Source organism: Amblyomma maculatum, chromosome 10 (assembly GCF_055883805.1).
Source record: "Amblyomma maculatum isolate TAMU_Amacu chromosome 10, ASM5588380v1, whole genome shotgun sequence".
Classification (NCBI taxonomy): domain Eukaryota; kingdom Metazoa; phylum Arthropoda; class Arachnida; order Ixodida; family Ixodidae; genus Amblyomma; species Amblyomma maculatum.
This window is the reverse complement of record NC_139353.1, coordinates 4,916,672-5,060,850: the sequence shown is the minus strand read 5'-3', so window position 1 is coordinate 5,060,850 and position 144,179 is coordinate 4,916,672. Positions and strand designations below refer to the sequence as shown.

At 48.4% G+C, this 144,179-nt stretch overlaps 1 protein-coding gene across 1 annotated transcript; it reads left to right on the top strand.

Moving 5' to 3' along the window:
• Positions 1 to 23,942: 23,942 nt before the first annotated feature.
• On the top strand, positions 23,943 to 134,561 carry LOC146175432 (cell division control protein 42 homolog). Its single transcript, XM_084581775.1, has 4 exons — positions 23,943 to 24,669; positions 45,427 to 45,485; positions 125,925 to 126,113; positions 127,625 to 134,561. The coding sequence occupies exons 1-4, from the start codon at positions 24,441 to 24,443 to the stop codon at positions 127,976 to 127,978; spliced, it is 831 nt and encodes a 276-aa protein (XP_084437901.1). The 5' UTR covers positions 23,943 to 24,440; the 3' UTR covers positions 127,979 to 134,561.
• The last annotated feature ends 9,618 nt before the right edge of the window (positions 134,562 to 144,179 follow it).

Below are 144,179 nucleotides of genomic sequence, written 5' to 3'. Positions count from 1 at the left end.
TTACTATTGAACTTGTTTGGGACACCGCTCTTCCATATCACATACGCTGCATTTCCTCTTGACAGTACATATTTTTACCGCAGCGTAGCCTGATATTTCCTTTCTCTCCCACTTTTTGGTCTCTGCGGCTGCCCTGCAATCGGCAGAGTGCCAACAGACTGTTCAGCATCGATCTCATAGTGAGCTACCGGGACAACCCTGACTACGCGCGGCTCGTCGACTATGCCCAGGTAAGCTACGGACAGACAAGCAACGCGTTCCCCCATTCGCGGCTTTTTTTTTTTTTGCTACTATAATGTGTGTAAAACTTGTCCAACGACTGGAGTTTGAGTCCTCCGGCCACTGTTGAATGTGCAAGATGAGGGTGTGGGAGAGGGAGGAGTACAGCAAAGAGAGAGAGGAGATGCAGGGTCCAATTAGAGAAAGCGAGAGTATGGCGAGGCTAGAGCAAAGAAAAGCTTAGTCGAAGCGTGGTGCTGGAAGGTGGCAGGAGGGGCAGTGTTGGAGGCGGCGACCGCGTCTTTAATACTTGACCGCTACTCGAGGCGGGCAGACCTGTTCTGAAAGCTCTCATTCGAGTTGAATTCAGTTTAACATGTCATCACAAATCGGACGTACAGTTGATCAACTAATTTTAACCAATACACCACAGCATGAACTGCACTGGTCGCGTATAATTTTTCTCCTAAACTGTCATGGTCACGGGGGCCACGTACCGTTTGCACCAAACTCGAATTCAAATCCGGGACAGAGTTGCAAATGCATCTCAGAGGAGCCCATTGAGCCAGCGACATTGACTTGTGGTATTCCGGCCGACTGTCTTGCAAGCGCTCTCTAGCATGGTGCAGGTGGTTCGTTGCGACGCCATAATATTCCGCACGCCCGACAGCTCAGGGAAAATGCGTGCCTTTCCATTGAGCGGCCGTGTTACGTTTTTCGATGAAGGCTGCCGTAGTTGTAAAATATACGTTTTAAGACAACAAAGGGGCTTTTTGGCCAAAGCAACACCGTTCTGGAACATCAGAGAAGAGGTGAACCCTGATGACTAATAACCCAGCCGACAAACTTTTAATAGTTAAATTCACAACTATTTAATAGACATTTCGTTGAAATTACAGAGCTGTAACTCACCGTTAGTAATCCCCATATCTGTTTTTAGAATATCTGAAGTGCGATCCCCCTAATCACTGCGGATAAACGAATTTCGACCATTTGTCGCACACCTCGAAATTCGTCCGCCACTGTTGGGCGCGAATCAACGCCCACCAGGGCACGTCACTCCATTGCGTATAGACAACGTGACCTCGTTGTCCCAGCCTCGGTAGCTAGTCCGGCTGCGTAAGATGGATTAGGTCACGAGACACATGCGTCACGGATTGACATGTGGCCGTCGCTGTGCACGAAACAGCCGGCGCGCGTTAAGCCGCAGCTCCGAGAGTAGTGGCGTTTTCTAAAAGTCAACATTTAGGGTGACTTCGTTAGTCGATTGTCTGGCGAAGCCTTTATACGGTAAGGATGCGAACACTTCGCTATTACCAGGAATGATTAGAGAGGCCGACCTGCAACAAGTTGTGGTGAAGGTTTCGACCAAGATCGGCCCCTAGAGCTGATCCTCGGCAACGCGCAGGAAAGTGAGAAAAAAAACTGGAGAGTTTCAACGCTGCTGAGCCGAATGTGGGGCATTATATCTGTTGATAACACCCAAGGTTGGTTTCAACGCTTATTTTCTTGATTTCGTTCACGCAGATTACGAACAGTGTTTTGTGATCGCAGACTGCTTTTCTACCCCTGGCTGCGCTTAGGTTTCGCTTGAAAGTAAGACACGCGGTTTGCGTAATGGCTTGAACTTTATTGTTATATCAATGAAGACGCTCCATTGGTGAGTAAAGTAGTGATCCCATACTGACCGTTTCTCCAGTTTATGAGCCGCCTAATCTGGACAAACGGTATGCGCGGTACAAAGCGGTATCAGACGCTCAGAAGAACAGAAAGCTGGACGAGTTGGTGGTTACGCTGTTCAACGGCGGCAAGCCCGGTGGCATAAGAGGATAGTAGTACCCGTTTGACACACTGTACAGTGGAACTTTCTGCTCTCTAAGGCTGCTATGGCACGTGTTACACACTTTACTTCCTCCAGCGTCACCTCGTCCCACTCGAGATAAGAGTGGCATGCATGACTTCACTCACCAGATAGAACGAAAGGAAGAAGATGGTTATTGTGTCATAGTATATCGCAGACACCACACACACTGCAGCACGGACCATTCGTGAACAGTCGGTGAAATTCACGGGTAAAGAAGGGGACAACAACGCGCAAGCTTTCTGTGCAGTTTCAGCGCAAATAAGTCTCCGATTGAGGCGGGATAATTTTTCAAACGGTGGTTCGATAAAGTTGCAGAACATTGTACACAACTGACGAGGCGGGCGCCGTCTGCTCCACTGTCGGCGCAGCGGCGACGCGCGTGGCGCGCACACCAACTGCGTGCTGACGTCACTCCGTGCATGCGCACAGCTGCCACGGCTCAGCGAGCAGCCACGCTGACCTCGCGAAGTGGCTGGTGTAGTGTAGGTAACAAAAATTTGCTGACGATTACGTTACTTTCTAACACAAACTTTGAGCGCAGCTCATCAGCTGTTTAACCTTTTTCGATAGATTGAGGCAAAGAATTCGAGCAAGACATGTATGTACAATTAGAGACAACAATTTTATTTTCACACATATTCCTTCAAGAAACACTCCACTAACAGTTCTTGACTGTCATGAAGGAAGCTTTGTGATCGGAGAAATGAAGAGAGCAATTAAGTTATTGGAAAATTGCGGGAGGCAGCGCGTGGGCCCATGCTTTTCTCTGTGAGTGTGTGAATTTTCTGTTACTGCACATGTTGCCCTGCAGTTCGATGTGGGCGCTCGCATTATTCATGAATTATTATCTTTACAGTGCGTGTGTTGCCCGCCCAAGGCCGAGTAAGGATTAAGCAAGGGGGGGTGAGGAAGTCAATGTGAACATCCCACCTGGCAAGGCAGCCGCATTGCCCCCTGATTCGTCCGTGTGACCTGGGGTCCATTGAATAACGACAGTTCTGGTCGCGAGTTGGTAGCGTGTAAAGAGGCGCTGTATGGCCGTAGCAGTTGCATCTTGCGAACCCGGAGTAGCGAATTCTTTGTAAGCTTCATAGGAATCAGTAAGAATACGTAATAAACCAGTTCCGATGCAAGGCACTCCGGACAAGGCTCCCCAAATCGCGAGGACTTCAGCATGAAGAGGGGTACCTTGAGGTAGATGGCAGGCATAAGCACCTGAAAGGGAAGGGTTGTCATCGCATACCCAGCCCATAGATGCAAATTCGCTTGTAATCGAAGCTTCGGTGTATATGTCAGTCGTATCAGGGATTCGCTCTTGTCAGTGATGGGCAGCGAGGAGATCCCGGTGAATGACAAATCGCAGTTTATAGGTCGGCGATGGAGGCGTGTGACTACTGCATCTCCCAAGGGGGAAGAGATGCATATAGGGCTGGTGTTTTGTCGTTACGCTGTTCATCTCAGGCCAGCAGGCGACGCCCTTGGACAGTGTTCTCTAAACGTATTCGATGACGCGTCTGTGACTCGGAAGCGATGGTAGCGAGCGGTGGAAGAGTGGCCAAATGCTCAAGTTCAGCTATAGGAATGTGCTTAGGTAGACCGGTAATAGTGCGTAGTGTTGCGCGATGAAGGCGTTCGACCTTAGCGAACTCAGCCTTCGACAGTTGGAGGACGGGTGTGCCACAGAGGATTTTTCCGACCGCCGCTGCTCGGGCCATCGCACGGTAGCCATGTTGCCGCGCACCGCTGTGCCGGTTGGACAGGCGACGAATAGGGTGTAGCAGTGCTGGTCAAAGACGTTGTAGCTGATGAACCCATTTCTGGGGACTGCTGCAGCTTGAGATGGGCAGGCCAAGATTGCGGATTTGCCCATTTTAGGAGGTGATGGTATTGCCTCCGATGTGAAGATGGATCTGCACACTGGGGTTGGTTTTATGTTTTCCGTCGATACTAATAAATTCTGTTTTGTGTGGAGCGAGTTCGAGGCCAATTTTGGTTAGTGTATCTTCAAGACAAAGAAAGGCCGCCTGAAGTTCAGTCTGCATAGAATATTTGTCTACGTAATCCGCTGCCTCAGTCCAGACAGTAGTATCATCGGCATATATAGCGAATTTGCGCTTGTGCCGAGTTCCAGGTTCTTGGCGACGCGCGTCATGGCCAAGGTGAACAATATGGGTCCGAGAATGGAGCCCTGGTGTGCACCCCTATTCAAGTATTAGGTTTTAGGCACCCATCCCGGAGCTTTGCCATGTGGCTGAATGGGTCTACATGTCAAAACATTACGGATACAGATTTAGGCATGAGTACTAGGAAAGCGTTTGGCGAGTTCCTCGAGGATAACCTCAATTCGAACATTTTATGCACTATACACGGACCAGTCTTCGTAGCCTCAGTCAGCATCGCATTCAGGGGGCCACACCAGACTCATCTTTTACGCGAAAAACCCACCTCATTCGAAGTCAAGAAGTCTTCTTGAATAAGCTCATCGCCCATGCGGCTTACACGCCACGTATTATTGGCCGCTGGCGTAAGTATACAAAGGAAATTATTACTTGCCCCCTCTGTACGACTCTAACGTGCGGTGGCATATCTCATCTACTCTGGGATTGCCCTGATTTTTTTACTGGACGCTCCGAGATCAAACCCTACCGCATGAACTACCCTTCTCTTCTAGAAACTGATGCTAACACACAGATAATATTTGCCAAGCATGGCTCGCTTAGTGGCCTGGGCTTGAGTGACGACCTGTGCAAACAATGAAGATTCTGTCTACTCCCCTTTACCCCCATCCATGAACATAAGCCTTCCCAATCAATAAAGGACATTCAATCAATCAATTTTTACAGTGTGTATCATGTGTGGTCACGTCTTTCAATTGAGCTCTGAAGCGGGCCTTTCGTAAATGGTTCACAGGAATGAAAAGGTGCCGTATCTGTCACACTTGATCTGTGGACACCTGAATCGCGTTGTAAGGGAAGGATGGAAGGTGGGCGTGAAAGTGGAGCTGGGTACGAGGGATAACGGCGACGACGACGCGAAACCCAGGAGAGCTGCGCTCTAAAAAGACGCAGTACGTGTCTCATTTTTGTGTTCACACCTGCGCGGAACACTAAGAGGAGGGAGAAAGGAGGCATTGAAAGAACGATATAAATTGCTGCCATAGTGGAGGGCATTGGAAAATGACGGTGGCCCGATAAATTCAATGGCTGCTGCCCGCACAGTGGGCTGGCAGGTTCCCCTGATGGGTGAGGTACTCCCCTGATGGGGCTGGGACAGGTGGGTCATCGCCACTTGCGGCGAAAGCCAGCCTTCCACCAAATTTGTATTGCGAAAGCAATACTGCTAGCACTTGTCTGCCATCGGTGGAGGTCGTTCCTTCGCTCCGACGCAGCTGCGGCGCACGACCACGTGACAGCGTGACGTCACGACCAGAGGAGAGCAGGGGCCCCAACCAACCCCAACTCGTCTCTTCGGCCGTAGTCGTTCCTTCGCTCGGTGCGGACAGAAGAGAAAATAGAAAAGAAAGAAAAGGAAGAGGGAAAGAAAGACGCGCGCCGCAGCAACAGCCGTCGTCCACCACCGAAGCGGTGGCGGGTGCAATGACGGCCTACAACAGATAAAAATTCGGTGACCCCCGCCACAAGCGGCGGTGACCTACCTGCCCCAGCCCCATCAGAGCGGCTCCTTCTCCGCCTTACCACCGATACATTGCTGTGCCCGTCAGCTCTAAAGCATTTTCACCCCTCTTTTAGTGACAGCTGCTCACACTGTGGAGGGGTGTCTTCTGACATCTATCACAAGGTGTGCACCTGCCCCTCCAACCTGGCTATTCCCCTCATCCCCAACCCAACCCGGGAGGACTGAGAGGCGATCCTGCTCGGCTGCCACGACTTAGAGGCCCAACAAGCCTTAGTCGGGCACGCCCGGGCGGCGGCAACCGCCACTGGGCTCCCGAACTAGGGACCTCAACCTAGTGCTTGTAAGCACCGGTCGCTTGTGGGCTGATCCAAACATACCTCCTGGCCCTTGTACAGCTAATAAATGTTCTTACCATCACCACTAGCCACCCTCATCGCACGTGTGAAATGTATCTTAGTTCTCCTTGTCTAGTGTCACGCCAGCGCTGTTGACATGGAGACCACCATGGAGACTTAGTGGTAGATAGTGACCGACAATGATAATGGTAGTTATAGTGATAGTGACAGTGATGACGATAATGACAAATTATTATGACGTCACTAGACGATTCGCGAAGCTGACCCCGCCGGGCTTTCTATCCAGGCTTCCGTGCGGCGCCTATCATTCGGCGCTTCATCAAACGCCGCACCATACAGCATACAGAAGCAGATTCAGTACAGGAGGCATCAGCGGCATTTCAAATTGATTTACAGGAAAAGACAAGGTGCACTATCTGTCACAATTCTAAAATTTTAATTGGTACTACCACTAGTGTGCCCCACCGGGGTGGCGCAGTGGTTAGGGCGCTCGACTATTGTGCCCAAGGATGCGGGTTCAAATCCCGGTCTCGGCGGCCGCTTTTCGATACCTGCGTAAAGCAAGGTGCCCGCGTACTGTCGATGTCAATGCACGTTAAAGAACCACAGGTGGTAGAAATTTCCGGAGTCCTCCACTACGGCATCTCTCATAGCCTGAGTCGCTTTGGGACGTTAAACTCCACAAGCCAACCAACTACCACTAGTGTGTTAAAGTTATTTCCTCCTCATCCACGGCCAAATGCACGTGCTGAAGATGTGATGTGAGCGCAAGTTAAAGATCTGGTCGTCGAAATTATACCGGACTCCTCCACTATGACAGTTCTTATTTCCCTTCCCTTTCCACGTGGCTTTGTTCAGGTGTCCACTCAGAAATGCGACTGACTGCGCCTTTCCTTTGGCTACCCTAAGTATGGCGTTTGTATGGAGGCTGACGACTGCCCTCACACTCTTTACGCGGCAGCTGGCGTGGAGCGTAAGTGACTAACCTCTACACCCCTTCTGTACATGGCAGCTGGCCCGCGGAGTTGCGTACGCGGCTAGCGACAACTATAGTTCCTGGCTTGAAGTTCAAATCGACCCACCCGATGATCTCGGCGATGTAATTTGACATTATTTGATGAAATATTTGTGCAGTGGACCTTTAACGGTGGGCGACTGCAGACGACGCCTAGGGATGCTGTGAGCAAGGTAGTGACAAGGCTGGTAGTAGCGTCTGTGATGACCGTGGCATGTGTTATGTGTGAAGAGGATGATGATGCCGAGGTATGACGATAGTGGCGCTGTAAAGGAAAGCGGAGGTAATGCTACTATTGGCGATGTGGCGCAGGCTTCCTTCAAGTGTTGCGGCGTGACGAAAGAGCGCTATCGCGACTGGGACAACAACATTTACTTCAACTGTTCCAAGTTCAACCCGAGCACGGAGCGGTGTTCAGTGCCGGCCTCGTGCTGCAAGCCGCATGAAGGGGAAGACGCAGACCTCGAGACGAGGCTAAAGTACCGCTTCTGTGGCCGTGGCGTTCTCAACGTCAGCCAGCAAGAGGCCTGGAAGAAGGTGTGCCCTGCCTCATGTCTACCATCTCAAGAGCTCTTGTACTTTTGTAATTTCAAGAGACTTTTGTCAAGAGGCTTTTTGTCATTTCAAAGTATACACCGTTACTTTTCCTCGACGGTCTTAATTGCGAGCGCCGAGCAAACTTACGAGGAAAGAGCACGTACGCATCGTTAGCCTGTACCATTTCTACCAAACATGTTCAGGAAAATATCTGCCAGCATTCGACAACGCCCTTACAATTAGTTTCACAAACGTATCCTATTGGTTTTCTATGGCAGTTTTAACTAACCACTGTAACCCCTGCGCCACACCGGCGGGGCTGTCCGTAACAGTGTGCCTCACAAATAAAAGGTACGTACCCCATAAACCTGGAGCTGCTTAGTCAGCCAGGCGACTAACTGTATCTAATGGTACCCTATTAGCTTATCATATAGTGATGACTGCTCTCCAAAGGGCTCATTGTTGTGGCAACGCAATATTCCGCCAAAAGACTGACACACACCACGCTTTGCTGTTTTTTGCTGACAAGCAGACGCATACCTGCTTTTTGTTCCGCAAATCTTGCTTCCATCGTTCTGACGGTAATCATGAAACCATATAGACGTGTTGTATAGGAGTGGCAGTAACATGCGCGCGAACTTATACGTGCGAGTCAGTTCTCCCGATACAAAGCGGCGCAAATTTAAATGAAACGGGCGTGATATCTACTCTTCAAGGTCAGCTAACCCGAATGAATCTGTTGAGGCTCTCACAATCGCTTTCTTTATAAGGATTTACAAACGCCACCTTCATTTACCACGATTATGTAAAAGCAAGGTGCCCGTGTGCTGTGCGATGTCAGTGCACGTTAAAGAACCCCAGGTGGTCGAAATTTCCGGAGCCCTCCACTACGGCGTCTCTCATAGCCTGAGTCGCTTTGGGACGTTAAACCCCATAAACCAAACCAAACCAAACCATAACGGGCACTGGACATACATAACGCGAGAACCAGCTCAGCAAAAAAGCAGTTAGCCCTGTTGCATATATCAACTTGTGTCCCGGTGCTGTGTTAGTCTTTCGTTGCGCTGTGTTTATCCGCCTTAGAACTTCGGTATACGAACGTGAAGCTCCAAATGTCCTGTGAGAAATAACTTATTTATGCGTGGTACTTGTGCACCGAACGATTTTGTTTCCTTGGTAGCCGAAATTTGCTTTGAAACGAGGTGCGATACCGACAAATTTACTCGCAGGAAAAAAGATGACTCTCTTACATTCACCCTAAGGGGTGAAGCTGAACATCGAGGCCCGTTAAGGTTCGGCGGTGCTCCTAGGAAAGAAGACGAATTCGCCTTTGTGTATAATAGAACAGACGCCGAGGGCAGGAGACAACTACGCACATATTCTTGTCCAGCTTGGTTGTTTTAAGCGATAACTGAAACATGAATGCTGCACCGACGACCAGTCATGTTAAAGGATGCGTGAGCTAGTGCCCTCTCTCGAACGGGTGACGCAGATTTATACGCGAAACTGTGTGGACGCCACGTTGTCTTACCTGCACTCCAACACCATACTGCTGCTGGTCGTGGGCATGGTGATGGGCGTGGTGCTTTCTGTGTTGCGCAAGATGGCCACCACGGTGCACGACGAGGTGATATCGCTGACGCGCCTATACGACCGATACTACAAGCGCATGGCCACCGGCTGCCGGCCCTCGCTGGCGCGCCGCGAGGCTCTGGACGAGGTGGCCGCCGCCAAAGACCACCTCATCGCCAAACAAGCCCAGCCGGGGTGAGCGCGGGAGGCCGCGGTTTCGGGACATTCAGGAACAGTCAGTCGTTTTGGAGTTCTAGCATAGCCACCGCAAATGGAGATAAGGTAGTAGTGCAGAACGAGACAGTAACCCATTCCCATCATCATCATTTTCACCAGCACCAAAGGTGCCTGTTCTAGACAATTTCATATTAGTAAACCTGTCTAACTCGGTCTACCTCCCTCAGTCAGATTTCGCTCTCCTACAATCTCCTCTGATCAACTATGGTCTTTAAGTTATCTTTCTTGATTGCATATTTCCTTCAGAGTAATTCATGAGCCATTTTTACACGTTAACCTTGCACGCAAAAATGAGACCATAAATCTAATAAACGAGCAAGGCGGGAGGGGGGGGGGGGGCATAATTCTTCCGTTATCACTTATAAGTGGCGGCATAACCCAAGTTGCATTCATTGCGGATTAAATGGCACCCGTGCCCCCCTTGTCCTTTGTAGTTCAGCTGCTGATATCCGATCCTGTCTCCGGCGCCAGTATTTCGATGGAGGCGAAATGCAAACTGCCATGAGCCTGCAATATCTCCGTCATTCAAACGTAACGAAGGGGGCCATTGCGATGCTCCGACAATTTCCCCGCCAGAGAAGCTGCAATTAAAATCAATTTTCTCCAGGATCATTTACTGAAGAGTAGAACAAAAAAAAATGAACAAGAAATGTATTAACACATTTACATATCCGTATGTACATGAAGAAACCGGTCAACAAACTAGTTTGATAAAAATGGTTTCATTTGCGCGGTTCGCTACCACTTTTTTTTTGGGGGGAGGGGGTTGTGGGTTGGAAACTACGAACCCGAAATACCCCTTCCACTTAAAACATAGTATATTATCAACAGTAGCTCAATAAGGCATATTTTTCAGCACTACTGCTAGCTCTCAACGTCAAAGGTCCGAGAAAGACTTGACATGAATAGAATAAAAAAAAACATTACAAAAATCCCCTTTGCTCGGCCTCGACGCCAGTGTATATATATATACATATATATACAAAGGGGATTTTTGTAATCTTGTAATATATATATATATATATATAATATATCCAGGACTGACGTATACACCAGCAGGAAGCCGGTGGATATTGTCAATTGGAAATGTGGGAAACTCATTTCGGGTAATTATCTTTTTAACTATTATAGTTCAGCGTCTAACATGCAGCCCGCGTTTATAGCACCTATATGAACATTTATAATTTCAGGGAACGAAACTACCCTGAATAAAGTTTGATGAGCGAAATGACCGTAAGTAATTGCGTTTTTGAATTAAACAAGTGATATGTCTTTTAGTAATGGCCGGCTGCAGATATCCAGTTTCAACTAGACACCGAACTGCAAAAGCTAGAACGTTATTAATAAAAAATTAGTCAACCAGCTTACTAAAAACATTGGCTCTGGCTTAATCCCTCTGAACCTAGTAACGCGAAGGAAAACGAAGCGAAAGTCTCGCTTTGCTTGGTTTTCGCTTCGGTTAGGCATAGTTTTAGATTTAGACAGACATGGCTTTGCAGCAGGTAAATTGCCGATACTATGGAAACGAGGACGCCTTCAACATACAAGAGGGAACACGTGATGCTGTATCTGCGGTCAAAGGTCAAGTCATTGTACACCCTGGGTGGAACGATGGTTCAGTTATATACACAAATTGCGACCTCTGGACGCCGAGAATGCATTTGGCTGATGCATGGCGTAGTGAACCTTTCGCTTCTATGACATTTGTGCTGTCTGCTAACTGGTAGAATGGCGCCTCAGAAGCCGCCTCCATAGATCAAAAAGCTTACTCTAACAAAAATTAGAGGGTCTCTTAGATGTCTCTTAAGACGAGAATGGCAAAAGCCCACCCTTCCTCTCCTATCATTTTCCTCTCATTGGCGTTCGTAGCAGTGCTACATATAATTGGTTTACAGGAAAGGAAAGGCGCAGTATCTGTCACAATTTCTCCGGCAAGTGTGACTTTGGACGGTGCAACATCGCTCCTGTCGCGTGACGTTCCTTGGCGCGCGTTTAAGTGTGAAATTTCAGATGGCAGGAACGCTAGTTAAGGAGAACACATCTCGCGGAATCTCGAGGAATGTGACAGAACTCGCACAGAGCTCTCGTGCACGGGATTTCGTTCCATGAGCCCAGAAAGGATTTCTCCCTAAAAATAATGACCGCCTGTCTTGAAACAACTGGTATAGGAACACTGCATCGGCATCTGACGGCGCTCGGGGAAATGCAGGCTGCGACGGTTCGCTTGCTGGTTCATGGAGAGTTTCCTGCCGGAGAAAATTTAACTGTTTAGTTCCTGTTTTATTGCTTGTAATAATGCGTAAGAGATTGCATTACATAGACCAGAACATCTTGTTTGCCTACACTAGTGCTAAATAATTGATAATCTAATTTCACCTGTTTTCATTTAGGTTTCAACGGCTGAGAGATCATGTGGCATCACAATGAAGCCTAAGTCACGCGAGGGATACCAATATAATCGCTCTCCTGTCGTTTTAATTCTACACAGCGCCAAATCCAGCCTGTCTAAATAGTGTGATTACTCGAGTAACTTAGTGGTCCTGGGTCCCCACTGGGCAGGAGGAGATGGAGGCACATACTCGGGATATTTAATTAAAGCAGCTGGCTCAGCTTCGCTTACGGCTCGCCGTCACTGGGCTGCGACGCTGCGTTGGTGATAAAGTGCATATAGGTGAACGAGGATTCGCAAGCGAAGCCGGCAAACGGGAGCCGTCAGCGCTCTCGCGTCATGCCCTCGAAGGTGGATCTTAGGTGTCCTCTCATTTCTTTATGCGTACACCACTAGCTTCTAAACAGGTTGTGGCACATGATTTTGGGACATAATACACACATAAATCACAATGTCTATTCACAACATTTGCGCATGAAGTTTTCAGGAAATACAATTCACTTAGCTGCGTGGACACCGGCAACATCTCCGCATTTCGGTACCTCACGCCATCCTGGTTTGAAAAGTCGTGTACCAAAGAACTTGGAGTCACGAAAGCGACCTCCGGCTTTCACGATTCATCACAGCATACTCGACGTGTACAATCATTGCCTTCTCTACAGCATAGGGTGATAAATTGCTCTCATTTCTTCCGTAAAAAGCAGACAAGAGGAGCGCCACTGAAACCGCGATGCAAACAATATTCACCAGTAATGTGTTTTCCCCCGCATCGCTTGCGGCCACGTCTTTCCAAAACATCCACGCAATTGAAAGAAAGCAGCTCCTCTCGCCCCGATTGGCACTCGACTGCTGCCGTAAACCAACCAGTCTGCAAACCGTTCGCACCTTCCCGCATACACACACTTTCCTTACAAAGTACCTTGCGTATCGACAGCACATAGTTTTCTGGCACGTTCCCTCTTATTTTCAAAGGCATCGTTTTCGACATCTGCTGGTTGCAACAGATGAAGCCGACCATCCACACAGCAGGTTTTTTTTTTTGTTTTTTTTTTTTTCTGCTGATAGCTTTTTGACACAGGTCCTTACGCAGAGCGCTAGCAACTAAACAACTGCCTCACCAAACTATGACTGGACTTTCTTCGCAATGCCAGTTCGTCATGCAAAACAAGAGCGGCAGGGTAGAGGCACCACTGCGACAGAAGTGGCTCCAACACTCCAGATTAATTCTCTTTCGTCAAAACTTGTGCGCGGTCTATTTGCAACTGTGGCTTGTATAGGGGGTCTATACAAAAACTCGTGCCAGGAGACTACGAGGAGAATCCTGTGGACGAATAGTTGGTGGAATGACGCAGTTAATCAAGGATGCTTGGTCCCGGTACCTTTCAATCCCCTGCCAAGGAAAACTGTCCCCGAGTGTAGAAGCTTCCAATTAAACATCAGACGGTCACTTTGAGTAAAGAAGCAGCCGTACTTTTGATGAATGCCAATTCTTTTCCGTACTGACCGCTCCGATGCAGGGCCATATACTCGCCGAGCAGGCAGACTCCGGAGGCAACATGGAGGCCGTCGCCCGCCTACAACCACATGGTTGGTCGGCCTTCCGTCGACGCCGGACAGCAGCCAAACCAGAGCCCCTCAGTCAGCAGTCCTGCTGCCAACTCCAGCGGTCAAGCGAAGTCGACTGAAAAGCTGATATCTCCGTAGCCTGGCTGTAGTCTAGTTCCCCCCTTATGCGATGACTGCTGTGGGCCATCGCCAGCTTATCCTAGATATAATTCAAGGAATCCACTATTTTCAAACCTGCGACAGACTATTGAATGCGAATATAATTATCGCGCCGGAAATAAACAAAGGTCATTTAAGGAGCGCATTTGGAAATAGGTTGGTTTGGTTTATGAGGTTTAACGTCCCAAAGCGACTATTGTGAAAGTAAATGTATTAATAAGGCGCACGAATTTAACCGTGGACACAGGCAAGTCCGCGGCTATATCAAACTAAATCAGACTTCTAAATTTTGCAATACACAAGTGGCGATTGCAAGCACAATCACTTCCTCTCAAATGGCAACTATTCTCAGCGGTCAATTATAGCACATGAAAAGGAAGTGAAGAACTGCTGAGAAGCAATCGATTAAATTAAGTTACTTTTAATCCTCCAAAAGAAGGGTTAAAAATACACTGTTACAAAGTCATATCCAGCAAGCCTCCATCAAATTGTTACACTGAAGGCCTTCGCGAAAAACGGGGTAACCGTGTCAGCAGATCATCTCTGGCTCTGCGTGCCCGCCACCCACATTCTCTTCCTCCTTAGCGCATAACATTTCATCTTCTTTGCGGCCCGTTAAAATATTTACAAATACATGGGCACCACGATAAGCTGATGCAGCTTGCTTTAATCCGTAATCTGTTCCAGTGCATACAGTGGTAATTAGACCTGAAGTTGCGTTTAAGATTTTCTTTTGTGATTTTTCCGCGTTTCTGTGTGAACGCATCATTTTTGACGTAAAGCTATTCCGATATACGCACCGCTGAGAAGTGCGTGTATGCCATTGCTCTTCCTTACTGTCTTGAGGTGACAGAGCAGGAACTCGCTAAGCCTGACATCTCGCTGTGTCGTCGTGGTGCAATGTGAAATCTGAAGCACGAAACGCACTTTTATGCAGTGAAATGCAGGCCGGCTGGCATGGGCAGACGTCGTCGCACGCGTTGCCCCTCCGTAACTCGACCGGGGTCAATATGTGTCTATATTGCAATAGACGAGGAAGACAAAACATCGAGCAGTAGTGTGGAACGAAACTATCCCGCTGAACCTGCTGCCATGATTGTATCATGTCATCACCAATCGTTATTTTCTCACTCATCGGCTTGCCATCACTCAAAAAAAATATATATATATATTAGCTAAAGTGGCAGCAACGCGTCTATGCGAGCTTCCACTTGATCCACAGCGGTAAGACTTGGAAAGTGGAGGAAAAGGAACAAAGTTTAGTGATGTATCTGTAGGAGGAGCCCCTTGTCGCGGTAATGATACCTGCGTTGCGATTCTTGCCTTTCCATGCACGATAAATTTATTTCAATTGTGCATTTCTTCTATACATTTGAGGCAGGGATTTACTTGGTTTAGAACCTCTCAGAGTGCTTCGTGTTTTGCCTCCATAACAGCCTTATTGTAACGGGAGAATTCACGCTTTGTGTCCAACGATAACCAAGCTAACTCGAAAGGTAACCTCCCAGGCATTGTTCGCATATTCACGGTAGATAAACAGCAACGCTTCCTACTTTTCCCCAGGACAATGCTTGTAAACGGTATGTTTCATGCTGCACAAACGTTTGCAATTGAGTTCCGGTTCTATATGTTAAAGCACTGGGTACAACATAATTTTCAGAAAAATGCGACAGATTATAGATAATCGAATACAGAAAGGATATTAGAATTTCTGAGTATACGAAAATTACCAAAGGACCATACGAAAAGTTGTCAGTGCATTCAAAATTTGAAGAAAATAATTTATTAAAACTAATTGCTTACTTCTAAAGTCTTTGTTAAAGGAGAGCCTTGACTGAAGGCTCGATTCACATCTCAAATCAGTTACTCAAATTGGCAACTGCTGCCAACTGGGTTGTGTCTTGCGGTGTCTTTACGTCACGCAGTCCGACAACCAGTCAGTGCCGCCTGCTGTATAACTAACACCTGCCAGAGTCACGCCAGCGACGGTTCGCACACAACTCCGACGCCGACGAAGCGGACGCCAGATTTTCTGAAGTACGGAACAGCCTTCATTCACATCAAGCAACAAATCAGTTCCCTCGTCAAGTTCGTTTTGCAGCAGACCCTCTAGAGTGACATTCAATATCGATGATGGCCGATTCAACGCAGCGGCCTTCTATTGTACTCGACGCTCTTGCGCATACTTCGAACGGCACTCACCTTACAAACTTGTTCTTAGAGTTAGGCAACTGCGATTTCAGTCTTTTAAACATGGTATACAGAGTCGATGACATCTTTGCAGTCAACACTGCTCGTCACGCGTCTGCCGCCTTCATGTCATGACAGAAGTGAGCCGGCGTCGGAAAGCTCGAGTTTCAGATGTGAATAGCTGCGAATAGCCATTTGATCTATAACTTGCGCTGATGCCTTGTGATGATGTGCAGAGAAAAAATACTGCGGGCGTTTGCAAGCAGTAGCAGAAGAGGTAGTAGAAGTACAAAAGAAGGAAGGAGGAAGCATGTCCAAGGTGCCGGGTCCTGTTTTTTTCCTTGGGGCTCGAACGTACTGAGTCAGCCATGAGAACCGGCAGGTAGACCACTGCGGACCTTCTTTCCAAGGTCCTAAACTCTGCAGGTACACCAGCAACTCTAACGGTTCCGGTGGTACGCAACCACAGGCGAGTGGTTCTAGCCCTCGCCTGACCTTTGAGCACGCAAGGATCCTAGGCCCATCTATCTCCGTCACATGCATATCGTCACCAAATGCTCAAATACTATGCGAGCAAATCTTTCGCAGTCCGAATATTGTAGATTACCGGGGTAGGCTTTATTTTCTTTGCTTTGCTTTGCTTCTCGCACCCGAAGGATGGCCAGGACATAATTGCCTTGAATCGCTTCGTTATTTACTGGCCTTGTAATCCACAGTTTCTTCAGTCACACAGCGGACAAGAAAAAAGACGGGATGAGCCCTGACTATCAACTGAATTTATTCGAGAAAACACACACAAATATACAGAATAGGGGTGCAACCAGGTGTACATGTTCATAGTTGAAATCCAACACTGAGAATCAATCAGAATCGTCAAGATATGAGATTTCGCTCTGGTGCATATTAACAGATGGGGTGCTGGCGCATGTGTTGTGGTTCTTATGGGTGAGATATGCTTCCTTCAATTACCTTGCCAATTTATCTTTGTGATCGTACAGAACCGAAGATTCGTTGAACAGGGAGGCAAGGGGACTAACAGTGATATTTTGTAGGGTGCGGAACCAAGTTTGCGAACGGATCTTTACCCAAGAGATCGTTATGTTCTTGTAACCGTACGTTCAGGCGTCTCCTTTTTTGGTGAATGCAGTTTTCCCCATGCCTGAACGGTCCATTATAAACGACAACATCTGCACATGGAAGAAAAGCTTTCTCATTTTATTGCGAAAGCAATACTACTCTAGGTTTCGAGCCTTCAGCGTGGCGCGTCCGTACCCATGTGACGCTGTGACGTCACACCCTACGTGACACTAGCGTGATAGCTGAGCTACCAACTCAAAGCAGTCGGTGTAGCACGGTCGCAGCCACGGCGCAGCGCGTGACGTCACAAAAGCGGCTGGTGAAACAAAAGCGGTCGGCGTGGCTGGTGCTCACGTGATACGTGACGTCAGGCACGTTCATACGGCTTGGTTAAAGCGGGGCTTTATATGTGGGCTGGCAGGAGCTGCCAACTTGGGTCTCTAGTTTCACATGGGATGGTTATGTCATAATCAGCCTGCTAGGACCCTGGCATCCACGTTACCCCTATAGGCATTCATGAGGGTTGGTTAAAGCGCGGCTTTATATGTTGGCTGAGGAAGAAGAAAAAGGGAAGAAGAAGAAGAACGCTCGGTCACCCGCAGCTGATTTTGTTTCAGATCATCATCATCATCATCAGCTAATGCTTTCGCTCAATATTTGGTTCAGCAGCGTTGAACTCTTGTAATTTTTATTTAACCTGGCATCCCTTGCAGCTAACGCTTGGTGAGTCTTGATTTCTTAATTTTCTGTCGACCTTTGCACAAATGCAACTAAGCTTGATGGGCGCGAAGAACACTACTCCCTCCCCATACCCACATGATTTAGGCGATGCGTTATCCCGGGAGCGTATGGCACCAAATGTCATACACTAGTGGAATTTCTAGTCCTCAAAGTTTATTTTTCCTCCACTGTCCATAAACCGCAATTGTATCGCTAAATTATACCATGAACTGGCAGAGCCCTTTACTAGACTTTTTTCAAGTGTTCAGCCGTTTCCTCCTCTTCCTCACAGAACAACGAGCTGCCCCTAAAATTATCGTTGTTCGTTGATTATTGATGTTTCGTTTAGAGGTACGGGCCGCCGAAATTTTGAGCCCGAGCCTGACCAGAGCCCTATGCTACAAACCCGAGCCCAGCCGACACTAAAAGGGCATGAGCCCGGCCTGGCCCCGCGCTCAGGCGACTATTCAGGGCCCCATAACGACTTCCTCGACCAGCCCATCACGGTATCAGAGGTGCAGGCTGAGCTTCAGAGGCTAAACACATCTTCAGCCCCCGGTCCAGACGGAGTACATAATAAGGCACTCCGAAATCTCGATTCCCAATCTATTGCCACCCTTACCGAATATATTAACGAGTGCTTGCTACAGGGAACTCTCCCGCCGCAATGGAAAGAGGCCAAAGTTGTGTTTATACCGAAACCTGTGAAATCTCTGCTAATTTCAAACCTTAGGCCCATTTCTCTCACCTCTTCTGTCGGGAAACTAATGGAGCATGTACTCCAGACCAGAATTTGTGAATATCTAGAAGGCGAAAATCTCATGCCCACCTGCATGTTTGGATTTCGTCCTGGCCTTTCTACACAGGATGTCTTCTTACAGCTGAAACATCACATTCTCGACAGTCAAACCTATGATACCAAAGCCATCCTAGGCGTAGATCTGATCAAAGCATTTGATAATGTTACACATTCAGCAATCCTTCAGAATCTTACAACCCTGGGAGTCGGTGACACGCTGTATAATTACGTCCGAGACTTCCTCAGCCAGCGCACAGCCACACTTACCTTTGGCGACCACTGCCTTCCGGAGATCATGCTAGGTGCACGAGGTACGCCCCAGGGCGCCGTCCTCTCCCCTATACTATTCAACATAGCACTTCTTCACCTACCCGAAATTAACACACATTGCCGACATTCATTTCAGCATCTACGCCGACGACATCACTGTTCGGGCTAACCGCGGCAGTGATGCCGAAATAGAGGAACACCTACAATCGACACTAAATACCATCGACAACTATGTAAGGGAACGTGGCCTAACTTGTTCCCCTTAAAAATCAGAACTCTTTCTTTACCGCCCCAAGCAATACGATTCAGCCAGTCAGCCTATTTCCCTCAAGCTAGACACCCATTCGATTCCACTAGTATCCAAAATCCGTGTACTCGCCCTAGTTCTTCACTCCCATGGTGCACACGGAGAAGTCATAAAGACTCTCCATACACAATGCCAACAGACCACCCGACTGATTCGCCGCATAGCCAACCGCCGGGCAGGCTTACGCGAGGGAAACACAATTCGCCTCACGCAGGCTTACGTTATAAGCCGCGCCACATATTCCCTCCCATATCTCCCCCTCAAGCAAAAGGAGAGAGACCGGGTGAACGCGCTCCTACGAAGTTGCACGAAAACGGCTCTACGACTCCCCCTCCCCAGCACACCTAATTCCCGACTCCTTAAACTCGGTGTGCGCAACACTTTCGAGGAACTTAGAGAGGCTACATTAACGGCACAAATATCCCGCCTATACAACTCGGCGGCTGACCGCACTTTATTAACCCACTTAAGCCTTAGCCCAGTTACACACCCCCTTGACGGTGTCCTCCTTTCTCCCAACCTCCGCTCTAACCTCATCATGCCTCCCATCCCTAAAAACATGCACCCTCAGCGAGACCAGGGCCGCAGAATAGCCAAGGCTCACGCCCTTCACAGAAAATATAGCGAGGACCAAGAGGTGGTCTACGTGGACGCAGCGGAATATACGTCAGGCTCCCGTATGGTCCTGGCTGTAGCCATCATCAAGCAAGGCTGCTTACTTCCAGCTCTATAATCACCAATTCCACCACAGAGGCAGAGGAGGCAGCCATTGCGCTTGCTCTCATCTCTACATCTGCAATAAAAATTATCTCTGACTACAAATCTGCGATTCTAAATTATGTCAACGGCTATGTATGCCGCACCGCTGCTCGCATATTACGCTTCTGGCAGCCCCGGCACCCATAACCCTCATCTGGACGGCAGCACATGCTGGCCTCCCTGACAACGAGCAGGTTAATTCCCTAGCCCGAGGTCTTACTTTCCGGGCCAGAGGAATGGAGCCCCCTCTACAGGCCGAGGAGCGCCTGCTCTCCTTCCGCGATATTCTCTCGTACTACCGGGACAAACGAAGGGAATATTGAAAAAAAAATTCATTTCCAGTAATATACAGGAAATGGGCCTCGGGCGAAAAGCTACAGCGATAGCTTGAGAGATGCCCGAGGCCCAATAATGGCAGAGCAACAGGACGTGTGACGTCCCCCAGCCCCATAGCGCAGGCCGTACACTGGCGACGCTTGCAGACTCAGACTGCTCCATACCCTACACTACTACATGCCAGATACCCAGACCAGTTTTCCTCATCATTCATACTCTGTGGCAAACCAAGACAATTCTTACACATCCTTCTTAGATGCCCCACCTTTCCTCATCCCCCATCACCGAACCGTAGCAGAGTCCTACTGGGAGTCTCTCATGAAAAGCACCTCAAGTCAACACCAACGGAAGATCATTTCTAGTGCTATGAGGAGGATTGCTCTTCAAAGACTTTCTTTTGCCTTATGAGGGTGTCTCCTATGTAGTAAGGGAGCACCCAAGTGCCATGCAGGGGGCCTCGCCCCCAATATTTGTTCCAAATGGCAATAAAATGTTTCTACCACCACCACCAGGCTTAAGGCCCGAGACCGGTCCGGTCATGATACGGTAAGCAAAATATTCAGGTTGATGAATCATCTGATCTTGAAATGTTGTGTTCTCACGTTCAAGATGACAAATTTGAAGCTCATGCATAGAATTATCATTCTGTTATTCAAAAACAAGTTTTTCACTGATGAATACTTGAGGAATTTGCGGCGCTCCTGGATAATGAATCCGGTTGCACAGAAGTTTCTTTCGGTGTTGTAATTGAGGCCATTGTCTAAGGGCCCGACCACAACTTGTGGCTGGTATGATTAACACGTTCATAGCAAGGAGCGGACGTTTTGGGGAAGGTGTCGGTGAAATATTTACGGGAATCCCCCAAGGTGGAGTACATTGTTAAGAAGGGAGTATGAGTAGGGGTTAGAGCTTTCGGTTTTTATTTTTGGAGAATTCGGCTGACGTTTTTCGATGTTTATTTGCAAACACAACTTCCGTTTTTTTTTTTTCGGTTAATATTATTTTCTGCTGAAGCAATATCGTTTTTTTTTTTTTTTCGGTGAGAAAAAGACATCCGTGTACAGTTAAGACTGACGTAGTGTGCATTTTTGGCTTTTTATTTTTTTTGCATGTTGCTTTATGCACTTTTATTTAGTGTAGAGTTGGTCATATATACAGCTAAAAACCAGGAATAAAATGATATTGACATGATGAAAATTAACGTTAAGACTTAACGCATATATAAATGTAATTTCACACGTTTCACAAAGGAGTAACTGAAATATTATTTATTACGATCAAAGTTTTGCATAAACCAATTTTCATAAATAACAAATGTGCTTCTCTCGGCTTGTGTCTGAGAAGTGTCATGTGGCAAGAAACTAGCGGGCTTTGGTCTCCGCGATTTCCTGTATACACTTGCGCTGCAAATTATCTGGTCTGTCCTTCGCCCCTCGAAGTGCCTGCCTTGCCGCAGGCGCCCCTTCTCGAACGCTTGATATGTCTATGAGGTTCGGGAAGCACAGCTGCCATTATTTCCCCCTTTGTGAGGCCATGAACAATGAATCAAAATCCTCAACTGCTGTACTTAAACCAACGATCCCACTGTCTCACATCATGCCTCTGGATTGAGGCCTGTTATAATTTTCTCCCGTCATCGAGAGTTCGCGCTGTGCATGAAAAGGTACTGACCGTTTTCGGTTTAAACCGAAACTTTTAAAATGTTTTCGGCGTACCTTTATCGTTGATTTTCGATTTAAGCCTGAAACTCCAACACCTAAGTATGTGTAAGAAATGGATAATGAGCAATTACTTCATTATTACAAGTTTTGATTAAGCTATTTCTCTGCTTCTTCAAATGTGACCTAGCACTAAGTCTAAAGAAGGGGTGGATCTGTCGCGAAGTGCTCGGGGTGCTTGTCTGGCTAACCGCGCCCGTTTCACGCGTACTTTTCTCGGCGCCGGCAAATCGCCACCACTGCATTGCCTGCACCGAGAAAAAAGAAGGAAACTCAAGCACCGCGGATACTTTGAGCCATATCCCGCTTCAATTGACGCTTTATCGAAACAGCAGCAAGCCACAACAGACATTCGTAAGCAGCGATTGCGTGGCGTGAGTCTCGAAACGTATATACCTAAACAGTTGCGCCGATTTTACGGAAGTGGAGGTGCCAAACTCGAAAATTAACTCCAGGCGGCACCTCTGCAGGGTCATTGACGGCTAGCAAAGATCGATCCGCAGCGAGGAGGCCTGGAAGAAAGGCGGATCGACGCCTGGGAAGAACTCGGAAGCTCTCGCATGGGGAGGACGCGGGAGCATATGCTATGCATTCGCGCTTTCAAAAAAGCTAAATGTGCTCGGGATAAGGGTGTACGGCCCGGACCGGCCCGCCAGAGGTCAATACACCTTGGCCCGGGTCTGGCCCGGGGCTTCCATTTGACCTTCGAGGGATAGGACACAAGGCAACACACAGTGTCAGCGTGGGCTAGCCATTAACCTTAATGGAGTCACAGATACACCTAGCTTATAGGAAAGAATTATAGTGCAGTGGTTCCTCACTACTGTGCCGGAGTTCACCTAGTCCGACGGCGGCTGCGTTTCGATGGTGGCGAAATGGAGAGGCGTCTGTGTGCTGCGTGATGTGAGTGCACTTTATGTTCCCCGGGTGGTCGAGATTACACCGGAGCCCTTCTTTACAACACCCCTTTGTCTATTCCCACTTTCGCTCCGCCGATGTGGTGCAGTGGTTAGTGCGCTCAACTACTATGCCCAACGATGCGGAACCGAATCCCGGCAGCTTTTCGATGGAAGCGAAAAACAAAGCCCCCGTGTGCTTTGAGATGTCAGTGCACGTAAAAGGTCCCCAGGTGGTCGAAATTTCCGAAGTCCTCCACTATGGTGTCTCTCATAGCCGGAGTCACATTGGAACGTTAAACCCTACTAACCAAACCAAGCCATTTTCACTTTCACTACCACTTTCCTCTCTTTCCTTACAGTGGGATTCAGGTGTCCACAGAAACTTTGCAATATATACTGCGTTTTCCCATTCCTGTATTTGTAAAACAAAACATGTGGGGATATCGCGGCTACTCTCACAGATTTTGCTCGTGTCACTAGATTCAAGCCATGCTTAAACCCGAACAATTTTTCCCAGCCGAAAATTTGTCTGGTCCCCGCAGCGCTCTCTAAATATTTGCTAGGCCATTTTCTGAATCGCTTTCTCTATTTTGTGTCAGCGCTTCTCATGTACACGTAACCGAGAACTTACCTACCGCTGAGCCTTCCGCGTTTCCTCATTTCTCTCGATAACTGGCTGCTAAAATTTTACCTTGCTGTTAGCTTCGAACTTCGAATGAAGATCATCCCAGGCCACCTTGTACCCCCTCTCGTGATGCATTTCCATTGGCTCTCAAAACAAGCCTACCTACTCCGCGCAGCCTAATTTCGAACCTTGTTCGGACCTCTGATCTCATAGGAAGGACTGCATTGGCAAAGGTCAGACTAGGAACTATAGCCCTTTTCTTTCGCGGTGCCTTAGGATACCTTTCTTATACTGCGATTATAACAAAATTTAAAGAGCGCGCCTAAAACGTATGCGCCATCTCTCCCTGCCAAACACCACCACCCAAATTGAGTAATGTAGCGCCCTCGCGCGATAACTTTTCAAACCACTAAAACGTTTTTTGTGCAACGACTATCAGAGATGGCAGCACATAAGCAAAATAAACAGCATTGTATTATAAGAAATTTTACCCAAAAGGAAGCTTTTGACAAATATTTATAAATTGCATATTATTTACATTTGTGTTATTATTTTTTGTGTTTTATTGAGTTAGAGCAACGTTGAAAAAAAGCGTTACTGAGAGCACCATGGAGGAAGGAAGCTTTGTTTCCTCCATGAACTAAACTATGCTAGCGCCACTTTCAGCGCGGCGGTCACCGCACGTAATCATCGCGCCGCAGCAGCAGACGACAAAGCAACGTCTGCCGTTCATATCGGCGTGCTTGCTGGCGCGGCGCTCTGCGCTGTCAGTGTTTGACCGGTTGGTGCTTGGAGTTTGCCTGCGGTCGCTGCGGCGGTCAAGTCACATTCGCCTCTTTTTTCCGGCCGCATACGCGAGCTCGTAGCGTATTTCCTGTTCCACGGTGTCGCACCTACGTCCGTCCTCAACGATCCGGCACTCTCAGCTGGTGTTGTCATGAGGCCGTTTCACCGGCTTCTGCCGCGGACCAAGAAGAGACCGAGGCAGCAGCAGCGGTCGTTGCCGGTGCGCCGAGGAGCTCCGTAAGCCTAACGGCGGAGGCGCTTTGGATCTTGCTTGTTTCGTGTTAGCTTGTTGTGAGGCTCGTCAGCGGCGGTGCCTGTGCTTCGCTTAGTGTTGGTGGTACGTGGCTGCGAGCGTCGCCTGAATTGGCCGGTGGCGGACACATAGACACAGGAAATTGGTCGCGATGCCTCCGCTGGCACGGGACCAGCAGTCGGCGAGTCTGTTAACGGCCGAGATGAAGGCTGCGTCGGCGGCGGCGAACGGCAATGCCGCCGATGGTTCGAGCTGCGTGTGCTCGGTCAAGTGTGTTCTGGTGGGCGACGGTGCAGTTGGAAAGACCAGTCTTGTAGTCAGCTACACGACCAACGGGTATCCCACGGAGTACGTGCCCACGGCCTTCGACAACTACTCCGGTATGTTTCTGAGTTACCTGCAGCACATAAGCTTTGTGTTACCACGGTAGGCACGTCAGCGATTGTGTGGCATCTATCTGGACGCTGTTTTGCGATTTTACTCAACCAGTGGCAATGCTGGCAGCTACTATTGTGCACAATTACATACTTCGCTATTTGAGGACAGAGTAAAGCTTGATCGCAGGTGTGTGTTGTCATCATAAGAGCCTTGCTGCGTGCATATGGTTGTGATAACTTCAACTTTCCAGCACTTTATTAAGTTCTGGCTTGTCGAAATTTTACTATACGATATCGAGCAAGGACTTGCTTCACTATTGATCACCTTTGTGACGTGCCGGTACCTTTCATAACCTCGGAAAACATAGGTCCCACTGGCACTCTGCCGTGGGCGTCACGGATGATACGATTTCGAGTTAGCGCATGCAACAAGGAGTGAAGTGGGGAACTGAGAAGCAGCTTTGTGTGGATTGATTAACTGAAAATATGTTTATTCCACATTTTTACGCCTACATACGCTACGGTTCAAGAGTGGACGGTATGCGGTCACTTTCTTTAAGCCAGCCACTGCAAGTCGGTTTTTCTGAAAGCATTGTGTAATTGGTGCTTGTTTCGAGAACGTCGTGAGAAATAAAGTGCGACAGAGAAAAGGCAGCACCTGTACTGCCTCCGTTTTAAGCCTGTCTCCCGCTTTAAGGCGAACGCCTTTAATGGCTTTTGACTCGCCAGCGTGTCCGCGCGTTAGCGTCCGTGAGACTTCGCCAGATTCCGCTGGATTGTCATTTATCCTGATGACATCATCAGAAAACAAAGAGTTCTATCTCCACAGGGAATCGAACCTCCATCCGTCGGATCTCTAGCGCTTTAACCAACTGTGCCATGCCCGGGAGCTTTTTTTTTTTTTTTTTTTTTTTTTTTTTTTTTTTTTTTTTTTGCTATTATTGCCTGGCTTTGACACGTCGCATTTCACCAACACAAAACCAAGAAAAATCACACAAAACGCTATTTACATACATTAAAACTCACGCATACTCAACAAAGGCTCTAGTAATGAGACTAGAGCCGCCCAGGCGAAGACAAGTCCACTTGTCGAAACGTTGGCTCCACCTGCGAACTGAGGCTTCCCCCCTCTACCCATGTTCAGTGCTCCTTCATACCGTGTAAGCCATCTTCCTCTCGTTCTATCTAGTCTTGAGAGCCACTCGGGAGGTTCCGCAGCAGCTTTGTGAATTGCCAAACACGTGTCCACGCTTTCCCGAAAATAAATTGTGAAACTCACGTCATGATTCACGTCTGCCATGAGGATTATAGTGCCGGGAATCTGCGACTGAAAGGTACTGTGTCGTTGCTTTCCTGCAAACCAACTTTAGAACGCCGGTGACCTTTGATGGGTTCCACGGAACGCTAGTTGCGTTCAACGTGGCTGCGATGTACCGTGTGCATTAGCAACGCTCAGGCTTTCTTATTTCTGCACTGCAGATGAAGTGCGCTCAGAATTTTTATCGCCAAATACTGAGCAGTACTTGGAAGTTAAATATGTCCTCACAGCATTTGGATGCCAACCATTTGAAAAGAATATGTAGCTGGATGATAACGGTCTATCGAGCATGCGGTATTTGATTTCGTGGTGCTTGACACAACTTTGTGGCCTCTCGTTTATAAATTGTGATTCCATTCCTTAGGGGCTAACTGAACTGTTGCTAGGAGCAACTCTCGTCTTCTGAACTGTCATTAACAGTGGGTCACGTAAGCTGTATCTCGACCGCGTTCGCAGTCTTGGGAAACAATCGCTCCGCACGGGTGATGGAGCACGAATTCTTCGTAAGGAGACAGATGTTCACTGCTTTTTTGTGGTCGCGAGTTGGCGGTTCCATTTCGCTGAGGCGCATGCGTGCTTCGATTTTTGGCTTGATTTCCATTCAGCCCTCGTTAACGAGACGGTGTTTGCTTCGTTAAGGCTTGCGATGCGTCATTAGATGACTCTTTTCTATTTCTCTTCTGCTCTCTTTTGCCTTCACTAACAACAACGCTAACAACTTTCTTGGTGTTTTTGAGAAGTCTATAGTAGCGTGCAAGTTAAAAGCTTCACCTCATAGCAACAGCAGGGGGTCCGGAAGCAGAACACAGGATGAAGACTTTTTTTTTTTTAACATTTTTTGCTGTCTTAAACATGCAAAAGGCAAGCAGGAAGTTGGCTATAACTCGCTCAGTTGATAGCCAAGTGTCCCTATTCCACTGAGCAGAGTAACTTTATTTAATAAACAAGGAATATTGAATGTAAGCAAATGGAAGTTCCAGCATAAGCTCGCTTGCGTCACTTCGTTTTAACCTGTAAGCTTAGTAGCCAGATATCGGGAAAATTTCTCCGCTCACATCGGCCGTCTCAAGCCTCGAAAAATCACAAGAAAATTTCTGGCAGTTAGCACATGACAATGGCGGGTAATAATAGGTCGGCGAGTTTTGTCACATTGCGGGACCACGTGATACCTTGGCACTGGGCTGCCAGATCGACCATCTTCCTTAAGATGGAAATCGGACCTTTCCAGGACCCTTGGATTGGATTCATTCAGAAAAGGGCATTAATATTCCTCTCATTTCTTTACATAAATGGTAACATAATATATAAAAATGGAAATTGATATTCGTTCTGTGATATATATATTTTTTTTATATTCGTTCTTCCAAGGGAAGTGCTGGGCATGCAAAAAACAAAAAACAAAATGAAGAAGACATTTCTCTTGTAACAGTCGAGATGAAAGGAGCTTCCCGATCGGCAGTCCGTGGGAGTGCACTACGTCCCTCGTTATTCAATGCTACTTTGCTCATTCATAATATCACGCTCACTTCCTGCCTATATTTTTATTCTTTCTTTTGTCAGCGGTAGTTGCACTGAGCTCGATTGCCTTGCCTACTAAGCTTTAGCCTTCGCTTTGACACTGCGTGTGTGCCGGCAAACTTGGAGGGAAACAACGCCAATCTCTGTACTGTCGTTGCTTTAATGACGAGTTTACGAAGTCACTGAAATTCGAAGAACCGAAAAAGATGTGGAAAGCGCAGTTTACTAGCTGTCCACTGTGATGCAAACCGCCCATGCATCGCTCGTCGTTGAGAGCTTCTGCCAGTGGTTTTGCGTCAGCATCAACGTCACTTCACGAGAGCATTCACTCGCTGTCGAGTGAAGCCGTATGTTATTAAGGTCAGACAGTGATTTTTTAACCCGTCATCGCGTTGGCTTTTCCGAGCACTACGGTCCTCTACACCGCTTGAAAATGGCACAGCACTGACATGAAACTGTTCAGTGCGAGGTCAACTTTCGGCGCGCGCGAGCCGGCGGCAGGGGCTTCGTTCGTGAAACGAAAGCGGCGCCGCCCTGCTCTGTTGTGTTTGTCTGCGCATACCGGAGCAACGGCCTTGTAGAAGCCACTGATGTGCTCTCAACTCTTCAAGGACGACTTCCTTCCTTGTATGAGTTATGTCACTCGTTGCAGTTTCCTCCTTGGTCGAAGCGTACTAACGCACGTGCTTTACATTTGTTGCCTTCCATCGGTTTTCTGCTGGCTTTTGTGACTTTAGACGGGCATTAAACGGAATTTGAAATTGACTGTTTGGTATATATACAGGGTTGTTTTTGGCGAACAGCGTACTCAAACTGAAAACGTAATTTTTGTAATAAGAGATCGGAAGAGACTGGCAGTGACCGCTGTCGCAAGCAAACTAGAATGACGTCAGTGAACATGTGGGTCTGATTCTAGACTGTTATGTCACTCATTTCGCACCGCCTACACCCAAGTGCATGATAGTCCCAAGGTCGTTGCCATTGATGAACTTGCATTGTCGAAGGAAAGCGTGATTGGACTCAACCATGGTACACGTATGAAAGGGGGCCACCGTAATTTGCCGATTGCGGAAGTTGTGGATTTTCAGCATACTGCCTTCATTTCGCAAGTGCCGAGTGTTCCGTTTCAGACCAAGAGTTGTAATGCAAGGTCACCTATTATTTTTCCTTATTTCGCGCAGAGAGAGAGAGAGAGAGAAAAAAGACTCTTTGCGGTCATGCACTGAACGGGAAAATATCCACCTCCTAAACGAACTACGCGTTCAAACTACGCGCTCAAATTCCTTCCGCAGCTCGCGTAAAAGCTAGGGAATATCGCTTCTCCATTAGGAACGTATTCCAGGCAATCAAACACTTGTCTTGATCACAATTTCTTTTACTGACTCAAGAGCACAAGTTATTCAGATGCATACTGCTAGCGTTTTAAGTAATTTCAGGTGGCTTGCGTTATCTGTCTTCAAAAGGCAAAACTATCATAGCCGCTACATGAGCGGCGATATTATCATCTGTATTAGTTGCAGCATGATATTCGTACTTATAAGACATCCACTTCTCTGTGGGCAGCGCAATGACCTCATTTACGAGTGGCCTATAGAGCCCGAAACAATCTCTTATTGTGTGCATTTCTGTGAATCCTGTTTTTACTTTTTGCTTCTATGAAGTCCATGTCAGGCGCGCCAGACAGCGGCGACTATTACAAATGCACAGCCGTGGTCGCCGGGCAGTACTCTAGAAAGGTGGATGCGCGGACGTTTGTAGCGGCGGCAGTGCATGCAATATGGCAATAGTGTGGATAAGTCGGACTCTATAATGACAGAGAAATTGTCCGAATAATATGCAGCTCGACGTAAGAGCTATGTTTCTGAACGATTTGGTTTTGACGGAACCAAATTCGTGGTGCGGAAGAATAAGGAGTTCGAATTGAGCGACATTTCGCTGTAGTATCTCGTTCTGCAGCATCATATATTTTTGCTGGAGTAGAGTTCATTGTAAAGTGAAACGTGAGTAAGTAATGCGAATCAAAATGGCTAGCGCGGCTAGAATCACTCAGTCTATACCCAACGTGAACAAACATTTGGTGGAGCACTAGAGCTCCGCCTTTGAGACTATGATGCGACAGCCTAAATTGCTCCACTTGTGGGTCCTCTTTCGCGTACATCTTATTCACTCTTCACTTTATTTGGGCCTCAGTTCAGTTCAGTCGTTCAGTCGTGTCCGACTCTTCGTGACCCTATGGACCATGTCACGCCACGCTTTCCGGTCTCTCACTATCTTCCTAACATCACATAACTTCATCTGCAGTGCCTCGAGGATGCCATCTAACACAGTCTTAAGCTATCCAGTTATGCGAAAAGCCACCTGACATTGATATAAAGCCCTGCTCTAACCAAGCCTGCGTGACCTAATCGTACTCATCACCCAAGAGTCCTGGAGCGTTCGAGTCCCACCTCTAACGAGAGGCTCTGGTCATGTCGTGTGACCCCGTGACGTCGTGCATCGCGCCCGGCCATTTCACCGGCCAATTGAGCATTCTAGAAGCGTGCTCATGAGGCAGTATGCTGACCTATGGTGTGGGCCTGCCAGCAAAACACAAATATAGAAGGTTTAAGACAGCCAACTAGGGAGGGCTGGGAGGCGGCTCTGTCCAGCGCAGACCTGGAGGTCCAGCGGGCCCTGGTCCAGAGAGCTCGGGCAGCGGCGGCGGCCAATGGTGTCCCGGAATAGGTTCTGCCACCCAGCGCCATAACCATTCCTACTTCCCTTTCCCAAATCATTTCAGTGTCGCAATGTTTACTCCTCCTCGCTCACAACGCAGACGAATCATTTTCTTTCTTTTGGCACGGCAGCACGGAGTTGACGCAAATCATTTGCCGTCATAAAAACGAAGCGTGGTACCGAGCAGAAATTGAAACATTAGGCGCCGTGTGCTCTTTCAGAGTCCTGGCTAGGGGTCCGTCGATGTCGTGGGTTCGGAACCTTACACTGAAGGAAGGAGCGAGCTGCTGCAATGCCCTGTGCCTCCGAGCAGCCCTGTCACACGCTCGGCTGCGCGGTACCTCTTCGTCTTGTCGGCTCTCTTGTGGGTCAAGTACGTGCCGAGAATACTGCGTTGGCGACGAGTGAGGTCGCCGTTGGCGGCGAGCTGCTAAGAAATCCTCCCGCGCACGTGGCGGTTGGGAGTTAAACAGACCCGCGCGAGCGCGGTTAACCCTGTCCGTGCCAGAGGAGACGAAAACAGCGTCGTTCACCATTTTTACCAGAGCACAGAGCGTGCGCACAGGCAAGGATCGACTTTGCCACGGGAGTGGCATGCTGCGTGTTTTATGTCTGCTAGGTGCGCATGGAAAGTTTACAGAACTCGGGAGATATGAAAGGACAAAAAAAAAAAAAAAAACAGCTCTGGCCCTCTTGCCTTCTATCGGTGTGAAGAACTTGCAGTACGCCGCACCGCTTCTCCAAACCTCCTCCATGGAGTAGATTAACGGTACAGCTGTGAGACACCTCGTATACTGGTGTGGAGCACTGCCTTCTTATTCGGTGAACTTTTGGGACCTAATAAAGTGCGCTTAAAAATGCCGTTGTGGTCGTATCACAGGAGCGTTGAAATGGCTTTTCTACGATCTGTCTCTTCGAAATCTTGGCCGCCAAGTGCCGCCTACTGGAATGCAAACAGCCCATCGAGGGATAGTATTGTAAGGACTTTCGCCTACTCCTCAAAAAAGGCGTACGTTGTTGCGGCCACATTGCAGCAAGGTTAGAGCAACAACGTCTGGCTGGTTCAATCAATGCCTCCTCGATGTTAGCGCTAACCCGATCAGCCGGCTCGGGCAAGTGAAGCTCAAGCACGGTGAAGCCCCTCGTGTTGTTCTCTGTTCGGTTCCCTCATCCTCTCATGCCTGCTCCGCATATGGGGAAGAGGGGAAAGCGGGGCCCATGCTCTGTCATTACACTATTGTCGCTCTCACGGAAAATTGAAGAAGACATTCATTATTGGGTAGAATTTCGCAGTTCAAGAATCCCTGACGGGAGATATGGTCTAACATATTGGGATGAAACTTCTGAACTCCGGACAGCATTTGTAGCTCTGCAGCGAAGGCTAGACAGGCAAAAAACGGAAGGAGCCGAGCCTTTGCCGCGGGGAGTGGGTTTTTCAGGGGTTTTAAAGCATTCACTTTAGTTTTGTTTCGTTCTTGTCATTATGATGTAATTTTTCGTACTGTATCGCTTTGTCGCCTTTTAGTTCCGGCCGAATCTAGGCCAGCTTCATGCATACAGCCGGAAATAACCACGCATTTTCGCGGCTTGGTGCGAGTGTACGTGCCGTGTTTCCCAAACACGCGCACGACCGCCTTCTTCCGCACTCGACGGTGATGACAGTCGCGGAGTCAACACACGTTGCCGAGTTGGCGAAGGAGACGGGTGAACGCTGTGGGCGCCGGGCAAAACAAGAAATTGCGGCACCTGGCGCCTTTGTCACCCAGGTGGCCACGTCGGAAACGTCGGTTCTACTTTTTTGTGTGTTGCTTACTTTCCTATTTTATTATTTTTTTTCTCTACCCCCACCCTTCCACCGCCCGACCTCTTCTCGAAGCATACTTCACGAGACCTGTTCCTTTGCGAACGCGTAGGGCGCTTGTAAATAGATGTGGGTGTATGCAGCGTTTATAGGCGCCGTCCCGTAACCTAAGACGGGCTTTCTAGCCTCCCATCGTAAGGCCGGTTTCTGTGAGAAAAATGCAGCATATTTATTTCTTGCGCAAACCGTTAGCTGCCATTTCGTTCACTAACTGCAAAAGTCGCGTACATTCGCCAGCTATGAGAACCTCGGGGTTTATTCTGCTCGTCCATTGTGGATAGTGTCGCGTTTATGCGCTCAGTGTGAAGACGAAAGATGGCATTCAAGTGCCGCTCAACGAGCGTCTTCCTGTTGTACATTTTTTTCCCCTTTAATTTACCTAACTTGTAGCTAGCGCGCTCTTGAATGGTTGATTCACTCGTTCATTGATATCGAGGGGATGAATGCACGGTTTTACTTAGGCCACGTGGTTACGAGTAGTGGAAAATTTCACCGACCACCCCTTCATATGCTATGTTGCTCATAGCTGCATTCGTATTTCCGCAGCGATACAGCTGGGGAACCCGTCCTGAATTTTGCTTCTGTTGTTTGCTATGAACCCGACCTTCCGGCAACTCTGTATCAGGGGGGACCCTGGAGGAGGCACTGTCATTCTGTGCTTCGGGAGTGAGTCATTCAGCATGGGACCGATGATATACAGGGATATCGTTGTCCTGTTTCCCTTGTACCGAAAAGATTGTGAGCCTGGAAAGACGGCGATTGCTTTTCCACTGGCCCCCTTCATTTTGTGGTCTCGGAGCAGCGGGGGATATCTTCACGACAGGCAGCAGTCGCCGCTAAAGCACACAACGCTCCGCGCGCACTTTATTAGGCAGAGCCTTGGAAAAAGACCGTCCTTGAGCGGCGCTTCGTTCAGTTTTGTTCTCTTGGCTCTCTCTAGCTTATATATACGTACACTGATCTCTCCTTTTGGCCGGCCCCAGTTCTCGCTCACTCTGCATATCTGGGAGCGTTGACTATCCCCGTCTCGGCAGCGGCATTTTTACCCTCGATTAAAGGAGAGGGGATTGGGAGGGCGGAAAGGGTGCTGAGCTATGGTTGGTGAAAGGGGGGCTGTCATCTAGTATTTATGACCATTTTTGGCGCCGCTGTGTTCCTCCTGTGTCGGTTTGTGTAGATGTGTGCGTGCGTGTGCGCGAGCGCGCTTTTGTCGCTCTGAAAGCCGGTATTTACCGTTAGCCAGCGGTATCGTGTTGGTAACATAGCGCACCGTCTTGGAGACTTTAGCGTAAAACTTGTATTAAAAAGTAGAAATCGGGAAAGTTAGATTGAATGCTGAAACAAAAGGCAACGAGGAGCGTTATAGTTTCAGCGCTATTGGGAGCAGGCGTTATTCGATCGCGAAAATTTCCTTTGTCAGTATAATTACTACCTATAGACTGTACGCATGTTTAATATCTGTACCTTTTTTTTTTTTTTTTCGACAAGAGGTATACCGTTATTACCGTTCGTGACGAGCCTTCTCCGCCAACAAAAAAATGCGCCTTTTCTCAAGGTCATTTCGTGATTCTGCGCTTTTCTTTTGAGTGCCTTTGGCCGTTCGCGTGAAGAAATAAAAACGAAGCGTGAAGGCCCGTTTTAAACAACGCTTTTTGTACTGGAGAAAGCTTTTACTCGATTTTAAACCCAATCGAGACAACAGCTGGAACCAGTACGACATGTGGCGAGCAGCACTGTGACGGCGCGTGGTGTTCTCACGCATCTTGCGAGATAACTTCGTTTTTCGTACATGCGAATGCAATGGGGAAGTGATGGATGAAAGAGATGGGGAACTGGCTGGGCATTGGGATGCCGGGTAACGTATATCACTGATGGGTAGGCTAGCGAGCAAGTTGTTGCATACATCCAATTGAAAAAAAAAAAAAAAAAAAAGAAAAAAAAGAGCCGGTGAGATGATATTGTCCTTTGTTTGTTTGTTTATTGCAGTGACCTGCGCTCGAGGGGGACGAGGCTGATTGTAAATCGCTGGGAGGCTTCTTTTTCCCGCAGTTCACTTAACGCGGCTAATAACGACGGCAGTGTTAACGGCGATGGCGATCGATATACTCGTGTGAGCGACCTTGTGGCCGTTCGTACAGACTCGTGGTTAGCCTGCGCCAGCGGTGTGTGCCTCTACTAAACTGCACTGTTCGCGCAAAGAATTTGTATGGCACGTCGGCGTGTCACGGCGACGGCCTCTCGGGAACCGATGGCATAGCACTGGGGTAGGCGAAACGAGCACGAATGATGGCGAGGTTCCTGTCTTTCAGCCCCCCCAACCCTCCCCTTCTTGGTCGTCGCTAATTCCTTCCGAATGTTGCCGCTTTTGATTTTTTTTTTTCAATTCCTCTATCTGCTTTTTTAGGGCTGACCTTTCTCCTTGAACGTCTCGCGTTCGCGGTGGCAGGCTCCGCCCGGCGTGAGCCTGACCGACATCCCTCGCTCGCCTCGTTCCTCCTTTCTGTCTTCTAAACTCTGTGATCCGCCGGGAATGCACCGCCTCCGTTGGCCTAGAAGGTGGGGGATTATTAACGTCGGAGCGCTAGATAGATAGATGGCCTTTGGATATCTGCCCACTGCCGCCACTCCCGTGTGTGCGGGCCAAGCGCGTGGATGGAGAACGGCCCTTACCTTGCGCTCGATGAGAAGAGATGCGTTTGGCGGGCGGAATCTTGCGCATACGGCTCGGGACATTATGTGTCCAGCCTGTGTGGTCGCTTTGAATTCAAGACTAATATACTGTACAGGACTGTAGAATAAATAAATCAATGTGGTACACAATACAGATTATGCGGTAATTGCATTAACGTTATCGCCTCTCTTGCTTTTGTGTGTCCCCTTGCATCCGTTATGCATCGCGTTCAGGGCCACTTTGGTGACTCCACACAACCAGCCAATTTTAAGTTATTCTATATATACACACACTTGCACCCACCCTTAATGCAGTAACGCACTATCCATTGACAAGTATGCCAATCCTGACTTCGACATTCCATGCTTATGAGCTTTAACCAGTAGTTCTCTTCACTAGCGCAACGACTAAACCAATTAACGTACTATTGCACCTACTTCTACCACGTTTAAATAACGTAATCACAGCTCGGCTTATGTCTCCAGGGCACGGTGTAGGGTCACAACGCTTTCAGATACATGATGTGTGTCCTGCTGCCAGCGCTCTATTATTAAGGCGAAAGCCTTTAATTTATGGCTCATACTGTCGGCGTTTGTTCGTTCGGTAACACTGTAGCTATCAATCAAATGACGCCATCACCCGAAACCGAAACTAACGTAATCAGAAAAATAAAAATCCTGTCTCCACCGGGAGTAGAACCTCCGTCCCTCGGATCCCCAGACGAGCAATTTAACCAACTACGCCACGCCTGGGATCGTAAAACGCTAATCATAAATCTCCTGGTCCACCGCGAGGATGATAGTTAAAAATGAATAAATCCTCTCTCCGTCGGAGGCCGAACCTCCATCCCTCGGATTCCCAGCCGAGCACTTTCACCAACTGCGCCACGCCCGGAATCATAAAACGCACATCACAATTCTCCTTGTCTACGGTGAGGATGCTAGTAGCGATGACAATGACGCTGTAATTAGTGATAATGATAATTATAGCATTAGCAATGATAATGACGATGCATTAGTTGATAATGAGAGCAAACATGATGCGCACCAGCAACGTTCAGGCTTTCGCATTTCCACAGTGTAGATTCTCGGATATTGTCATTTCTGTTTCATTTTTGCCTGTGTTTGTAATGTTAGTTGTTTCTATAATGCCAGTGCTTTAAAGCAAGAAATACTTACAGAATAATACCTTCAAAAAGTGCCATGGAGGCGATTTGGAACTCTACGTGACACCTTAATGGAGTCATCCCCGGATCAGGTTCCACTGCGTGCAGTTTGTAAGGGAGAGTTTAAGTTTAAGGGAATTAAAATATATTACAAACCGGAATTTAAGGGCAGATAAATTTTGCTGAATAACCGTGTAGGGCAGCGGTTTGCTTTGGGAATTGCTAAATATACTAAAAATACAAGGTACCATTATTTCTTTGTACATGACGGAATTCTATCGAAACTTCGCACTGATATCTGTGCAAAACATGTAATATGTCTCCGAGGTACCCCACCGGACAGCGAGAACAAGTGGCTAGAAAGTGAAGAGTCTGCGTAAAAAAAAAAAAAAAAAAAAAAAAGAAAGAAAGAAAAAAAAAAAACGAATTGCGTTTTCACTTCTGCGCAAACGTTGGACATGCAGTGGGATCTGTTCTTGCTGAGGAAAGTTGTTTTAAACACGGGAAACGGTGCCCATCCCATTCTTACTTAGTGGAGTGGTAGTTTTTAGAACTATACTTGAAGCAGCAATATTTTTGTTATATGTATGTACGTTGCACACAGGTGCGGGCGGCGTTGTGACAGCACCGACTGTATTTGTATCTGGGGGTGGCTCGCGTTATTCTTTCTGGCTGGACGACTTGGCACCGCCCTGTTGCACCATGTACGCCGACCTTCCACTCCACGCCTTGGATAATGCAGACCGAGCGCGAAAAACCATGTATGCTTCGGCTGCTGGAGCCACATAGCGTCGCTCTTGATTATCGCTTCTGACGTGCCAAGCTCGTGTCATAAGAGTTTCGCTGTTAGATTTCCATCGATCAAAATCTTGCTCATTCGTACTACTTCGTTCGCGCACTTATTTATGCCGCGGCCATCATTCCTGCCCTTGGTTGAGGACTACCTTTGCGCGGGTATGAAAATTACCCGCGGACGATTATAAACCAGAGTTCAGAAAACATTGGGCTCCTGAACTGATAGACTGTCTCGTCATACGCTTCTGAAAGACGGCCTATCGACTTTTGTATAGACAGCTTTATAGGCTGAACACGTGTGCCGGCGTTTTGTAGTCTCCTTATTAGATTATATCGGAATTGAATCCGAGTATCCGGGCCGTCTGAGCGATCGCCCGTGAAGGGGAAGTTCCACGCCCACCACTTTCTCGGCCCAACTCCGCCGCTCGAAGCGGAATTCCGGAGCTGCGGACTCCGCCGCTGTTCCTTCCGGCTTTCTCCTCACGCGTCAGTCGTTTGGGGCCAGTCTCAGACCGGTCCCCGGGCCGTATTTGGGCTCTTTCTTTGTTCAAAGGCTGGAAACGAAAGCATACTTACTTTGAATCGGTTCCGCCGGCCACTGATCTGAGAAAAAGACAGGAGGGAGGGGTTAGGTGTCGGCAGCGGTTGCCGATATGATTCGTGCCTTCGCACTTCGGTGACCGCGTTTCTGTCATTTCCATTTTCTTCTTTTTTATCTTTTTTGTTTTTCGGTCACGACTTTCTGCGCAGTGCGGAGTTCTTTATTTGGCCTCGGAGCGCCTTTGTTATACTGCCGTTCCCGGCAAAGCACGATATCGTGCAGTATTATGGAGCAGCCGTTTGGGCACACTGGCTTCCTGGTTTCCTATTGCCCGCTGGCTGTTGCGATAAGATGTTCGCGCGTTTTTAACCCTTCCAATTTGCCGTGCGCATCGCGATATCCTGTGCCGATCGACACGGCCGAATAATTGACCGCCTGCAGCACTTTACCGGTCGCGTTCTGCTTTACGTGTGCCGTATGATAGCAGAACCACGAACGGTCTAGCGAGATCGAGGGCCAGAAATATACTCGGGCAGGTGTTTTCTCAGTGGCCGTGTCGACTTTGCGGATGGTGCCGATTTCGTATACCAGGTCGGCTATTTTCGGCGTCTCAGGGAAACTGATTTTTGCGTCGTATTGCACGTAGATCCTGAAATCGTGCAGGAGTACTTCCGTCTTTGCGCTGCATACAGGAACCTGCATACACTGTAAAAAAGTTTCGTTGAAAAATACCGAAATTTTCTACTCTGCCATTCTTTCTGTTTTTAACTTTTTCTGCCATTTTACAGTTTCTTCTGTTTACAACTGATAAAAAACTCTTGTAAATTGACAGAAATTTTCTGTTATACGGCGTTTTTTTTTTTTTTCATTTATCTGTCGGAGTGAAAAGTATGACCAGTATATCTTTTTTTTACTCTTCTTTCATTTCACGTTTTCTGTCTGTAACAACAAAATTGCGTTGACCGCCAATTTTTTTAATGGACACCATTTCTAAGGCGAAATCCTTGCCAACTCCATCTCACAAATATCTCGTGACGCTGGCAATACCCGATGGCACCCATAAATTTGGCCGCGCAACAGTCGTTGCCGAGCCACTGAAAAAAGGCAAGTGAAAAATTCCTAATAGATACCACTGTAGCAGGGAGCCAACCAACAGGGGACCTGAATGTGGCGCCACTATTTATATTCTTTTGAATCGAAATTGTTACGCACCCGTTCGTCGGTGAGTGCCTTCGGGGTTGTCATAATATTTCACTTCATTCAGCATTAACCTACTATTCAAGTAAAAATGAGTTTGCGGTAGAAAATAGAACAGGCGACAAATATATATTGATTTGTTTGCCTTCCAATTGAGGTTTCGGCTGGAAAACAGAAAATTGCAGTTTTTTTTTGTTTTTTTTTTTTTTCGTGAACGTATTTCGGTAAATGAAGTAGAACAGATATTCTCTGTACGGGGACAGACATTTTCTTCAAAAATAGCTGTAATTTCACACACAATTTTTGCAGTGTACGTAATCTGGCCCCCCGACCTCTTCTTCGTAGAGAGGTCGGTTCCACTTGTCATTGTTTCGCCGGCGGCTGTGACGCAGTTCGTGCCCAGCCTAAGTATAGAACGCTTCGGCACGGGGTACAGCAGGCCACACAGCAACAGCTGCGAGTGCCTAGCTGCCATATTACGGCAAGATCCAGCCACTAGCAACGGCCCATCGAGGCATACTCTACGCAGAGCCATGCGCGCCTCACTGTTCCTGCTAAGTGCTCTCCGCACTGTACATCATCGGTTTGCATACGCATTTTATTCACCCTATAATCAAATGCTGATTGAGAGATCGTAGCTGGTGACTTGACTATCGAGTCAAATCACAAAGTTTGTCAGGAACAAGAAACCAGCTTGTTTTCTTTGCTTGTCTTTATTTTTGTGTTTGCTCCCCCTGTCGTGACGCACACAGAATCTGGCTGCAGCGGAGAAACACGAATATCGCGTCGCAGCGATAGGACCTCTAATCGGTGCACGTGCTTTTATTTAGCACACTGTGCTTTATCATTTGCAAATATCCGTCATGAATCGTCCTGCCACTTATTTCCAACTTGCCGGGATTGTTTTGTAAGCGGGTATTGAAAATTACCGATGAAACGGACTGTGGTGTCGCGCAAGAGTAAAATATGTATGCCTCATTACTACGTAGTTCAAGCTTAATCCGCTAGCATGTTTTGAAGGCCTGATATCTTTAATGGGCATGCATAATCGGAATACAGGGTCACCTAATTATTGTCGCTCATTCACCCCTGGTGACAGCTTGAAATCGTGCATTGGGCAGCTCTGAGATGCATTTTCCAGGATACAGGTTCAAAGGGAACTTTCCTCTATTCTCCGTTCTTATCTTTCATTCCGGGACATGGAGTGCTGTTATCGAGGCGATTGTATTACAAAACAAACCATCCAGCCACCTCCGTGTGAAGTCTGCTTGCCAACGAAGCCACTCGTTAACCTTTTCCTATCTGTGCCTGATGATGATGATGTCAGACCTTCCTCGGCTGCCACACCACCGGATGGCATGTGCGCTAGCGTATTGTCCGATGCATAATGCATACGGGAGCGTCTCTGCGTTTCCTCCCTTGACCGCGTTGCGCTGCACGGTCGCGGGAGCAATCTCGCCCCGTTGAGAGGAAGAGGGGGCAGGAGGTGGGCAGACGAGGAGCCAGGTGAGAGGGATGCGTGGGAAAATGGCCGCACGCTCCGTTAGGCAGGCGCCGCCGCACACGCTCAAGCCTGGCTGCTGGCTTGGCGCGTCGGCGAGCGGGGCTGCTGTGGGGGTTGGGCATAGGCACCTCTTCTTTTCCTGTTTGCCCAGTGCGGCCGCGCTGGCAGGCGCGTTTTGTTTGCCATTTCTATTCACTCATTTTCTTACTTCATCCCCTCCCTCTCGCCTTATTACCTGCGCCTTGCCGAAGAGCGTGTGTGTGCATTTTGGTTTCTTGTTCGGTTCGAAACGTCGTTGCACTGTTGCTGATAGGGCCACAAGATAGCACGCACAGTTCAGAATTCGGGCTTTTTGCCCCCCTGGTCTACGTGTTGATTATTAGAGCGGTTTCGACATCCCTGACTGACGGCAGCACTGAAAGGCGCCACAAGTGCAAGTTATGGGCGCTCATTAACGATTAACGAAAAGTAAATGTGAAAGCACTAATCGCCCCGCCGCAGTGGTAAGACGCCCGACTACTGTGTCGGAGTACCCGGGTTCGGTCCCGACCGCGGCGGCTGCGTTTCGATGGAGGCGAAACGAAGAGGCGTCCGTGTGCTGTGCGATGTCAGCGCGCGTTAGAAATCCCCAGGTGGTCGAAACTACTCCGCAGCCATCCACTACGGTCCCACTTTCTCTCTATCCACTTTCACTCCCACCTTCCTCCCTTCCCTTACGGGCGCGGTTCAGGTGTCCACAGAAACAAGTGTGACAGATACATGCGCCTTTCCCTTCCTCTGAACCAATTATTCTTAAAGCACTAATGTCAGCGGCGATGTTCGTAAATGACCGACTACACATCCACCACCCAATATTTACGGAAGAACGCGTACGCATTCCTGAAATCTGGAGATACGCCCTGCACGTACGCCCTCTTCCGGCCAACATGACACGTGACGACCACAGTGGCAGGCGCCTTGCGCGGAAGGAGGCACTGGCCCGTCACTATGGGAACAAACACGGAATTTTCTACGTGGACGCCTCCGGCCCTCACCATGGGGGGGGGGGGGGGGGGGGGGGGGGGGGGGGGGGGGTACACAGCCGCAGTCGTCCATCAAAAAATCACGGTGAATGGCCTGACTTTCCTAGCTCAAGACATAACACATGCGGAAGAAGCTGCCATCGCGTTAGCCGCCGCAGACAAGCACTCACGAGTTATCATCACCGACTCGAGAGGGGCCTGCAGAAATATTAAACAGGGGTACATTCCTCTCTTAGCGCACCGCATCCTTCAAAACAGTGACTACCTCGGGGCCCCCGCGTCTCGAACGATTGTATGGGCTCCAGCTCACATTTGCCTCGAAGGCAATGAAACGGCCGACGCCGCCGCCCGCGCGCTCACTCTCCGGGCAACGCCTTCAGACCTATAGTGCCTAGAATTCTAGGCACTATACTTATGATATAAATCTCGAACCCAATCCGGCTCTCACTTTTCGAGAAATTACTGAAATATTTCAATTCGGCCATGCAATTTATCCTAATCCTTGTAAGGGCCTTACAAAGGTGGAGGAACGCACACTCCGCCTTTACACCAAAACGCTGCTGTGCCCGGCAGTTTTAAAACACTTTGATCCTGCCTGTACAGGAAAGTGCCCATACTGTGCGGAGAAGTCTTCGGACATCTTCCACATGCTGTGGGCATGTCAGTCAACCCCGAACCTCACCCCCAAACCCAACCCCACCCGGGAGGACTGGGAGGCAGCCCTGCTCGGCCGCTCCGACCTGGCAAGCCAGAAGGCCCTGGTCCACCGAGCCCGAGCCGCAGCGGTCGCCAATGGGCTCCTGTAATGAGGAGCCCACCTCGTGATTGCGAGAGGTTGCTCCGGCTACCTCAAGCTTCCTCCGAATAAAGTTTTTACACACACACACACACTGCCCGGTTTGTCCGCAGCGCTGTACCACGCAGTTTACGCTTTAGAGCTTTTGAGATGTATATAGGGTCTGGGTTCTTGGGTTTGTCCTTTTTACCGTAACCTTCTGCAAGGACTGGTAAAGCCTCGTTTCGGCGTCTTTTGCTACCTGGTGAGTTTCGTGCGAACTGATCAGTAGCGAATCAATGCATGTGGTGAGATGATGAGCGGGAGGGAGTCGAGCTGTCATTGACACCCTGTGCAAAATCTCGAGCAGAGGTTTTCCTTCCCTCGACGTGGGAGCCGGGACGCAGTAGTAGCAGTAAGTGGTTTTATAATAGAATAAAATAAAAATAATAAAGGAAGAAAAAGATTTTTTGCCTGCCCCAGTATCTGCTTTCGAAATGAGCTGAAGCACCTGAGCCGGGGCGGCGGAAATAAAGGGATAGCAAGGAGACAGGAGAAATCAAAGAGGTGAGCGACAGGGAGAAAGGACAGTTTAGATTAAAAGGTAAAGGAGTACAATACAATATTGTACATTTCACTGTATGAGTTTGTTTGAGGCCCGCCCGCGATTGTCTTAGCACACCGAAGCACTCGGCACTGCGGGCGAGCCTCCACAATGTGCATTACATCCGGGACGCAGGCTGAGGAGCGCATCTTGCACGGTTTCGTTTCATATCCGCCGTCGTTTGGTGTGACACCTGCTTTGCGAGCTGTGATCACGAGTATGCAGCACACCGATTCCCGTACTCGAGACTTGTCTGCGCGTATGCATGTGTCGTCTTTTCGGAAGCTTCAGTGACCGCGTAAGAAGCGGGCATGCTCCGCAGCAGCGGCCCAAGGGGTCGCCGGCCTTCGTCGGCTTCGAAGATGTCCTGCACAACGGGAGCTTGCGCCATCGCTAACCTCATCTGAATTGTTAAATGGTCACATGTCAGTTCATTGCTTGAGAAGCGTTAAGTATATGCCAGTTAGTTTTGGCAGGGGCGCGGAATGTGTACGTAGCTGCTGGATTGAGTGGTGATGTCGACTCTCCGGTTGGCAGCAGCCACGCGGCGCTCCTGGTCACATGACTGGTCCCAGTGTCGTGTTTATATTTTCTCATTCAGTGCGGTAACTAACAACATCTACTGAAAGTTGGCTCCATTGTGCGCCCTTCCAGTTGAAACGAGGGGCACTTTCTGAACAGGACATGCAGGGCTGGCGTGGTACAGAATGAAGGTGGTGGTCCGTTGTTTGCAGCATTTTATTTTCGAGTTAATGAAATATAATGTCATTTTTACGTTTATGAGCTCATTCATTCAGGCAAGTAATAAAACGAATTATTTTCATCGTTCCGACGCTGATCGTTATTTGTGAAAGGGCTGTTTTATACTGTCGCAGAGATAAGCGTCGAGTGCTAGGGCGGCGGCCGCGAGGTCACTATTATAGGCGATCGGCAGAGGACCTACAAACGCCTCAAACCGCTGGCTGAAAAGTTTCTGCAATCTCATCCAGCTTCTTGTGTACAATGGTGCTTCTTGATCACGGGAAGAAAAACAAGCTTTCTCGGACGTATCATTGTTTACGCGGCCAAGCTTCGACAGCGATCCACGCTCCTCGCGAAATCTTCCGTGCAAAGATCGCCGTTTGCTGTCTCTCATAATCTCCCGCTTATATGTCCACGCACGCTATCATGCTCTGCGTTCTATAGATCCGAGGCGGCGCGCTCGGCAGCGTCCTCCCCAGGTGGAATATGTGACGTCATCGCGGAGCGGCACGTCTGCCAGAGCAGACCACCCGAGCCTGAACAAGGCTCTTCACTGTGCCTGTGGCGTGTCTGTCCTCCGTTATCTCGGCTGGCCTTGTTATTCGCTTTCTGCATATTTCCGCTTATCATTGAAAGTCGGGCAGACGTAACTGCGCTGGCGCTGCGTTCTGCGCCAACGGGTCTCGACTCTTATCTGAGCAGTGCAGTCGCAGACTTTCGCAGTATGCGCTGCTGTGTGTGATTTTTTTCTTCTTCTTTTTCTTTTTTTTTAATATGGCGATTTACTGCGGGCTGCTGTAACGGCGCATATACTGTGACGATTAACAGAGGCGTTGCCCCAAACGGTCGCTTCTTTCGAAAGCGGCAGTAGTTGCGCGACTGTTCTCTGTTCGATATCCCGGCGACTGCAGAGTCGCAAAATCTTCTGACCCTGATGGGGTAGAGACGGGGGCCTTTTTATGCATCCGGCGTATCAATGCCGCACAGTGGATCTCGATAACTGTCGTTGCAAGCGACACCCTCACAGGTCGCGCCTAGAATGTTACGTATAGACAATCCCTATCTTGCACGAACGCTGGAGAACCGATTTGAAATTAATTGGCCATTCAGCTGAACAGTTTAAACGAATACTTGAGGTAAACTCCGAAGTTACCAGTGTGCACTTGTACATGGCCGGGTCGCGTATTTGGGTTTGCTCGGTACGGTGGCTCCGCAAGGGACAAAACGACAGAAGAGACGAAGAAAGGGGGCTGTTCCGACTAGCGTCTACCGCCCCCAGGAGCCGAGCAGCCTGGCGATTAACGGCGCATGCTTTTTCAATGGGCGTTGGACGCGGCCCTAACTTGAGAAAGCCTATAATACTACTACTACTACTAGTAGTAGTAGTAGTAGTAGTAGTAGCAGTAGCAGTAGTATAGAGGAAGACTTGTTACACGAAGTTGGCACTGAATTGTCTGTAGGTAACGGCCGAATTAACTGGCTAAATATTATCTTCACAGTCTTAATTTAGCAAAGAAATATTAATGTGTGTATTATTATTATTATTGTTATTATTATTATTATTATTATTATTATTATTATTATTATTATTATTATTATTATTATTATTATTATTATTATTATTATTATTATTATTATTATTATTATTATTATTTAGTAGTAGTAGTAGTAGTATAGTATTATAGGCTCTCTCAAGCTAGTGCCATGCCCATTGAAAAAGCATACGCCGCTAATCGCTAGGTTCACTGTTGCTAGGCTGCTCGGCTCCTGGGGACGGTAGACGCTAGTCGGATTAGCCCGCTTTCTTCGTCTCTTTTGAAGTTTTGTCCCTTGCGGAGCCACCGTACCGAGCAAACCCAAATACGCGGCCGGGTCACGGGCAGTGGCGCTTTGAAGATGGCGGCCACGTGCTCCCGTGTTCGCCCTAACAGTGTTGTTCTTTCGTCTGCGATGAAATGAAGCTCGCCATAGCGGTGTGAGATGAAGGGTGGAAGAAGGACTGGCTGCGCAATGAATGCCTTTAAGAGATTGAAGCCGCTTTCCAAACTCATCCTTCCGCTTCATGTTCGCGTTTGCAGGAGCAACAGGCTTTTGAAAAAGCTAGTAGTTTCCAAATCTTGCTTTGCGGAAATGAATTTTCTCAAGGCAAAAGCTGAGACAAAGAGATGATATAAAGGCATTGTCCAAGTTACCAGTTTTACGAAAACGTACCCCTGTGTGCAAGACATTGTGTAACCGGTACGTTTTCCTGAACCACATTGTTTGCTTTTGGAATTGTGCATAGGCATCTGATTATTTACCCCATCTCGTTTTTTCATTTCTTCTCACGCCAGTGGTCGTGACCGTGGACAACCAGCCAGTGCGACTGCAACTCTGCGACACGGCGGGCCAGGTAAGCTGACCACTGCAGCGCCGCTATACAATTGCGTCTGCGCTTTTTGTTCCTCGTTTATTACTATTTATCCTTCCTTTGTTGCTGCTGCAAAGGCGCTCAGAGCACGTTCTGGTGTCACTTTTATTTATATTTTGATTTTGGGGCATACCGTCGCAAAGCGACTCAGGCTATGAAAGACGCTGTAGTCGAGGACTCCGGAAATTTCGACCACCTGGGGTTCTTTAACGTGCACTGACATCGCACAGCACACGGGCGCCTCGCTTTTCGCCTCCATCGAAAAGCGGCCGCCGAGGCCGGGATTCGATCCCGCGTCCTTGGGCACAGTAGTCAAGCGCCCTAACCACTGCGCCACCCCGGCGGGGCGGTGTCACATTTAGGTTCGCTCCCCAGATGTTGCACTGTATAGTTGCCTTCCGTCGCACACAGCTGTGCACGCGTTACTACGCGGCGAAGGGTGGTTACCGAAGACCGCCACTTTTGTTATCTTCCTTTTCTTCTTGTGCGGAATTATTTTCCCCACAAAGCAAGCTTTCATCTGTAAGTACGAACATATTACTCACTCAAATTTTTTTTATTTTTTTCTCTGCGATCGGTTTGCTCACCATAATTAAGGAATAATCCCTTGGCTCATGTGGAATTTGGCGGCCACGCTAACCGCCTTCCTAGTGAGGTAAATGTTCCTACCGGCGGAATTGAGCTTCGCAACTTAAAATTTTATTCTCGGCATGCAGGATAGGAGCAATTATAAAGGGCCTCGTTTACATACGTCACCTCGGTTCGAGGCTACATCACTCGATCAGCAATCAGAACTCGGAGGGCGAGTATGCGTGGCCGGAGGCAGGAGACGATGCGTACTCTCGCCCATACGAGTAAGCAGCCGAGCTAATTGTTGCTACGTCGTTGCTGTGCCACAGAATGCCAGTGCTTCTTTGCAATAGAAGCGCATTACTTCTGATGCACCTTCTGCTATGCTGCTCGGATAACTTGAACGAATGACTTGGTGTTCGCCACTGGTTTGATTTCGTTCTCCCATCTATACTTTGCTAGAAATTAATTATTTGCACAACGCGCGCTCCGCCGGAAATATGTTCATTGGCAAATAAATATATAAAGAGGCTGCTGATCCATTAGCACTTTCTCTGCGTATGAGTAACGCAGAGAGTAACGGTGTAGTATCGACGCAGTTATTCCTCAAATAAATAAAACGAAAGCCAGTTTTAGCGCTTACTGGCCTAGCGTTCTTATAGCTGACATTTGCACCTTATATCTGCGAGGCCTTGGCGTGACGTGAGAAGTAGAAAGATTAGTTGTTATGGTTGTTTTGTCGACCTCCAGCATGCGCCGTCTGACGTTCACCACCATATTCCCGTTCCGGGGAAGCGCGGAGGCTGTAGACAGAAGGTGGAATGGACACTGCACTGGAGGGCGCAGCCTTAGCATCGATCAAGTTGCGAAACTTGGCCACTCAGAGGGCGTGTCCCTCTGACCCCCAAAGGAGGGGGAGGTAGACTGCTGGTAGTCAGTCTGTCGCCTTCTTTTGCCGGCATCGTCCACCCCTGGACGTAATCTAATAAGCCTACGCCCTTACTGGTTCAGGAGTTACTGCAACCCGAGCCGGTAGCGACGTCCGGATTGCCTCGCAAGACTTTTCGGGCCTTCCGTAAGCACTTTGAGCCATCTTGAGCGCCATTAACTAACACGCTTCGTCGTATATATAAATGTTATCAGCCACGCAGTCGCACGGCTTCGTGCTTGGCTCGGCTATAGTTATTTGGCTTCGCCCGGGAGCACCTGGCTGTACCTGTTATAGATGGAGCAGGGACGCTCTCCGCCTCGCTCTGATCTAAAGGCCCCGAGAGTGCCTCATGAAAATACATGGACTTTGGGCTCGCCCTTGATACCGCGCTCGCCATCCGAAAATTACCGGCCGGTGCCTCGATGTCTCGGCTCCAGCGGAGCCTGTTACGCGAGGCTATTGGATTATCGCTATCAGGCTCGGCTATCTCTCCTGGAGGTTGCATGATACGCTCGGTGTCAGCGGTGTTTGTCGTCCGAATGCAGGAGGAGAATGGCACGTCTCTGCGTGCTTCTTAAAGGTACCATGTTTAGTAGTATTATGCGGTCACGAGTGGTGTCATCGCCGGATGTGCGGACTTTATTACGTTCTGCAAGAGCCTTGGTATAGCTCGCGATCACCTCACAGTGAAAGCAAACTGGTCCCTCCGATATGCTCCAGCAAAGCCAGTACTGATCTCAGTTCAGGCAAGTCGGGGTGTGGTTAGACAGGGAAAAATAAAATAAAATTACAGCATCCAGCATTGGCACAGCTTTGCAACTGTCGGGTCAGTTCAAGTCGTGTAATGTTAGCCCGAAATATAGCACTGTCAACTGCGGCCTCTGGCATAACGGTGGAGATCTCTGTGTGTTGCGTCGCTGGAGAATAAGCCGGAAATGAAAGAAAGAATAAGACTAAGAAATCGCGGTGTTTTCAGCTCTACCAAGAGAGCGCGTGCTTTCTCATGACGCTCGAAATTAGCGCCTCATTAGTGATCCACGCGAGCTCGCACCACTCTTGCTCTGTAGTCGTCCTCCTTTCCACCCCACGGCGTCAAACTCGCGGGGCCCCCGCGGCGCTCGGCTAATGCCTGCCGTTGGCTATTTAAGTCGTCGGCGGGAAATCGTCGCTCGCTCGCATGCACGAGGGCGACCAAAGGCTTCGCTGGCGGCGAACATGATGACGGCAGCAGCGGCTATGTCCCATGCTTTGCTCGCGTTGCCTGGTGCGTTGTTTTTCTGGGGGGGGGGACGTGCATGCCACTTCCCCGCCCCCCATCAAGTGCTCTGGCTGTGGTCGGTGACTGGCCCTGCCCGAATTCAGCGTTCTGGGGGAGGAAGGTGCAATGACCTGGCACCGCACCGGGCATAGGCCAAACACACGCTGCCGCCGCCGCGGGCTCGGGTAAAGTGGACCGTATTAAGTGTGCGTGCATGCAGCATGCACGGCGACTCGCGCAACGCTCGAGGCAAGCGCGCCGGGAAAGACAAAGCGGCAGCTAGGTCCTCGCTTTTTGCAGGGAAGAAACGCTTGTCTTGAATCGCCGGACAGTAATACACAGGGCCCGAAGGGTATGCGCCAACCGTGGCACGAGAACTGGCGTCCATCTTATTCGGGACGCCGTGAGTGTGAGGATGAACGAGGGCATGAAAGCTGGCATGAAATGAATAGTTGTGCCACGAGCTCACGGCATGCGAGCTTTGTTTAGGGGGCGTGCCAAGATGAATCGATGTCCTCCTGTTCGGTTCTTCAGGCGAATCGATAATGTCATGCACATTCATAGGCCCCGCCGGGGTGGTGCAGTGGTAAGACGCCCGACTACTGTGCCGGAGTTCCCGGGATCGAATCCCGGCCTCGGCGGCTGCGTTTCGATGGAGGCGAAACGAAGTGGCGTCCGTGTGCTGTGCGATGTCAGCGCACGTTAAAGATCCCCAGGTGGTCGAAATTACTCCGTAGCCCTCCACTACGACCCCCCTTTCTCTCTATCCACCTTCACTCCCACCTTCATCCCTTCCCTTACGGCGCGGTTCAGGTGTCCACAGAGCAAGTGTGACAGATACTGCGCCTTTCCCTTCCTATGAACCAACCAACCATGCACATTCATAGGACGGTTATCAACTGGTGGTAGTGGTGAACTCTTTTATTGCGCCCAAAAACAAGGGGACCAGTCAAAGGACCGGTTGCGCTGGCTTAGAGGAGGTCGGCGGAGATCCCTTGCGATGCCGCGGCCTCCATGGCGCGCTAGATAAGCCAGCGTTGGTCTGCTGGCTCGTAAGTACGCAGGAGAGACTCCCACGTCGCTGGGTTGGTTGAGTTGTCTTTGTTGTAGTGTGTACAAGTCCACGCCATGTGTATGAGAGTGGCCGGAATTGAGCAGAGTTTACACATGGGGGCTATCTGTTCCGGAAAGATCCTGCTGTATGAGATGGGGTGTGGGAAGCTGCCAGTTTGTTGTTTGCGCCATTGGACGTCCTCGCGTCTTGTTAGATCGCGATGTCATTCCGTTTCATGTTCCATGGTGGAGGTCAGTGTTGCGTCTTTCAAAGCTGCAGCTTTATAGACTCCATGATCTCATTTTATATGCGGCGTCTAGCCGCAGTACTACGTCTAGCAAATCGCCCCTCCGCAGAGCTAATTTGTTTCGTGCGGTTGCATGAGTACATTTGCGGATATTGATAAAGAAAGTACGGTTCATATTTGATTCAATGGGTAAAAGGTACTGTTGTCAAACTCTTACATTCTTTTTGCATTTCGGCTGCATTAAGGTGCGAATTGCCAGGATGCGATCTTGCAGCTGTTGAGCCAGCTTGGCATGGGGCTCCAGAGAGAGGCAGGGAGGGAGAGAATTTTATTTGCAGTAACCTGAAACAAAACAAAGGAAACTCTGGAGAAGCCATTTCGTAATCATTTGATATATAGTCACGAAAAGTAAAGCAAGGATAGTCAGAGCCTCGTGGAACGACGATATGTTCTTTTTCTTGTGTCTTTCAGAGGGGATGATTTGTATATAGGCAGCGAATTGAAGAGAGTTGTCTTAATTGTGACGAGAGTGGCGGCTGTCTCATTAATGTCACAAGCACAGCGGCCCATAGCTATAGCTGTGCGTTACGCCTAGCCCCTCAACCGATGGCCGGTTATTGCTCCTGCTGCTGCTCCCGCAACACTCACCTGGTGACAAACGTTTACCCTATAGCTTAACCTGGGCGATAATTCCAATATAGCTACATCTATACTCAACAGAAGTCCTACATACTTGCTGTAGTTGTCTTTGCCTTTAATGTCAACATTTCACACCACGTCCTGATGTCGCTGTGGTTAACAATAGGACAGGTGCAATGTTGGAAAACTCTGCTGGCGCGCCGCGCTGCGAAGTGGGCCCAAACAATCGCCGGTCCAGCGTGAGTTGATCGCTAAGCGACCGCAGCGCCCCTCACCACTGCTAGATGGGTGAGGCGCTAATACACAGGCGGAAATTTTAAAATACTACTAACCCTCTTCTTTCAGCAAAGCAACAAAAAATAAAATTGCGTTTTTTAAACACATCTTTGTACGCATGAAACGCCACCGCGTCTGCAGACGTATCTCAAACAGGCAGGTAGCAGACGACACGCTTTAGCCGCATCGGCAACCTCCTTGCTTCAGACAACAGCGAAATACGAAAAGCCAGAAGTCGCCACATACAAAACTACGTCATCAGAAACAGCAGCGACATACTCTATGTAGACGCCAGTCCATATCTGGGGAGAAAAGCGGCGGTAGCCACCACAGTTGACCACACCGGAAGAGAGGTGACCAGCTCATCGATAAAGATCAATAACTACATAGAAGATGCAGAGGAAGTTGCAATCGCCCTTGCAGTTAAACACACCAGCAGCCAAGGTAGAAAACACATAATACTCAGTGATTCCCAAAAGGCCTGCCGTGCCTTCCTCCTGGGACGCGTATGCAAACAGGCACACCGAATAATGGAGCAGGAAAAAAAGACGGGCAACATGAAGCACACAATCCTGTGGATACCGGCACACAAGGGAATCGACGGCAACGAGGCTGCCGACAGGATAGCCCGAAGGCATACTTTCCGGGCACCTGCGTCAGCTGCCCCAGAGCCTTCTGACCCCTCTCACATACGGGGAACTAATACAGTACTTCAAATTAGAAAGAAAACGATACGCAGAACCACACAAAGACCTCAGCAGACAGGAGGCAGTAACCTGGAGGAACATACATGCTAGGACATTCCCAAACCTAGCAAAGTACCACAAAATCTGGCCCGAAAAATTCAAAAATAACACATGCACTGCATGCGGTGAAGTCTCGGACATCCTTCACATGATATGGAACTGCAAAGAGCAATTAGAGAAATATAAAGCTCGATCACTCAGCCAAGCGGAGTGGGAGGCACACTGTAAAAACAAAAACACCTTTTTGGGCATTTGTCTAATTCAAAACACCCTTACACCCTGAGTCTAGGGTGTTCGTGCCATTGGAAATCACCTCTTGCATGCCAAAGGGGTGCTTTGGTTGGAGAATATGCCTTAGGGTGTTACGGGCAAGCAATATCACCTAACATGCTGGGGGTATATGGCTGCGTAACTTCGTAGCCTTTTATACACAAGCGGCGCTGCTAATATAACCCAACACCTAAATAAAACACCAAAAGTAACGCTAAAATTAAAATTACACACGAGTGCTTTCTAAAAATGAAACAAAAACTGAAACAAAATTTCACCGCCAGGAGGCCGCCGGTAGCTACGAACGCTCTTTTCAAATTTCACAATATGGCCGTTAGCATTGTGGAGTGCGTTTCGACCACGTTTCGGCGAATGCTGAATGTGCTTCTTCGATTGTTTACCCTCGTGAAATGTGTTGCATTTCCCATGCATATGTGTTACAGAAGTGTGTACGCTTGTGAAGTGCCTTCTGCATGTGGTGTTTAACGCAAACGGGCATTTATCGTGTCGGCAAGTGTCCGGGCTTCCTTTTGCTTTGCTCAGGCCGAAGGACTGCTGCACCGCTTTATGTTTGAGATGTTCGAAAGAAGGCATGGACGATTTTTTCTTCTGCGTGACTAAGAGGTATATGCGCCGACTACATTGCACTCGCGCTGAAATCGCACTGGTTGGTTCGGTGCCGGTGATACGAAGGCGGACAGCGTACTGCGCGGCTGACGCAATCGTCTGTAAAGGTAAGCCTATTCTCACGCATATTGCGCTCTGTGGGAACAGTGTTCTACCGGGTTGCTCTATTCTGTGTCTTTTTGTGCCGGAACGCTCCAGAATGTGCTGAAATGAAAACGTGAGACACGCGCTTGTTTTCACCTCGCTGCCAAAATGACATCGCACATGTGGTAGATGTCGCGGAGAGTTACGCAGATTTCGCGCAAGAACATCAGTCTCAACTTTCTTGAACAGAAATAATGTATTTGCTACGTTTCCTTGCATTTTGTACGCGCGGGAGGTTCAGGAAACGATTTTCGTTTCTTGACAGTTTGATACTTGCGCTCAGTTCGCAACGACTCGGTTTTGTTCTACCGTTTCCGTTCGTGCGGCAATGTCATGTTGGCGTACTACCTTAATTCTCCTAGCAATCTCGACTCCCTCCTCCTCCCTTATCTCTTACACTTCGCGCTCGCTCTTCTGAAACCTCCTTCATGCTTCATCTTCTTTCACTCGGAGCGCTTCACCCCCCCCCCCCCCCCCCTTTTTTTTTTTTTAATTTACTCGGAGCATAGGCGCGCGCCGTCCTGCTGCTCGGGGAGCGTCCTCCCGCAGCTGTTCTGTTTAAACTTTTCGTTCGAGGAGGCTATGTTCGTTCTCGGCGGCCGTTCAAGGCGGCACGCCTCTGAGCTCGTGCTCTCGGCATCGAAGTGCGCTGGTCGGCCGGCCTGGTTGCGTAATAGTTTATTCCAAACTGCGTAAACTATATGCCGCTATCATCAGCCTATGTTAACTTCCCCGCGTCTGGATTTGCCTTTTTTAATCACAATGGGAGCATTTTCATTTTACGAGGACCATATTTTGCGGTTGCATGGAGTGTGAAGTTGCTTTTTTATCATGCTGCTTTTGTTATGGCGTTTACTTTAGCTCTCGAAGAATCATTTAGGTACGTATTTTATTTTCAGCAAGACTTCAATTAAGGCACTTGTACACGTGCTAAGTCAGCTGATGTGGTTCAAACCATCCAGTTTTCATTATTTTTGTGGTCACATTTCAACATAACTGTTTGACCGCATTACTTGATTTTTGTAGTGTCTTTAGACTAGAATAAATGGATATTCGATACTGATGCCTCAGCATTCAAGTAGAGGTCGACAGCATGAATTCTGTGGCCAAATATTGTACCGGATGTTGCTATTACAGAGTTTGATTCTGACCAGATGTTTACTTTTTTTTTTTGTCTTTTGCTTAAATGTACATTGAAGCGGTTATCATAGCCTTAGTCGCATATGTTTACTTGCTTTGCTCATCACAGTGCGCATATTGCAGGCAAATGTGTGACTTACTGTTATTAAAAAATTTGTAATGTATGTGTTGAAAGCAGTTTACTGATTTAAAGGGCCCAGAAAACAATTTGACTTTCATAAGCTAACGATGCATGTCTGTAGATTGCCTCTAAGAATTGAAGCGTACTTTTTAAAGCTGAGCGGGGACCCTTAGTTTAGAGATATATTACATATTTTATTGCCATTCAGCCGTGTGCCAAGTTGAGGGAAGGAGGATCATAATTTTTGCTTTGTTATTTTTATATTAGACTTTCCTTAATATTGCTTGCAGTTTGGTGATGAGTGGCAAAATACTGATGGTTTTTGCAGTTTTCTAACCTTAGTAAATATTTGTATTTGCTGTTTGCTAATCAGTTTTTTTTTTTTTCAGATATGTACAAAGGCATCAATTGCCTTAGCTTTTGTACAATGATTTTAATTATTCAGTTACTTAAAACATTGAGAAAAATGAATTCTTTATGGCTACCATTCACACAAACTTGCAGTTGTTACATGACGTCAACATGCTGATCAAGAAGGACGGCAAAGAGGCAGTTGAAATTGGCCTTAACAAGACACTTGTCTTGGTTTTGAAGGACACCATTCGTGCAAGAAAAAAGGACATTGCCCGGGTGCTCGAAGTATGTTCTGAGGGAACACGTGAAAGGAGAAAGAAGCGTAAGTATTAAGCTGTTTCCTTCTGTTTGCTGCATGTGCTATCTAATTGGCAGTTTTTCGCTAAATGCCTACATTTTTGCCATTTTGCATTGCCTTATAGATATACTAAAAGCATGGCTGAGCATCAGAAAGAATAATAAAACCATAACTACTCTGTGCGTTTCTTCATATGTAACAATTTTCGCATTAGCTAAATTTAAATTACCTATGCTCTTCTCCATTGTAATGGTGCAGCCTTTTCGAATCTGTTCAACTAGTAGCAGAGAATTATGTGATAACAGATTCAGATCTTCACAAGCTTTGCTAATTTTTGCTGTCAGATGTTTGGCTTTCAGTTTGCGTGCCTCTACATGTTTTCAATTTTGTTTATTTGCCTTCCTAAATTAGACAATAAATTATCGCCTCAAAACTCGGCTGTCTCTTTTTACCTGCAAAGAGGTACATCATTGTTGTGTTGCTTATTTCTATTGTAGACGTACAGACAGTATGCATTCTGCAACTCTTGGCAAACATTGGGAACCAGCCGGGAGCTCTGGATGTTGTTTGTATCATTTGTAAGTTTTCTCTTTCTCATTTGAATATTCAGGAAGCCTACTTGAAACCGACATTATTAGCGAATTTTCTTTGTTTCTAAAATGGTTTACAGTCTAACTTGTAATATGTATTAGTGATTCATAATTCAAATAGAAATACTACACAAGTTTTCATCACAACTGTGAATTCTTTGCTGTGAAAGGATTATTTGCACTGTAAGTAAAATCAAAAGCACTTTTAAGAGACTCCTGCCATCATATGCTTACCACGTCGTATTGCATACAAGAGTCACCTGATGAAGCACTGGTAATGTCAAGATTGGTGCAGTGTGCCATTTGCCTAAGCACTCTGCTGTAGTGGACCAGTAATGCTTTACCAGATGGCTCTTGCAGGCAGCTTGGTGGGGTTTAGCATTTGCTGGAAAGCGGTCTCTCAACCTGCTCATGCATGCTAGTACCTAACATATTCCTAATGTCTGGAATATATAATCTGAGACTGCTTCAAAAGAAATATTTGCCGCATTGTCTTATCCTACAGGCTTCTGAAGGTGGTTAATGCAGTTTAATAGTGGTTTTAAAAAAATGCTGTAATTTGCTAGCCAAGTTTGAAATGATGTAATAATTTTAATTCTTCTGAGATTAGGTTTACCACATTGGTTGGGAGAAAATACTGCTGTGTTTCAAGGTTCATGCTTTATAAATATAATGCCTTCAACTACAATGCTAACATTTCATGCATTAACCATGTGGCACTGTTATAGACATTCTCATTTATAGTAAACATTCTCAATAAATCCAAATTGTTATTTTGCATTTCAAGTTAGTCAACATATTTTTAGTATTCGAACCTTTAGTATTTCAAAGTGCTCAGACTGCCTGCCGCTATAACGATTACAACTTCTTGAACACTTGAGCTTTCTGCCGCCTCTTGAGGCCCACCACTGATGTTCTGGATGTCTATGCATACAATGTGTTATGCGTGGAAAATGTTTTAACATGCCATGCTTCAGTGTTGACATTTTTTAGAGCTTCTGCTGTTTGGTTGTTTGGTAATGCTCTGCTGTTGCACATGTAATTGTCGCTCAACTCGAAGCTCCAGTGTACACTTTCAATGAATAATCTGTGATGAAGTCTCAGAACTGCCACATAGGGCAGCGAGAAAACTTTTTCCTTGTTACTAAACCTTAAATGTAAACACTTCAGGAAGCGTTGCGATGACCTAGGGCCTGGCTGGTTCATACTTAGCACAAGAAGAAGTGCAAAAGTTCAGAAATGCATTATGTGTTATGTATTACATGCACTTTGTTGTTTTTTTTGTAGTGCCCCATCACTAAATATGCTCTTTCCGCGTTTCTTTTTGTTTGGTTCTGCAGTATATACTTGGCCAGTGCAGGGTATGCTGTAGGCCTTGTGTGAAGCCTTCAATTGAGCCAGCTGTTAATATTTTAGTAGTAAACACCGTGTTCCAGTGCTGTCAACAAATCATTACAAATTTTGAAGGTAGCCTATAACTAATTTTATTTTCAGTTGCAAGATATTCAGCAGTGGGTAAAGTGAGGAGCAGAACTGCACCAATCATGGTTGCTTGAGAAAGATGCTCTCCCATTAATGCTAGAAAAAAGAAACTGCCTTAATTTTATATTCAAGTGCACATTGAGTTCCAAGAAAACTGTGCTTACTGGGGCACTGTTATTCAATTGCCCCATTTCTCTGCCTATTTCGACAATGATACTGGGACCAGTGCAGCCCCAGCATCCATTCAGCACTTGTTTCAGTGCATTGTGGAATACCAGCAGTGCACCTGAATCTTTGTAAAGTAAATTTCAGTATTTTCTCCCATCATACAAGTGCAACCAGTGTCTTCGCGTCACAGCTTCGCTGAATCTCGCAGACCACCAGCGTACCCGACAGAAATGTGTGAAAAAGAATTGGTTTCGCACTGGAAGGTGGTGGTTTCTGTAATAGGGCAGTTCAATTTACAAATGCTGTTAAACCATTATGTAAAATACAAGGCAGTATTTTTGTATTTTGGCCTTGCATTACCAGTTTTTTTTTTAATTTGTTACCTTTTTTGAAACAATTTTTTCCGGTTGAAATCATCCAAATGCTGTTAGGAGCGATAGAAATCCAGCTGGTATTTTTTCCTTCTGCATACTTTAAGAAGCTATTGGTTATTTAGATTTTTAACTATCATATTAAACATTCCAGTTCATGTGAAATGAAAAGTTTGTGGGGCAGCGTGGAAGTTCTCTAACCCAGGTGCTTTTGATGGGTGTAGCCATTTTTATTCAACTAAATAGCTTGCATAATCTGAAAATACCATGCAACAGTATGCTGCATGAATAAAAATGGGTTGACCTTACATGCTTTCATTTATGACTTGATCAAACACTGCCAGCTTTGTGCCTTCTGAATCAACCATAACAGTATACTCTGCATTGTTAATTGTGAGATACCACTAGTGGTTTCTGATGGGGCCCTTTTCCAGCACACTGCTGTACACTAAAGGGGCATTGGTGTATTCTAAATATAGAGTAGAAAGTATGTTGAATTTGCTCAGGCGCAATGGACATTTATACAGCTGCTCTCTTATGCACTTCTTTCACATTTTTATCAAGGAACAGGAAGAAAAGCCTGCCACGCCCTGCGTCGGATATACTGGGAGCAGAATCAAAGAAGCTGAAGAGCATTTCTTCTTCATTGAGCACCGGAAGCTTCTTCGAGTCATCGCCTCTACGTAGGGTATTGTTCCAAAAATGGGTCGATTTTGGCTGTTCAGTCTGTGATATGACAAGGCGTCCGATAATTTTTGCTGCTTTATAGAGCACCTCTTTTTGGGCGTATGTGTGTTGAAGTCAAGATGCGCTGCACGACGCTTTATTTCATCGCACAAGGCCGAACTTTATGCAAGTGCACGTGTTGACACTGACAAAGTGTAGGATTATGATTGTGTACTCCGATTATTGTTGCATACCACGTTGTTGTTTTTTAAGAAATGTCACCATGCTGTTGTGTGCATTGTTCGGATATGTTTTTCAAAAAAATTGTATACTTTGTTGTCTGCATTTGTTGGAACTGTTTTGCTTCCTTCATTTTTTTTAGGTATTTACGTACATAACATGTATGTTTTTGCCCGTCTGCTAGGCTCTCGGTTGAAAGTGGCCGTATTGTTAAATAAATGAGGTTCCATAGCGCAAAGCAATGAAGGAACAGAGCACAAGTACCCCTCCTGACCCCCTCCCCCCACTGGCACCCGAGCACCCACTAGTCCGAACCCTGACCCTTCTATGCCGAATAAAATGCTTCCAGTTTCCTTCTGTGTTTGAAGCTGTGACATTCTTTCGTAACATGCTCTGTGAATTTGAGAAAACAATCATACTGGCATGGGCCATTCGAGATGTCAAAATAATGGCATGCAGCATCTCTTTACATGCTCATTTGGCATTGCAGGTGGTTACCAGGTATACTATTAAGCTTTGTTTGCAAATGTGCACATAGGAAAAGCATTAAAGAACGTGTAGTGGCAAAGGTAATTCCTAATTAGGGAATGCAATATATGCAGGTTATCCGCACTGATTTTTTTCAAGGGGTGTAAGGGTGCAATGCCGCTGTTCCCACCCTGCAATAGGGTGTAAAGGTGATGAAAACACCCCAGTGCATTGGCCCCATAGAAGGGTGTTATGACCAACCGAATCACCATCTTTGAGGGTGTACTGACACACTGAAGCCACTTTTTTTCAAGGGTGCAAGGGTGTTAGTTATAGACATGCGAAAACACCTAAAGAGGTGTTTTTGTTTTTACAGTGAGCTGGCCCACACGGGTCTCTGAGCAGCGCAGCCTGCTCTCCAGAGCCCGGGAGACAGCCCAGGCCAATGGTATCCTGGACTGAGGAAACCACCCACGTTATTCCGTTAAACAATTAAAGTTTACTCTCTCTCTCTCTTTTCAGACTCGTCAGTAGACGTGGTGACTTTCATATGCATACAAAAGCGTGTTAAAAACGCGAACGCAATTTTATTTTCTGTTGCATTGCTGAAAGAAGAGGGTTGGTAGTATTTTAAAATTTCCGCCTGTGTATTAGCTCAATGGCCTTACCGATCTACCGCTGCAGGTTAAAGAGGCGCTGCGGTCGCTTTGCGATCAACTCACGCGGGAACGGCGATCGTTTTGGCCTACTTCGCACCGCGCAGTCTGTCTCTATCTAAGAATGTTGGACAGGGATAAACATGCAAATCATTTCTCGTTTACGAGCATGTATGGATACGTTGCGGCTCTCTTTGGATTATCTCTTGTGCGTCTCTCGTTTGCGCCTGCAGTGATCGGGCGGACAGAAAGAGAAGCGATCGACACTCCACCTGCGACGTGTACCGAAACTCGCGGCGGTACTCTGCGCGCATGCTGGATGAATGGACTTTTCTTTTTACGACTCGTTTGCTCATGTTCTTTTTACGGCTTGGCGCCCCGGCGCTCCCACTACGTAACACCGTGAAGACTACGCGCCGACTGCCTCTCGTGCGCTGTATACGCGGCAGCTCCGCAACAGCACCCCCAAAAACCGGCTTGGAGGAACGTCCGAGCAACGCACGCCCGACGAGAACGCGCTCCCTTCATGCAGGCAAGGAAGGAATGCAATTTCGCGGCCTGGATAAAAGAGCGGGACGAGACCGGCGCAGCGGAATACCGCGACGTCGATTAGCGTCCTTAGAAGCGGCACGAGGGAGGGAGGACCGAGGGAGAGCACGTAGGGACGATGACGACTAAGAACGCGGCTGGCTTTGCGGGTCGACACCGCAGTCAGCCAAAGCGCGGGCCCAGCGCAACTTGTTGTGGCACAGCACCAGCCAGCTCACAGCAAGCCCAACTTGGGAGATGGAAGAAAGCTGACCCTTTCTTCCTGCTGCTGCCTCGCCGGAGCGTCGTTCTTTCGCGTTGCGTTGTGTTGCGCCTGTTCGCGAACTGGTTGTTAGGAGAAGATCGTCTCCTTACCTCCTCTTTCTTCATAGTGCTGTTCTGGGCGCTGCCCGCGTGCAGCGGACACCGGCAGCGCCACGCTGTCTGGGAAGAACGCCGCGAGGTCCGGCCGCCTGGGCGACTGGCTGCTTCTTTTTTCTTTTGCTCCCTCTCTCAAACTCCCGCTGCGAAGGCCTCGTTTTCTGCGTCTTCTTTTTTTCTCTTTTCCTTACGTCCGTCGTCGGTGGTTCGCGAGGTCTGCCTGGCTATGCCTGCAGCAGGCAAGGTCGTTGACTACTTACCGCCACCGCTGCTGCTGCTGCTGTTGCAGCTGGTTTTGTTTTCTCTCCCCATCCCTGCTATTTGCTGCGGCCTTGTTTTTGTCTCTCTCCCCATACCTAGCCCTCACTCGTCTTTGTTCCCCGGTCGTTATTATTTCCGTCAGTTGATGGTTTAGATAGCCGCCGCAAATAAGGCTGTGTGTCCCTGCAAGCAGCACGCAGTTGCCAATGGGCGTCGGGTGGAAGGGGTTTTACGGGGGACTAGTCTACGTCGGAAGAGAGTTCGCGGCGTGAATTTTCTTTATTTGTTTCTTTTGCGGAGGTCACGCCTGCTGTCGACAACTTGCCTTAATCGGCGACGTCCGGCTGTGGCTTCGCGTTTAGCTCCAGCGGTCACGTTGAGCTCCTCGGTTGGAGGCCTTCGAATCGCAGTCAATTTTTGCCCTCGGTAGCATTCCACGAGCTGCGCGGATCATTGAAGTGTGGATTGGCGGACACTGGGAACGGAACTTGCGTCGAGCTGAAGGGGGCCGCTCTTGGGGCGCCCATCTCTTTTGTCTAGTGTAGCTCAGGTTGGCGAAGCATAGGTGCAAAACGCGAGGGATGCATGTTCGGGGATGGAGTTAGTAAAAGAAACGGAACCTCTTCCCTTCTCCGACCCACATGCCCTTGAAATTGACCCATAAATACACTGCTGTGTTGGGTTCTTATCTCGTACATGTCAGGCGTAAACACCAGCATCAAAAGACGAAACGTTGGATAGCCAACTGGAGCTTCCCGCCAACTTGTTTCGTTTGTTTCTATGATTTCATGAATTCCATCACGCAGCCCTCCTCTGTGCGATTGTATTGGAAAAAATTTATTTTCGGCGTCTTGCAGACCTTGCTAGATAGCCGTCAGTCGATGCTGGCGGCGACCCCCTGGGCTCTGGCCACGGCCTCGAGTTGAGTTTTCAGGTCGCAGCTGAGCAGCAAGTCTTCCCATGAGCCCGGTTGCGCGAGTTTCTGGAGATGTTCAGATGGGGGATCCGCCGGGCAATCCCAGAATATGTGATCTACGGTACCTCTGCCACCGCATTTGCTGCACTCCGGGCTGCATCTGCCCGGATATATGTGGCTAAGTACTACTGGGTTGGGGAGCGTTTTGTTTGGAGCTGTTTCCGTACTACCTCTTGCTCATCAGGGAGGTCTTTATGAGATGAATGGTAAATTAGTCTTTGTAGTGTGTGATATCACGGCATTTACTATGGCTTCTGTGGTTGCACCACCGTCCTAGTCGGTGCCCACAGCTGGTATTATTGGCTGCCTCGTTACTCGGGTTTTATGAGTGAGTCGGCACGACCCAAGCCAATTCCAAGTTCTTTCTCCCTCTCAGGTAATTCTTTAGAATTTCTGCAGAGATTGACGAGATTCTGCATTGAGCAAAATTTATTTCGAGTCACTGACGATGACATCCGTGGTCGGGTTCGTCAGTGGTAGGGCAACCGCTGCTTCTTCGGGTATGTGTGAGAATTTGCTCCGTACCGATGCGTTCGCTACGAATGTATTTCTTTTTACAAAGCTTTCAGTCGCGTCTGTCAAACGTTCATCGCGCTCTGCCTTGCGGGTTTCGGTTCTCGCGTTCTCGGCGGTAATGTAGCCGTGAAAACGTAGTTTTTTTGTTTTGTTTTTTAAGTGGGGGGGGGGGGGGGGAGGGGGGGGGGGTCCTTTGAGAGCACTGATGTGACCAGAACTCGGACGTTCAAGAGCCTCCTTGTTCTGGAACTTCGGCGTTTCGAGAACCTTTGCAAACCTCTGCAAACCTCCTTCCGTTCCCTTTCTTGCGAGGCGGAAGCAGGCTTTCATTCGAACCAGCAGAACCGTTTCCGTTTCTTTCTGCCATCACTCCCCTCATCCGTCCCGCTCTCGCAATCTCTTATTCTCCAACTTTCTCGGAACCTCTACTGTACCCCAAGCGACCGCTTTGGAAAAGAAACTAATAACGACAGAAAAAGACGGAAAGAACAAGTAAGGTAAAATAAAAAGATGGGTGCAGCGTGTTCCCCGACTCGTCCGGGGGATTTGGTTGGGCTCTCTCCTGGCTCTCAACGTGCCCCGTAGGTTTTCGGCTCCGCTCACGGGGGAGAACAAGGCGAGCGGCGTCCTTGTTGGAGCTGAGGCACTTTTGTCATCGTCGTTCGACCGACCCCCCAAAATGCAACCGTGCTTGTATCACCGGTGAGTAGCCGTGCAGCCGACCGGGAACACTTGCTTCTGGTTGGTTTTTGTTGTTCGCTTCGTCTATTTTATTTCCTTTGCACATAGCTCTGGACCACCGCGATGGTGGCGCCGATTGATGTGTTTCCGGCGAACAAGTACAGTGCACTAGCTGCGACGCTGTAGCCACTTACAGCTGGCAAAACGAAGCAAAACGAAAAACCTTTTTAAAGGGCGAACCAAGCGGTGAAGACGGAGGCAAGAGCTCTCAAGCCGCTTTACTGTGAACAATTTTCTTGTGCTCCTTTTTTCTGCTGTCACTGCTAATTGTAGTTGGAAATTGCTCGTGGTTCATCTTCGAAAGTCTTTCGATTTTTTTTCTTTTCTTGTGTGCTAGGATGCCTCTTCAAGATCCTCAGGTGACGTGCGATAGTGTTCCTGTGCGCGCTCTTTTCATTGCCTCGTAGATAAAGGTCCCAACATATAAAGTTGCCGTGCCTGTTTGCAGCTGCTTCCTTTGATAATGGCGCCAGGCGTAACACACGTTAGTTTAACGCAAAGGCAGCGAGATGATCGCGGCACAGGTTACGAACAAAGCACACTGCTGCACAACGCGTTGCTAGAAATTTCCCCTCTTCTCCGGGTTAGTCCACTTGGATTCGGCCTTTCCTCACTATTTCTCTCTGTGCGCCTGCTTCTGGTTAAAATCTCTCTCCTTGCTTTCTGATTTTCTTTCCGCGAACACAATTATCGCGGCCGTCGGTCGAGAATGTCGGCGGGACTTTGCCCGGGGAACTGTTAGGCGTGCTGACAAGGCTCCACCCGCCAAGAAAACTCTTACTGGCATTCCACTGCAAGTCTGCTGGCGACCGATGAGAATTCCCTCCGAACAACCTCCGAGCGTTCTTGGCAGCCGCTTTCGGGTAGCCGTTTTCCTTTATTTAATCCTCGTTGATACGGGCTGTACGCATACGGAAGTGACAAACTCTTGGGTCGCACCGAGGTATACTCTGGCGAGAGAGTGCAAGTAATATAGAACACGCCTATCTACGCACGTCGATCATTGTGAAAACGTATTCTCAGTGCCTCAGAATCACGCTCTGAAAGCGATGCCAGAAGGAACTGTTACGTTGTTTAGCGCACGTGTGTGCGCGAAAGAAGGCCGGGTTGTCCTTGGCTGAGGTGGTTGTCCGTGGTTGTACCGCACTTCTCTCCGTCTAGATTGGTTGTTGCCTTCCGATCAGCCCACATCTCGGTTCTCGCCCGCATGGTACGCGCTCTGCTGTAACTGCCCACAGCGTCTGCACATCATGACTACTGCATGCATCCTAACTGGTTTCACGTCAGCGTGCACGTAACAAGCACTCGGCGCGTGACCTCGGAGATGTTTTGCGCGGTCGCCTTTTAGCTGCTGAGCGCGCGAACGCCCAAGCGAACGCTGCCGCCTCCTCCGGGGGCAATTATTATACGCTGTGGGCGCGACGGCGGAGGTGTCTGAGTCAGCGAGTGTGTCACCTCCTTCCGCTTGCCTGCGCGGGAGTGTGCGCTGCGCTCTCTTTGCTCGGATGGGAAAACGCCACGCAGGCGCGACCTCAGGAACACGCTTCGGGCGGCACCCTGACGACCGAGGAGTTCATACTGGTTTTCGTGTTCTCTTCTCTGCTGTATTGCATAGTTCATTGCAGGCAGATATTGAAGCTTGTAGCAGACGTCGTTGGGCCGCTGAAGTAGGGAGCGGTCGATTTTGTCGTCATTCCAGTACCTATGACAGTGGTAACTGGGAATATACGTGTGCACGTTCCTTCCAGGTCGTCAGAATGGGAATCATTAGTGAACCGGGTGTTACGGCGCAGCCAGGAGCACAGCTTTCTCAACACCTGTTCAGCTGAACAAAGACTAGTCCTGCTCCGCGGCTCGAACCTCGCAACACAGCACCAGTCGCTCTACTGCATGGTTAAGTTGTAAATGAGGACATTTTAGCCTAGTTCCGAGGCCCAGACCACCGCAGCAGTAGCTCTACTAGTTTAGTCGTAACCAGAAAGCCAGATAAAATTTTACAGCGCGAGACTCAATCTCCACCTCGAAGCGGGAACGATGTTGTTGTCCGATGTTTCCTAGCAGTAATCCCATGAATTCGAGTAGTTTCAAGAGAGCGGACAATGGCCGTTAATATCCATCTCACTGATTATATAGCTGCATATAACGTGCGCAACCTCCTGCTCTCGTGAATGGTATACGCTCAAAACAAAATCGCAACCTCGAAGGTACGTTTCCGTGTCTATTACTCACACCCTCCAGAAAAGGTGCTTTGAGGTAGTGCGGCACCCATTTAGTGGGTGCGCACTGCTGTTTGCAGTACTCATTAAATGGGTGCATCAATACTTCAGTGCACCCTTCCTGGAGGGTGTCAGTTGTAGACACGGAAAGGGCATAGAAAGGGTGCACTTTTGTTTACAGTATATGCGACTGAATGCGATGCGAGCCCCCGGGTCTTGGCAGTTCGCATCTGTCAAGGCATGTCTCAATGCGAGCGTCGCGCTTAGTTCTAGTCGGTGACGTCAGATTGCATGGGAATCGTATCTAATAGAAGTGCTAATCTTCAGTAGAGATTGCCGGGTAGGCGGTGCACCACTCTACCTCGGCCACAACTCATCAGGGGCGTGGCGCCGTCTTCGTGCAGAATACCTCATCCTTTTTCGAGCACGCTAGGTTCCGCACAGCTGGTCAGTCACGAGCGGCTAACATTGGCAACCTTGGCATTTACGCGTACTGCACGGCGCGCACACGCAAGCTTGCTGCTTGACTGGTCACGCACAGAGAGAAGGCAAAGGACAACGAAACAAACGAAGGAAAGGAAAAGCATTACGACGGAAGGTCCCTGCTATCCTTCCAAGGCCTTTCCTCGTGCCTTCAATGTCTTTATAAGCGAAGCTGCCAGCGCAACAGGAATGACGTCCAAGGCACGCGCGAATTCAGCTGTCTTGGACTCGGTCATTTCGCGTGCCAGTCACGCTGTGCGCGAGCACTTGGGACATTTTCACTCGAGGCGGGGGTGCTGACGACCCACGAACGTGTGAAAGATGATTTGCGCGGCGGCGATGAATTTGAATTTATAGCTGGCGAGAGAAGGGAAAAAGCACTTATAGGCCAGCATCTGCCTTTCCTAAGTTCGCCGCTGGTCGTGTATTATATGATTTAAGAAACGCTCTCAGTCCATATAGGCTATACTTCGCACTCTGAAAAGCATGGGATTGTCCCATTGGTCCGAGGTGCTATTAGAGATGGAGGCTTTCGTCGAATGGTTCGGAGCTGCATCGTTCTCTATAGGACCCGGATCACGCGGCGCTCTGTTTTCCGTTTCATATCGTACAGTTTTGATTATCTTGAACTACCTCCGTCTGCATGCACTTGAAGTGGAATGCCCCTCGACATTGACCGACCGCTGTGGAGCTGCCGTTGATCTATTAAGCACTTAAGCGTCATGCTTCAAGCTTCAAGCTTTTTTGCCAGACTAGGTACGTAGAAGAGGCCTCTGCGAACAGATTTCGCGTCCGGTCGCTCGCATACGCATTGCGCACTTATTCAGTACGTGACCCTCTCATCTTCTCCCGCGCATCTCGCACCGAGAGCTTTGAAAAAAGTGCGCGCACTTTCTCGTCGTCACCTTTGCGTGGACCTGTGTCCCTGCACGGCTATGTGAGTCGACTGCTCACGTCGCCAGCGCGAACGACTGTGTTTCTCCGCTTTGGTTCAACAATCCGTGTGTGGACACTGGGCACACGAGCTGTTCGCGATGGACTTTGTTCTTGAGACTATAATTTGTCACTTATACCTTACCACCGATACGTCGCCTCTCATTGGTCACTAGACACGCGGTCTACAATCGCCGCCCCGTCTGCTTGTGCTCGCCAGGCCTTGTATACTATCGGGGATAAAAGTCTATGGACCACGCAGACTGCAACCAAAGCGCATAACTTCCGTTATCGGCCAGTAGTCTCTGACAATACTTGTAGATGTGAAGGTTGGACTGTAGTTCTTTCATGTGTGATAGAGTAATAAGGTGATAATTCGTTTACATAGTAATTCTAGTCCAAAATCGCCAGACATGCGGTCCAGAGACTTTTGCCCCCTATAGTATGTGCCAACGGGGGAGACAAACCGTGGGCTTTTCTGGAAGGCCAGCATTTCTGTTGCCTTTTCTTGACTGTCTTTTTCTTTTTTAATACGTTTGTTTCGAGTACCCACTTCGTGTCGTCGTTTGCAGGCATTTGAGTGGAGCCATATATATGTGCCATTGTGAGCTATATGACGTTACTAGGCAGAAAAACTGGACTGCCCCGTGGTTGTGACTCAGTGGTTATGGCGCTCGACTTCTGTACTACGCGGGATCGAATCCCGGCCGCGACGGCCACTTCTCCAAGCATTAACATGACAGTTTCGGCGACACCAACTTTACCCCGGACGTAGTCCATCGTTTTATCGCTGCATAATAACCTACGAAAGAAAAGCAGCGTTCGAAAAAAGTAAAAACGCGAAAGAGAGGAAAAGCAGTCGCCGTCAACGCCTCCTGGACAGATAGCATCTGGGTCGCGCTGAAAATCCTCTTCCGGTTGGCCCGCGGCAACCGCGGATGTGTGTGCCTACGGCGACTACGCCTATAACCATGCATCGCCGCGAGTTTCGCTGCTGCACCACTCTCGACCTGACGGCGCCCGCACTTTCGGCCCTATAAAGAGCTCTGCAAAACTGTGTATATAAGGTGGCGAAATTAAGGAAGCCGCAATGTCACGCATCGATGGTCGCCGACGCCCGTTCGGTTGAACCACGTCGGGGAAGAGCGCTCATGTTGGGTCGCATATTTAGAAGCTCGTAGAAGGGGGTCTTCCTTTGAGGATGGCCGGGCAATGAGTTTGTGTGTTCGTGAATGTCTGTCGCCTGAGTGCGTTCGTTGCCCGTGCGCAGCGCACCGGATATAAGTTTTACCGGAAGTCACGCTAGCTCTCCCTTCTCTCTTTCTCTGTGGGTGTTTGTTGTCTGTCCATTTCCCTTCTTCGGAGCCCTTAGTCGCGCACCCACCTCGTCGGGCCCAAATGCCCGGTGAAGCGTGGTCGTCGTCCAACCCCTCCTCTTCCTCGATATAGAATCTCTGCCTCCGTCCCTGGCTGGTTGTGGGCGGTGAAAGGAAACAAACAAACAGATGTCGCAGGATGTCAGCCGCCTCGAAAGCAAACGCGCTGGGCCGAGATAGGCGAACACCGGTGTGGGAAGTGTCATCCGGGGTCGTCTCCACTCGTCTGGCTTCTGCGCGCATTAGTCGACACGGGGTCTATATTTTCATTGGGTATTGCGGGAAACGCATCTCGTTTCAACCGTACCCGGTGATGTGAGCCACTTGTCGTGGGTAGCCGTCCTATTCGTCCCTGTTTTTACGCCTCTCTTATATGCCGCCGTCTTGTGTGAACACTAATGAACCGGTTTGCCCGAAGCCAGCTGCTATAATTCCTTACTGAAGTGGCCTTTTTGTACGGCTTAATGGGACATTTTATAGGTCCTTCGATCGGTTCAGGAATAGTGGAGACAGCAGTTTATGCTGCTTGTGTTTCTAGCCAAAGCTCGAAATACTTGCAGCTGTGCAGTGAACGGCAAACCGTTTATTGCCCACAGCTTAATAATATGACTTCGTGTTTGGCGCATTGTGGCCTAATTGCTCCGCCGCTAAGCCATAATTACAACGAATTGTACTGCATTAAAACTTTTGACGTAATCATTTTATTCCACGACAGAAGCATTATGTGTCCCATAGAACTGCAGTCTTTTGGTGAATTTACTGATATTAACTTGTTTTCTTCCTTTATTGGAAGTTAGCGCTCGTGTTGTTCATGTATTTCTTGTCCTTGTGTCTGCGCGCTCGTACGTAATTGCAGTGGTTAGGTAAGCCTAGAGCGAGCATCCACAGATGGTTAACAAAAGGGGAGACCTTCTGTCACTATTACTCCTTTTTCGCGAATCCAGGTAGAACGAGAGGAAGAAGATGGTTTACACGGTATCAAAAAGAACTGAACAAGGGTAAATGGGGTACGCCTCAGTTCGCAGATAGCCAACGTTTCGACAAGTGGACTTGTATTGCACAAGATCGCGTCTGGGCCAGCAGACATGTAATGGCTGCTGGCTTTGTTCGTAAACGTGTTTTTGTTCACATCCTGCTTTACGCATGCGGTGGGGCGCACTGTTTAATTGTAGTCAGACGAATGAAGGCCAGGTACGGCACAGAGTGCCTGACATAGCGTTGCTTCTGTAACGCCTTTATCCTTCGGTAAAGTTGTCTCCGTAATAATGTTATTTTTATCTAATTTCCTACACACTCAAACCAAGGACATCTCTGCTACTGTTGGGCCACCCAGGAGATCATGATGAAATGTTATTGTGTGCTCCTACCCATTCAAAGGGTTGGCGGCGAACAAGTGAGCCACATGGGGGGCAACGATGTGCTCGGGTCCTGGTGCGACAAGTGAATCTAGGTCAGAAGAGAGGAGGGGAACCACAACGAGCTGCGCTGGCTGCTAGTCGCGTGTCGTCGTCTCGTCGCCCCGATACCCCTCACGTCGTGGAATGGGGGAAGCGGTGTTTGGCAGAGTGAAAAACGGGGGGAGGGAGGAACCAAGAGCATCATCTGGGCGGCGGGGTCATTAACCCCTCGGCTTCTGTTGCCGTTGCTGCCTCCCGCCTCAGCCGCCCGCACGGGTTGTGTCAGCGACCCACTCCGTGCAGCGGGAGCCCCCAGCTCTGCCTCAAACGGCTTTCTAGGGAGTGCGGTGCTCAAACGTGCGCTCTCCTTGCCTTGCTTGTTTGCTTACTACGTTGAAAGATGGAAAGAGGTAGAAAGGGTCTAAATCTGAACGCTCAACATTTCGATCTCGGGGAGCGGGAAGGCTCGAAGAAGCCGGAGAACGGTACACAGGACCACGACTGGCCACCCCTACTCCTGCTCCCCTTCACCGCACACCTCGCGCTATGCTTTGATCTCTCTCAATCTGTGGCGCGACACACGTCTCGTACTTGTTGCTCGGTGGCGATGATTCACCGGGAAATGTGGGAGACGGCGGAAGACTGGAGGACGGGGCAGAGGACGTCTAGTTGTCTGCATTGTGTGTGTGTCATCGCGATTGACAGTCGTGGAGATTTGCGGTGGCAGTGCGCCTCGCTCTTCTTCCTCTCTCTCTCCTTAGTGCATTTGGGCCTGATGCTGCCCTGCCTGGCAGGAAGACGGTGGTTCTCGGCTGTGTTGTCGTTACGTCGCATGGCTTGACGAAGTGTGATCGAAGAGGGGGAAGAGAAGATTGTATACAGTCGCCGCTCTAAGCACACGCGCTACTTTCGCCTGTTCCCCCAGTGGAAGATGAACCCAAGAACGTGCACGCGAAGTAGGAAGCGGATGATGATGTCGTTGCACCTCGATGAGACGACCACCGCTGCGGCCGGATTGACGGGCGCATCACTTCGGCGGAGGCATCTCTCGCTCAATCCGTGCTGACTGCCGAAGCGGCGGGTGCTGTTGTTACTGGGTGGAGGTCCTCTAATCGCACATGTACCCAAGGGTGCGAAAGCAGTCTTTCTAAATCCGCAGGTATGTCAACTATAGCGGGATTTATTATCTTTTCTCGGAACCTCCGGGCGGCTGTCGCCTTCGATCGGCGACGTCTCAGAGCGTCGTTGTGCTCTTCCTTCTTCGCGTATCCTTAATTTCTTCGTATTTTTTTTTTGTTCCATCTTTTTTATATAGCTATCAGTTTAGGATTTTCCAGATGACTGCGTCATTCTGCTGCAGAGTTTGTCAGTGCGCTTCTTACTGAAACACGAAGCATATGTTGGTCTCGATATTCTGCTACAGGAAGATATCGAAGGTAGGACAAATGGCGCATATATTTAGCACCGGGCCAAAGTAAGCGGGAATTACGATTTGTAAATTTCAATGTAGTTTCTTCGTCGTGTGCGTTTATGGATTTTACTTTTCGCGACATCGTAGTTTGAGAGGAGTGGAGCAATTGAGGGTGGCCTGCTTTCCTTAAGAAAGGCTTTTCTTGAGGTGTTAGTTGAGTCCGGAAGGGTGGATCCTCAAGTGAGGACGGGCTGCTCATGTGCACTGGTATCCCTTACTGAGTTCTATATGAAAGCTGGAAGGAAAACGGATGAAAAGCTACAAGAAGCAGGCCGGCAACTGTCGCCCCCTCCATTGTCGCAGTGTGGTGCGGACTGTGTGGATAACCTCGGCTACTCCCTGAAACAGGACGGAAGAAAACCTGATACATTTAGAAACAAGTAGGAGACCACATGCGGAGAGGAACAAACTGAGCCGCCTAGACTGAAAGGAAGCGTAGTGGAAAGACAATAGCGCATAGGGCGACGCCATATCGAAACTGATCAAGATGAGGACCCTATTGGCCTCGAGATCGAGCAGAGTCGCCACCTTGCGGCTCAGCGGCGAAACCTACTCAGTGTGGATGCGTTTTCGCGTCGCGTGCCAGCCCGCAGTGATTTACGCGCGCGCATGCGGCGTGTACAGGAGTGTTTTTGTTTGTTTCGCAGTTCCTGTGAGCATTTGCTTACCTATATGCCTCTTGCAAAATAAATATGAGCAGTTTATAACCACACGCTTCATTTAAAAAAAAAAATTATACTTGTCCATATCGAGCATGTCATACTTGGATAAGGACATCATCCATCGAGGTCTTCGGCGCTTGAGATCCTTTGACATGCAATGTCTCAAATGAAGTGGTACTGTCGTTACCGCCGTGTCAAAGCAAAATAGGTCGTTGCCGTCAATAAATTTAATGCAAACGCTCAGAAATCGCATATTCCCGTTTCTGTTTGGAATACCGCAGCTACTAAAACATATGCCACCGCAGACTGCTTCATATAGCAGAATGAACTTTGAAGAGACCACTCTATGCCTGCTATGCCGTCTGTATACACGATAGAGTTGTGTGAGTACTCTTTTTTTTTTTTTTTTTTTTTTTTTTTTTGCTTTTAAACCTCTGTCGCAGTGTCTCAGTGGTAGGGGCGCTCGACTGCTGATTTCGAGAACGGGGGATTCAATCACAACCGTTTCGAAAGGCGTTCCCCTGCTGTGGGATTTGACTGCACAATAAACAATCCCACGTGGTAAATGTGGTGTTAATAATGAAAAAAAAAAAAAAAAACTACAGCAAAAACCAACCTCTGCAATCATCCGTCATAGCTGATGCCGCTTAAATTTCATACGTTAAACCCGGGCCAATATGCATTTCTTTTCGTTTTTTTTTTTGTTTTTTTTTTTTGTTGAAGGCTTCTGTGCATCCGTAAAAGTTTTAGTGAGCACATTTTGCTTTAGAGAAATGCTCGAATGTTTGGGAAACATTCCCTGCACCTAATTGTTACCCTAAATATTACATAATACACCTAGATCAATGTACTTTACTGGTAGCCTATTATAATCATTATAATCCCTTTTCGTCCAAGTGCTGTCTTCCGACAAAACTCGTCATTTCTGACAAGGGGAGTAAAACAGCTTCATGCGGGCTTAAATATCAGTGTTTAGTTCGGGAATATATACATTTTTATATTCGCATGATAAGATGACCTCAATTTCTTTCGGAATAGTTTTATATCCGGCATCTGTTTTCGAAGCAACCCTAATATTTTACTTCGCGTAAGATTTAGTCACTGCTAAATAATTAGTGATAAAGACATTTTCAGCCTGTAAAATTGCTTCCCAGAACATGACAGTCCCCATGCGCAGTTTATAACGATGTCTTCGCAGCGAGTAATTCGTAGCTTCCACTTTAACGTTACTGAAAATTAATCGCTGATCATTGTAAATTCTGTAAAGTGTGTAATAGTTCTCTCACACGGTGAAATTTATTCGCATTGCAAAACACAATAATTTCACTACAAATTCACCGTTATATATATATAAACATCACACACATCAGAAATTCCTTATACTTTCCTCGGTTTCACGAAATCATTGACAGTTAGTGGCGTATGCAGTAATACACAATCACATTCTATGACAGTGGCCGCAAAAAGCACCTCGTCAAATTCAATCCACTCAGCGCTGCACACGTGAACAGCTTTCTTGTGCGGCGAGGTTTCCTGTATAGCGTCGGCGTGATCTCATTTTTGGGGAATACTTGTGCGTGGTTGTCTGGGCCAGAGTTGATGAGCACTCACTCTAAAGCAACTCGCCATGCAGTGCGCTGCCAATGCTACATTTAATCTGCCTAATCCTCGAGTCAAGTACGATATAATGAGCCAGGCTTTCTCGATTCAATCTAAATTACTGCAGGTCAGAGCACGAACCTTGTATCTGCGTGGGCTTGACTCTAAATTCGCCGGTCTCACTCGCATGGGACACGCGCAAACAGTTTAAAAGTCGATTAGAAAAACAAAGCTGTCATCAGGCAGGCCCAAGCATTAGGCGCGTGAGCGCGGTACAGCGCTAGAAAAGTGCAAAGTAAATCTAGAAGACTGGTGGTTGCGTGCTTTGTTTTCCTAAAATCCGCTCTTCTTCCGCTGCATTGGCGAAATCCTTGGATTTTTTTCTGCAATATTGCAGAAATACTGCAGAAGACACGTTTTCATCGCCAACAAACCCGCCGTAAACTCGGAAGCAGACCTTGGCAGCGTGCGCGTCTGCGAGCGCCGCCGGCTGCCGATCCACACTACCGGAGTGACGGTGGCGCCACCTCTAGGTCGATCTCGCGGCGAATATAGCGGCTTGTCTTTTTCCTTAAACTGAAATTTTATGACGCTTTCTTTCGTCATTGATTACATAAAGATCTTGCGGAACGAATAGTCCTGCCCGCATCTTAATACAGAACCATGCAAGCACACAGGCCAGAGAGAATCCATATTGCGCTCACACGTCCTCGTCTCTCGAGCGTTTGTGTTTCCTTCGTCCTTCGCCACGCATCGCGCGCTCTCCGACAGCTGTGTAGCGCCCGCTCTGCCGAGCGTGCGTGGCACTGATTGGCTCATGGATCAGTTGATATGTAGAGCACTGGTCGGTCTTGCTGTCGAAAGGCGGAATGAAGGCTCGGGCTTCTGTGCCAGCGTGGTTTCCTATATACAATTTGTTTGCTGAACATCAGCGACCTGCATGGTGCCGCGGTCGCTGGAGATACTGTGGGGGCTTGCCTGAAATGAAGGAAATAAGGTTCCTGTACATGCACAGCCGATTTTAAAAGGAACACATTGTGACCGTTCAGACACGAGTGTAAGGGAGGGGCGCACTTGCTTTTAGGTTTTCCCCCGTCGACGAGAGATAAAGCAGCTTCGTGCAGAAACGGAGAATTTTCCATTGTGTATAAACTAATTATTCGCTTTCGTGTTGAAAATGTCTGTGAATGGGGCCCCATTCCGTGTGGTGCGTAATCAGTGTAACCACGATCAGGTATATCTTTGCTGCGTGGGACACTGCGGCAAGACTTTATGTGATTGAGAGTTGCGGCCTAATCAGGATCGTATACGAGGCTATTCCTTGAAGTGAATCGCGTTTTTCTTTTTTGCAAAATGTTGCATGTCGCCAGAGTCGAAACCGAAAGCTCGGCATCCGCGGCGGATGGCTTCTAAACTCGACATGCTTCTGCGCATGTGTATCGGTTATGCCGTTTTTTTTCTTCTTTTTTTTAAAGGTAATTTAGCTAACAAGTTCACGATGGTGCTGAAACCGTTACCCTCGCCTCATTATTAAACTGGTCCTCTGCACGGAGCGCCCGAATAATTGCTCGCTGCCTTGATGGCCAGCGCGGCTACCTTTCCGCGGCATCGACGACTTGCGAGGCGCCCGCGTGGGACGCTTTTGGCTCTGTGTTCCTATCCGAAATGCAGGCACAAATAAGTTGGGGCTTCTCTATAAGGCGCGTCGCCCAATTACCTTAAGCCGACGCCGCCTTGACCGAGTTACGCGGTGTGAGGCAAAGAATGAGAGGGCAAACTCGAGACGTTCTCTTTCGGCTTGTGTCTCCGACGTGCATCGCCTTTTAGGCCGCGATACCCACCTCCTCACCCTTAACCTTCTTCTCTAGCCCTTCAGTAAGGAAAACTCAGTCTGGCCATCGTACTTCGATTTCGCACTATAGACCTCGTTACGCCGTACTTGTCTTCATAACCCCTCCTTACTACACGGCCCTCCTCGGTCGTCTCTTATCCAGTGCTTCGATGGTCTTTAGATTTTTTGCCCCCCCCCCCCCCCCCCCCCCCCCCCCCCTATTTTTTTTGTCATTCTCGGTCGCTATCGACGGGGCCACTTGCGAGGGGAACACATTGAGGTGTCGCTTTCGTTGCTCGAAGTCGTATTTCTTTCAACGCTTTTTGCTTATTTCTGCTGCAATCGGGCGACCGGCGATTTCTCACCTGCGCGACGCTGTCGGGCCGATGTGGAATATATAGGCACGCTTGGCGGCCTGATTGCTGGCCGAGATACGCGGTCCACTGCCGTGCACCGTTTCCCTCTCTTTATTTTACCGATTTTTTTCTTTTACTCTGTGTGATCGCGTAGAGGCCAGACCTGCGGTCGTTGCACATGCGTCGGTCGGTATATCGGGCATATAATCGCGTTGTAATCTCACCCTAGTGCAGTGCCGAGTTATAGTTTCGCGCTCGACCCATATTTGTCGTGCGCTCGGTCGGGTAAGCAGTTTGCATCTCTGTGCGATCTGCCCGAACAGTGGCCACGTATTTCTGCGACAATGTTAGAAGAGCTGTGTCGGGCCGTTGAAACGAAGCTGGCGAGCAGCAGGATTCTTTCTGTATTATAAGGCGAAAGCCTTTCTTGGCTCACGGGCTCCGAAAGTGCCCGCAGGACTGGGACTGCAAACACTTGAAGAAGAAAACCTGTCTCCACCGGGAAGCGCACTCTCCGTACGATCACCAACCGAGCGCGTTCAGTTGGGGATCATGGGAAACCGATCGTAATTCTCCTTGTCTAGCGGGAAGATGGTATCCGCGGTGAGAGTGACATGCAGTTAGTGATAATGATAATGATGATAGTAGCGATAATGACGGTGCATTTAGTTAATTATGATGATATTGCCACCTGACGGTTCGAGGTAGCGCTTGAACGACAAAGAAGTTGGAGACTCTCGCTCGCTTCGGCTAGTTAACCCCTGTGGACTCCTGAGCTTGTGTCTTCGTGCTACCGTTTCTCGGGAACCTCTCTCTTGACTGTGTGTATCTGCCCCTGTTGCCGGTACCCATAAATCCCTGTCTTCGTGACAATATAGTAACGATGACAATGAGGGTGCCTTTACTTGAAAATATGGCAGTAACGATAGTGATGATGATGATGATGATGATAGCAGTATAGGCATGAAAACGACGATGCAATAGTGAAAACACTCCGATAAAGTGGCTTTCGCCATTTCTCTCTTAAGCAGATTTAAGCACAGTCATGTAATTTTTTTTTTTTTTTTTGAAGGGTCAAGAATTGTCATTCAGCTGCTCTACTTTCGTCTGAAGTTTCTTTTGTTGCGAAATACGTTTTGTTGTTGGGAGCCGAGATTGACTGTGTGGCTTTGCGATGATACTATGTCAGGCACGCATGCGGTCTGAGCGGATCGAGCCCGAGTGGAGACTGTGGAATACTTGCTGATCAAATTCATCGAGGCTCAGTGTCCTCGTGCCCCGGTATATATGTGCAATTTTACAATTCCGTTGAAGTGGTTGAGGCCGTTTGACTTGCGCTTTGTCTCATGTAAAGTGCTCGAAGAATTATCCCGGTTTACAAGAGGTAATCTGACATAATTCATGTGCGCCCGCAGGTTCCAACGTTAGAAAAGGAAAAAAATACACGTGTCACTCTTGCTGTCCCCGGTAGCGAGGCTCTGTTTTAAGGGGTAGAAACATGACAGTAATAGTAGCCATTTCCTTTGGCTGTGGAGATTTGGCAGCAGTTAGCTGGATGGCGGCGCTTACTCGTCCTAAACTCAATTATTCGGAATGACGTGATCTGAACCAAGATTTTTTTTTTTTACAATTTTTTTATCTTGTCGCAATCCGTGCAAAAGAAGACCAGACATTCAATGAAGGAAAAAAAGAAAAACACCTCCCTTACATACTGTGGAGAGTTTGCCTGATAACCTGTGTGAGGCGGCATAGTTCACTGTCGATGCGTCTTTGTGATCGCAGCATGCGTGTCGCGTACAACAAATTATGCACGGTCGACGCGTTTTAAATCCAGTATATTGGACGGCTGTGTATAGCGTCGTACGATGAACAGGTCCGGAGAAAGTCTACAATATGTTGTTTTCGTCACTTTGACGTCTCACGCAATCTAAGGCGGTGACGGGAGGAAATAATAAAAACTGGAGAGTTGGGATGGCGTCTCGGCGCAAGAATTTCGCCGCGTAGTCCAGAGACAACTTACAAGGGGCACTCAGGCGTGAACTCGGCGAAGTGGTGTGCAACGCGCAGTGAACCGTGCGAAACTTCCATGTTCACTCTAATCAATCCTGGCTATTAAGAAAAAACGGACATTAATTGTATTTCCTTGTGGGCATGCCTACATATGCGCACGTGATGGCTTGGCGCGCACATCTACCTCGATATCGAATGTGCTCATGAGTTATTCAAGAGTGAAATGGGCGGGAAAATATCGCGGTTGACCGACGAGATAATTAGGCGGGCCGCCGCGTCGTCGTTTTAACCCGAGCTCAGCCAAGCGTATCGAGCGCTTGCACGTAAAATGCACCGTGGTCGTGAGTGAGCTAGGAGCTCTTGTGGCATATAGTTATAAAGTTGTTATGCGCGGGCGTGCGTAAGAGACATTTCCGCTTCCCGCTGCTTGAGCCTTGAACTGCCTTTAGTTTGTCACGCTTCGTTATTACTTCAATGAAATGTTCGGGATGAGATTTTAGTCGTTTCTGTTTTTCTCCACTCACGTGAACGATGGTATTCACACCATGCAGATATGTTTCTTAATGGATGTTGGAATGCAAACCATGGTTTTGGATTTTGTTATTTTTGTTTTCCGAGTTTCCGATGCCAAATATTGCTCAGTAATTAAGCTGACGAGTTGTCTGTGACTTGTCTTTTTTTATTTCCATTCAATGTTCTGCACGTGTAAGCTGAATCGACAAAGAGAAAATAGCGAGTTTTAGAGCACAGGCCATTTGAAGGTATTTCAGCGTCAGATTAAAAAGTAGTCCGTTTACGCGGTGCATGTAGTTACACCACGCAAGGTTAACCCCTAGACATCTGGCAGAAGAAAAGCTCCAAGAAGGTTATAAAATAGAAGATATGGAAGTTAAAGAGGAAGGGGAGGACAGGAAATGGTGACTGCCTGTTTCTCCTGGTCGGGTCAAGCCAGAGATGGCTTCTATGGGAAACGTGGGCCAAGTGGTGCGTTGTCTTCACCGAGGGGCCTCCCAAACACTCGGAATGGCTCAACCACCAGGATCCTTTTTCCCCAGACACGGCGATATGCCAGTCGCGGCTAAGCGAGAATGCTTGGAGTCCATGGTGTCGCACAGTATACACGCAGATATTTGCTTTAGCAGATGCCCCACAAAGCTGTCCTTAAGTGTGCGGCCTATCTCTAACACGCTTTTCATACAAATTAAACTCCACGAGAATACATATTGCAGATTTTTTGACATTAGATGAAAAATACAGGAACTGCTTTCTATACAGAAGGCCCAAAAAGAGCGCAGTACTTGGAAGTGCACTAATTCATGACGATTGGGAGAAAACCTTGCGATTAAGTCCTTGTTCATCAATATTTTACTGCTGAATATTATGTAATCTGATTAGCTGCAGAAGCAATATTAAAGAAAAAAAAAAGCATTATATACTCCGGCTCTCTATCACAGCTTTACTCCACACCAATGCAATGTATTCCTTATTTGAAGATGCCATGCGTACACAACGTCGCAAGGGCTGATGAACAAGGACAGATAATAAAGTTGTGGGGCCCTAGCCACATGGGAATCAGAGGGAACGCTGACGAAAGTATTTGCTGCACGTGCTGGTAACACTGTAATAAAACCAGTCCACATGTCATCAAAAGCGATTTATTGATGTACTCCAACGTCGCCTCCGCATTGGACACATATCTCACACACAGTTGTATACTCCTCGAAGAAAGAAAACCTACTTTTGAACCATGCGGCGATGACTTATCAATGAACCGAATATCATGCACAAAACTTGAGGAAGTAAGGAAAGAAAGCATCTTGAATCTCTATAAACACTTCCTTCTTCATCAAACCCTTTTGCTAAAAGAAAATGTCATTGTGCAAATTTCACTTGTGTTCAATTTTTAAAATGAACTAAAGATTCTAAACGAACTCTGACCTATTACAAAAAAAAATTGCATTTAATTTTGTGTTTGGGGCGTGATGGCTTTAGTTGCATATGTGCCAGAAACTCAAACACAACAACACGACGCAGTGCATATGACTGATAAAACTGACAGCCGGTGTCTGCGCTTGCATTAGAGGGCAAAAGCAATGCCGAAAAAAAAAAAAAAAAAGCAGTCGTTTAACTCTGCTTAAACCGATTAAGACGTGCGAAATCACTGTTTGGCATGGTTTTGCTTGGCAGAGAGTGGCACAGAGTCTGGCAATGGGTTAAATGCCTTTGGTTGGTTTGGGTTTTGGTGAAAGGTAAAAGGCGCAGTCTGTCTCTCTTCTTGGTGTAACGGCATACAATGGGAGGTGCGTATGTCGGTTCGAATCCCTATCGAAAACTATAGCCTTCCACTTGCAGGTGGATGCTAAGTGGGAAGCGAAATGCTATACAAGACACATCCTGAATGCTCACAATGAACGGTTGTGTCACAATTTTTGTACGGGTTCGCTTATTTTTCTTGCCACATCCTGCCCACACTTCCTGCTTACGCCACTCGTGAAGCAGGTAAGACCTTCGCCCTAAAGAAAAAAAGGACGAATAACACCTACTAAGGGGCACTCGTGTTAAATAAAGGGCAGTCGCTGCTCTGTCCATGCTTCACTCTTCAGGCTGCCTCGGACTCTATAGTATCGCCTGATGGAAATCGAAGAGCAGCGTATTACCTAATCAACTGCGCTGCAACGATTGGATCTTTGCCCAGCTCGCAGTTCGTGCCGTAAAAACGCCTCTCTCCTGCACGGATGCCAGCTGTCGAGGCGCTTCTTCGAGTTCCGATTATAGGTTCTCGCTTCGGGATGCGAAACGCTTCCCAAATATAGATGCGCACCACGTTGCTCTGAAAGAAACGAACAGAAAGGAAATGTTTCAACCTGCTCTGAGAAACGGAAGAGCACTGGCAGTGGTGTGGCCCCAGCGCGGCTTTCGCCGGAGCCGCCCGAGCTACGTATTGGGAAGGGGACGAGCGGCGAAGGTGCGGGAAAGGGGCGCTGCAGGCGCAGGGAAGAAAGCATTGCGGGTTGACAATGGCATTTTTCCGTTCGTGGCCACACCTTGGGTCTTTCTATTTAAGTTCCGAATGCCGCACTGGGAAGAAGCAGGGAAGGAAAGCGGCCGGCACTTGCACAATAAATCCGGTGCGCGCGTGTGCGTCACTTGCTGTTTATTTCGTGAGTTCGTTTCCCGCGACAGTTCTCCTTCCTTCTACAGGGGTGCGTTTGTTCGACGCAGGCGCCAGCAGCTGGAGCTCCTAAGTGCCCGTAGGTTGGATGGAACGCATGTGGCTGTATCTCGAGTCAAGTCTATATTGGCGACGCTTATGACGAGCAGGAGAAGCCGAAGCATTAAATATATATTTTTTTTTATTTTGTAACGCGAGGTTCATTGGGCACAGTTTCGCCATTTCGCCGTGCCTGTCCTAAGAGCAAAGAAGAAGGCCATGTCAGCTGCTGGCAGCTGACATGGCCGAGCACTAACTACGTAGGGTTTCCTGACATTACGTTTGGCAGGAGCTGCCAACTCGGCCCCCTCCTATCACACGGGAGGGTGATACCACAATCAGCCTGCCAAAACACTTGCATTCACGTTATCCACGCAGGCAAGCTCATACGGTTCGGTTTAAGCGAGGGTTTACATGTAGCTTACGCTATCGGGTCATCGCGAAGCATGGGAGTGAAAACAGAGGGGAAAAGGTACCGTAGTGGAGGGCTTCGGGCCACCGTACGATAGAAGACTTCGCCTCATCGCACCTTAGTAGTTCTCCCTATAGAATAAATAAAGCTGGAACCATAGAGTTAACTACTATGTGCAAAAGCCATGTCTTTAATTTCAAGCCAAACCTATACACAGCCATGCAGATATAGTTCTCGCGTAACTCCAGACTTAACCGCAAGCTAAACCACAGCAATTTTTTTGTTTTGTTTAGCTCTGATGCTGTAGTGCTTTTGGTCAAGCGAAGTATACGGAAGCGTCGTTTATGTGGCGTGTAACACTTTGTGCCCTGGTCGTCTTGGTTACGTTTGAACCACTTAGCATGGGACTCCAGCGGCCGGCGAACTTGGCTTTTCTTACTCTCTCTCCTGGACCCCTTCCTTTGAGGTCGTATGCAAGCGAGGGTAGATGTCCCGGGTAAGTCCGGAAGTGCAAGGATTCTGGTTGCGACAAACATAACGCACTTCGCCATCTTCTCATATCCCGAAAGGTTTCCGTCAGTGGCTGCCTCGGTCATACCACGGCCGGTCTCGAGGGAAAGCGCGCTTAAGAGCGCGCGCTCTCCCTCGAGACCGGCCGTGGTCATACTTTCCTTTTCTCCCTCCGTCTTATCCTTAAGGCTAGGCAGAGGTGTCGGTTCTGGGAAGAAGGGGGGGGGGGGCTAATCACCGCTCCTTTTGTCTCCTTCATTATTTTGTTTCTCTTCCTCTTTCCACCACAGTGTTCGAGGCTTCGGAACTTTTGAAAATGGCTGTGCTTCGTGGAGACGTCTATTGACATAGACAATATCCGGGCTCGTTCGGCCGGCGGAGCAGCGCTCACTCGGAATGGCACCCATTTGCCGGGCAAACACGCTACACTCACAGTTCGCTTACGCATCACCTTGCCATGTTTCCCAGAACGAAGAAAGCTTGTTTTGACATCAGACGGGCAGACGCACGCACCTCCCCTTCTCGCAGACGTGGACGAACATATATTCTTAGCGTATACTTCGGGGTCATTCGCGAGTTTCTTCTGGATTTCTCCGATGACAAGTGTGGCATATATTAAAGCCGTGCGGTGCGGTTCCTGCGATAACTTATGAGGCCCAAATCGCAACTCCGAGCCACGCGCTTCACTCTGGGGGAACTCCTCGGCAGCGCAGCCGTCACAAGGGAAACGCTCGCCGCCATCGACGCTGCCGCCGCCTTCGCACGGTGTCTCTGCTTGCTCAGCTTCTCGGCGCACAGCTGGTACCGTCGAACCTACCCCGTTCTTTTCACCGCACTCGCCGTCTCCTCCCCCTTGGCACGCTGCTTGTTGTCTCTGCGTTGTGCTCGCGTACGTGTATTTCTGGCTGCTGCAGGCAGCATTGAGGAGCTGCTTTTATTGAAGCTTGCCGCCATATTGCAACCTTTTCCTCCTCCCCCTCTTGTCTGGAGTTGAAGCGTAGCCAGGCGACGTGCAGCCGAACCTGTCTCCCACCAATCCTCTCTCCTGTCATCGGCGCAGCTGTGCGCGGGGCAAAGTGATTACGGCGTAACCGCAGCGGAAGGCGGCGGTGGCATGCGTCGCTGATTAAGCGGCTCCTCAACCGTCGTCTTTATTATGGCCACACGCGTCCCATTTTTCGTGAATTGCTTGTCCTTCTCACGAGATATCCTGTCCCAGCGCGCATCTGTGAATAACGTTCGACAGAGACGTTAACGCATAGCGCTGCTGCATACCATCTACCACCAGTTTACAACAGCGGATGCCCCAACGTGCCGAAGAGTAAAACACTCCGCCACAGTTGGCAGACAAGTCAGCGGGTAATCTGTTTCGCGTTTTGAACTGATGACGTTCCGTTAGCGAAGCTGTGGTTAGGCTGGTGATTCGATTCCCGCTTTCGGTACCTTACAGCTGCTTTACTTTATTGCTTATTTGAGTGTCAGCCTTCGATCATGACTTCACTACTAGTCCCACTAATAGCGCCAAGAAATTCATTGCTGCTTTCTGGAACGTGACTACGTTGGCAATGTCTTACCTCGCGCGAAAGAATTTACTCGCTATGGTCTCGAAAGTTGCTGACAAAACAGTAGTTTATGCGATATGCGTGGTGTGTAAATGAAGTCCCAGTGTACTGCGATCGGACTTCATGAATCTGCTATCCAGAGGGTGGCTCTTGTAACAGCACCTATACGTATCGAGACTGAGCGTTTGCCGGCCATTTCTATCGGGACTGAACTCTTGTGCTCCCGAGTTTTGTGGCTGCTGCTTAACTGTACCCTGAGTTGGACGTCCTTCGAGCTAACTGCGGAGTCAGGGGTGGTGCTTTGAGCTATAAGATGAAATTGGTTCGATTAGCTACGATTGACAGGCATGAGAACGAAACATATACGAGAAGGTGGGTGCGCGCTCAAACACGGCATCGCCTTGGACGTGACGCCAAGCCAAAGCCGAGGCTCACTGGGTGCCTGAGGGCATGGAGGTGCCCGAGTGCTGCTATTCTTACTTCGAAATTACTGGCACGTTTGTAAGTTTGCCTTTCGGCCTCCGTGCTGCCATGCGGCGTGTTGGTTCGCGTTGCCAGTCGCCTTTTTCCTTTTTTTTTTTTTTTTTTTTTTTTTGTAGCGGCCTTTATGTAAACGAAGTGTTGTTTCGCGAGACAAGTCTGAAGATTTGCCTGTCCCTGCAGACAGACGTTATAGGTACCTTGTCGCTTGAGCGAACAGCAGATGGCTTCAAGGGAGTGTGCTTCAGCCTAGCCCTTTCGAGGAACAAAAGAACGAAGAACAACACCAAGTCATCATCAATGGGATGAAAAAAAAAGGCGACTTTATACACTTTTTACCGGGCAATATTTACAGTACAAGATCGGCCGAAGTCTACTAGCCATACACAACTGTACTCGCATAGCGACGGCCGGGGAAACTACGACGCTTCCCCTCCTTGCGAGCGGCACTGCACCGAGCAGTTCTAGCGTGCCGTGGTCCAGTGCCGCCGTTTCTTCACCTCAGTAGTCAGTAACACCATAGTGGAGCAAGGTAAAGCATAGCTAGGGCTGAAATTTCCGGAATCTTCGTTGGCCACTTGGATATGCTTCGCTAAGTCAGTGTGCGTCTGGTTTCTCGTTGGCAATACTTACTATTATTTCGGTTTTTCTCGTTTTCCGCGTGTTTTATTTATGGCTGCTATTTAATGAACTTCGTATGCGCCAGCTGGCGACCGTGCAAGGCTAAATATGCCGCTTAGTTCGCAATCATGAAGCTGGAAAATTTTGCAGCGTAAGCGCAGGCCTGTGCGCGATCATACCTCATCGCCAGATTTAAAGATTCTCGCCACTCCTGTCAGACCTTATTTTCTTTGTTTTGCACTTTGCGAGTGCGAGGCGGATTCTCCGAAAATCGACCCGTTTGTTGTTTTTGGGGGGTGAGTTCCTTTTAAAAAAGACAGCGTGAGTGGAACGCGCAGCAAAGAAAAGGTGAGCGGTGGCGAGCGTTGTGTAGTGGGTGGAAGTGGAAGGGGCCGTGTGGGTATGAAGACGGTCTAAACACTCAACCGGTCCTTCCGCGCCCTGCTTACTAAGGCCTTTTCTTCGAGCGCTTCGCGAACGCGTCTGTAGCGGCACCTTTGAGGGCAAACATTTGGGGTGCCGCCAAGAGCAACTAGCTGTGGCCGGCTCGTCTCTGGTTCCTCCTGCTTTGCTTGTTTTGTGGTGTAACCCCTCCCCCTCGGCTTCCCCTCTTCTTTTCTGCCATCACCGATAGCTTTGTTTGTTTTGTTTAGAGTCGTTCGTCTTTGCGAAAGATGATTATGATTAATGAGGGCGGCTCTCCTTGTTGCGCGCGTATACATTAGGCCTTGCGGAGGCTGAGACCAGTGGAAAGAAAGCCGCCTTGTTACGTTCGCATTCTTTAATTCTTACCTCCTTCTTGTTTTCGCTCTTCCTGAACTTCCTTTTTCTCTGCTAAATTTCTACTTGCGGGCGTGTTGAGTTCGTGTGACTCAAATCCAACGGGCAGCTGTAAAAGCATTTTGTCACTTGCAGTTGTATCTACGATTGAGTCTAAGACGCAGCGTTTAGGCGTGTCAAAACTACATCTCTGTGTGTGTGTGTGTGTGTGTGTGTGTGTGTGTGTGTGTGTGTGTGTGTGTGTGTGTGTGTGTGTGTGTGTGTGTGTGTGTGTGTGTGTGTGTGTGTGTGTGTGTGTGTGTGTGTGTGTGTGTGTGTGTGTGTGTGTGTGTGTGTGTGTGTGTGTGTGTGTGTGTGTGTGTGTGTGTGTGTGCGTGCGCGCGCGAGGGGGGGGGGGGGGGGTAAAGCTAATATGGGAACATAGAAACACTATGCCAGCCCATATGACCTGCAACAAAAGGAATTGCTGTTTCGGATTCTGTGTTCGCTATTCATAATGAGGTGGACGAAAAAGGGCCATGCATCTGTGTCGTTGGCAAGGGAAGACGTTAAAGTCGCCCACTAAGAGCGCGGCGTTTATCTATAAGGCGTAAATAATCGATTGTATTGTTGTTGTTTCCTCGGAGTTGCTCGTATCAAAATAGATGGTACAAAAGAAACGCGACAGTGGATTGACGTTAAAAATAAGGCTATAGTAATTAACAATATTCGATACTTTCTGTTATCTATAGAGAATGTGTACAAACAAATTGTCGAGATTTGTTTCATTCAAGCAGCAAAAGGCTTGCAAATAGCTGCGTAGAGAAGAAGAAAAATAAGAGGACAGTCGTAACTTCCTGTCGCCCTTTCCAGTTCTGGCCAATTCTTTAGGACGAATGGGAATCGTTATTTTTCGCCGTTCTGTACGGTTTTCTCTCCGCGTGAGCGATTGCAAGTGGGCTTCATCGTTTCTTTTTCTTTCTTTTTTTTTTTTCTTTCGATGTTTGTGGGATGGTGTTTATGGGGTCGCCTTGCATGGTTAGGTTTGGTTTGGTTTGTGGGGTTTAACGTCCCAAAGCGACTGAGGCTATGAGAGACGCCGTAGGGGAGGGCTACGGAGTAATTTCGACCACCTGGGGATCTTTAACGTGCGCTGACATCGCACAGCACACGGACGCCTCTTCGTTTCGCCTCCATCGAAACGCAGCCGCCGAGGTCGGGTTCGAACCCGGGTATTCTGGACAGTAGTCGGGCGTCTTACCAATGCACCACCCCGGCGGGGCCCTTGCATGGTTAGCGAAGGTCGCTTGCTGAGGAGCTGATATGGCTGCAGCATTACAGCCGGCTGATGAACACTGGGTTAATGAGGCGTGGAGAGAATCGCAATGGGACAACGTGTATACGCATACGCGATGGGCCTTAAGCGTCACTGGGCATCATCGCAAATAAAGCGAGCTCAGTATTTCTGGTTTCCGTGGCACCTGCCCCGTGCTGAGTGGTGGTGAAAACGCATAATTATTGCGGGAATTTCGGATGATCGGTCCATTCATTTGGATGTTTGGTCCAATTCAGTTTCTCTGGCCGTCTGTAGTAGTAGGAGTGAGCGAAGGAAGTAACCTGGAAGTCATATTTCTCTCTCAGGACCAGTTGTATGAAAATTACAAGTTTAATATTTCAGGTTACAAGTCTAAAGGGCCCTGCAGATGTAATTACGCGATGTTTATTACTGACGTTCTACAGATGACGCAAGTTACTGATGTCCTGGAAAGGTGAGAAAGAAAACTCAGTGCCGCTTTATCATGGAAGCAAGTATAATCAATTCCTACTGAAATACGTAACAACCTTTCAACAGGCAGCACCTATACGTACTGTACCGCATTGCACTTCAGGGATTGCGTTTCCTACCTGCGCTTTATCTACGTGTATTCATGCACATGCGCACGAGTGAACCAAAGATTTAGGGACATGAAAGTTGCAGCGGAACTAAATTTCTGGCCTAACTAAGGGTGCAACCACGAACGGAAGCGTGTGCTTTCTACAACTCGGGAGAAAAGCGGCACATGCCTCCCAAATGAGGTCCTTCAGCCAATGGCATAGGCTGATTTTCATGACACCGCGGTTGATCCACTTTGTCACGCTCCCGCTGCAGTGGCTCAGAGGTTTTTCCGGGATCGAATCTCGGTTGCAGCAGTCGCTGTTCGGTGGAAGCGAAAAGCAAAGCGTCCGTGTGCTGTGCGATGTCAGTGCACGTAAAAGAACCCCAGGTGGTCGAAATTTCCGGATCCCTCCACTACGTCGTCTCCCATAGCCCATTTAGCTGAGATTTTCAGTACACGTAGGCCCTAAGATTAAAATCTTATACTTCTACTCCATTGCCCCGATTTCAAGGTCCGTGTCGTAACTGTCCTCCGACATGGCTGAAAGCCAAACCCTGCGTGTTAAGTATACGCTGGCATGCCTGCGCTCGTGTGCGTGGCCACTTCCTGGCTAGCGTAATTTAGAAAAGCTCGCTGCCAAAAATAAGCATATATCACTCACCATGCTAGTCACTAGTCAGCATAGCGCGTATAGCTACGAATTCGGCCCAACTAGCGACGTCGCTGATTGCGCCAGCGTCGACTAAACGCCCCACCAACCAAGTCTCATCTGCGCGTGTCATCGCCGTCGGTGGCAGAGGTGAGCGACCTCTCGGTCGCCCCCGTAATCTGGGCGCCTGTTTCCAACGAGATAAAAATGGGTCGGTGATACCGGCGCGGAGACGACCTCGCATGCGTGTGAATTATATCCTCACGCGGGGAGCTGTGTTGGAGGCCTGGGTACGAGGAAAGGGAGCTAGTGGTTATTTGGGTGTAGACAAAAAAAAAAGGAGGGGGGGGGGGGGGGGGGCATTCGGCGAAAGCTGCATATGAACGCGCTGCGTCCTCGTACGCCGGGCCAAATAATCACCACGAGGGTCGTCGCGGATATCGCGTGGTTGACGCCTGGAGTTGCGCTGCCTGAGCTCTGTAACGATGCGAGTTCCGTATGCATGCAGCTTGTTCGTGTCATTTGCCAGCTCCCTCTATAGTATAACGGCTTCAGTCGCATCGGATCTCGACTTTCGGAGCCCTATGTGAGACGGGAATTCCGCGTCCTGTGTGCCGTTTGTTCCCTGTCTAATACGTCCATGGCTGTGGAATGAGAACATGTTTGAAACGGGATCAAAGGAGGGCTTCGTGGGCTCGCTGCTTGGCTTCTTAACTTACGTACTGTGTCCGTAAAATGGGAAATAGCTCAGATGGGAGAAAAAGATGGATGCGTGGGAAGCCACAAGAATTTATAGCAAGTTGGTGGATGTTAAATGTCTGATACTGTAAGTTTTGCTCGCTACAAGCACGTGGTGATGACAAAATGTACTGCTTCACAATAAACAGCAGTAACTGCTAGTCTATTTTCTCTCTCTCTCTCTCTCTCTCTCTCTCTCTCCGTGTCTCCCGCGTCCTTTGTTTTTTTCAGGGGGGTTGTTCTACAAACGAGGGAGGAGGGGCTATATTTGCGTTTTTCCGCCGCGAAGAGCTCTGTGGATCGCGTGTGAAGGAACACAGCTGGAGTTAGCCATAAAGGGGGGTGTGGAGGCTGTTTTCTGGTCTTCTTTCGCGCAACTTTTGACCGAAATAAATGAATGCAGCACATGAACGGGCAAAAAAAAAAAAAAACAAATACAGGATGTCGTGCTGTCTTCAGTTCCATCAATTGAATTTGCATACCAGCTATAGCCGGAAACGGAATTGTTCTGAGGTTCTCATAAAGACACGTCGTTGTAAACAACGTGTTGTAAAACCAAAGTGCAAAGAGATAGGAGTTCCGTGCAAGAATGAGGCCAGCCGAACGCGAAGCACTGATAATTTTCGGCATGTATGCGTTTGCATGTAATCTCGGCTAAGTAAAGATCCGCCCGCGCACACTGATGTCGACGCTTGTTTTCCGACGTTGATTGGACTCCCGCAGTGTTTACGCAGTTGCGGCGGTCGCGAGGTGACCTAGCGAGTGACAGATATATTTTGCCACAGGAGAGTTAACTGCTGAGCTAGTTGATTGTCACAGATAATTACAGGGAATTCAGCGCAACACAAATACACACAAGAGAGGGGACACCAGAGATTATTGCCAATGTGTGGCGACCTCGACTGTGTGTACCTACACAGTGTGATCGTGCCAACAAAACCGATATGCTCATGGTCGCTGGTTTGTAAAGCGGGTCGGCCCAGCCAACATGCTGTTACATGGCCCCTGTATTTTCACTGAAACTAGTTATGTGCGACCGCATGCGATCAAGAAGTGAGACTGACGGCGTCCTTTGCTTATGCGTGGTCGAACATGGTCGCTGTCACGTGTGGAATCGAACAGTCTGGGCAGCCTATATAGTGCTGCTACGTCTGTCATCGTTTACAAAGGTTTCAGAAATTGGTGGACCTCTGAGGCCGATTGCGAGCTGACAACTTCCAAACTTCCGAGAGACAGTTTGTAATCACTTTGTGGATTCTCATTAGATGGTTTTAAATGAACAACCGATTGTGCTGTAAATAACAATTAATGTTTGAGTCGTTACTAAATTTTCAATATATGCATTAGTTCGCAAGTGAGCGAGCGGAACGAGAACACATAAAAAAGACACTATAATATATCTGTGTTCTAGCACATCGATCTCTTTCAGGTAACATATTTGTCGCCTGCATGGTAGTCCATCAGCGACCATCCCAAAGGCACAGCTCTCTTAAGCAGTCCATGTACTTTAGATCGAATGTTTATGGAATGTTGAAGAAACTCCTTCAGCGTATGGATCGCTGTCGTGTGCGTGTATAGAACGGCGTTTTGCCGAGAGCAAGTTGGAGAGGAGGAAAATACTCTCTAACCAGATTCCTCGCGACGGCCCATTGTTTCCAGTACCGAATGGGCTGTGCATTCGCACGCTTCATGCATAGCAGAGCAGCCTTGCACCTCACTATATTGTCGTTTGAGAGACCTAAATACCTTTATTAGCACCCTTTTTTAGCAATAATGCCATCGGGACAGCAATGCGTGGTCGTGGACTGGACAAACAATAAAGAAATCGCAAGGTGATTGCCGAGAGCGTATGCATGCAACAACAGTCCGAGTGCGGCTGTGATATGTTTCTGCTTCACCGCTTTCCAGTCAATCCTGATTCAATTCGCCTATGGATATTTTGTGTAAGCCAGACAGACTTAGTGCTAATGACGGACTTACGAATATGATGCCCATTATTTACTCCTCCTCTTTAGTAAACACGCACGAGGGGCACGCTGTTTCTCCCGCAATTGCCCTCCACGCTAACGATATGCTTTAGATCTCTTCCGCAAGCGCCAGAAGAGCGTGTAAAATCTGTTCTTCACTTAAACAATAAGCCGACAGCAAAAAATAATAATTAAAATATTTCTTGCGGATCTCTAACCCATACCGTGTTGTTGATAACTGCAATACAAACAAGTTTCTCAACACAGCCATGCTGCCGCATGGTGCGGCGCGCGGCTCATTGTCTGCACACTGGCTCCCCTACTAAGGCGTCAGTGTCACCGAAATTTACATCTTTCTTTTACTGATAAAATGGGATCAGCAGTATAAGGCAGTTCCAAGAGAGACCATTTACTATATAGCGCTGAGCAATTACAAAGCGCCGTCGGATATGCCTTCGATGCGAAACAATTTAGGTCTATAGTGACGACTAGGGAGTACAGCTCTCGGCGAGAGTGCCGTCGTCCGCCGCGCCAGCGGGCGGCGCCGCTTTCGTAAGTGCTGCTGTATGTGCTGCAAATTTGTCGTCTCCGTTCATGGTGCAGCTGAGAGCGCATGTTTTTGACGTTTTGCTCAACAATAGGTCGTGCAAACGATGCTGCTACGACGGGATGGGGATACGATGTTGCTGTGCCGCCGGACGTACACCAAGGCTGCATAAAAACGTCGACGGATGGTACTTTAGACACTACTTCTTTTATATGCTGTTCTTGAACTGTGGTTTAACTTGAAAGTATACATCCTTGAAGCAGAACAGCTCGATCGTATGTTTTTCGCTCTCGGTCGCCGGCGCACCACAGGCGCATGCATTCGCCAAGCTCGGTAAGCGATAGCAATGGTTAGCGGCGTAACCGCGGTGAACGCTGCCCGTGCCTTTAATGCGAAATGAAAGCAGCGCAACATCGAATATGCACTGTCGAGAGGAAATACACGGCATGAAATGGGTCGCACTTCTTGTTAAATCATTGAGGTGATGGCTGGAAACATCTTCCGCATTATCTGTATTCCGCATTCGATTGCTGCCCGTACGGTTAATTCGCTGTGTTTGTGTACAGTTACCATTGCGATTATAAAATATAACTGAGAATACATGTATCGTGAAAGATACAACAGATACATCCTCACAGTTAACTCTGACGAGTTCGGCCTGCGGAAGCGGAGCGCAGTCCTTCGCAGTCGCCCCGGCCACTAGTTCCAACAGCGACCGCCATGCGAATCGGATGGTATATGGTTTGCTGGCACACTCGGATAAAACACAAAATAGCACCAAGGGGTCGGATAGCTTTCACGAGCGCCGCGAAGCAGCACTTTTACACTGCAGCATCGCAGCACCGCACAGCCCAAGATGTCGCCAAGAAGAGCCGGAGCGGACTTTCCCATTTTGGCTCATAAGGGGCGCCACCATCAAACTGAGATGGCTGCGCCCAGGTATCGAAACTAAAATCGTCTATATAGAGCTTTGATATTACTGCACAGTTCCGCTGAGTAACAGAGGGCATATAGGTTCACGCTGCGACCAATCTCCGGTGAGCCGTGCAAACATGCGACCTCTGCCGGCAAAGTAAGCACAGGGGTTCACCATTGTGGCACCTTTCGTGTGCTCCGGATAGACCACGGCCAAAGCGAGGTGGCGCAATATGATCGGCATGTGTTTGCTTGAAGGCGATGCATATCTGTGCGGATACGCGTCGGACCACAATGGGGGCGCGGTTATTATGTGTGCTCTCGGGCCGAGGTCGCGCACTCTGGAGATTATTGTGGAGAATGGAGGAGGTGCCTTGCGTATGTATACGCGCATATTTATTTGCTTCGCGGGCTTCGAGACCAGCGTCGGGTTCGTTGTCGGTTTGTGTCAGCTTCTAATACAGCTGGGGGCCGCGAGCCTTTGTTGAGAGCCCGCACTGATCAGCTGGGACGATGTACCGATGCATGAATCTGTTGTGGGACGCTGAACCGCTGCGGGCGTCGAGCACTGGACCAATTGTTGTGCGAGTCGTAATGCTCGTAACTTACTGAGCGCATTAGTAGCTGTACTTTCAAATAAGGGAATAAAAAAAAATTATAGAAGTGATGGGTGGGAATATGGTTTGATTTGTAGCGTTTACTCCCAACGTGACTCGGAGTCTGGGACTATGAAGGACGCTACATGTAGCGAATTAGGGCTCCAGACACTTTGAACTGTATGGGGTTCTTCAGCGTAACGTGCACCGACATCGCACAGTACACGGGCTTCTCGCGTCGGTCGTAAAGCGGCCTTCCTCTTTCGGTTGGGTCCCGCCGCGGTGGCGCAGTGGTTAAGGCGCTCGACTACTGTGCCCAAGGACGCGGGACCGAATCCTGGCCTCGGCGGCCGCTTTTCGATGGAGGCGAAAAGCAAGGCGCCCGTGTGCTGTGCGATGTCAGTGCACGTTAAACAACCCCAGGTGGTCTAAATTTCCGGAGTCCTCCACTACGGCGTCTCTCATAGCCTGAGTCGCTTTAGGACGTTAAACCCCACAAACCAACCAACCAACCAACCAACCATCTTTCGGTTGGAATCCGCCTCGCTTGGTCCAGCAGTCGAGTGCCCTGACCACTGAGCCATGCCGCGGAGGGGCGGGGTATGAGCACAGGATGCCAAAGCCTCATGCCACCTTAGAGAAGGGGAGGGTCGTGGATTTCCCTGTGCAGTTTACCGTTGCTATATTTATTAGCATTATTTGTATTGCAACAAATGCAGCGCGGCGCGTCGATAACAATACTGTCACGTAATGGTCTCTAAACCGACAATGCGGGTAACGTGGGATGAGCTCTCTTTGGGGATAACTTGCACCCAAAAGTGACGACGACAGCTACGAGCGTGCTCAGTGATTGTCCAGCAAGTGCCGTTCTCAGCTCAGTTTAAAGCTGTCAAGGAAGCTCCCGGACAAATAGTCAAAGGTGTCTGCAATAATCTGAAGCAATGTGGAAGCATTTGCAGGAGGCTGTATCTTGGGGTACTTCGTGTTACAGAGAGAGAGAAAGCGCCTTTGGGCATGAACAAACGGCTCAAAAATAAAAAGTAAAAAAGAAAAGAAGAAAAGCTTCGAGCCATTAATAAGCCGTGCCTCAGAAACTGAATGCTGAGGACAATCGCAAAGTGGGCTGAGCCCAGGCCCACTCAGCCTTCCTCATACACAGAGGTGCAGTATGAAATGGGCACTTCAGTAACATCAAATCAAACATCAAAAGCCGTATGAGTGGAGCGGATACTTATTTTCGCCCTTTTTTATTTTCAGTTTTTTTTTTTTTTTTTTGTAAGCATTTTGCTCCAGACGCATTGCCCGTTTCTTGTTTTCAATTTCAATAGGCAAAACAAAAATATCTTACTCACGTGGTGTTTCCTTCATCACCTGTCGTGCCTGTGTACCGTCTTTGCTAAAAGTATCCAGGCAGCATGTTCCGCTTCTCAGACGGGTGGTAGATAATTTGTACTACTTCTGAAGCTGTAAATCAGTGCAATATAAAGGCGAGCTTCTGTCCTCTTTTCTTAAGTTGTTATCCTTTGGGAATTAATGTTGAGGGGGGGGGGGGGGGGGGGGGGGGGGGGCTTTAGAATACAAGCGAGAAGCGAAATATGAATCCTGGTTACTTTTGGCAAAGGCGGTCCATCGGCAGGGAAAGTGCCCCGCAGCCCGCAAACGAACAGCGTGGTCGTGCGCGGGCACGGTGCACGTGCGCTGACGCCTGCCTTGCATGCCGCGCCGACAGCAGCCGCAGTGCCCCAGTGCGCGGCCCCCGCACTTCTCCGGCCTCTGCCACCATCTCCCGCAGTTTTCGCTCCGACGGTCCCCTCCGTCGACAAGACACGTGACGGGGACCGAATGCAGCAGCACACAAGTGAGACAGGCCACGGCTGGCGACCCCTGCGCTGTCGCCTCACCGTGTTGGGGCTTTTCAATGGGCACATCAGCGGGGTTATATGCCCGTGGGAGCGTATAAAAAGAGGAAGGCAAAGAGTGCTGTCTCCGCACCATAGAATTGGAGAAACTTGTACACGCTGCGTTCGCAATGCTAATGTTTATGCCTTTCTAATTTGCTTATTTTGCCGGGACGCGCGTGCACTGCCGTTTACTTCCGGTGTAGCATAGTTCTACGAGGACTAAAGTCTAGGCTTTGCGAATGAGGTCCTCTTCCTCGGGAACCCACGAAGTCCTGTCGAACACCTCGAAGAGCGTCATGTTTTTATAATCGGCTGCGCTGGTTTCTTTCAAACATAAACAATATATATATATATATATATATATATATATATATATATATATATATATATATATATATATATATATATATATATATATATATATATATATATATATATATATATATATATATATATATATATGATTGTTGAGTATATATCGCGCCATAGTAGTCGCAGCGGCAGCATCAGCAGTCGTGTAGTCGAAACAAAGGTCACAACGCGTTATATGCAAGATGCATGCCCCTTGCCGCGATCGGCGCATATGCCGAAGACATTGTCAGGGCTGAGTGGTGGATGCTTACTTAGAACGGGCTAGCGCGAAACTTGAAACATCGCCCACTTGGGGGCTTCTAACAGTAATCGCGACCCTGGTGTTTTTCTCAGCGCAGGATGAAAACAAAGCTGGTAGCGTTGAACAAAGCATGTATACCTTACTCTGCTCAGCCGAGCAAAGAGACGTGCCTGGTGGTCTCAGAAGGGAAGCCCTTTTTTAGGCCCAAGGAGAACGTTGTGTGTCCTGACGGACAGAAGAATGGCTGAGGAGGAAACTCTGCAGCCCACCACATCCTCCGCGAGGCAGGAGTAGAGAAAGAGTCAGCGAGCGGCCTACGTCCGTCGTCGCAAAGCAAACAAACGCCTCTGGCGGTGGTGTGGCTGGAGGATGCGGAGAAAGCCAAGAGGGAAGCCATGTTGCGTGGTGCCACCTGGTTCCCCGTGTTGTTTGCCTAGCGGCGGGCTCTTGATTAGCTTTTGCTATCATGGGCCTGTTTTTGTGTTTGCAAGCACTGCTTGCTGTGTCCGTCCAATGTAATTTCACATTTGGCGGGAGAAGTGGATAGAGGGAGGCGGTTGCTGTTGCGTGCGTGCGTGCGCGCGCGCACCTTGAACAAAAAATTGTCCTTACCGCATTCGTCGCCGTGACGCTGTCTTGAAAAGTCAGGAACGTGCATCGTCTTAACGGAGCTGTTTTTTGGTCAGCTCTATTAGCCGGCGGTTCCATTTCAACTAATACTGGGTGTCGCAGCACTTGAGCCAAGGGCTAAAAAATAAATGGTTAAGGCAGGCGAGAGAAATGAGTTGGACATTAGGGCAGCCACTGCGCGCACCTGATGCTATGCTTTACTTCACTGCTCGCTAAGTTTAACTGCCTGAATGGTTAAGTATTTACTCTAGGCTATAAATAAGGTGCAAAAAAGAGGCGACCTTGTGAAACCACCATTTCATGGACAAAAAGCTTCTATATTCCTCTTCATCGTCAGATTTACGTCGACATGCGTAATGAGTGGCGATTCATCACGTCTTCGTCGTTCAACCGCGCACTTCTCTTTCGTGATCAGACAAACCTGCTCACTGCATAACTGGAGTAATGGGAATCTGCGGATTGAGATACATTTTTGAAGAGAATCACATTCGCAGCCTATATACGGAACTCGGAGTTTAACGAAGCGAGGGAAATCAACATCTGCAACGGCGAGATAAGGTGCTCAAATCACGGCGCTCTCTGGGGGTCGTTGCTCGCGGCACGCGTTGGACGCCGCGGAGCTTTCGGAGCAAGGATCCCGACGTCCCCGCTTCATCCGCGTGCGCCGCAGTAATCGCATTTGGGAATCTTGATGATGCCTGCCTGCTCGCGCTAACGTTCATTTGTCACGGCGGTGACGCGCGCATATATACGCGTTGCCGCGTCGGCACGTTAATCGCGTTCGCGAATCTATGCATCAGCCGAGAACAATCACAAAAGCGAAGTATATTGTAGTAGACTTGGCCCTGCTGGCATCACAGAATCAAGCTTGGATAGAGGAAGAGGGGGAATATATGGACGAGGTAATCGCATTTTCTGATCATCCCCCACCTTATCATATAGGCTGCTGCATGGTCGCGGTGGTCAGCTCCTGCCTTGCGTGGTATACAGAGTGGTGTGTTCCCTCAGGAAACGTATAGGCAAGAGGGAGGTGTGGCCACCGCAGCCGCGAAGGTCTGCACGCGACGGCGGTTCCACTTTCTTAATGAGCAAGAATGTACAAATACGTTCCGAGGGGACGTTAATCAATCTAGCGTAATATTTCTCTGCATTATTCTTCAAAAAAAAAAAAAAAAAAAAGGCGGGAAAGGGGGATTCTAGTAATAGAACCACAGGCTTGGTAGTTACGACGCATTCCTGAAGAGGCGTACTAGCGCAGTGTCGAACGGGCTCTAACGAATGCCATCAATAATAGCTATCCTCCTTAAACTATCCTTCGAAACTACCTCGTTATGTAATTAGGAGATACTATGTAGTCATCAAGAGTATACTGCAAGGAAGGTGGTATTATCCATGCACTACATAACGTATTCCACAGACTGATATACAGTTCCCATGAATGTATAGCGTATTTCGTAACGAAGACCGTATCGAATGAAAAACCGCCGAATGGCTGCAGGATTCTAGGTCAGCTTTCTCTAGGAATTCCGGACAGGGGCTAGAGTTGGAGGACGTGCTCCTTGACGCCTTGTTGGGATGAAGATGCTCAGACTTCTATAGGACGGAAAAGAAAAGGCGCGATTATGCCGACGCGCTTTGTAACTTCAGTTCTACACACTGCGTGATGCTGGATAACATATGATGTGATTTTCTCGCTAAACGTGAACTCCGGATGAGGCAACAGTATGCGACGCCCCCTCCCCTTTCTTCTTCTTCTTTTTTTTTTTTTTTTCTTCACGTGTATTTCTTGTGACGTGTCTGCGGTTTTGGTCGCGCCGGTCATATTTCGCGCACGTTTGTGCTCTGTGGCGCTCTCCGTGGTTTGACAAATGGTTGCGGCGAAGAAGAGGGTCTTTCCCCGCCTCCCTGTCGAAGGGCCCGTGTGTCGGTGCTCGGGATGACAGTTTCGCGCCCGACAACGGCCGAGTGCCGCATGCTGCGTTCGGCCCATTGCCGACACCGGAAACCGCGGCGGGATCTCCGCTCTGCACTTGCCCTGCGGGAAACGGCGCGAAAAGGCATCTATCAGAACTTCAGAAGGGCGACCGCACAGAAAGGATTGATGAGTGGGAAGAGAAAGGCGCGGGTCAAGCTGTTGTGTCGTAGACGCGGCGCGTGTACTATGCATGAATTGCAACACTTTTATGCGCTGGCTCTACGTCTTATCTGTGGCGTGGTGGTGACGTACGACCCCTCTTGTTGGTTGCCCCTTTGTCAAGGCCATTACTGAAAGGCAGTCGTATTCGTCAACAAATAGCTGTATTCAGTGCCGTGGACTTTCTGTGTACGTATTTGTGACAGGTACCGTTGCAGGGCGTTACGCGCATTCATTCAATGTTATCCGTGGGTTAGATACCATGTAAATTGTCGTGTTCAGCGAAAGTAGTTTCATGGGTGTCAGACACCTTCGGGACTGTATCTCTTAGCCTTCATATTGGGCACTTGAAATATTCGAAGGTGCATAACCGGGTGCCTGGTCTAGCGTGTGACCTGTGATTCAAAGAAGCAGTTCTTCACTTCGTCGCCCCCAACTAACAGCCGCGACGCATTTGTACTGTTTTCCATGTTGTGTAGAAGGAGGAGCCGAGGTCAGTCAGAAAAACTAGTTTTACGTGAATTTTGTTCACTTCCGTTTTGCTCTCCCGTTTTCAAGCCGATGGACTTCCGCCCAGCATTCGGTTTCACTTCTAGCCGTACCGCAGTACATTGCTACTCGTACATGGTTCAGCAGTTATGGTCTTCGGCTAGAGAGCCCAAGTTGGTGGGACCGGATCCCGATGGTGGCTGTCATGGTTCAATGCGCCAGGCAAACTGCAAACACATCCGAGGGTTCGGTCTAAGGCCAAATAATCCCATGTGGCCGAAATTACTCTCCAGCCTTGTACTGGGGCGCCCCTCTTACAAGCATGCACCCCTACTGTCTACAATAGCTGGCTCCGCGCACACACACGCTTACCACACCTGCTGGGGCAGCAACGAACGATCGGAAGCCTGCCTCCCAGAGCGCGCTATGCGGCAGACCGACGGGAAGATGCCGCCGCCGGACGTCGATTTTGGGCAATCAACCGGTCACTCCCTCCCGTCTCCCACCTCGCCTTCTCTCTCTTCCTATGTCCTCCTTCCCATCCACGCACTCACCCCGGCCTACTTAATTCCGTGCAACGTGGCCTAATGCACCGCTGCATGTTCTCTTGTCCGGTAGTCTGAAAACGGGGACGCTGGCCGCCGTAAGAACGTCATTTGCTGGTTGCCTTGTAGGCTGTTGCCTTAACCACGACCGTCTTGCAGCCTCTCGAGCTTGACTCGAGCGATTGCGCACGACCTGTAAGCTTCCACAGCCTTCTACGGCCGTTTCTCGCCTACCCGATTCTCAGTTTCATTGGTGCTCTGTCTATCAATCATCTCAACATTGATGTAGACGTGTGTCTGCACACTTATCTAATTATGTACGAGCCGCGTAGACAAGAACAGAACGACGCACCATGCCTACAGGGCGTGATAGCAAAGTTCCAGATTTAAGTGACACTGAGCAGCGACCCCTCACTCTGAGTCAGCAAAAAGAAGAAAAAAATATAGGCGAGGCCTTGTATGCCAAGCGATTAAACTTTATACTGCATGTACTGTAGATACTCGTTTCAGCTTTCATTCACTCCGAAGTTACATTGCAATGCACATATGCAGTGGCGGCCTGATCGACGTTCCGGCCGCTGCGTGGAACTTGCCGGGGACGGATAGTGCGAGTTGGGAGAGGAGGACACAATCGGCGGCGTATGTTCGACGGGCAGGGAAGCTTATTCTCTTCTTCCTCACCCTCTCTCCTCGCCTGGATTGTTCCTCTCGCCCCCATCGCTCGGTGGGCAGCAACGTTCCGCTTGTTGTTGCCATGGGAAACGTACGCACGCTGGCCCGAAAATTAAGAGGACCGGACAAAGGAAGTTGAAACGAGTCCTACAGGCCCCTCGCTGTGCTCTCTGAAGTGTTGTTCTGTGGTACAAGAGCCTTTTTGGGCTCTGACCAAATTCGCATATGCCTCCTCCTGGATTCGCCGGGAATATTCGTACACAAGGCTTAATGCTTAATTCTTTTAATGCTTAATGGGACACGTCACGCAATGATTGGTGTATCAGGGTTTTAAAGGAGTATCGTCGATAAATATTTCACCATCTCTGCTGTATCTCTGACACGCTTTCTGGAGTTAGGGCTCTTGGTGACCCATCCCTGGCAGCATTGTGTTTGTCTGTGAACGCTACTAGGCAATAACTTTTGCTTGAATGGCTCCTCTCCGCAGAGTCTCCCAATGCTTGCTTTCCTTTTTTTGGCGCGTTCTTTCCGATCCTTGAATTCCTACCCACGGTGTTGTCTTCTGGCACATCGCAGTAAAGGCGCGCGGGAGCACTCGTCAATTTCCCGCGGTTTGCGACGCTGACTCGACATCACACAACTTCCGCCGTGTTTTAAGAGATCGTTAAGCCACGGCCGTGGCGGAATCTGGGGACAGTATAAAGCGGCCATAGTGTCGCCGCGAGGGCGTTTTATCTCTCGGTTCCTCTGCGACATTTGGTCGGTGGTGGCGATTGTCTGGCGAAGCGACACCTGCCTATTCCCCACTTCGCTTGCTGTCCCTGATTGTGAGGCCTCACACCGCTCCGTGACTCAGAGGGGGCCGTGACAGGGGCTGCCCCCCCTGTGGGGCCCCCGTTCCACTCCCCGCTGGCCGGTGTGCATCCCAGCAGAAGAAAGCGCGTGCATGGTGCGGGCGCTCGGCGCGGCGACAGCGACACCGCGAGGGGTTCATTCTGGGGACCGAGCTGGTGGAGAGAGCGGCATGAGAGCGGACAGTGTCCACCACAGTCGATACTGCCTCCCCGCGTCCTTATGTCTTTTTGTTTTTTCTCTTCACTGGCGGCGTGAGAAGATTTGCACGTGCACGCGTGCGTGCAGTTAATGCGTCTCTGGGGAAGCTGAGGAGGGGTGCACTGCGACCTCCTGCAGCGCTTTCTGCTCCCCTGCGCACCACTTGTCCGCCACTTTTCTCATTCGCGTGGTTTCCGCTCTTCGTGGTCGTACGTACGTGCCTGTTTTTCAGATGGCCTGTCTTTGTTCATCTCACGGTCGCACCAGTCCTTTCCCGCAGTTTTTTTGTCGCGTTCATCCGGCGTTCGGAGATGGGCTCGTTTCGCAGTTTCTCTTGAAGTGATGTTCATCGCCTGGCTTCGAGCAGGAGTGGTTTGTCGTCTCGTAGAACGGGCGAGGCAGATGAGCCTTTTTTTCTCGGTTTCGCGCTGCTTTTATTTTTATTTTTTAATTGCAGGACCTTGGCGTTGCTCTTAACAAGAGGCTAAAGGTTGCCTCTTGGTTTGGGTTGGCCTTTTCTAGTCGACTCACCGCCCTTACTGTGTGCATTGTAATTAATGCTGGTGGCTGAAAGAAAGGAGGGATAGACATTATTTGGCCGGCGAATGTTACAGCGGCGATCATGCGACGTAATAAGGTGGGCTGGAGTCCTGTGTGCGCAAGAGCTTAATTGCACAGTACCACTACTAAGTGGGGCCCCATTTTGACACCTCTGTCTTTAGACTAAATGTTAGACTCGTGCATTTTTCGCGTAGAGGGCAGTCTGAGCCCATTTGACGCGCTTTCGGCACATAATACCAGGACTACTTTTGTGCGTGCAGCTCGAAGAAGGCGGACCATGGAAATGCGGAAAGTGTAGAACTTCTTCCCTGTTAGGTTTAGGGTGCCGCGATTGCACATTAGGGCGCACGTGTGCGTTGCAAGCAGAAGTTAGCCCGTTCTTGTGTGTGGGAGTTATTAGCATGTCTAAAGGCTGGTTCACATGTAAGCGGTGTCGTCACTGTATCCCTGTCACTGTCAGATTTTACCTCGGATTTTCAGACCGACGTCTTTTGGGAACAGCTATCAAAAGGAGTTCTTCTTAAATGCCCTCTCGGCTCGAGCTTACTCAGATTTGCTCTTTGTGTATCCTGAGGTGACGTACTGAGGGTATTGTAACATACGAAAGCTGCCGACATATATAGGGTAGAGCTGAATAGCTCGGTCGGAGTGTTTGGCTGACGACACAATGGCGCGTGCCGCCTTGAGGGTAGAAAGGATGTCACGTACGTGTCCGTCATCGTGACGATGCGTGGAAAAGTAAATACTTTGTTGCACTTCTCTGTGCAGGCTGTGAATATGCGTCGCTGTACTATGGCGTGCCGTCGAAAGCCTTGCATGTTTCTTGTCCTGGTTATTTTTCGAGGTATTTTAACGAGCGGTTAATTAATGCAGCACTCCTGTGACATTCCTTCATTCCGTAGCTGTAAGATTTAGTGTTTGGGACACAGATAATTCCAATTTAGGTTCCTTACCGGAAAGGTGGACAAACTTCTTTTTTTCTAGCAGGTCGAAACACCGCCATCACACTGAACGAGAGAAAGACGAAAAAAAAAACAAAGCAATGAAAAAACAGTGCTGCTAGTCGTCGACCGAACTTCTCCCGCACCTGTCATGGGGGCCTGATTCGCAGCCGGGGGCCATGCTCGGTCATCGAAACCCCCTTCCCGCACCCTAGCCTTCCCCGCCCCTGTAAATACCGTCATGTACTCCTGCAGCTACGATGCAAAGCTAGCACTGCCCAATCCGGTGCGCGCTTTCCTTCTTTCTTTCTTGCTCAGTTACTTTCGTCATTCCTTCCGGCTTTTTTTTTTCTTTTTTTTTTCACTCACGACCGCTTTCTTTCGTTCTATCCACACCCATCGGCCCCTCGCTTCCCTGTGGGCGACTGCAGAGGCCTGCACGCATGGGCTTTGGAGTGGAGGAGGGTGGTGGCGAAAGGAGAGAGGCATGCCGTTTTGTATTTGTTTGTATAGGGGGCCGATGTATGCAATGCTGTACTGTTGGCCTCGTTTTTTTTTTTTTTTTTTTTTCGCATCTCCCGTCGTAGGCAGTTGCTATAGTCTCGACCGTCTTCTTTGTTCTTGGTTATCCGGGCTGCTGCAGCGGCGGCGATGGCGTCTGTGTGTGTGTGTACATCCATGCCGTATAACCGCGTATTTAACCACCCTCCGGTTTTGCGAGAAGCTGCACTGCGAGAAGCGAGAAGCTGCCTCTAAAGGGAAAAAAGGCTAAGCACACACGGGCTGTCTTTTTGGTATCACGCAAGATCTTTCTACAGGAGCTGCTATCATTAATGAAACCGGTTCAATAACATTAGGGTGGCCAGGGCGCCATTACTATAGTCAACTAGATTTGCTAATTAGTTCACTGTACCATTAAGAACGTCGGGAGGGGGGGGGGGGGGGGGGGATAGATGTCAAGAGTGGAGTTGGGATCTTCGGCCCCTAGTAAGTTTACGCTGGAAACCCACATTGACCGATTTTTTTTACCAACGAAGTCCGAGAAATTCATTGCTCTTATGGGGCATTCCCCTTCCCCCAGAACGGCGCCGTCCTAGAGTGGCCAATTAATGCGGCTCTTCGCAGCTGTTGTTTATCAAGGCAGCCACGACATTGAAGTGCGTGCTTGTCCCTAATTCGTGTAGGCGAATGGCGATCACTGTGCAGTAGAGCGTGTGGCTTGAAATTTTGCAACCACGTAGCAGCAGGGCGCGCATGTTACTTAACGTTTCGCGGTACGCGTTGAAGCAGCGAAGCGTATACGGCTAGCGTTGCCCTTTTCTGTATACTCCCTGCTCAGGAGCGCTAGCTGTCTTTCGAACGCTTAGTTCTGGACATTTCCGTCGAGGTTATTCTGAACGGCGGACGTCGATTGTGTAAGGGATTCTTCTCTGTAGACTAAGTATACAAAAACATTTAAAATGCGTTCACGCATTTTCAGGCCAATTTGAACAGCATCCATACGTGCTAGATTGATGTGTATGAAATAATAGAGAATATGTTTGGGGAGCTAGTTCAGAAGTAATCTAACCTATATACAACCGGTGGCAATATGTCTTGTGAGTTGCTTACTGATGACATCACTTAAGCTAAGACGTATCGGCGGGAGTGTGGATGGGGGGAGAGATCCTGTCGATAGCAGCTGACGCTCCGTAAATAGTCGCTGTATCTAGCCGTTTTCTACAATGTCGTAACGTTCTGTTCGTGTAATGACAGAAACAGTATTCTCTACTTAAGATCGAAGATAACAGCTAACGCTTTGTAAATGGTTTCGTCGTCGTCAGAAAGCTAATGCTGGGAAAGAGACGGGGCTTCGCTATATAAGAACATACATACTTGTATCTGGTAGCGACTCGCTTCATTATCGCAGCATTTTTTTTTCTTTGCGATTAGCTGTACGAAGGGTCTGAACCTGGCGGTCTGGACGTCATAGGTAGCGTAAGATGGCTATCGCACGGCTTTCGCCTTCCCCGAGGCATCACTTGCTCTGGAACTCGCGATATCACACCATTTTCCACATCGGCCGCTGTTGTGAAGGGTGGCGCCGGCCAACGCTCTCAGTGATAGGCTGCATGTAACATATATACCTAACAAAGTGGAATATTAAGTAGCCGTCGCCCTGTCGCAGTGATAGAGCACAGGGTGTGAAATTTAGTGGTCGTGGGTTCGGATCCCTCGGGCGACATGCGGTTGTTTTCTTTCCTTTGCCTCGTTCGTTATGTAGTCGCCTTGTACAGTTTCGTAACGTTCTGTCGCTGTGCAGAAACTGTAGCCTCGAGTTAAGATTTGAATAGAGAAATGAAAGCGAGAAGTCGACGTCAACAAGCTGGCGTGGGAACGAGGGTCGGCGACGACATGCACGCCAGTCACGCCTCTTGCATGTATTGTCGGCTGCGCGCTGAATGGCAGAAAGGCCGACGCCCCTTGGGACAAGTGGGAAAGTTGGGGAAAGTGTTTTTCTCGCACCCCATCTTCAGTCGCCCGCAGAGATGACCCGCGATAATGATACATACGGCCGAGAGAAATGCAGTTTGCCGCTTCCGCTCAGACAATTGCGGAACGCCTTGAGTCGTTCCGCAATATAGTCTTACGTTTTTTGAGGCCCGTTCTTTCACATTCTGTACTTCCTTGCTTTTTTTTTTTTTTTTTTTTTTTTTTTGCTTTCGATATTCTTTTGTTTTCGACCTTAACCGGAAACATTGGCACAACCAAAATCTAAGAGTACATTTTACCATTTCATGCATTTCCCGATGACCGTGATCTATGGTACGCGACGAAAAAAAAAAAAAATGCCGGGATTTTAACACAGAGTGTGCGTGCGAAAGCTTTTGGTGAGCACAGGTGGAGTAATTGTGCAATGCACAGCGCGAGAGCGTGTTGCAGTGAAGAGCTACAAAGGTTTTCTCCTCCTGAGGCGGATGCTAAAGACAAGGCGTTCCGTACTCGCTTCCCACGAAAAACTCCTGGGCTCGAACCCGTTCTGGTCGGACGTGTTGAGAGAGAGAGAGAGGGAGAGAGAGAGAGAGTGCGCGCGCGCGCGTGTGTGTGTGTGTGTGTGTGTGTGTGTGTGTGTGTGTGTGTGTGTGTGTGTGTGTGTGTGTGTGTGTGTGTGTGTGTGTGTGTGTGTGTGTGTGTGTGTGTGTGTGTGTGTGTGTGTGTGTGTGTGTGTGTGTGTGTGTGTGTGTGTGTGTGTGTGTGTGTGTGTGTGTGTGTGTGTGTGTGTGTGTGTGTGTGTGTGTCACACAAGCGTTATACTCGTCTGAAGGTTAGTGGTTCCACATAAACAAAGAACTACTTGACAGTTCTCCCCACTCTACCGCTATGAGGGACCGATTTCCCTTCTCCCCACCCTTCCACCTCCTCGCAGGATCACATCACAGCATAAAGCCGGCAAATGATCACGGGACTGTACCATTCTCATTGGTGCAAATGTGATCACGTCATGCCACAGAGTATGACAACATTCCGTTTTCTACTGCGCCTAGTACGTTACACTCCTTGCGATTCAAATTCTAACTATTAAAAGAAAAAGAAATGGGATGCTAAGGGTTTTTTTTTTTTTTTTTCTTTTGAATACCTGTGTCATGCCGGTGGGAGTGTGCGTCCATTTCGTGCTTCACTGCCGCTTGTGGGCATAGCAGCAGTAATCTTTGACGGAGGAAGGCCTATCTTGAAGGGCCTTCTCTCCTCCGAGTCCCGTTTCGGTTCTCTCTCTCTCTCTATCTCTCTCTCTCTCTCTCTCTCTCTCTCTCTGTATCTTTGGCACTCTGTCCTCCCTCTACTCTCTCGGTTGTCAGTATCTGCTGCCCCTCCGCGAAGTCTCGCCGACCGACACATCTCTCAGCAAGTCGCCCTCGGCGTATTGGAGCGGAATGCCGGGCGTTCTCGAGACGTCATCCGCTGCGCCGCCACATCAACGCAAGCGGCGCCTGTCTGCTGACTATTAAAATAAAAATGCAAGAGCATGAAGTGAGAAAAATGAAAGTGCAAAGGAGAGGAAAAACAAATTCTCGATGAGCAGGCAAGCTGCGCGCAGAGCGACCTGGTCCCGACCTTCGCGGCTTCGCCTCCCATTCTTTTCAAGGGCGGCCGCCATTCGTCTCGCATGTACGCTTATGCTGCTTGCTCTTCTTGAACATCAGCGCTTTGCAAGATGCTGCCTGAAAGGAAAAATAAAGTGTGATGGAGGGCATCGCTCCTGCGGATACCAGAGCAGGAAGCGTGCTCGTCACTACTCTCCTCATCTTCCTCTTTCCTTCGTGACTTTCTTTTTCTTTCTCGTTCTTTTTCTCGGGTCTCGAGCGTCGCTGCTCTTCTTAATTCTCGGCAGGTGTCAGCATGTATGCACGTGTACTAATCCGTCGCGGAGGCCGCCCGCCGGCGCCCGGGCGTCACGTTTGAGGTGGCCGCGTCTCTCGGAGGCGCGTCTGGCGCATATGCTGCGCCTTTTTTCGGCAGGTCGCTTACCGTCGTCTGTCTGTTAGAATGAACTATTTGATACGTGGTCGCTGTGTACTCTTTATGGTGAACACATCAGCTTGAACGCTAACTTTGTACAGAACTCTCTTCGCTGAACTTCGCAAAAGTGCAGAGACCGTGTTTGGATGAATCGACTGTTGTTCCCGTGGCGGTGAGATTTGAGACTGCGTATTAATTTGTTGTTTGGTTTGTCGATACTACAGGAGTGGTGTCATAATCATTGGCTCTGAGTGGATCGGATATGCACCATCCGCCCGTATGCGCATGCCAAAGTACGTGTGTGTTTTGTTCTGTTTTCTTGGGGGAAAACGTGAGATCCTGTTTTCATTGCTTTTATACTTGAAAAACCATAAACCGCAAATAACTTTGTGCGGATGTTGTTGCCATGCTATCATATTTCTACCTAGAGATGACCGTAAACGACAACATTGGCGATATGATCGCAAAAGGAGAACAGAACTTTTTCTGGAAAATGGATCTGGACATGCACGGGCAGTGCGTGCCCATTTGCCAATCGGCTGCTGTGGAAAATTGGTACAGCTCCCTAAACTGAGACAGCCAAATGATGCCACGTTGTTGTGTCTGGGTCGAGCGTTCCTGCGTGTGCTAGTGCCGTCGCTTGCATAATGGAGCACTCATGTATTGGGACGTCAGCTGCACGTCATTTCGCTGTCGCATGGGGGTGGACGCTCTGCGCCGTCATTTCTTGTGCGCCATTCTGGGTGACGAAGCGTGACCGGCGGCTTTGCACGCCTTTGCAGTGGTATGGGACGCGGTGCTTTCGAACGTCATCTCGTCCCGCTGACGAGGAGCGTGCGGTATCTTATTGGAAGCTGCGAGGCTGTGTCTTTTGTTTTATCCGGCAGGCAAAAAAGAAAGCTGACAAGCGTGCAACTTTTGAAGTACGTATGTCGCAGTGTAATTCGTAAGCAGTTGCTGGTATAGCCCTCTTATAATGTGCTTATAATTGGTTGGTTGGTTTGTAGGTTTTAACGTCCCAAAACGACTCAGGCTATGAGAGACGCCGTAGTGGAGGACTCCGGAAATTTCGACCACCTTGGGTTCTTTAACGTGCGCTGACATCGCACAGCACACGGACGCCACTTTGTTTCGCCTCCATCGAAACGCAGCCGCCGAGGTCGGGTTCGAACCCGGGAACTCCGGACAGTAGTCGGGCGTCTTACCACTGCACCACCCCGGCGGGGCAATGTGCTTATGGGGCCCGGGCTTCCAGTCTAGTTCCTTCCAGCAGGAAATGCGCATGGCCGTCCTGACGAGATTGATTTGATTGACCGATTGATTGATTGATTGATTTTATGCACTGATGTTGCGCCTATCTATTTGAGGCGCGCTGTATGTGGAGTGCTCCGCGTTAATTCAGACCACCTGTAATGTTCTGCGATGTTCACCGGCATGTCCCCGACACTTTCCGCATTTCGCCCTCATCACAGTGCAGCTGGGCGGCTGCATGGGATCGAAATAATGCCCGAGCTCTGCTTAAGCAGCCGAGTTCCCCAACCCCGCAGTGGGGTGGTTATTAATGATTGTTTTTCGTATTTTCAAATCTCCTTCACGAATGCGAACCTGGCGGGTGCGGATCTCGCGTCCTCTAGCGCCGTGCCGCTGATATTCTCGCTTTTATTTTCTTTGCTCTTGAAACGTATTTCCGAAGCCTCGTCATTTGTACCGCAAGCATATTAACGCGGGAAACTATAGGCACACGGAGACGGGCGCGCTGCGGTATGCAACGTGGGAGGGAGCTCGGCCTCCGAGGCGCGCTCTTGTGACGGGCGCCGTAACTCACGGCAGGTCGTGGACGGGTGCCCACCGCGGTGCGCTTATTCTTATTCCGAGATTAAAGGGGCAGAAAGAAGCTTATGCCGCGCTCGAGCGCTCACGGGGGACTCTGGCGGTGGAGCGTGTGACGAAGTGAAAAGCCCGTATGCAGGCATAAAAAGAGAGGCTGTGTATGCGCGAAGACGCGAACCCTCGAACAACCGAGTCGAGCACCATGGCTACGGCAGCTCGTGCGCGCACGAGCAGCGCAGTATCGACGAACGGAATTGAATATGCGCATTTCTTCAAAACGCGCTTGACTGGCATACTTTAGGAGTCGCTTCGCACTCCAGAGCGCGCATGCTGTTAACAGGCGTCAAAAAAAAAAAAAAAAAAAAAGAACGCGTTCTCATGCGATCGCGGAGACGCATAGAAGATGCGATGGGGCGAAATTTGACGTAATATGTGTTTCCACGCGAGTGGCGTTTCTCTAGAAATTCAAATTCACCTTCGTCACGAAGGTGGGGTCCTTTTGTTTTTCTTGTTTATTTAAAACGCAAGCAGTGGTCCTGAAAAAAGAGCGGTGATGTTGGACAAAAAGGCAAGCGCTGTGGGCGCGAATAGCGTGAGTTCGTTATTAAAGGGGCGAATAAGGCATATATTGACATTTATAGACGGTTATAATGCGTGATGTGAGGGAGTCAGAGTCCTACGCTGGGCATGCGTTTGCAAATGTTGCAAATGCCCCCCCCCCTCCCCCCCCCCGGAAGTGCGGAAAAGATTAAAAACATTACAGTCACCGTTTTTATGCACCGTGTGGTTTATTCGCGTTTCGTTCTTGGCGATGCCGGTGAGATTTCCAAACTTGGCTTGGGCGTACTTAGCTTCGTCCGGTTGTGGTCCTTCCTGAGTTCCTTAGCTAATGTCTTCCGGTGTATGTGTCCGGGCGATTCGATATGAGCAATTCGCCGCGCCTGCTTATATAGATTATCTCACCGGTCAGCTGTGCGACCAGGCTGCATTACCGGAGAGTTATTACCGCAGTGCATAACAAATAAGAGTTCGTGCTTGGCTACATACTCGAGGACTTTGTGCTGGACGCACGTCCGATGCCCTCATCGTCGCTGCCTGACAGATCGACACTGCAAGATACTATATATAGTATAGTTGCCAGGCAGTTGAGTGTTCTCGATCAATGTGTGACTGATTGCGGCTCTGCTTCCGTCGGCAATCTTCGTTGCCTTGACGTCGACAAGCGTCTGCATGCCCGAAGACGTTGGGTCCCGTAAACATTCTAAAGGCTTGCGCACCAGTCTGGCCAGCACTTGCAGGCTTGGTACTGTTTCATTCCTAACAAGAAGACACATATCTTTCGGAAAACTAAATGGGCGGGGCTATAAGGGCTACTGAAGTCAGTCCCCTATCGGTAACTTCGTCCACAAGCTTTACCACATCACTGAGCAGTGAAATATTAGTCTTCCAGTTGGCTTCAGCCATGTAAGTTGCTCTACCGGCTAAGATGCGGCCTCGACAACTAAAGGGTACCGTTAATCGCTTTTTAAACTCCATTAAAGTGAGCTCACTACTTTGAGAGTCATTTGATCACCTGCACTGAGCTTCTCGTTTTTTGTCGTCAGCCGACCGTCACCAGGACCTCACTAATGTCAGGCCCAAAATGGCTAAGATTCAGAGGAGTCTCCTAATGTAAAAGAGAGAATGGGCGGACGCGAAGCTCGAGGAGATGAAGCAAAAACGAAAGGAAGAAACGTCTGGGCTCCCGATAACGAAAGTCTCCTGTCCTTCTCTGAAGACATGTACGCGCTCTGCCGAACGCCGTGGGGGGTGGAGTGGCGCGGCCGAAGGGTCTCGTCGTCAGAGACAAATCGTCCCGAGTGCATGGCAGTGCGCGCGCGTTTGTTGTCCAGCCCTAATCCCCAGGATCGGGCGGTGTACGGAAGAAACCGCGCAATGGATGGACGGAGCTAATCAAGGGGATTAAGGGGACGCGCAAGCGAGAGGATTAGCGATGCGTCGCACGCACTCGGGCCGGGTGTTCATGAGCCGGGGCGTCAGACGAGTTCGTGAGAGCATTAAGGCACCCGGCCCCATTTCGTCCTCGTTTTTCTAGTGCCCCCATCTTTGATCGTCTGCAACGCCTGGCATCTCGATGGCTGGAGTTGTTTCGCGAAGCGTGAAAGACATTCGTCCTGACATGTGACCTCGGCATCTGACCACCAGTTAGAATGCGGACTGCGAGGTGTACTGAGGGTATCCAAAGTGTAGGAAGGGCTTGCATTTGTAGGTGTCTACCTTTCGTGGGAATTGTGTACGGTACGGAGAACAAGTGGTTAGCATCGGCTAAACTTCGCCTATAGAATCGAGAGCGCTTTTGATCTGCAGGCATGTCTAATTTCTGTAGTGTTGGTCCTCCGACCTCCTGCTTATCAAAAGCGGCGAAAGCTTTGCGCTGCGATGCACTTCAGTGGAAGCTCGCATGGTATACGTTAATTTTGGTGCCGGCTGTATGGGCCACCGAATTTTGTTACTCTGTCTCCACAAAGGGGGGTGTTTACATATCGTGAGCTGCTGTCGCGCGCGAGAAACATTGTGAAGTGGGACGCCCGGATGGCCGCTTCGATAGCGGGCCCGTATACGCGGCCTACCACTGTAGCGTTGTAAAAAAGAAAGGTATGCAAGAACGGCAAATCGCGGCTTGCCTGCTGTCACGCACCGCGGTCAAAACGCGTGCGGCCGAAGAGAAAGACGGCCTCTGCCAGCGCAACTGACAGCTACCTGCATGCAAGCTCCGCGCATTATGTAGCATCTTACGCCGCCAGCACGACGCCTGGCGGCGGGCGGCGGCACAGGGGAATGTTTTGACAGGAGAGAAAAAACGCAGTATAGGCTCAAAAGGAAAAGCAACACTGCGAAAGTTGATCGGCTGTTTCTACTGCTTGCGGCGGCGGTCAAGAGAAAGCGGTAGGATCGGTCATATACAAAGGGGAACACGCCTCCTGTGCGAGCTTTGCGCGGTTGCTCGGTCTTGCGTTGTTCGAACGCCGCAGCCGGCTTCTCGATCTTCGCAGCGTCGCTTCGAGTCACCCGACTGCGGAGCTTTGTGCATCCTGCTTGTATCTCTTGCAAGGCTCACTTTCCTTCGACAGTGCTGGTTGGGCCGCTCACCTCTAAGCGTTGGGACACGCTTGGCCAACTCCGTACGACGATGCCATCGCTTATATACGCTGGTGCACAACGCTCCCTGCCATCTTGTGCGGAGACGGGTAAGGGGCATTATTTAGGATGAGAAAGGATCTTGAAAAATGAATCCGTGTTGGTATGGAATGTAAGTTTATGCATAACGCACCGCCTGGGCGGATGGAGGTTGCAATGATACTCCGCAGTCCTGTATACATGCATTATATATACTATCTGACGTGTCGGGTACTTTTAAGTGGAGGACGAAGGAACAGTAGCAGGCCAAGCATGCATCCGGGTCGAGTTATCGGAGGACGTTGCATCAAGAGCGATTAGTATTTATACGGCTCGTCAGCTCGGGTTCAGGGGCCGCCATGAAGCTGGGAAGCTGGCTCTTGTGAAGGACGAAAGTGTAGCCAGCAATGTCAGACATGCGCGACAGGCGGCGGACAAAATTTTTAAGACGTTGTGATCAGTGAGGATTGGGTCCGGTCTAACTTTGTTGCCTGTGCGTGCTTACCGCGTTTGAAGCATTTTAGACTGGTTAATTTGGGGTTTTCCCTTCTTCTTTTTGCGGTTCTCTGTCATTGGTTGTTTTTCCTTTTGCGTTTTCACGTTCACACGGTTCCTTGTATGAAAGGATTTCGCGGGGTATTTCCCCGAGTGGCTTTAATTGGACACAGGCACTGCGTGAGTTATGGTGCACAACGAGCACAAGCTTGCTTTGCGAGCAGTGGCTCTCGCCGAGCATGTAGTACCTTCTTGTTTCCATGCGCCTTTGCTAACGCTGGGCACAGCACGCAGGACGCGTCCTCGACCTGTGTCGTCACTTGATCATCCTGGAAAATTGTTGAGCAACGAAACCCCCATGCAGGCACCGAGCAGCAGTTCCTCGAGATGGGGGTCTCTGGCAGACGTCGGCGCCTCGCTCGAGCCATCGCGCCGCACACTGTCGCCGCAGTGTTGTAAAGCGTCTCAGTGCGAAATAACCGCCCTCCCCCTTCACTATTCCTGGCGCAGTCGCCGGCCAGATGTAGGCGCCGGGCAGGCTGTTTCTACCGGTGCCACTGTCTGCTGCTGAATGCGCACCGCCTGCGTCTGGCACGTAGACCCTCTTTCGTGACGTTTGCATAACGAGAGTGCACTACCCACACGTTTCTGGGCCTTTCTTTAATAAGGTTCTTGTTTAATGACAATTAAGAACGAGAACAAGGGGAGAGGCGGTGACCGGCAGATAATAAAATGCTGAAGTGGGTTGAAGTAGAGGTATAGAACGGGGGGGAGGTGAGGTGTTAAATACAAAATTTTTATGTGTCATGAAGGAGTTGCTCTTGCTATTGAATTGGGGAATTTTAGTTCTTGCTTGCCTTTTTAGTTATTTGTATTTTTTGTCAAGTAGAGAATACATGTCGCTGGAGGTCCGCAGAGAAGGCTTTCATGGGCGCGCTCCACCGGCACGTCCGCCACATTTGCGTATACTGGTTGGTTGGTTGGTTCATAGGAAGGGAAAGGCGCAGTATCTGTCACACTTGCTCTGTGGACACCTGAACCGCGCCGTAAGGGAAGGGATGAAGGTGGGAGTGAAAGTGGATAGAGAGAAAGGGGGGCCGTAGTGGAGGGCTACGGAGTAATTTCGACCACCTGGGGATCTTTAACGTGCGCTGACATCGCACAGCACACGGACGCCACTTCGTTTCGCCTCCATCGAAACGCAGCCGCCGAGGCCGGGATTCGATCCCGGGAACTCCGGCACAGTAGTCGGGCGTCTTACCACTGCACCACCCCGGCGGGATCTGTATACTGGCGACCGACTTTGTCAACGAAGGTCCCGCTATAAGGCACTTAAGGCATCCTCTGAGAAACACTGTATGCCCAGATTTGACTGAATATTCACGCTTGACTCTGTTGGAATGAGTAACTCGGGCTGCTTGCAGGGTTATCGCCCGAACAAATGGGTGCATCACATCGCAAGGGTAGTCAGAAGCCACATGTCAAACGGTTAGCTGAAATCGCATCTTAACAAGGAGGATCTTTCTTAGGCGTGGCAGACGTCACGTGACGGGAGCCTCGTTTCAGTGCATGCGATTCTCTTCGAGACTATACATAGACTGCGTGCCCCTTGCATTCGGTTAAATGCAAGTCAGTGCACGCGCGGTAATGTAAACGTGGCCAGCATATGCTTGTTCATGTTGACATCCCTTCCCAGCCATCACGTGATTAAAATCTGCTTCGTCTGTTTTTTCCCGGATCGGTTTCCCTTGCTGCCTATGTTCATCATCAGCCCCCTAAATTGCCTTCTTCAGACATCTGCTATTTAGCAGTCCTGGCGACACTTTTAGCCAATTTTAACCTCGGGATAAAATCTTTATAGTTAATTGCTCTCTCTCTCTCTTTTCGTATTAACGGCGCCAAGACCGTTATACTTAGGGACACTGGGTGGTACATTTTAGTTTTCATTTCTCCTGCATGTCCAGATGAAGTTATTGCGATTTTACTCGGTTTTTCTTTATTCACAACCACGTCTTACGTTTGCTGTCATTTCTTTTTGTAGTTGGTTTGTTTGTGTTTGTTTCTCCTTCTCTTGTTCTTGCCTCTCCCCCATTGAGTGGCTCGTAAAACATCGGAAATTTACTTTTTCGTTTCAGTATTATACGCTCCTCATTTTGCTCCTTCCTCTCTCCAATCTCTCTCTTGTTGGACGGGAATCATTTACATTATGGGCCACGACACTAAGGCCGGTGCGGTTTTGTTACCACGTGTGCGTTATCGCAACGCCTTCTAGGATAGCTCCTTTGCGCCTTGCGCGCTCACCGTAGCCACTCGCGGGGCACGCTTCAATGTTTTGTGCGTTGATGTCGTCTTTCGTGCGCGTTCATTTCCCCGACTATGCATCTAACGGCTCTGGGAAAGTACAGGTGCCTCTGAAATTAAAGGGATTAAAGCTTGAACATTCACTTGATCACTCGACAGCTTTGCGACACAGGCGTGCTTTCTTATCCTGTGTTTTTTTCTCCCCTGGCGTGTAATGTATAGTCATTTGCCGCTTTAATTATTGCTAATAGATGCAACCAAAACGCCCCCCCTCCCCCTTTTTCCAAACTGGTTGTTCTATTCGGTATTGGAGGGAGCTGTAGTTTATTTCGCCATCGAGGAAAAGCATTTAAAACTTCCGTCCAGCCAGCCAGCCCCCTCAGTTGCCGTGGCGCTCTCGGCGGGAGGTCGCAACGTCGGTCGGCAGCGTCTGTGCCGTCGGCGGCTGCCATTGTACTGCGGCGCTCGCTGCCGAAGGAGGTGAAGCCCCACGCCGAACAGCTGTTGTCGGCCCTAAAAACGAGCGGCCTGCGGCGCCTTCTCTGCCCCGCGGCCGAAACAAACCCGGTCGTTGCTCTACCCTCTCTCTCTCTCTCTCTCTCTCTCTCTCTCTGGGTTTTCTCGGGTGCCCCTCATGTGCGTGCAGGGGGCTGCGTTGCGAAGCGAGCACGCATGTCGATCGGCGCGCCTCGACGACGCACGTGTGACGAGCACGTTGCCGCCGGCAAATGTCGATTTGCGCGATCCTCTCTGTCGAAGTGGCACGCGTCGCAACGCATTCTATACTTCGTCATGAGCGTTTCTGTCGGCCCCTTCAAGCGCTTTCAACTCTTCTCAGTCTGCACGTAGAAGTGGTAGGGGCTCAGCAGGAGCCAGGCGACAAGCCCACGCGATTTCGTTGTTTCCTTCAGTCGCAGGAACCAGGACAACGCCTGGAGCTATCTTGGTAAATGTACCAAAGGTCCACAAAGGTTTCCGTGGCGAGGAGTTTGGGAGAATGTTTAGTATCTCGGTCCGGGATGTCCAGGTACGCAGCTGGAAACTGAAGGCTGTGTGAGTACTCCACTCCGTTGCTTGCTCGGCTTTCAACTCTCACTGCGCCTTCAGGCAGTGAGGAAATTGGTCCTGTAACTCCCAACTATGCAGTCTTGCCGAATGTAAGGCGGCAATATTTAAAGGCGAAGCATATACCCCCCCCCCCCTCTCTCTCTCTCTCTCTTTCATCATCCACTCCTGATTTCGAAAAAAAGGAAAACCTTTGACAGACGCACCAGAAGTCATGGGACGACGTGCGTGGCGATGGCATACTTACTGGTCGATACTTTGTCACGATTCCACTGAAATTCTTACTAGCTTCCTGAGTTCTGCAGTTATTTTCCTTTGCCGGTGCATGCGAAGAATGCCGTTCATGCAGTCTTCACAACGCGTTTTCGCTGCCCATCCACGGAGCCATGGTTGTCGCCAATCCTACACAAATGACGTGTTAGAGGCGTTCGTGCCCAAACACTCGGGAATTTTGCACGATCAGCTCGACCACATCTACAGTGTTCGCAGATATATTGAGTGGCCAGGTCTATCACCTACCCTGCAGCGTCGATAAGTGTGTGTGCGCCCATCCGAAAAGCACTCCGCGGTTATCGATTCGCTGTTAGCAATGCCCCATTCCCGGTAATCTCCTACGATGCTCGATTTCTCTCCATCCCTGCACATGCTACGCCTCCTTGCGGCGGTCTCTCCCAGGCTAGTTAGTGTGTAATTATAGCGGCCCGCGGCCTATCGTTCATTGCGGCATATTTTGGGGATGTCGGCTTCTCCTGCTGCAGAGTCGTTAGCGGTCGTTAACCGCGAGACCATGGGGCCGCTTATAATTTGCTCAGTGTATAAGCGCTCAAAGCGTTACCGCATATATATATATATATATATATATATATATATATATATATATATATATATATATATATATATATATATATATATATATATATATATATATATGCCGCTTTTTTTTAGTTCGCTTTTCTCTTTCTTTAACGACGTACTCCGTCGGTGGGGAAAACTCCTCGAAAGCGTGAACTGAGCGTTGTAATTGGCGAGGATGGAAAAATGCGACAAAAACTGTAGGGAGCGTCGTTAACTTTTCTCTTAGTTTTTTTACTTCCCGGTCGCTTTTGAACACGAAGCGGCCAATTTTCCTTGATTGACGACTTTTTGGGCATCATCGGGTATTTCTTGTTTTGCTGCTTTTCGTGTCTCTTGTATCCTGTCGAATTTCTCTCGCGAGATAGACAGCCGAAGAACGATGTCTTGATCGCATCATTAAGGCTCTAAAGCAGCGCGGTTGGCTCGTGCGCCGTCTACTCTGCCCTCCACCGCCGGACGAATCTTCGCTGATGTTGTTAATATTCAGCCGCAGGCACAGTGTTCACTTTCAGCTTGTAATATCACATACGTGTTGTGATTGCATGTTTTGCGGTGTTCCCGCAATGTGAATCTGCAGTCAGCAGAAATATTTCGTCTGCTTTTAAGGGTCAGAAATTTTATTAACGACATATTGAGGTGGGAAGGGGGGCGGCGGGCAATATGGCAATTCAAGCGTGTGGACAGTAGCCATAAATGTCACCAATCTTTGGAATCCGCCGAGATGGCTCTCCGCACAGGTATGCCGATCAAAGCGCAGTCTTTACAGTGGCTCATGTACTAAAAAGAAGGAGCGGTTTGTGATTTTGTGGGGTTTAACGTCCCAAAGCGATTAAGGCTATGAGAGACGCCGTAGTAGACTCCGGAAATTTCGACCACCTGGGGATCTTTAAAGTGCACTGACATCGCACAGCACACGGACGCCTCTTCGTTTCGCCTCCATCGAAACGCAGCCGCCGAGGTCGGGTTCGAACCCGGGTACTCCGGCACAGTAGTCGGGCGTCGTACCACTGCACCACCCCAGCAGCTGAGCCTGTATGTGGACACTGTCGTGAACGATATTCGGCTTTATCTGGCCATGCCTTGCTCTGCACCTTAGTATAGAGCCAGGACGGCCACGATGACGTGAATAATTGCTATAAATGAGGTTTTCTCACAGATTGGGTTTTATGCGACAGTGATTGTCATCCGATCGCGTATGGAAAGCCTACCGTGTTTTCATCGAAGTGGACTAACTTGTTTTTCCCCTTTTAGACGTGGAACACTGGTTGAAGCATTCTTCTTATTTTCATGTTCGAGCAGAATTTCCATGCGTTATCTCGTTCCTCTGCTCAGAATTAGATCTCTGCTACGTACGGCGGTCGTCCGTTTATCTTTCGTGGGCAATCTGCTGTGAATCATACCACATACCCGATATGGGAAAAAAAAAACGGCTTTTACCCCATACGGCTGTCCCGGATGGCAAGGACAATTAACCTTTACCTGGCGATATTTGTGCAGGCTATGCTCTGGAATTTGAATATGGCCTGACGTGGACTTTACTGATCTTTACTTTTCTCCAGGCGGTACTTGATCGTTAAGTCAGGTCAGCTCTGTGTAGTGTGGACACGGGAGTAAGCAAGAGCCTGCTGTGCGAACTCAGAATTCATTCACGCATTACGTAAGAAGCTGTATGCAAATAGCTTTCCGCGCGGCTGCGAACACTGGGATTGCAGATGTCCTTGGCCGATTCGGGTTGAGTCACTGCCTGGCAACCATCCCACTTAACGCCACCAGCGCGGCTAACCGTCAGCAAACCCGAAACTCAACGGCTCTGTGAAACGAGCCGCACTGACTTATGGCGTTGTTGAACTTATTTTACCGTGCGCTTGCTAGTTGGGGCGTTCCCACCGAGCTGAGTGGACAGCTCCGGAAACTCCCCACTCCACAAGACCGAAAGAAGGTGCCTGCCTCGCCTGTCTCGTCCGTTCCTAAGGAGAAAAAAGTACAGGCAAACCGGATGTTGACGTCCCTAACCTTGCCGCTATATGAAGCACGGACGTGCAGGACTACTCAGTGGATTAAATTTCTTCGACGCAAAAGGAAACCTTGCTCGACGGCTGTATTTCTTTTATTATTATTTCTGGTAGCCGCCGAATTGCGTGGCTTCCACGAGGCCGTCACTCCGAACCAGGGAGCCCAGGCTGCGCAGCAGAAAGTCGTATTGTCCGATGTCGTGCCTTTTCTGACGTCAGGGAAAAGAGGACCACGTGACACATGCAGAGAGCGAAGAAAAGGGGAGGTTGGCTACTCTGTACGAGGAGAAAAGAGAGAAAAACTCCGAAGGGGGAATGCGGACATGAATCCGGGAGCGAGAACTGAGGACGTCATTGGTGGACGCACGGGTCGAAAATTCACTATCTATCGCGTTCATTGTCACATACACGTCCAAAGAAGGTCCCTGCAGCCTATTCCTGCTCGTGTCAGCCACAAGCTTGCTCGGGCAGTATAGTGCTATTACGAAACTAAGGTTACAGAGCTAGGTAACCACAATTAAGATGGGGTTACCTGAGAGACGGCTTTTACCGAATTCTTCATCGATAGCTTATTTTAATCAACTGACCAGGATATATGACCGTTTTGGGTGTGCATCTCGTTGGGGAGAGCGTGTACAGTTCCTCGACGAGCGCAGTTTTCTGTGTTTCACTCTTGTGTTTCTTTACGCGGTATATGCATACATGAGCTAGAGCCGATAATACCTGGTGCTTTCAAACAGATGTTCACAAACACTTTTATGTGCGTCGAATGTCAGGACCCCATCGTGTCGTTGCAAATTCGTGGAATATATGCTTCGTGGCACCTTTGACATGTAGGCAAACGGCAGCATCTTGTTGCTGCAGTGCTTGTTGCTCGACGCGATATTATATAATAAATGTTTTTCGCTGTCTCCATGGCGCGAGTTCATTCTTGGCACCGCTATGAATCGAACGTTCCTCGCCCCCTGCTGGCGCCCTGACGCGCCAACGTGTATACACAGTCTGGGCGCACGGCTGCTTTTCCGCAAAGCGCCTGGGAACTGTTGGGCGCGTCGGAAGCGAGTTGGCCCTCCCGCTTTGATGCTAAATTTAAACCTTCGCCCTATGCTGCCGACAGCGATCCGCGTCCCTCTATGGGATCAGCTTTTTTTTTTTTTCTTGGTTTCATTTATTTGCCTCACACTCCGTTCCGTTCTGCTTGTATGCTGCCGTGTTTTGAAATGGACAGTTGGGACCTTCGGGGCTTAAGGGACGGTGAGGAGAAATAGACGCTGGCATCCGTCGATAGAGCAGCGCGTAGTGATCACAGGGACCGCTGTCATCAAAAGCTGCGGAGCTGTTGTGTGGCAGAGAAAGGTAGATTCAAGTGTCGCCATCAGTGGCCGATTTTGCACATTAAAATTTTTGCGTCGACCCGGTCACGGTTCTCGGAGGCTACGCTGCGGCGCCAATCACTTGGAAATGGTGGCCAGCCGTGATTTTCGGTTTGGAAATCGCGATTTTGGATCGACTGACCGGAAGATACGTGCATCCAATATTGTCGCCGGTAGGTGCCGCGTTGGATGCCGGACGAATGCCAGCATAGCCAGAAAGAGTCAGGGAATACATTTTTACCGATAACTGTTATTGCACGTAGTTGACTGCAGAGTTCGATTTATTGGTCCGTTGAACCGTGCAGAGTGCCAGATGGCGGTAGAAATGGTGACACGCGTGTGGAATATGTTCTCGCCGAAGAGCAGCAAATGTGAAACTCTTAAAACCAACCAGGAAATAAGTGTCAAAAGTCTCGACAAGAAGCCTTTTCGGGCGAACAAGTGCTGTTATCGAAACGTTTACCAGCGAGGCGAAGCCTCACTTCTGCCCCTTGTTCGTTTTGAATTCTGAGAATGGGGAAGGTCGGCTTCAGGTAGCAGCCTGCCGTACGAAACATGAAAATTGTGGAAAAAGACAAAACATTCGACGTTCTGTCTCTGATGTCTTGCGTTTTGCATACCGTCTTGAAAAGGTGCTGTATTTTCTTTTAGCGAGACTCCTCGTGTGAACTTTTTTGACAAAACACTCACTTTCTCCTCCTCTCCATTGTTGTTTTCTTTGTTTACCTAGTTTTCGTTTCCTGTGCTGCGTTGTTCTACCTTTCGAAATTCTTTTTCTTTTTGACACCGTTTTTTTTTTTTGCTTCCTTTATATCCCGTCTACTTTATAATTACTTTCTTGCTGTCTTTTTCTTCATTTATTGCCTTTTTTTGTTATGCTTGTTTTAGTTTTCTGCTTTTTCAGTCTAAGTTTGTGTTCAAAACGTTTTCTATTTTTTTTTCTACCAATATGTGCTTCTTTCATGCTGTCATCCCCCTCTTTCATAAGTGCCGTTTTCCTCCCTTTGATGACATTCGTCGTTTCAATTGCCTGCTTCGTCTCAATCCTGCTTAAGCACCTTTTTCTCTGTCTTTTTTCGGACCCTTCCCACTGCCTGCGTAATTCTATGACGTGGCGAAATAAAAGGCACAATAGTTGAGCCTGAAAACAAGAACAGGGAGCCTTATCTGGAGTCCCTTAATTACCGAAGTTCAGCGACTCGGCCGGTGCATGTATGCTCTTTCTGTCGGCGCAGAGAAGCTCGCCGAGCTCCTCGTTTCCTTTCTGGGCGATCCTCGTGCCTTCACAGAACCTCTCTGCCGGTACTCCGGCGATGTTTATTTCTTCAGCAGCGGCCATGCATCGATCTGGCGTTTTCTCCATATTAAGCCGGGACTGGCGGACGAGCAAGTAAAAAACGGGAAACTTCGGTGGAAAAAGTTCGGCGATGGGGACGCATTTACTGAGCGTCGTTAGCTGCGCGAATGGATTTTTTCGTGCTGACGGCGGGATAAAGTCTAATTTGGGACGGAGAACTTGCGTGCGTCGGCGGGACTTATGTGTACCCGTGTATGCGTGGCGTGCGCGAAACAGTTCGTAACTGGAACTGAGACTTGTCGTGTTCGGTGTGCCTAAGGTATTAAAGTGCAGATGACGTGTACGTATGCCGTAATGTGAGCCGAGAAAGCGAACGATTTTGTTGGGCGAGAGTTGTGCGCTTCCGAAAGTTCGAGAACCGAGTTTGTTTCGAAGTTAGGCGGTGACGAGTGATGCTGTTGTTTATAGTTCTCTAACGAGAGAGAATCTTGTATTTTAGGCATGTCTATCCGTCTGTTGAATATGTAGCTGCTTACCTGAAACGGTAAACTGATGAAATCACGCCGAAGCAGAAATGGAAGAGCCGTGAGAAATTGTTCCGAGTAGCTCAACTATATCTTCGGCAAACATACGGCGTGCTACGTATTTGCCACAGAATGTCCCCCCCAAAACGTAAAGAGATTTAATCAAAAATTACATTCCCTTTTATTTGCAAGAGGGACCGAAAAATTTCAAGAGCACTGCAGAATCTTTAGTGCATGTAGAAATGCGAAAGCCTGAGCGCTGCTGCGGCACGCTGTACATCGCGCGTCCAGGCTTGTCGAACACAACCACTGTTCCGCTGAACGCATCAAAGTTCACTGTCGTTTACAGGAAAAGAAAGGGGCGGTATCTGTCACTTGCGAATTCTCGCTGACACATCTCGCGGACAACACAGCGTCGCAAAGGCTTACCCATTTCTCCAGTGCAGATTTTTTTGCTTTTTAACGCCGTGATTATATTTAATTTGCTTAATTGACATTGAATGCACACTTCTGATCACTCTCACGCGTTTATACACATTGACTTCCGGTTGGCGTGACGTCACATCCCTTGGACGTCGACATTAGTCGTATGGCTATTTCGACGTCTGACTGATTTTACTTTTACATTTTTGGCTCTAATTAACTAATCATCCTATTGACAGTTCTTTTTAGCATCCTCATACCATATCCTCTTTCAATTACAACCCCTCGTTTGATCCTAACTCTTACAAGAACGGCACAAGACTGCACACGTTCCGTGCACACGTTTTGCACATACGGCCTTCCCAACATAGCCTAGTAATGCTTTCGCATTAATAAATAGCACGGACCAGTGCCAGTGTTATTTTTGCATCGCCTTGTGTTTTGTGGCGTCGCCGACTATTCGCTGCAAGTCGTGCCGCGCATGCTTTTGTTCATTCGCAAGCTGCACTCGCAACTTCCCGTCAGTCCTTTATCTCTTGGCTCCAGCCGGCGCCCCCACGACGCGTTCAGACCGTCGCAGCTGGCGTGTTACGCACACAACCGGAGCGTTGCCTCCTTTGGAACTTGCACATAGTGTCTTTCGCAGAAAAGGGCTTCATCGTCCAGATCATTTTCTTTTCTCGCGCCTTGCCTGAAACACGCGCCACGCTTCCCTTGCGTAACGTACAACGACGGAGTTTATGATACAACACGCAATCGTGCGCGCGCTTTCTTTCTTTTTTTTTTTTTTTTTTTTTTTTTTTCTGGCGCGGTCACAATTACCTAATGCGCCGTGCTCTCTTTTAAATGTGTGCGCTCATCCGCGCAGTCAGTCGCGGGTGTTTCCAGAGTGAAAAAGAGACACGTGGGACGTGCCGAGTCGTCCACTGTTCGTACCCTGCGTAAGCAGCTGTTGCGCGGCGCTTCCTGATTTGAGCTCCGAGTTAGCTATATACGCCTAAACCGCGCTAGTTAACGTGCTTCTCCTGCAACTCGTTTCTACCATCGGCGATATCTCGCTGGCAGTACTTCGAAGCCCTGGCGTAACACGGCCGGTGGTCGGCGTCCCTTTTGAGGTGGCTGTTTTCTAGGTTTGGTGTATTTGATACTCGTTGAGAAGAAGAGTGCAGTCTTTCACTGTAACCTGTGTTCTCCCGAGCTTAGGTACTTTTTTTTTTCCTTGTGTCGTATGTTTACGTGCATTCGGATGTGAAGTGTCATTATCAGATTGAGCGCGAACAATACAATCCAAACGTGAACAGCCAAACAAGGCCTATAGTCCAGGGAGCCTTGGCACTATAGCGTTTATATGTGGTTGGTTTCATTTCCTTGGGGCGAAGACCCCTCTTGAAGTGTTATTCATCCCTGAATTATGGCCGCAAGTTGCATTTTTGTGTTCTTTTCTCCGCATCTCAGTTACTTGGCTCACATTTCATTTTGCGCTAGTATGCTATACAATCGGCAGCAAAAGATTACGGAGCGCGTGAACTTTAACGCCATATACCTGTACCGCTGCGTCTGGCGCCGAGGGCTATGCACCTCTTCTGATACGTGCAGGCGTTTCATGTTCGCCTGCCCAACAGGGTAAAAAAAAAAAAAAAAAAAAAAAAAAAAAAAAAAAAAAAGATTTTTTTTTTTTTTTTCTTTTTCGATGCCCACGTTCTGCTAACTTTTTCCGTCAGCTGTAGACATGCATTGCCTTTCTCTTCCGCTCCGAGCGGATTGTTGTTTTCCCGCGTGCCGAATGACACAATCACGTGCGGCGTGTAAAGTCAACGCATCGTTGATGAGACGTGGCTAAATGCAGATAAAATCGAAATAATGGGGCGAGGTTACACAAGTCGTGGCGATACCGCAGTGCCCCGTGCCTTGTTTTGGAAGTGATTATACTTTGAAAGATAAAAGCTCGACACAGCTGAACGTTGAGTGAGCCTGTTGATGTATTGGGAATATTTAAAGCGCAGACCATGCTGGCAAAGACGCGCCTGTATTGTCTCTTTCCTCGAACGTGTTATCGATATGATCAAGTATGACTGGTCGATCGTCTGTTAAGAGCAGGGTCCGTCATTCCTTCTTGGGTCCATGTCTTGCAATGCTTGACGCATGCTGTACGAAGAACAAAGGGACAGGGGAAACGCATCCTCTGTATATGCGTGCCGTACATACGTCGCGAGAAACTGTGCCTCTGCTCGGGATCCCCTTGCGGCCTGGAACTCCGATCTCTGTCGTGTTCATGTACAGGCTCCGTTCGTCGCCGCTCCTTTCCATTGTTCGCTACGCGGACTTTCATCAGACTCCGAGGTTTTTTCAGTGCACGGTGACTGAATGGCGCAGTAACCGGGCAGCTGCTGTACGTTTGCGCAACTGCTGAAAGGGCTTGCGATGGAGCCAGCGAAGCATCAGCGGGATTTCTTTTCTCTTTTTAAGGAATTGCTTGCAGGAAATGTCCACTGGAAATATTCGCACTATCTTTGCAACGTCGCCCTTGCCCTGCGACTAGGCCGCTTGCGATCAACAATTTGTCACTGGTTCACTGCCTGGTTAAAGATGGCAGGTCGTTTTGGTGCCACAGCTGTGGAAAATCGTGCGAAGATTTCGATATTCGCGAGAAGTCGAGACTGTGGTATACACCTCGGCGAACCCGACTGCCAAGTCTTTTCCGACTTGAAATAATTATATCTCAATTTGGCGTGTATAAATGTCGCCTTGCTCTCACCGGTAGCTCACTTTGGAACCAAGTGTCCCTGACATTTCTCTGCAGCGCATATCCTTCGTTGTCTTCGTTGTCTGCTTGCCAGACCACAGACGCCTGCGTTGCGTAGCCGCGGCTTCTGTCTGTCCCCTTTTTCTCGCTTTTCTCTTCGCCACCGCCCGAGGTGTAAACACATGCATCTGCTGTATAACCGCCTCCTGTCAACGTCCTCGGCCAGCCAGCTAGGGCACGCATGAGTGACCGCGCACCGGGGATGTCGCGAGGCGAAGTCGCCGCTCCGAGCGTTCGAGTGGGGCCGCCTGAGGCGAAGCGGTTTCCTCGTTCCCCGCACCCTTATCGGTGCTAATTTAGACCCCTAGTTACGGCCTCGTTTGTTGCTATCATATTTCTGCCATCTCTGCACGGTTGACGTACTCGACCTCCGGCAGCCACAGCTTAAGGTCATGGACCCAGTATGCGCTCTTTATGCATTCATGGCACCGCATGTCGGGTAATATCATTAATTAAATTTAATTCAGGCGCTAAAATTACGTCACTTCTCCCAAACTGCACATAAAGCACATATATGTTTTGTAGAATTGTAATATTACAGCATATTATTGCTAACGTTGCACATTGCGGCAATAACGTTGGGCCGGCCGCGTGCATTCTTTCAACAAATAGATTCCTAATCGGGTTTCACTCTGGTCACTGTAGAAATTCACTCTATATTTTCACGCAACTCGGATGGAGGTGGAGATAGGTCACTAGAAATTCCATTCCAATATAGTGCGAGTTTATTTATAAAACTACAGTATAAACATAAATAACAAACAGTTGCAGTTAATGTAGTCGTACGAAAAAGAAATTTTTCTATACTCCGTTCCTCGAAGCCTAAAAGGTCCGTAAAAATATATAAATAAATAAACATTACACGACTTAACTCTGCAGATAACTGGAGAATTATCGAAGCTACTGGCCAGTAAAAGTGGTTTATCACTGACTCGCGTTGATTAGTATAACCCAGATTGTGGTTATACGTGGAAGCCGAAGTGAGCCGTCAGGTGTCTAAATTTCTAAATTTTTTCTGAAAACGTCGTCGTCGGAACATGTGCATTCGAGACCTTTCAAGAACTCTAAGGCTGCGCACTTGAGAGCTAGGCACAAAGGCCTGGCTGTCGCTTGCTGCGTACGTTTGACGCCAAAGAAAAGAAGGAAAAAAGAAGGAATAAAGTTAAACAATAATGCCCATGTCCGACTATATGAGTTTCACCTGGGCCGCGTCGCAACGCTTATGTGAAGACGAACACCTGACGTCGTTCTTGCACCCATCTTCAAAGCGGAAAACGAGAACATATGTCCTTATACACGTACCTGGGGATAATCATTCTGATCTTTCTTTTTTCTATATTGACTTAATTGCCGTCGCGCGCGCTCACGACGATGCTGCGTCGTCAGCCAAGCGCGCCGGACGAAAGAGATGTGCTTGTTACGTCGTTTGTACAAGGACGCCCGATGCAGGGGAAGGCCAAGGTCGCCCCCTCGTGAGCAGCCGGTTGATGTTGGTTCTCGCACGGTGTCACGCGGGAAGCTTGATTCGACGTGGAGTGGTTCGAATAGAAAAGAAACGTAAATAGAAAACGCAAAGGGCGTGGGAGGTAATCACGTTTACGAGTGTCTTACGCTACGTCTTTGCTGTCAGTGGAGCGCTGGCTGTGGGCGGGATCCTTTAATTGCCACTTTCGAAACGCCGTCTCAAAATCCGGAAATGTTTCGGGGCCACTTTATGAAATTTAGTAGGCGCAGGCGCCGCCTGTGATCTGGGGATTAATCTGACGCCAGTGCGCCTGAACTTTTTTTCTTCTCTGTGCTTTGAGAAGTTTTTGCCGGAAGATGGTGGCGAAGCAGTCACATAATCCAGAGCTTCAAGTCGACGAGAAAGGTGGACGTTCAAATTCGGGCCCTTGATCAAAGAGCTATTTTTGAAAATTCGCTTTACTATGAGTGCCTAGTGTTGTGGTTGTGCTCTCCGTTTTGATCAGCATGAGCTGTCTTGATGCTTCCTCTACCTCTTTTGTAGTTAGCAGAGGTTAAATTTATGCAGTGCTCGACCCGAGATGATTCCGAAACAATAGCTTCTCGATGTGATTTGTGATATTGTTATCGTAAGTGCGAAACTTCATTTACTACGACAGGAATTGTTTGACTGCTGACTTATTGCCACTTACTTGTCATATGATTTCGTACACGACTTCCGCTGGGCGGCAATGGGTCCGCTGCTTTGTGCATTTAATGCATCGCCTTCGTTCCCGAGGCTTAGGAACTGAAAGTGGCAGGCTGATACGTGTGGTCCTGCGGTTGCGAGCGAATAGCTCTTTGACCTTTGACCCGCTGTTGGTGTGCAGGACGACTTTGACTCCCTGCGGCCGCTGTGCTACCCGAATGCGGCCGTGCTGCTGCTATGCTTCTCGGTGGTGTGTCCCACCTCGTTCCACAACGCTTCGCAGAAGTGGCTGCCTGAGCTGCGGCGGCACTGCCCCGACGCGCCCATCGTGCTCGTCGGCACACAGTGCGACCTGCGCTCCGATGTCAAGGTGGGTTGAGGCTGGAGGGATCATTGATGACAAGGTATAGACAACGCGCTGCCACGGCTGCGCCTTGATTATATGTTTTATTTGATGGTGGACACAGGGACAAGATGAGAGGTTATGATTTATGCCAGGGTGAGTGGGAAAATATATCTCTGCCTGTAAATGCAAAATTTCAATTGATTTAGAGGAATAGAATGACGCAGTGTTTGTAACATTTCTCCATGGACAGCCACGCCGTAAGGGAACGGAGGAAGGTGGGATTGATAGAATAGAGAAAGAGGTGCTATAGTGGAGAGCTCCAGAATAATTTCAACCACATGGGAATCTTTAACGTGCTCTGACGTTGCAGAGTATGCGGACGCATTTGTTTTGCCTTCGTCGAAACGCGGCCGCCGCGGTCGGGTTTGAACCCGGGTACTCCGGTTCAGTCTTATTTACTGAGCCATCGCGGCGAGTGTCTCTGGCCTGCTCTTCTATATTGTGCGGAATTGGATCAAGTGGAGGCATCGTTTTATATACACTGTACTAATTAAACGGACAACAGATGAATGACATCCCACTGTGCTGCTTTGATTGCTACGTGCCTCCTGAATTCTAAGCTTGCTGCGCCTGAAGTAATGGCCAGGGCTGGAAAAGTCTCAGTCCAAAGGGTTCCGTACAGCATGAAGCAGTGAGCATGTTCAACTTAAGCTCCGAAAGTCATGGTACATATAAGGTGATGGCATGCGATGGCATGTAGCTTCCTGGTTGTCATCGCATCATCCTCAATCGTCTAATAATTAGTGGACAAAAAATGGAGAAAGGATACACTTTCTTCAGCAGTGGCTATTTCTTCTAGAAACGCCTTTTGGTTTATAGGCGTCCCAAAGCTATTCAGGCTATGAAGGATGCCATAGGGGAGGGCTCCGAAAATTTCGACCATAATGGGTTCTTTAGCTGGCATTCAGATCGCACAGCACACGGGTGCTTTGCGTTTCATATTAATCGTATCGCCACCGCGGCGGCTAGTATTGAATCCACGTCCTCGTGACGTGCTGTCATGCACCCTAACCACTTTGACACGAAGGCTTGTGGAAAAAAGTGTTTCCCATTGTAATTCCCAGCCTGTATGACGTTTTTCTGCTGGAAGCGAAAACTGTTCCAGGGAAACACAATTTATCGCTCAATAATCCTGCTGTAAATGACATTTTCCACGTGGAAACTGATGACTCCGGCTGGAACTGAGGGATCTCTAGTTGGAGGGGCATGGTTGCCAGTTCAGTGCTTCAGCGGAAGGTATTGAAGATGTGGGAAATTTTAATTCACCATACTAACCGTTCTGATTGAAATATTAATCTCTGGCCCTCATGAAATTAAAGTAGATCGACTGCGCTGGCTTGGGTCATTGTCTTGCCTAGCAAGCATAAACTGGCGCTTAATGTGCTGTTTGTGCAGTCAGGTGCCGAGAGGTTTTGGTGAATATTCTGGAAGTGTTTCATGTTCAACTGGACGTTGTTTGTGTCCACCTGTTACAGGTGCTGATCGAGTTGGCCCGCTACGGCGAGGAGCCCGTGCCAGAGTCAGCGGCACGGCACGCAGCCCACCGCATGGGCGCGCTGGCTTACGTCGAGTGCTCTGCGCTGACGCAGAAGAATCTCAAGGAGGTGTTCGACACTGCCATCGTCGCCGCCTTGCGGAAGAACAGTCCAGGACTCGTGGGCAAGGGCTTCCACCTGTTGTCTACGAGGTCACCAGGCTCTAGGAATGGCACGGGACAGTTCACCAATGGTTTTGTGCCCTTTCCTCGGAGGCGGGCCATGTCTCTAGACCGGCGCTCTAGGGACGACGGCAAGAAGACCGGCTGGAAAAAACTGTGCTGCTTTGTCTAAGCTGTGGCCGACTGTTAGGTTCCTATAGACCTTCTGAGTGTCTATCGATCAGGACAGGTCTGCGTCGGGGCTGAGTGACTGCACTTACAGTGACACTACTCATCATGACAGACCACCTTCACCATGATGTGGCCTACAGGCTAACAAAGATTACTTTTGTGGCGAAATCATGAAAAGCCATAGCAGAAAAGGATTCTGAGTGTCCTGTGGACTGGCCGTGCTGGCAGCCTTGGGGCTGGTGATCTTCATAGTTGCTCACTGTTGGAGCAGCACATAAAGAACTGTGCTTAGTACTGAAACTGGTGCATATGAGGTCTGGAGTCCTGACGCTGAGAAACTAGCCATCGGCGTTTGAGTGATTGTCAAATGTACGCTTATGTCGCTTCTTTGCTAGATGGGATTCGAAACCGAACCTAGCAAGATTTATTACCTCCGCGCCTTTCGCCACTTCAATCAAGGACTGCAGGTCACCACGAAACGATAAATTTAAGAGGGAAACGCAGCTCATTGCAGTCTATGGCTGCCGTCCTCACACACTATGTGATTTTACGTTTAGTCATCACCCTGTGCGAATGATGCATGGAAGTGCAGCACTCCGGCCTTGAGGCACTGCTAAGTTTGGAGACATGATTTCAAATCACACTTGATACATTGTCTGGAATGTCATTGTGCCCAGGAAGTTTGGTTGATTGTTGTCCCAGCTGACATCAGTAAAAAAGTGTGTGTGGGTTCTGAATTAACTAACAGGTAGTGCATAGTTACAACAGGAGGCTTTCAACTTCCTTTATTTCAAACAGCTTCTTATCTTACCCTTTTCATCATGTACTAGTTCCCATCAAAGTGTGCTGCCACAGCATTGTCATCGTAGCTGTGGTGTACCTCAGCATTCATCATAGCCACACTCTTCTTTCAGTTTCAGGATTCGGCTTTAATTTATCATCTGCATGTCCTGTACCTTAGATTATGCAATATCTGGTCAAATTGGCCTAAGACGATTTCTAATGACATTTCACATGCAATATATCTTGGTGAATTTTCAGTGGCCACTTTTTATAAGCTTTGTTGGCTTTGTTGTGGATGATTGATAGCATATGACTTTAGGGACAGCTGGAAAAATGTGATGGGGCAGTTTGGCAAAATGAAAATCATGAAGCATGTCTGTCCAGCTTCATTACCAAAGCTGTCATTTATGCAAGCAAAGTGTATTATAGATGTTGTTATGTTGATTCCAATTTTTGCTTTGTGGCCACATGACATTCAAGCTTCCTTGCTCAAAAAGTCGACGTGCATAAAAATCACTTTGGATCATATGCTCCGTTTCCCGGTGATTCTGTTTTTCACATTGTGCATATTGTGTGTGTGGAAGAAAAATCTGCCCTTATGTATCCAGTAAGCTAGGCACGTGACATTACATGCCATGTTTGGTGTCTTTCTTGTCAGGTTAATAATACTTTTACCTAGGCTCTTGTAGAGGTTAGTTTTCTCTGTTTTTATAGCTGATATTGTTCTTTTCTCTTGGCAATTGCTTGTTTGATAGCCAGTCATTGCCTTCACCTGGACCTGGCATGCATTCTGTTAACTTTGTTGATCAAGGCTGACTATACGGGCTGCACATACACTGTATAGCTTACACTAGGGGCACTTACACGAAGCACCAGCAATGAGTTGCAGCTTATATCTTTGCACTATTTACAATGCACTACCTCTGTACATACTTTGCCTGGACTGCTGTCTGATTACAGGTCAGTGACAGCACATTTGACAGTGTGGCCATCTTTTTAAATGGTTCAATTGACTGTTGACCAGCTGCCATATGTGCAGATGTTTCAAAGTGAACCTTCGTGCCATGACAAGAAAAAGGAATGCAAAACATGATCGTGGAGAACTACCAAGGCTAGTGCTACATTTGTGTACTGTGGAAACTGGGTGTCAGCAGCTAAGGAGCCACTGATCGTGACAAGCTGAGCTTGGGGACTGTGTTGAATGGAATGAACATGCATTCACATCATGTGGTGTCGCTGCTGTTCTTTTTTTTTTCGTCCCTTTCCAGAGACAAGCATAGTTTTGATTTGGAGAGAGCAGCTGTGTCCAACATGTCATTTTGTGCAGGCACTACTGTTGTGATAGTGTTCATCACAGAGAACTTTTACAGTGCTTTTTTCTGCAAATTTCTGTGGAAAAAGGACAGATAGTCATGCACCTTCTGTGGGCCTGTCAAAATTTTTGTTAGGATTCTGCGGAATCCTTGCAGTTTGTATATGTCACCAGCTGCAGACACCAGCATTGGCCTGCACTGGTCGGTTTACCACAGCTTCTGCTAAAAACTTAGCTGGTTAGCTGGAACAGACACACTGAAGTCAAATTTTACAATGCACATAGGTTGTCTTTTCAGGCCAAACTGTATGGCACTTAGAAGTTAAAATACCACTAAACACGTCAGTGATGTCATCACTTCTTCTTTCCTCATTTCTTTTAAGGTCTGAAAGGAAAAGAGCTGCCCTAAAAGCCCTGGCGACCCCATCATCTCGAGGTGCTTTCTTGCTTTGTGCAGTATGAACTGAAAGTTCAACATCCTGCATTTGAGGCTCACATTGCATTGCTAGTTTATTAAAGCTTTAAATCAATCCTGAATAAAGCCAAAAAATGAAAAAGATAAAACTAAAGGACACCATGCTTTGCATGAGAGGATATTAAAAGGGTCATGTTAATTTCCTCTTGCTAATTTATTTTTGTACGATGGTGTTGTCTTTAGCGTGGAACGAAAGCGCCTGTGTACATTGTAAAGTTTTGAGACCAATCACAACTATGCATGCATATACAGCTTTGATGCTGTGAACTTGTGGAAAAATGAATATTTTTTACTAAGTGGACCTTAGATTCTACACCAGTCACATTTTAGATATGCTGGTATGGGGGACAAGAGTTTCATGTGAGGAAAAAACTATTTTTGCAGTCATGATACACTTTACCTGGAGCTTCACTGTACCAAAAGCCTACAGTAACTTTTTTCTGGTTGAAAGAAACTACAAGTAACTAGTAACTCTCACATAAATACACATTGCATGTTGCACCTAAACCCTGTTAAGTAACCGCACATGTGATGAAACTTGTCTTACACTTTTTTTTTTTTTAGCTTCAGATATTTCTGTAAGAGAGAGTAGTGATATTGTAGGCAGGTAGACTCTGTGGACTGGTCGTAGTGAGCTCCTAGTACTATAGTGAATAGTCCTGTCCCGGTAAACCAGTTCAATGACACTTGGAAATCATCTTTGTGAGCGATGGAGGAGCTTAAAACTCAAGAGGTTCAATAGCCATGCATTGTAGTGTATGGAGATTGTTTACCTTCTTTTTTTTCTAAATAATATTGGGGGCTGCTATTTTTCACTTTACATCCTGCATGCTGTGTGCAATTTTGTAATATTATAATGACACTGAAAGGTAAAGTAATTACAGTTATGTAGATCACATCCTGTTAGGCATATTTTGCAGCGTCAAAAGAATTTTTCAGCTTGAAATGAGGCCTTACATAACACAGCTTCATTAATAGTAAAGTTTGTGGTAAAGTGTAATTGTTTAGCTCTGTGTAGACTAAGACTCTGTAATGAGGTTCTACTGCATTTATATCAGTGTTAACATAGCCATTTACAGGCAACCTGTTGGTACATTATGTAACTGGTGCACCTTCTAGAATATTGTCCTCTTTACTCCAGTTTTGGATTCCTGACTGCCAAGAACAAAGCAGAATTGATTTACTATTGTATAGTGCCAATGATTCCCTCATGTTGTGTAGAGTAATGACCTGTTAAAAAACTGCCAAACACTATGTGTTCAGAAAGAAATTGTGAGAGCTCAACATGGAGCTTTAGGGCTGGGTCTGAAAGGTTTATCTGATGTGGCACAAAGCAGTACTGCATCTGCTGCATGCCATATACATTGTGCCATGAAGGAAAAGGAAAAGCCTTGTTGGTAGCATCGGTTTTATCAGCAATTATGAAGGTTTACTGAAAGTCTTCCCTTTTAAGCACCTCTTCACATAAACTCGCTTTACAGATAAAATGTACTTTCTAGAAACCCATCCTAATATAGTCAGTTTGAGAGTTCGAGTAAATAGCTCCACCATCAAGGTCACCCAGCTGGTTGTACAGCTTGCACGAGCATCAAAGGAGTAGGCTTGTAGAGGGATCTCTTTAGTAGACATGGGTACCTAACATATTGAGTGCTTCCATAACTATACAGCTCACTTAAATTTGTGCCAAGCCTGAAAAGAAAACCACATTTAACTCTCAATTTTGCCATTCAAACCAGATCACATGCAAGATTTGAGTGAATGGAGGAAGGAAAAGGCCCTCGCATTCGTTTTTGACCCACAAGATAGATACATACATAGGAGATAAATACGTACGTATTTTGTCAGAAGGATGCAAACCAATGACATGTTTAGTGGAGTGGTTTTACAGGCATCGTATAGTGGTTGTTTTTTTGCCTCTCGTGGTGTTGCATCATGCGACTGTCTCGCTTACTACCTAGAATATGTAGGTCATGTATAGAAAAGTTAGCAATGCTGAGCAACTCCTTGATGGAGCTATACTCGTCGTACGACAGTGGTCTGGGAACTTTTCAAAAGCTGTATAATAATGGTGTAATAACTCCCCTGTCACTGTAGATGTGTAAATCATATAAATTTGTAAATCATAAATCCTATAAGGTATAAATTTATAATGGAGCTGTACTCGCCTAATAGTGAAGTTTTGACGGACTGCATCAAATCCCACACACTGCCGTCATTGCCATGCTGTGTGGACATGCGTGTATGTATGATATGTGTGATGCACATGCTTTGCTCTTATTGCTCGCAAAGTGACGCATCATATCTTTTGTTGAAGTTGTGCAGCCGTTGTCGATATATTGTTATCGCTGAGCATAATCGAGCGCGCAGTTATTGAGTCTTTTTGTTTGTTTCTCGTTCTCCAAGTGCATATCCACCGCGTTCTGCACCATCTTGGCTCTAGAGCTGCTGATGTGACGAATATATTCTTGCACGGCTCTCAGAGGAGAGGTTGAGCGCACTCCTTACCTACACCAAGAAATCGAAAGACATATCAGTTTTTTGCCTCGCGCTTTAGACCCCCATTCAGCTGAGTTTGAAGCCCTGGGTTGTGTCTTCACGCGAAGCCTTGTTACATGTGTGCGCTTTGCACTTCCTTCTTGTTGTATTGTTTTCTATCGTTCCCTTTCCTATTCTCGCCCCCTCTTTCTCCATGTCTCCCTCTCTTTAATTGCTGGGCGTTCGTGACGAAGTTTGGATCTGCGTAGTTGCCTCCAAAGGTGTTTAGAGCCTTTTCATTTTAGTGTTCTGAGTAAAGGTAGGCTGGTAGTGGGCAATTATTTCTTGCCTAGGATTCTGTTTCACCTATATCATTCATGCCATCATGTGGCGGGCCCTGCAATGAGAGTGAGGCATCGCATCGTTTATGTAATGACCAATACTTGAATTCATTGTAGTGTTTTTAGCACCCGGGCCAGTTCGGAGTTGTAGAGTTTTCGTGCTGTATATGTGACCATCTGGCTGCTTGGGTATGTGCTTCTGTTTGTACACTTGCACTGTGCTAAATTTTTGAAATTCTGGCAATCAGGAACTATTGTCACCTCAATTGGTTCTGAAGTGGTTCTAGATGCTTCGGTGGCAACTGCATATCCAGATCCGTTCTTCCGTGCAATGTGCGAGTGACCTGTAGACCTCCAGTTAATATAGCTGCGAACCCTCTGACTGTTTACCGATTAATCCTAGCGCACCCATTTCTTTCTGAATGGTTGAAGATACCGGAATGCGCAAACGAGATACCATGGACGTTCGCAGGTGTAACCCAGACTTATAACTACTAGCATGATTGATTGTTGCATGCCATGCCTTACGGCATGTAAAGCGGGGCTCAAACATTCAGTCGCATGGCTCCTTTTTTAATATGTTGCAAAACCAAAAGATGTTTGCAATTTTTATGATGCTAGTAGTAATATACAAATTTTGTATTGATGGTAATATCATATTTTGGTATACTTTGTTTATTTAATTTTCCTTATTGACTTCTACCATTTTTTTTCTCTGCCTATTGTCTGACACACTTGTCTTTATTGTCCGTCTTTTTTTTATGGCTCTTTATCCCAGGAGCGCTGCGCTGCGTGTGTCAGAAAGCTGCCGTTCGCGAAGTGACTTGACGTACATGACGTGTGATGTGGTCTGTATATTCTTGTGTATGATGTGTAAATAGAATAAAGTGCGCGATTTTTAGGACAAAAACAGACATGAAGTTTCGTTTCTTAGTACAAAGGAGACAACATGGCCGAGGGGGTGCTGCGCCGCCCTGTGCGCAACCTGCGCAACTCTACTCTGCACGAGCCCCCTCCATGGAGAGACTGGAAAGAAGCGTACGCTGCGCGAAGCCGCGTCTTCTGTGCTGCACTTCAGGACCTGTTTACGTGTGCGCGGTGCGTGTTGGTCTCTCTTATAGCTTAGTTCTCGACTCCGCCGCATTTCAAGAAATAGAAGAAAATGGGCATGAATAAATATGTTGCCTTAAAAAATAAATATCGAACTTCGGCACCTTTTCCTCTGCTCAAACTTAGAGGGATGTGTATAGCTGATTCCCTATACTTCTGTGATCTTGATCATACGGTTGACGTTGAGGACATACGGGTATCAAGCGCCATGCTTTTATCAAACGAGCATGCTTTTATTTACTTGACTTTACGAGTGACAGTGTTCCACGTATGCCCCTGTCTTTTTTGCACCACTTCTGGGATAATTGTTGAGTTTCACTGTTGTTTGTCGATTCTTAAGCGGCGGTTCAGCGAACGAACAAGGACAGCGATCAAGTAGACATTGAATGTTTAAATCGGGAGCTAATTAGATATGCGGTGTAATGCCATGAATACTGCATTGAATTGAGCGCGCGCGTTAAGAGCTTTTCGCTTCCAAAACACCACCACAGTCGGCGTAATTACGCATGCATGGCGATGGCGATCGACATGAAACACATTCGTAGTGTGATGGCTCTATTTCGTTGAACGGACCTGCATTTTATTTCATTTCATTTATTTTATCCTCAAGACTTGAGGGCATTGAAGAGGGAAGTGGTAACATACAGTAGTTATGTACAGGCATAGCCTCCTTTATACTGTACTGGGCGTTTCAATTCTAATCATACAATGTTAGCTAATGCGAAAAAAAAAAAAGGCTGATGATCGATGATGGAGGTAGTAGTTCCGGGAAGGTGGTTGCAGTCCTTTGCTGTTCGTGGGAGGAAAGACAGCTGCACGTTTAGTTTTAAAGAAAGGAATACCGATTTTATGCGAATGATCAACTCGTGAGAAAACATAGGATGGAAGGAAAGGAGTATAAGATTGCTGCGCAGACTGGGGTTATGGTATATTATTTTATGAAGTAAATAAAGACGGAGCGTACTTTCGATGGCTAGTAAGAGATGTTGGCTGTAACGTATTCTTCATAGATGTTGCGCTGGCGGTGCGGTTACAGCTCCGAAGGATGAAAAGTGCCGAGTTATTCTAAATTAGTTCGAGGACGCTGATTAGGTTTTCAGTGAAGGGATTCCAAGTGGACACAGCATATTCCAACTTACTGCGAACTAGAGATTCGTAGAGGAGAAGGTTCAGTGAAGTGGGAGCCGAAAAAAAGTTACGACGAAGGTAGCCGAGAGCATCGTTGGCGTTGTTAATTACGCAAGTGATGTGAAAAGATCAAGCTAGATCACTTGTTATGTGAACGCCTAAATAGCGACATGAATACTAAAAAGATTTGCAGCGCTAAAAGACGACAGAGAGAAAAAAAAATGCACATGACGGCGCAAATCTTTTTAGTAACTATGAACCAACAAGCCCAGCTTGGAGTCTAGCGACATGAAGACACTTGTTCTAGATCGATGTTATTGGGATGGTAAGGAGTGGGCTGGGTCGAAATGCGCGACACACGTAGCAATTTACATTTGGTTATATTTAGTTGCATTGACCACGTGGTACACCACTCACAAATTCAATCAAGGTCTTTTTGCAAAAGAAAAGTGTCGTTAAAGTTCTTAATTTCACTAAATATTACGCAGTTATTTGCAAATAAATTAATGTTAGAAGAAATGCAAAAAGGATGGTCATTAATATAAATTAGAAACAGAAGGGGCTCTAAGACAGAGCCCTGTGGATCCCCTGAATGCACGAAAGTGAATGGAGAAGGGTTGCTATTATCTATTACAAACTGTGTTCGATTACAAAGAAATATTCTAACCATGTTAACATATTGGGGTAAAGATTTAGCTTGCTAAGTTTTTAAAAAAGTTGTTTGAGACTAACCTTCTCGAAAACCTTGAAAAAATTTGAAAATGTACATACAGTCCGCGCAACGACGATCAAGAATAGCGTGCAGTTTGTGCGTGAAGGTAAGTAATATTGTCTCACACGAAAATAATTTGCGAAAGTTGTGTTGAGAGTCAGTGAAGAAGGAGTTCGGATCAAGGAAGGTGGCTGTGTTAGTGCATAAGATATGCTCAAAAATGGTTTGGTTTGGTTTGTGGGGTTTAACGTCCCAAAGCAACTCGGGCTATGAGAGACGCCGTAGTGGAGGACTCCGGAAATTTCGACTACCTGGGGTTCTTTATCGTCCACTGACATCGCACAGCACACGGGCGCCTTGCTTTTCGCCTCCATCGAAAAGCCATACATGGAATACTGGTTAGCGATATTGGGCGGTAATTAAGAGGGGAATTTGTACTACCTGACTTGTGCAACGGAACCACCTTCCCGATCGTCCAGTCCGCTGGAAGCACAGATGTATCGAGTGACTGCTGAAATATTTTAGAAAGGATGATTGGGAGGAATAAAGTTTAGTACTCTTCAAGAACTTAGCGTTAAACAAATCTGCACCAGGGCTTGTAGAAGGTTTGAGATTTTCTATTAATTTTTCTGTTCCTTGGATGTCGACGTATATTGCACCCATCATTGGAAAATGACAATCTTCCACTGCAGGAAACGTGATGTTAGGAGAAAGAACAAAATTACGACAAAACGTTTCATTTAGAATTTGAGGACAGTCAGTATCAACGATAGTTGAACCGTTTTCATCTAACAGTTCAATCGACTAATTTCTATCGGGATTAAGGATACGCCAAAATTTTTTGGGATCATTTGTAAGCATGTTCGGCGGAGTGTGCTGTAGGAAGTGAGCCTTTGCGTTTTTCATTGCCGATACATACGCGCTATTTGCCGATGATAATTTTTCCATTTAGAAACAGAGTTAGATTTTTTAGCAATGCGGTAAGAGCGTTTTTTGTTTTGTGTGTGGTTGTTGTTGTTAGAAAGCCTTCTTATGTGAGCGTTGTACCACAATGCATTTTTATGAGTTGTAATGGTGCGTAGAAGATATGTCTTTGTGTTATTTCATTAATTTTAGCAATGAAAATGCTCCAGTTCACTTCCATCTGCGGGCTATCGAAATCTCCTGAATATACATCGAGAAATTAAGATAGATCTTCGTTGACGGCCTGAAAATCTTCTCGGCTATAATCACGAATACGCTTGATTTTCTTGTCTGCGTTATTGGATGGAACGCTGAAATTAAAAGAGAGTAGAGAGTGGTCACTTATGCCAGGCATGCAAGTCAATTGACTCAAGGGAGAAACGAGCTCAGAAGATGTTAACACCAAATTTAATGTGCTATAGCAGTGGTATCTGATAGCCGTGCGGTTGCGTTACTAGTTGAGAAAGTGAAAAAAGTGAACAAAGGATTAAGAGCTCATTGCGACGATGGGAATGTTTTAGGAGTTGATTCTGAAGACCATAAAGATCGGTGCGTCACGCATCCAAACGGTCTCGGCGGTAAAAAGCTTGCGCGTTATTTTCAACGAGAATTCGAGTTGGAATGATCATGTTGATATGGTGGTGAACAAGCTGTCAAAAGTTGTCGGTATCTTGTGTCGATTGAAATATTTTATGCCGAAGCGTATTAAGGAAATATTGTATAATGCTTTGTTTTCTTCTGTTAAGTATTGCTTTTTGGTGTGGGGTACCGCTACGTTTACTAATATTAACCGCTTATACCTCCTTCAAAAGAAAGCCGTTCGAAATGTTATAATTGCTCCCCGACTTGGACACACTGAACCAATTTTCAATGAACTTCGAATTATCCGCTTGCCACAATTATACGAAACTTTACTCTTGCGGCGGTATGAAATCGGTGTTCACAATAACAACTGCCTGCTGATAAAGCTGTCAGGATTGCAACGCAAAGAGTCAATATACACTACACGAACGACACCCAAATGGCTTGTACCTAAGATCCGAACAAATTATGGTTACCAAATGCTGAGCTACATTCTCCCGCATCAATTAAATAAACAGTCTGAACAAATGTATAGGTAATGAAAAATCTGTTGTTTTATGTTTGTTCTTGTTTCTAAAAGTGATATTATGCTATGTACCAGTGCAATGCCTCTGTAGGGTGCGTCGGCCTCGTCAAGCCTTTCTACTGGCTTTTTGCCGGCGCACCCAACATCCTCAAGATGTTAAATAAACATTATTCTTATTCTTATTCTCATACCAGCTCAGGAAGGTTAAACTCGCCTAACAAAGTAATGGGTGCTGCAAGATGCCGCGCAACAACGAAGTTAAGCACATCATGCAGTGCTAATATGAACGTGGAAGGATAATTGGGAGGTCGATAACATACAACAAATTTCATTTCAAATGCCGAAAGAGAAAATTGACAGGCAGAGGCTGTGCGCTCTCGGCAGATGAAGCGCGATACGAAAAAGCGTCTCAAAAAAGCTTTGAAGAAAAGTGCATGGTGATCGAATTCGTGTGCGGCGAGCACCTCTACTCAGTTTCTATACTCGACGGTACCATCCCTTTTTCCTTAACTTTTTTTTTTTTACATTTTTAGCACGACGACTAATGCCGTACTGCTTTTGCGACACCGCAGCGAATTCTGCACTGGGACTTCTGACATCTTCGACTTCGTAGATTCGAGCCAGAAACGTTGAAGCAAAGTTTCCCTCTTGTGGCCAGACACGTGACGTATGAAAGCCGGCCAAAGTTGGGCTACTGGAATCACGGTGTTTGTAAGCTCATTGTGTGTGTGTGTGTGTGTGTGTGTGTGTGTGTGTGTGTGTGTGTGTGTGTGTGTGTGTGTGTGTGTGTGTGTGTGTGTGTGTGTGTGTGTGTGTGTGTGTGTGTGTGTGTGTGTGTGTGTGTGTGTGTGTGTGTGTGTGTGTGTGTGTGTGTGTGTGTGTGTGTGTGTGTGTGTGTGTGTGTGTGTGTGTGTGTGTGTGTGTGTGTGTGTGTGTGTGTGTGTGTGTGTGTGTGTGTGTGTGTGTGTGTGTGTGTGTGTGTGTGTGTGTGTGTGTGTGTGTGTGTGTGTGTGTGTGTGTGTGTGTGTGTGTGTGTGTGTGTGTGTGTGTGTGTGTGTGTGTGTGTGTGTGTGTGTGTGTGTGTGTGTGTGTGTGTGTGTGTGTGTGTGTGTGTGTGTGTGTGTGTGTGTGTGTGTGTGTGTGTGTGTGTGTGTGTGTGTGTGTGTGTGTGTGTGTGTGTGTGTGTGTGTGTGTGTGTGTGTGTGTGTGTGTGTGTGTGTGTGTGTGTGTGTGTGTGTGTGTGTGTGTGTGTGTGTGTGTGTGTGTGTGTGTGTGTGTGTGTGTGTGTGTGTGTGTGTGTGTGTGTGTGTGTGTGTGTGTGTGTGTGTGTGTGTGTGTGTGTGTGTGTGTGTGTGTGTGTGTGTGTGTGTGTGTGTGTGTGTGTGTGTGTGTGTGTGTGTGTGTGTGTGTGTGTGTGTGTGTGTGTGTGTGTGTGTGTGTGTGTGTGTGTGTGTGTGTGTGTGTGTGTGTGTGTGTGTGTGTGTGTGTGTGTGTGTGTGTGTGTGTGTGTCTTATTTGTCTCAGTGAAACTGGAGCAAAAAAAAATGCTAAAGAAATTTAAAACTTGCAAGTCTTACATCTTGATTGAATCGATTTTGCCAGCCTCTTGGAAGGACCCAATTTGTTATATCATTCGATGAGCTTCTGTGTACATTGCTCCTGGACCGCCAGGTGCCCACCGATCTTCCATTGGATACAGACGTGGCCTGGCTCTCGGCTTTCTCTGTGTCGATATGCATGAGAAAATGGTTCTTTTAAACCACCGCCTTGCAGACGAAAACAAGCTAGCCATGGCGCTGCTATTTGTCCATTCAACAAAATGAGCAGGTGCTCTCGCGCCATTTAAATGGGAACCAAATATTGCTTATTGAAGATGGTAGAGCAGTATAGATCTTATTCACGCGACGTCATTGCAACTTTACTGGCAACCATGGCGCGCACTACGCAAAATCGGAGAGGGAGAATGAAAGAGAGAGAGAATAGCTGCGGCGAATCATGACACGGCGTCGGTTAAATCCAAGCTCTGGTTGGACAGCGTTGAGAAGCGTCTCATGTGTCCGACAAATGAGCGATGCACAGCAAAAAGCCCAGTAGACCGGCGCCGACGCGTCGGAAACATTTTTTTGGGTGCTTCTTACTTCGAACCGCCCAACGTTATGACGGCTCCGCAATACACGGTTGTCACAGCTGCCGTCTGCTAAACCTGATAGTGAATAGGGCCTATAGTAACAAGGACGAGACCAGAAGAACTCAAGCGCTGTTGCTAGCGCGCTACTACCGTCTCGTGCCTGCCTGTTACTATTGCGCTGCAATCTCATAGCCAGTCACTATGTGGCCTCTAACTTGCATTCAATTTGTACGCAAATAGCGAGAGTCAATTGACCCCTGTCCCACTTAACTGCAGAAAAAAGAAAAGCGCCAATTCAAGCCATATATTCGCATGTTGCGCACTTTCGCAGCCCTAACCGTGCCGCCTCGCTCGTAGAGGGCTCCCAGTGCAGTGAGCTGAGATGCCGGGAGCAGTTGGAACGACGAGGTTCGTTTATTAATAGCACCTGTCAGGGGATTGGCTTGGAAACGTGACCTGCTGCCTCCGCGGCCTTCCGCAAAAGGAACAAAAAATAACAGGCCCGCATCGAAAATAAAGTGGCTTCTCGAACGACCAGGCGGACGGCGACTCTGAAGCAGAATGCCAGCCAACCTTCCGTTCACGGGCATCCTCTGTAGACTGCACCGCTGCCGCATTCGCACAGCCACAATTGAATCGTGCTCGAGTATACACACCAGGATCCTGCCTCACTACGTGCATTCAATTTCCCTTCTGTGTCATCACTGTGGACCGCACGCAAAAAAAGAAGAAAAAAAGTGCAACCACAAAGCAAGAGGTACTGCGGTTCAGGAAAGCGTGAGGTTAGCCGTGAAAAATGGATCCACCTGAGTGGTGTACGTAGTAAGAAGAAGAAGTGTTTTTTTTTTTTTTTTTTTTTTATGAGGAAGATGGAAAGGGGGATCGGAGCGTTCAACTGTCTCCTCAGGTATGAGGGATCACCGCCGTTGCGCCGATTTGAGGGGGAGGAGGGTAAAGGGGAGGGAGGATGACTGGAATGGTGGGAAGGAAGGAAGGCAAAGGGCAAGAGGAGCTGAGCCAGCGTGTCGGCATAGCTCGAGGCTTGAAGACGGGGATCGACGAAGGTCGGCCCATTGTTGCATGGGCGGACAATACGAGAGGAGCGCCCGGAAGAGCGGTGATGGCGGAGGGGTTCATACCGATGATGGCACAAGGTCCCGTAGAGGAGTCACTAAGGGAGATCGTGGTCACAGTTTGCACAACACTCGGAGGTTTGTGTGAGCACAGACACAACACAGCCACTGAACACAGTAACGAGTCAGCAAGGGGATAATGTGGAAAGGCACAGTCAGTAAGTCACAGGTGGACACAGGGAACAACAGGATGGTGAGGGACGGGACAACACTCGGAGGCACAGTGTCTCAAGTGAGCACAGACACAACACAGCCACTGAACACAGTAACGAGTCAGGAAGGGGATAATGTGCGAAGGCACACAGTGAAATCGCAACATGAGCGCACGGAGAGGAACGCAAACGAACGCGCACAGCACAAGCGAGGTAGCCACAGATTAAGCACAGAACACATACGCACTGTGGCACAGGTGAGCCGAAGCGCCAAAATGTCATAGGCGCGTGATAAGGTTGGTGGACTCCAGATAGTCCAGAAGTGCAAAGAACGCACGCTTATGTCGGGGGCCGCGTGGGAACAGCAGGTCGGCGCAGGTAGCTGACGGGAACCCCAACTTGCGATAGCCGGCATAGAGTTCAAGTCTTTGCCCATCGTAGGCCGGACAATGCACAAGTAAATGATCGAGAGTCTCCACAGCACCACAGTCACAGCATGACGGAAGTCCGGTGCGACGAAGGCGGTGGAGTCGCTCCGCTGTCCAAACACAGCCGATGCGCATTCTAAGGAGGGTTGCGCGCTGGGGAGCTGTGAAGTCAGTGAACTTGATTGTACGTGGAGCCTTGCCGGCTGCGACGCGGGCGTCTGGGTGGGCGGCAAGTGTCCGTTGTAGAATTCTTGCTCTAGCCACATCAAATTTGCTGATGGAATTACAGACAGGTGGATCGCCACTGTGGGCACTCTTGGCCAGGGCATCAGCCCGTTCGTTGCCTGGGATGCCGACATGGGCAGGGAGCCATTGTAGAATGAGGTTCGTACCTCTGTCTTCAACCGCTCTAAGCTTGTTGCTTAGTGATTGTACAACAGGTATGTTGTAGTCAGGCTTGCGTAGGAGCTGCAAGGCTGGTTTGGAGTCACATAAAATGGCAGCAGCGGCGACATTAGAGCTGCTTAGGAGGAAGTCCGCGGCCAGGTGTAGTGCCGCTAGCTCAGCTGTTGTGGAAGAGGCTCCGAAAGGGAGTCGGCAGACAGCACTTGAGGAGGTGGCAGGAACAAAGCAAGCAGCTGTTGCGGCAGTCCCATCCCGTGCCACCGAACCGTCAGTGTAGATTAGGAGTCTGCCGTGAAGTTCCTCGTCTAATAGGGCGGCGGACTCTTGTCGCATTGCACATATGGGTGTGTTCTGCTTGGACCGTATTCCGCTCACTTTAAGTTTGATTTGGAGTGGTGGGCGAGAGTGAGGGGGAGGCCTCAGGGAGGACTGTGGAGGGGGGTCCGCGATCTCGGTATTGAACGTGCCGACTATGCGACCCATTTTAGAATGAGGGGCATTGTGAAGCCGTTCGAAGATGGCAGCAGTGTCAGGGGCTCGCCTCATGCGTTCGACCGCATTTAAGGCAAACCGTTCGGCGCGTAGCGAGACAGGCCACTGCGCAGCTTCCGCATAAGTGGCTGCAACTTGGGAGAAGTGGGGGAGGCGCAAGAATTTGCGGATGGCGCTCCGCTGGTCAGTGTCGATGGCTTGCCATAGGAGAGGGGGGACGTTGACGAATGGCAGTGCATAAAGGATTTTCGCCACTGCGATGCCATTGTAAAACCTGATTGCAAGAGACGGGGAGCACCCTTCACCCTTGGATAGCAGCTTGTTGGCGGTCAAGGCGACCTGTGAGGCTGCTTTTCTGAGGCAGGAAACGGCGGGGCGCCAGGAGAGTTTGTAGTCAATTGTGAGCCCCAAATAGCGGGCCGACTTCTTCCAGGGAAGAGGAACCCCTCCTAGTGTGAGTGGCGGTATGAGGTACATAGCCGCAGGGCGTGGGTGAAACACAAGGGCTTCGGTTTTTGTGGGAGACAAGGAAAGCCCGACACTTTGGAGAAACTGTTGGACAGTGAGTAGGGCAAATTGAAGCTCTGCGCGGACGGTACGGCCGCAGAGTGTCGAACCGCTGCAGTAAAGGGCTATGTCGTCTGCGTACAAGCAAATGCGCACACCAGAGTGGAGGGCTGTGATGCGGCGGGGAAGCTGTGACAAGACGAGGTTAAACAGGAAGGGGCTGAGTACACTGCCCTGAGGGACGCCGCAGAGAACACTACGGGGAGAGCTTAAAGAGGAGCCAGCCTTAACTTTAAAGGTGCGGTCAGACAGAAAGTTTTGGACATAGCCAAAGAGATTCCCGACTACACCGAGGCCACGGAGAGCATCTAAGATGGAGCTGTGAGATATGGAGTTAAAGGCATTTTGGACGTCCAGTAGCAGGAGATATGCACACTTGCGAGTGGCCTTAGCCTGTTCAAGAAAAGCAACAACTTCTGTGATACAGTCAGTTGTAGATCGGCATTTTCTGAAACCACTCTGTTCGGGTGCAATTGCCCCCATTGCATCC

Bases quoted from the DNA above. Each gene is read 5' to 3' on its own strand.
- LOC146175432 (XM_084581775.1), top strand. From the start codon at position 24,441: ATGCCTCCGCTGGCACGGGACCAGCAGTCGGCGAGTCTGTTAACGGCC. The intron at 24,670-45,426 runs GTATGTTTCTGA...TTCTCACGCCAG, and splicing joins GGCCTTCGACAACTACTCCG to TGGTCGTGACCGTGGACAAC. The intron at 45,486-125,924 runs GTAAGCTGACCA...GTTGGTGTGCAG, and splicing joins TCTGCGACACGGCGGGCCAG to GACGACTTTGACTCCCTGCG.